The sequence below is a fragment of the Aptenodytes patagonicus genome, chromosome 1 (genome assembly GCF_965638725.1).
Source record: "Aptenodytes patagonicus chromosome 1, bAptPat1.pri.cur, whole genome shotgun sequence".
Taxonomy (NCBI): domain Eukaryota; kingdom Metazoa; phylum Chordata; class Aves; order Sphenisciformes; family Spheniscidae; genus Aptenodytes; species Aptenodytes patagonicus.
Window position 1 is genome coordinate 149660027 of NC_134949.1, and position 142312 is coordinate 149802338.

General features: G+C 43.1%; 5 protein-coding genes and 1 long non-coding RNA gene across 11 annotated transcripts; 2 read left to right on the top strand and 4 right to left on the bottom strand.

Annotated features, from left to right (window-relative positions):
• The first annotated feature begins 10595 nt into the window (after positions 1 to 10595).
• On the top strand, positions 10596 to 42452 carry ASMTL (acetylserotonin O-methyltransferase like). 2 transcript variants are annotated; one of them, XM_076358469.1, is made up of 13 exons: positions 10596 to 10740; positions 12381 to 12512; positions 14336 to 14383; positions 15026 to 15090; positions 17124 to 17185; positions 19434 to 19542; positions 24747 to 25173; positions 28123 to 28285; positions 30140 to 30324; positions 32315 to 32444; positions 33569 to 33712; positions 34264 to 34386; positions 40985 to 42452. In XM_076358469.1, exons 1-13 carry the CDS (start codon positions 10648 to 10650, stop codon positions 41197 to 41199), a joined length of 1896 nt encoding a protein of 631 aa, XP_076214584.1. In that variant the 5' UTR covers positions 10596 to 10647; the 3' UTR covers positions 41200 to 42452. The 2 variants fall into 2 exon arrangements, with proteins under 2 accessions (XP_076214584.1, XP_076214577.1); XM_076358462.1 differs by lacking the exon at positions 40985 to 42452 and adding an exon at positions 36045 to 37244.
• Positions 15453 to 43630, bottom strand: LOC143170312 (uncharacterized). The gene is made up of 4 exons (XR_012997034.1): positions 43395 to 43630; positions 42975 to 43147; positions 30172 to 30293; positions 15453 to 16941 (listed from the first exon to the last, which is right to left on the bottom strand). It is a non-coding gene; the product is annotated as an uncharacterized LOC143170312 (long non-coding RNA).
• A 367-nt stretch (positions 43631 to 43997) lies between these two features.
• Positions 43998 to 47929, top strand: SLC25A6 (solute carrier family 25 member 6). Its single transcript, XM_076358491.1, has 4 exons — positions 43998 to 44169; positions 45385 to 45871; positions 46650 to 46790; positions 47287 to 47929. Exons 1-4 carry the CDS (start codon positions 44059 to 44061, stop codon positions 47442 to 47444), a joined length of 897 nt encoding a protein of 298 aa, XP_076214606.1. The 5' UTR covers positions 43998 to 44058; the 3' UTR covers positions 47445 to 47929.
• A 2188-nt stretch (positions 47930 to 50117) lies between these two features.
• On the bottom strand, positions 50118 to 82122 carry LOC143170321 (granulocyte-macrophage colony-stimulating factor receptor subunit alpha-like). Its single transcript, XM_076358505.1, has 12 exons — positions 82032 to 82122; positions 68949 to 69066; positions 68642 to 68778; positions 67175 to 67295; positions 65403 to 65532; positions 65135 to 65310; positions 63838 to 63977; positions 60905 to 60943; positions 59790 to 59919; positions 59041 to 59134; positions 58112 to 58193; positions 50118 to 50703 (listed from the first exon to the last, which is right to left on the bottom strand). Exons 2-12 carry the CDS (start codon positions 69034 to 69036, stop codon positions 50641 to 50643), a joined length of 1200 nt encoding a protein of 399 aa, XP_076214620.1. The 5' UTR covers positions 69037 to 69066; positions 82032 to 82122; the 3' UTR covers positions 50118 to 50640.
• A 10128-nt stretch (positions 82123 to 92250) lies between these two features.
• Positions 92251 to 108835, bottom strand: LOC143170337 (granulocyte-macrophage colony-stimulating factor receptor subunit alpha-like). Of its 4 annotated transcripts, none has more exons than XM_076358541.1 (10): positions 108807 to 108835; positions 107419 to 107639; positions 101898 to 102027; positions 101630 to 101805; positions 100119 to 100258; positions 96531 to 96569; positions 95375 to 95504; positions 94837 to 94933; positions 93883 to 93965; positions 92251 to 92692 (listed from the first exon to the last, which is right to left on the bottom strand). In XM_076358541.1, the coding sequence occupies exons 2-9, from the start codon at positions 107501 to 107503 to the stop codon at positions 93896 to 93898; spliced, it is 867 nt and encodes a 288-aa protein (XP_076214656.1). In that variant the 5' UTR covers positions 107504 to 107639; positions 108807 to 108835; the 3' UTR covers positions 92251 to 92692; positions 93883 to 93895. The 4 variants fall into 4 exon arrangements, with proteins under 4 accessions (XP_076214656.1, XP_076214664.1, XP_076214681.1 ...); XM_076358549.1 differs by lacking the exon at positions 108807 to 108835 and adding an exon at positions 107985 to 107995 and having other exon boundaries at positions 107419 to 107512; XM_076358566.1 differs by lacking the exon at positions 108807 to 108835 and adding an exon at positions 107109 to 107242 and having other exon boundaries at positions 107419 to 107464.
• An 8683-nt stretch (positions 108836 to 117518) lies between these two features.
• On the bottom strand, positions 117519 to 132339 carry LOC143170328 (granulocyte-macrophage colony-stimulating factor receptor subunit alpha-like). 2 transcript variants are annotated; one of them, XM_076358518.1, is made up of 9 exons: positions 132256 to 132339; positions 126975 to 127104; positions 126707 to 126882; positions 125807 to 125946; positions 122457 to 122495; positions 121393 to 121531; positions 120733 to 120820; positions 120081 to 120162; positions 117519 to 119103 (listed from the first exon to the last, which is right to left on the bottom strand). In XM_076358518.1, the coding sequence occupies exons 1-9, from the start codon at positions 132272 to 132274 to the stop codon at positions 119032 to 119034; spliced, it is 885 nt and encodes a 294-aa protein (XP_076214633.1). In that variant the 5' UTR covers positions 132275 to 132339; the 3' UTR covers positions 117519 to 119031. The 2 variants fall into 2 exon arrangements, with proteins under 2 accessions (XP_076214633.1, XP_076214642.1); XM_076358527.1 differs by lacking the exon at positions 132256 to 132339 and adding an exon at positions 128907 to 128966.
• Positions 132340 to 142312: the final 9973 nt, after the last annotated feature.

Sequence of the window (142312 nt, forward strand, 5' to 3'; positions counted from 1 at the left end):
GACTGCCGCCTCCATTTCCAAAACCTACATGACAGCTGCTTTGGCTGTTGGTTGCATTCAGACATCCAGATGTTGGTAGACTTCCATGTTACCACACACCCACACCACAAACGCAATGTAGGTATCCCAGGACTCTTACCACCATCTTCTTGACAGCTGTCTTCGGATTTTGCCATCTTCATGCTTGTAACAGCAGCTTGTTCATCTGATGGAAAGCCATGTTGGCTTATGACCTGGGAAATAATATTCCTGGGGATCTCAGCAAACACTTAAATAGGCTGCAGGTCTTTCTCGCTTCCCCCAACCCATATGGCTTCAGAAAATAAAGGCAAATATATAAGTTAAATGACTGGAAGCCTCTTCCTATCATTTACCTCTACAAAGAGACTGTACCACCTTTTCAATTAGAAACCCTCTATGGTGGTGCAATGGCTTTTTCTCCTTCAAAAAGTTTCAGCTCTGCAACGCTGGTGGTTCTGTTTCCTCTGTTCCTCATTATTGCCCACAGACTGACGTTTTTCCTTTCCCTATTTCACCTTGCTTTCCATAGTATATGCAGAACGCATCAGTATCTCACCCCATTCTGATGAATAATGCAAACCACTCTGTACGCTTTTACCTAAAATGTCAATATATTTGAGCTTTTTTAACAAGCCAAGTGTTCCCACATATTGCTGCTAAAACTAAGCCTTCAAAGGAGTACAAAAATAAGATAAAATACAGCAAATAACTTTTCTTCATTTGATAAATCTGATCAGATTGAGAAGATAGAAGACAAAAATAAAGCCTTTAATCTGACAATATTTACTCTAAGTTTTTAGTTTCATATTCAATAAAGTTATTTTGGTCACAGGGTGGAATTATGCTTGTTCTTGCATCCATGCAAATTTGCTGGAGGTGCCTTAAGCTCTGTTACAAACATATCTTAGCACCTGTTAATGTGTTTATGATGTCCCTTTATAGCTCCAATCTCAATGTATCTTTCAAGATATTGCTAGACCTATTGACATTAACATGAGCTCTGATTGTCCCTACATGTACACACATGCATGCATACCCAGTTATATTAAGTAATCCTTATACTTAAAACTAGGACTTCAAGTGTTTGTGGCGCGTGGTCTTTAGTCCTTAAAAGTTACAGCTCTCTACAGCCACTTGAAAGTTAAAAGTATGAGAGCAATTATGAAGAAAAATTATGGGATGCACTGCCCTCTAGTGGAGATTTAAATAACGAACATATTCTTAAGCACTCCACAAATGTTCTTGACCTCGAAGCCTCAGAAGTCATTTTCTGGAAGAGCTGGGGTTCCAGCTGAGCTAATAAACCTTCTCTTCTTTGCATCTTACTTTCATTTTCCCTAACTTTATACCGTTGTCTTTGCAGTAATCATTATATTGTACAAGCAGAAGGAACACTTGTTTTTCATACTTAGGCAAATACGTATTTGTATCTCACATTATATATGTGTACATACGTTTTATATAAATACATACATATATAGCATGTGTATGTTGTGTATATAATATCTACATTACGTACACACACATTTTCTGAAAATATTTTATGAACTTGTTTATGTGTTTTTCAAATATAAACAATTCCCATCCCTGGAAACATTCAAGGTCAGGTTGGACGGGGCTCTGAGCAACATGATCCAACTGAAGATGTCCCTGCCCATGGCAGGGGGGTTGGACTAGGTGACCTTTAGAGGTCCCTTCCAGCCCAAACTATTCTATGATTCGATGAGTGGTCTTTATAGTCTGATATACTATTTATTTTTCTCTAGACATTATGTAAGTGTTAACAGGAGTGAGACTGGGGCAATGCTGAGATTAGAGGTGGAACTATCCCTGCAGCACAAGCTAGCCACGTGACTTTAAGGGAGGCTGAGGGATTCAATATAATCCGCTGCCCCTTAAACACACAGTTAACTAGGGATGTTGGCAGCAAACACTTACCCTCCTGTCCCAGTGGTTACAGGGTTATTAGGCACTGCCCTGTCTTCTCCTCCGAGGCCGATTGTTGGCCTCAAGCTAACAGCACAGAGAAAGCAAGCTGCAGATCAGAAGTTGCTTTCAGTGGCAGACACTGGACTGTGGCAACAGCTGGGAAAGACAGCGCTGGAAGCATATGTAACTGTGATGCTGCTTCTATGTCATGTAAATTGGGAGGTGCTTGCAGCACACTGTTTCATCCCAGAAGGGGCTATAGCACACATTTGATATCAGAGGCAAACTAGCAGGAAAGAAGTGTTCTTTCCTTTCTTCTGCCCTGTGTTGCTACTGTGGACCTGGCAGCTCGTCCTCTTGGACAATGCAAGGACAACACCTGCCATTCTGTGCTCCTCTCACTAGGATTTAGTTGTGTTCACAGTGAGATAGTTTTCAAGGTTCTAGGCTTCTCCACCTTGCACTACCCTCTCTGTGGCAGAGGCCAAAAGCAAAGCAGTTAGTCTGAATCACTGATATACCTTCTTTAATGATTCTTGGAAGGAAACTCTTTACAGTATTTAAATATGCTGGCCAAGGATGCTTCACTGGGGCTTAGATAATGATTTCTGTGTTGCTAAAAGATGCTTTGTGAATGGGCACGTTCTCCTGCTGGGCATTGCTACATCCATGTTTGATGTACCTGGTTCTCCTTGTCCCATGAGATGGACATGGAGCTGCCTGAGAGACAGGCTGAAATTCCTCTGGTACTAGGTATACTGCACTCCCTCAGCAGCTGTGAAGTTTCCTCACACGCAAGGTATAATGTCACTTGATAGCTATATATATCTTCAAATTAAGTATATGTAAAAACATTTACAGGGACATTACATACTATACACCCCACGTATTTAACTTAAAATCTTATTTAATCTGACTTCCTGTGGTTTCCCCAAAATACGTCTGTATGCTTGTAATACCACTCTACTTCAAATAGAAAGGAAGTTATGGGAAGTGATCACGTAGACACACTGAGATATTGCAGGCCTTCCAAGTTGGATAGAAGAGGAGGAAGGAGCTGAAGAAAACTGAATTGATAGGGGTTCTTAAAAATGGTCTATGAGAACACAGAGCTAAACAATAAGACTGGTGAAAGAAATCTAGGGTACCCGCTCTGAAAGCACTCCCCGAGTCCAGAAAAATGGCACTTGAAAGTCTTAGGATTTTCCAGTAAAACTTCGGCAGTACTCTGCAAGAAACAATGACAAAATAATTTGAGAGCCAACATGTACTTCTGTTTTATACACCTTGCAAGGATCTGAATTTAGTAAAAAAATCTAGAATACCCCTTCATAACCCACAAATCTAGTTGAAAATGTAAAGCAATCTTAACAGATCAAGGAGATAGAGCGTTATGAGGTGGGTAACTCCTTGCTCAGAAGACTGCTCGCTAAATACCAGTTGTACATAAAAAGATAAAAATAAAACATAGCACAGGTAATGTTGAATGATACGATGATGTTTTTAAACAGAGGAGAGTCCCCGATGATTAGCTGATGAAATAGAATCCATCTTTAAATCACTAATGGTTTTTTCCCTATAGTAATAGAAACAAGAGATATTAATTACTTCATGAACTGTGCAGACACATTGGACCATGGCAAGGATTTCAATGGCAGAAAGAAGCTCCTTGAAAAACATAAGTCTGAGCTCTCGGAATTAATGAGGTTATCCTAGAAAGGCCAAGGTGCTTTGTGAAAGGTGAAACGTTCATTCTCTTCATAGCAACGTTCCTAGGATTCACTGACTTCTTCACAATGGAAATGCATTGTTCCCCAAACAAGTTGACCTTGTGCTTGCACAGGTGACTCAGACAGATAATACTTCCAGGTTGAAATACATACACTCACCGAGATGTACACAAAAGTAGGCACAAGAATTTGATTATCACAGTGTTCTTTACATGTTTGAAGGTATCACCGTGATGGCCATAGTGTAAATACATAGGCCGAAAAGCAGAGAAGTCCAGAACAAAACTATCAAGGAAAGGTCTCTGCAGTTCAGAGCTCTAACTGCTATTTTGCTTTTGTTCAAAATACCCCGGGTATTTGAAAAAGTCAACAGTTTCACAACCAACCTTGGACAAGCTAATCTTTGACTAGCATAGTCAGCCAAGACAGAAACTTTTCTGATAACTGCTGGTGTCATTGATCTTCCCCTCGGTCAGCTTGCTGCAGTCTCACACTTTTTCTGCCTGACTCTTGCAAGGCTGCAATGGAGCAGTTAATAATGATTACTTGTCAAACCTCTCCCAACTGTGGTAGCTTATGTGATGTGGTTTAGCTTTTCTCATAGTGTTCTCTGGATTGACATTTAGACCAGCATAAATAAGATAAAGGTAAATGAAAACATGTATTTCAACAGCTTCATGGTTTTGTCTTTTAAATAAACTACATCACTCTTTGTCATGTAAGTTTATCAGAATAACAAATTTAGTAATTACCAGTCCTTAAAAATAATAATCGAAAAGCCACATCTCATTTTCTTCACATAAAAAATTCTTTTAGTGATCTCCATTTTTGGACATTGTCTGAACTTTCATGGAAAAGAATCTATAGAAGTTCCACATAGTTCTTTTACTTATTTATTTATTTTACCTGCAAAAAGTCTGTTGTGCAAATCAGAGGAGCAGTATACAAGCAGAATTCAGCCAAGGGAGGCAAGTCATGCTTGTCTTACTCAGTAGTTAAGGGGATGCCACACGTAAGAAAGATGAGTTACCTTGCCTGCATCTCTACAGGCTCTACAGATGACTAGAGACAGATCTGTGTTCTGTTATTGTCTATCAACACAAGCTGGCAGGAACAGAAGGCATTCTTTCTTGTCAAGTCTGCTCTTCATACATATACACGCGTTGGGTTGGAGTCACAACTTCATTGCTTCGTTTCTACGCCACTGAAACTACACTGGAAGACTGAATAAAATGAGAAAAAGAAGAAAATCAGGCCCGTTGGTTTGAGATGGAAAACTTTGCATTATCATCTTACTCCTCTGGAGTGTCTGAATTTAGTTTATCAAGCTTGCTTATATCCCACACAAAGCGAGGCATAGTATAGAAAGATGACTCTGGATAAGAAGCGTGTCCCAGATTCTAGGAACATCCATACAACTTCAGTTTCCTTTTCTTTGGTTAGTATGGCAGTCACGTTGAAGATGTACACATATTAGGATTTACAACTATGTTAAACTTGCAGGCATTAAGGGTAGGGACGTAATATTTTTCCAAGAGGAATAACTCCACATCTTTGTCCTATGTGTGCCAGGAAACATAGGTTTCTGTTACTTGATGAGATACTTGTCCTTTTATTCAGTCAAAAATTATATTCGTATCATATGAAAGATACTCTGGTTTCCATTTCTGTAGTATCTTTCAAGCCTCCTTGTTTGCAAGGAACAGTGTCACAGTTCACAGTCCTGAAAAAGAGCAGTAAATTTGTTCTGACAAGCTCTATGACAAGCACAGACCATTCCTCTCTCTGTTTCACACAGGCCCTTTCTTTCTAGTCGGCCCTCCAGCTATCCCAGAACTATTTTCAGTATTATGGATTTGCTGAGGACAGCTGTCTACATTCACAGTTATATTTAAGCATTTTACTTCCATTTTCAATTGAGTGTAATTTTCCTAGGTTCTTAGTATTTTTTAATTATTTGAGCAAAAATGTCTTTAAAGATAAATTTTCAATTCTGCTCTCAAGTCACTGCTACCCATAAAAAAAATTTCCAATTTTCATAGAATCATAGAATGATTTGGGTTGGAAGGGACCTTAAAGATAATCTCGTTCCAACCCCACTGCCAGGGGCAGGGACACCTTCCACTAGATCAGGTTGCTCAAAGCCCCATCCAACCTAGCCTTGAACACTTCCAGGGATGGGGCATCCACAACTTCACAACAGGGCAACTTGTTCCAGTATCTCACCACCCTCATAGTGAAGAATTTCTTCCTTCTTATATCTAATCTAAATCTACCATCTTTCAGTTTAAAGCCGTTACCCCTTGTCCTATCACTACATGCCCTTGTAAAACGTCCCTCTCCAGCTTTCTTGTAGGGCCCCTTCAGGTACTGGAAGGCTTATAGCAGCTCCGGTCTCCCCGGAGCCTTCTCTTCTCCAAGCTGAAGAAACCCAACTCTCTCAGCCTGTCTTCACAGGAGAGGTGCTCCAGCCCTCTGATCATCTTCGTGGCCCTCCTCTGGACTCCCTCCAACAGGTCTATGTTCTTCTTATGTTGGGGGCCCCAGAGCTGAACGCAGTACTCCATCCAGGTGTGGTCTCACAAGAGCAGAGTAGAGGGGGAGAATCACCTCCCTCGACCTGCTTGTCACGCTTCTCTTGATGCAGCCCAGGATACAGTTGGCTTTCTGGGCTGCAAGTGCACATTGCCAGGTCACGTTGAACTTCTCATCAACCAACACCCCAAGTCCTTCTCCTCAGGGCTGCTTCAATCCATTCTCTGCCCAGCCTGAATTTGTGCTCAGGATTGCCCTGACCCATGTGCAGGACCTTGCACTTGGCCTAGTTGAACTTCATGAGGTTCACACAGGCCCACCTCCCAAGCCTGTCAAGGTCCCTCCAGATGGCATTCCTTCGCTCCATCAAGTCAACCGCACCACACAGCTTGGTGTCCTCTGCAAACTTGCTGAGGGTGCACTCAATCCCACTGTCCATGTCACCGACAAAGATGTTGAACAGTGCCAGTCCCAATACCGACCCCTGAGGAACACCACTCGTCACTGGTATCCACTTGGACATCGAGCCATTGACTGCAACTCTTTGAGTGCGACCATCCAGCCAGTTCCTTATCCACTGAGTGGTGCATGTGTCAAATCCGTGTCTCTCCAATTTAGAGACAAGGATGTTGTGCAGGACAGTGTCAAATGCTTTGCACAAGTCCAGGTAGATGACATCAGTTGCTCTTCCCTTATCCACCAACGATGTAACCCCGTTGTAGAAAGCCACCAAATTTGTCAGGCACGATTTGCCCTTGGTGAAGCCATGCTGGCTGTCTCGAATCACCTTCCTGTCCTCCATGTGCCATAGCATAGCTTCCAGGAGGTTCCGTTCCATGATCTTCCCAGGCACAGAGGTGAGACTGACTGATCTGAAGTTCCCTGCGTCTTTTTTCCCTTTTTAAAAATGGGGGTTATGTTTCCCCTTTTCCAGTCAGTGGGAACTCCACCGGACTGCCACGACTTCTCAAATATGAAGGATAATGGTTTAGCAACTTCATCCACCAGTTCCCTCAGGACCTGCAGATGCATCTGATCAGGTCCCATGGACTTGTGTACCTTCAGGTGCCTTAGATGGTCTCAAACCTGATCTTCTCCCACAGTGGGAGGCTCTTCATTCTCCCAGTCCCAGCCTTTGTCCCTTCTGCGGCTTGGGGTGTGTGGCTTGACCACTTGCCGGTGAAGACTGAGGCAAAAAAGTCATTGAGTACCTCAGCCTTCTTCATATCCCCGGTAACCAGGTCTCCCGTTTGATTCCGGAGAGGGCCCACATTTTCCCTTGTCTTCCCTTTATCCCTGACGTACCTATAGAAGCTTTTCTTCTTGCCCTTGACGTCCCTGGGCAGATTTAATCCTATCAGGGCTTTAGCTTTCTTAACCTGATCCCTGGCTGCTCGCACAATTTCTCTGCATTCCTCCCAGGCTACCTGTCCTTGCTTCCACACTCTGTAGGCTTCCTTCTTGTGTCTGAGTTTGTCCAGGAGCTCCTTGTTCATCCATGCAGGCCTCCTGGCGTTTTTGCCAGACTTCCTCTTTGCTGGGATGCATCGCTCCTGAGCTTGGAGGAGGTGATCCTTGAATATTACCCAGCTTTCTTGGGCCCCTCTTCCCTCCAGGGCTTTGTCCGATGGCACTCTACCAAGCAGATCCCTGAAGAGGCCAAAGCCTGCTCTCCTGAAGTCCAGGGTAGTGAGCTTGCTGTGCACCCTCCTTGCTGCCCTAAGGATCTTGAACTCCACCATTTTGTGGTCCCTGCAGCCCAGGCTGCCCTTGAGCTTCACATTCCCCACCAGCCCCTCTTTGCTGGTGGGAACAAGGTCCAGCATAGCACCTCTCCTCGTTGGCTGCTCTACCACTTGGAGGAGGAAGTTGTCATCGACGCATTCCAGGAACCTCCCGGATTGCTTATGCCCTGCCATGTTGTCCCTCCAACAGATATCGGGGTGGTTGAATTCCCCCATGAGGACCAGGGCCTTGTCCTGGTTTCGGCAGGGATAGAGTTAATTTCCTTTCTAGTAGCTGGTACAGTGTTTTGGATTTAGGATGAGAACAAAGTTGATAACACACCGGTGTTTTAGTTGTTGCTAGGTAATGCTTACACTAGCCAAGGACTTTTCAGCTTCCCATGCTCTACTGACTGAGGAGGCTGGAGGTGCACAAGAAGCTGGGAGGGGGCACAGCCAAACTGGCCAAAGGGACATTCCATACCATGTGACGTCATGCTCAGTACATAAACTGGGAAAAGCTGGCCGGGGGGGCCGCTGCTCGGGGACTGGCTGGGCATCGGTCAGCGGGTGGTGAGCAATTGTGCTGTGCATCACTTGTTTTGTGTATTATTATTATTATTATCATATTATTATTATCATTTTATTTCAATTATTAAACTGTTTTTATCTCAACCGACGAGTCTTTCTAACTTGTGCTCTTCCAATTCTCTCCCCCATCCCACCGGGGGGGGGGGAGTGAGCGAGCGGCTGCGTGGTGCTTAATTGCTGACTGAGATTAAACCACGACAGGCCTGTGAGCGTGAGGCTGCTCCTATCTGTCTATAGAGGGCCTCATCCACTCGGTCTTCCTGGTCGGGTGGCCTGTAGCAGACCCCCACTGTAATGTCACCTGTCCCTGCCCTCCCTTTAATCCTGACCCACAAGCTCTCGGTCGGCTCCTCATCCATCCCCAGGCAGAGCTCCATGCACTCCAGCTGGTCATCGACATAGAGGGTGACACCCCCTCCTCGTCTCCCCTGCCTGTCCTTCCTAAAGAGCCTGTATCCCTCCATCCCAACACTCCAGTCATAGGAGACATCCCACCACATCTCCATGATGCCAATAAGGTCGTAGCCCTGCAGGCGTGCGCACGTCTCTAACTCCTCTTGTTTATTCCCCATGCTACGTGCGTTTGCATAGGGGCATTTAAGTTGGGCCCCCGATGAAGCTGATTTACTGGCTGGAGTTCCTTTGTGCTGCTCTTCAGGTGCTCTCCTGCTGACCTGTGTTCCTTCTCCAGGTTTGGGGCATCTATTGCTGGCCTTGGCATCAAACTGGTAGGGGTGGGATGGACTGAGGTTCCCCTCCCCTGGCAACTTTAGCTTAAAGTCCTCTTCAACAGCTTGGCAAGCCTATGACCGAAGATGCTCTTTTAAATTCTGACACTTCGGATAATGTACAACCTGTTAGGTTATGGTGACAAAAGGCTGATCCCCGTGCACCGTGACAGCAGCAGGAGGCCCAAGGGCGGGGGGAGCCCCAGCAGCCCCACAGGGGCTACAGAGCCCCCTGCCTCAGCACTTCCTGGTGCCACAGGAGCCCTGTCTAAGGTCTGCTACTGGAGGGGTCCACACTGTCCATAGGTAGGTAGGTAGGTATGTATGTGTGTGTGTGTATATATATGTATTTCCCGCTAACAGACTTTCATCCTGAGCAGTCAGCGAGGGCAACAGGAAGAGACCTTCGGAGCTGCTTGTGTCTGTGTGAGCGCTGAGCGTGCCTGCCCGTGTTGCTCTGTGTGCTTTGCCGTGCGTCCATGCATACGTGTTGCACGGGGTGCGCGCGCGTGCCTGCTGGCAATACACGCTCAGCCTCGCTCCTGGCGGCACCTGGGGGCATGGAGCTGCAGCAGCCTCGCCTCCACTGGGCTACCAGATTTGGCAACCCCTAACACAACCCATGAGACATTATGGTCCATGAGGTAGATGTCGAGAGACCCGATTATTCAATGCAAACTGCTATTTTAATGACTGGATATATTTTTTTAATGATAGAGTACGTATTTCACTTTCTTACTAGCCAACTGAGCAAACACAGCATCACACTATTTGCAAGTTATTGGGAATAAATCTGAGTTTTTATGTTGAACTTTCTCTACTCGCTTAAAAGGCAAAAGATTTGCATCAAATCAGTTCCTTCTGACCGAAAAAATGAATGATATCGCCTCTTTGCCAAATACTTCATTCAGGAATGACTGGAGCAGGGGAGGCGGGGTGTTAAACACGGCTCCTACGACGCAAAACCTGCCTGTGATGTCTCGTCCTCTTCATTTAAGCCTGCCGTTAGGTGGTGTACAGCTAATTACCGGCAAAGCCGCAACTTGCCGTGAAGTTGCCCTACCCCTCACGGCCGTGCGGCTGGCAGGGCGCGCTTCTCACACGCCCAGCCCCGCTCTCGGCGGACGCCCACTTCCGCCAGGCCGACAGGGCCCAGAGGCCGAGGCGGGGGCCAGGGGGCGGGCGCGCCGACCGGCCGAACCCCCTCCCCTCCCCACCCCGGCCCCCAGGGCTACCCGCCCGCCTTCGCCCCGCGGGGCCTCCGCGGCTCGCTGGGAGGGTCGCGGCCCGGCTCCGCCCCGCGGCTCCGGCAGCGTATAAGGCCGCCGCCAGCCTCTCCCCCCCCGCCCCTATCTGCGCGGAGCGGGAGGCTGAGGCGTGGCGGCCGCCATGGTGTTGAACCCGGTGCTGGGGAAGCTGGTCAGCAAGAGGGTGGTGCTGGCCAGCGCCTCGCCGCGCCGGCAGGAGATCCTCACCAACGTGGTGAGTGCGGGCGGGCCGCTCGCCTCGCCTGGGCAGGGGAGAAGGCCGGCGGTGCTGCCCCTCGGGCCCCTAGCCCGAGGCGCTGCGGGGTGCGCAGGCGCCGGGCGCGGGCAGCGGCCGCCTGGCGCCGGGCCGGGCCTGCGGGGCCCGCCGCTTCCCGGCCCTCCTGCCCGTCAGTCGCCGGGGACCGGTAGCACAGGGCGGGCACAGGCCCGAACCGTGCCTCCTGCCGCAGCTGGGTTTATTATGTTGGGGGGCGATGGCGGCGGCGGAGCTGCCGGGCTCCCCCGCGCTTGTGCCCGCCTGCCAGCCTGGGCAGCGGCGTGGAGACCCGGGGGCGCTCGGGGCTTCCAAACCGCGAGGCCGGCCGGCTGCCGTCGCGTTTCTCTCCCCTGAGCTGCACGCCGGCTTACATAGGAATTTTTTTCTTTTTCCAATCCCACTTCTTCTTGGTCAGGTTTTCTCTGTAAGCAAGTACGTGTTTGTCAGTTTTTCGCATGATCAGATTAATATGAGGGTGGATTAATGTGTTCTGCCCACAGGGAGATGGTGTAGTCGAACAAAAAAAAGACTTGCTCAGACTGAAGAACGCCGGCGTGGTTACTTCTGGCATAAAACAGAAAAGTTTGGAAGGTCTTACAATAGACTGAAGTAATTAAAAATGTACTTCCATTGCCCTTACTTCAGATACTTCACACCTAAACATGTGGAAATTTTACTTAGGCTTCTGAAACATATGAAAGCTTCATGGGATTAGTAGTATGAGCGGGGGGGCAGTGGGAATAAGGTAGCTGTCTCTTCTTTCTGTAAAGCGCTTGTGGAGCACAAAGGAAGCCGTGACCCTTCATTCAGACCGTTCAGCCCCTGTGGAGGAACATGTCGACCTCACTGGGCAGGCTGCGGGAGGCTATTGAATGGCACTTGAGTATTATAATGTATCTAATTTAGATTGCTTAGTGTTACTCTCCATGGGAGAAGTTGAACTTAAATGGGAGAAAGTATATTCTTTTCAGAGTACAGACATGTGGAGAAGCACCGAGGTTCAAGCATGCCCAAAGTTATTAGAAACATAATGTGCCTGCTGGGTGTAATAAATTTACAGGTATAACCTGGAGACAAGAAGTAGGAAGAACAGGTTTTTTTGACAAAACCATACAGAAACTGGCTCTGTTTTCTGTTTATCATGTGTATAATAACACATGAAGTGTGGGTGGTAAAGCTGTAAGAATGTGTACTACTGGTGCACAAGTAGTGCTATGGATGGATTCAATAAAAAAAAAGTGGTAGTAGAATAGTCTGTTTATGATGTGCATAAGTTTTATACTGTTAGATTTTTATAGGAGAAGAATGGTGCAATTACTAATGCGATTAGGTTCTAGTAAATAAGGGTAAAATCAAGTAAGCACACCAGTTTAAAAGTTCTTTCTAATTGGGTTTTTTGTTTTGGACTGCTTGGAAATTATACATGTACACTAAACACTGTAATAGAAGCACTGTTTTTTCCCTGTGTGGGTTGGGGGGAGGGGGGTTGTCTTTAAAGTGGAAAGAGCAAAAATCAAATGGGTTGCTTGCTCAATATGTCTTGGGAACAACCTGTAATAACAAGATTAGGTTGACTGCATTGCTTTCCTTTGTTACAGGGCCTGCGGTTTGAGGTGGTTCCATCCTGGTTTAAGGAGACACTTGAAAAGTCATCTTTTGCAGCCCCTTATGAGTATGCTGTGGAAACAGCAAAACAGAAAGCTCTTGAAGTAGCAAACAGAATGCATGCAGTAAGTTACCAGCTATTTCGGCAATGAGATTTTTGTCTTTAAGTAGTGCATGTTACTGTGACTTAATTTGCGTGTACTACTTAGGTGGTCTCTGAGTGCATTTTCCCCACTAGAGGGAAATGGAAGTTCTCTGTCATTTGTGAAAGATAGCTTCCTGAAATTAGCTCACCTAATCAAAAGCAGGTCTCATGCCTGCAGTTCGGGCTTTCCATAAACAGAAGTGGCCTGCATCTCTTGTCAGCAGCGTACCTACTTTCGCTTGGGTTGTATACTTGGTAGTTCCTTGCAACAGTCAGGTGTGTGGCTGGATCTTATCCTGACACAGGATTGTACCTGTTCATTCCAGGTATTTGTTGACTGTGGAGGCAGATTCTATAGAAAAACACACTGATGTAAATCCAGTGCTTTGCTGTAGCTTTCATTGAACAGTAGTTCAGTTGAACAGTTGTGACAAGAGAATAGCTCAGAATTTGTGAGTATAGAGGTGCTGGAAGAAAGCAGAAAAAGAAGACATGTTCTGTTTTAAAGCATTGTGGACAAAGAAACGAGCAATTTCATTTTAAGAAGGGAGAAGCTGATGTGATTTCAGGTTCTGTAGTCAAGGCATCCATTTTGTATCAAAACCAGTGGTACAACTTACACCATCAGTGGCATATTTGACTTTGCCCTTGGCTGTGATCACTGTGTTTGAGCACATAAGGCTGTTCTCTACCAGAACCTATTCAGAAGTCTAGCTGATTAGATCCCACAAAATGTACCATAATAATTTCCTAATAATATAGCTCTGAAAGAGAAGAGTATATTTGTCGAACCTGTACTGATGGCAGAAAAGGAATGTCGAACACTTTAAACCAACAACGTTGCCAGATATCACCATTCTTCAAAGCAAATATTGCATGATCTCCTATGTAAATCGTTATCCAGCTTTCCGTTGACTTCTTTTCAGAGAATCGTGTGACATTAGGAGAGTGGATTTTAAACCCAACCTCGCTAACTGACTTACATTGGGCTTTCATTGCAAAACACTATGCTGGCGATAATGCTAGTTCAGTGGATTTCAAAATGCTTCTTCATACAGGATTTTTTTTTTAATGATAGCTTTAATTAGTTCTATTTAAAGCACATCAACAGCCTTTCTATAGAAGAATCACCTCCCTACAAAGTTTTTCATATAATGATCACAGTTACAGACAAGTTTCCTGTCTTGCTTTGTTAAATAATAACTGTGTACCTCATAACGTGCAAGTAGATCAAAACTCAGCTATAAGAACATATTATAGTTTAAAGCCAAGAAAAGGCTACAAGGAATCTTTATATAACCCTACCTCTCAGTTCCCCAGAATGGTCTGTGTGTGTTCCCTTTTGAGAGAGATAAGCAAAGTGTAGCTAAAGAAAGTTTGGGTTTTTTTCAGCAAAACTTGGCTTGGAAAAATCATCCTAGAGGGCTTCAATGCTGTACTCCCTGACTTCCATACAGTGGGCACTTCTTTTAAAGGAATTCTGTATGCCACCTTGAAGATCAGGTTGACCTTTGAGAATGCAATTAGTTCTTTACTGAATGCATTTGTTCATCAGTAACATATTTGGGCAAAATCGTGACCTGAGAATGGTCTGCTCAAGCCTCCTGTTTTCCTCCTTTTATGGTGATATAAATGATTACTATTTTGTAAACAATGCAAAAGGAGAAACAGTGTCTTGTTTTCAGGTCAGTGTAGAGGCCTACCTGTAAACCGGCGAACTCATGTTTTCTTACCTTAAGTTTTAAAAGGTTTTGTTGTTTCTACCTCTTTTGAGAAATACCTTCTTTCTTTATGCCTTTGCAGAAACACCTGAGAACACCTGATGTTGTCATAGGAGCAGACACTATTGTGGTAAGAAGTCTTACGTGGTTTAGCATTGTTTTAATTTGTGACAAGTGTAGAAAATACTTGTATCTTTAGGTTTGAAGTTAAAGTTTGAAAACTATCTTCACTGAGAAGTTATACCCGCAGTATGATGTGTCTCTTGGGTTTTGTGGGTGTGGGTTTTCAGGTTTTTTTTCCCAACAAGGAAATTTTTGATATCTTGAGTGCTAGAAGCCTTGCTGCTGTTTTTGCAGAGACACTAGTATTGCGTAAGTATTGCCTTGGATCCTCTAGTATGTAATAGAAATTCTGTTCTCGGGCAACTGTTGACTGTCAGGAAGTCCAGATTATGTGAACTGTTCAATATTGTGCCTTGTAGCGGGCATCACTTTATACCTGTCATCTCCACAGAGACAGTGAGCGGTTAAGGACAGAAGAAGTTGAATTATGCTTTTGTTTGAGAGCTGCAGCCACTGGAGGGTAGAGTGTTGCACTCATTATGTGCTTGACACTAAATTACCTGTTCTACCAAAGTGTCTGTGCTTCTTGCTCTACTCAGTAGACTCATGTTTGAAGCCCTGGCTGAAATCATGGTTTAAACATCATTTCTGACCTCAGTTTCTGAAAAGTAAGAAAAAGCAGCACACTCACGCTGTCTTTCTGTTTTAGACTGTGGATGAGCAGATCCTGGAGAAACCAGTTGATAAGCAAGATGCGTATAGGATGCTGTCAAGGTCTGTAGTTTTAAGTAAGATTCCAAATGTGTATATTAAGCTGTTTTAAAAGAAGCTGTACAGATTCCTTGATGTATATGACGAACTCTGTGGACACAAATTTTTCAATCATTTTTAAATAGTGTAAGCCAGTTCTGCCACTGAAAAAGTTAGACCTGTTTTTACGTTACCCATAGCTGCTTGCTCTTGCCCCTTCACCTGAGGAAGCTGATCAGGGACATAATGAACCATTTTGTTTTTGCTTTGATTAGTTTTCAGAGTCACTTATTGCAAGACTGTATGTATGCTTCAGCTGGTACAGGAAGGGGAGATCTGGAGAGAAATCATGATGTGAAAGAGGACAGAACCATCATAGAAGCGGTTTGAGGGTTGACATTTAATGGAAGAATATTGCATGTACAAGAAAGTACATGGTGATACGTGTCCATGGACAATCGCTTTATATTCTATAGTGTAACTGAGGAAGAAAAATCTACTTCCATCAGTGTTTTCTATGGATGATGGGCTGGTGTTTTTTGAGGCTTCTGCTTTTTTCCTAAAGGATATTTTTCCCTACAAGCTTAATGTTATCTTGTAGCACTCTCTTTTTTTAAGAAACACCAACTAAATAAGTCTAGTCACCTCCTTTCTGAAGGATGACATGATAAATCTCCAAGCGTGCTTCTGTTTTATGGGGGGAATACAGAAAAGGTGCACTACTTGTTTCACCAGTTTACGCTCTAACTCGGGCATCTCCTAAAGAGAGAATACAAGTGGCTTGGTAGTTTTTGGAGTTTTGCTCTGTAAGTCTATTTTAAATAATTTTTTTTTCATTGATGACTTAGGCTGAATTTTTGATCCTTTGTGGCATGTTACTAACTTAAAAGTAGTAGTCTTTTTTTTTTTTTTAAAGTGACAGCAGCATATGTTATTAGTAGGAGATTCTCAAAGGAGTCTGTCTGGCAAGAGATTTCTCACAACTGCTTTTGCTTGAAATCATGCCAAGTTTGGTTAGTTCAAAAATAGTATTTTTTTTTTTAACAGCGCTTAGTCTACTTAACACATGCAAATGTTTTGGCTTTTTTTTTTTTAAGTTCAGTAGGTCAGTCTTTTAATCATGGATATGAAATGCACTTAAAATTTAGTTTAGAACTCCTTTTAATTTTGTTCTATATGAACAAGAAGAAATGCAGACAAGATATATATTTGCATATATCCAGGGTGTCAGATTAAAATTTTCACTCACTGTTTCATCTTACAATTAATTATGTGGAATCTTGTGGGGGATAGTAAGAGTGTGAGATGCTTCTGATCACATCAAATAATAGCCTGGCTAATCTCTAGGAGACTATTCCTTAATTAGTCTCTTCAAAGACCCAAGTTCTCATGCTATTTATTTTACTTCCATTGCTTACACATTAGATTAATAAACTTAAAGCCCTCAAAATTAATCGGCCACAGTGTGGCGCTCTGGAGCCACTACAAGAGAGCACATGGGTCTGGGGTAAGTGAATATAGGCTCTCTTCCTCAACACTCTGCATCTGTTACTCTGGCTTGCCATGGGATCCCTGGGGGCCAGTCTGGATTAAATGAGTACGTAAACTCTAGTTGCCTGTCACTTGTTTAGTCTAAGTTGCATCATCTAGCTATTTATTGCCAGCTTTCAGTGAAGGTGCCCGTAATGGTAATGTTTATGCTGATTGGCTTTTTCTTATGCACTTGAAATAGTCACTTCTCTCTGCGTACACTAAATAAGCTGATACCATGGACTACTGTTCCAAATTGTGGACATCGGTACAAGTGAGGTTTTGGAGACTTGAAATAACTGAATCTCTTGATAGTATTTTTTTGTTTTGCCAATGTCTTTTCACCTATAATTGAAATAAAAAAACAAAATAAAATGTATTTAGTCAGGATACATGTCAGAGCCATCAAATGATGTATTAATATAATGGTCTGTTTCTCAGGCTGTAGTGACACAATCATGTAGAACATTTTTGCGCATGACAGATTTCATAAAAGTGTTGCTTAATGCACATTTTTTCCCTGACAGGTTGAGTGGGAAAGAGCACAGTGTGTTCACAGGAGTGGCTATTATACATTGCAGCAGTAAAGGTACATGTGTCATTTTATTTAAACTCGGCATTTTCATTAAAAATTACTATCATAAGGACTTGTACAAGTGAAGAAACAGGATGGAAATTTTTCATATACAGTCTGAATTGGCTTCCTATTCAAGATGAGAATTACCTTACCAATATATAAATTAAAAACTCCCCACAAAAGCCAACCTTCTTACTGTATTCAGTTTTCACACAGGAAAGAGGATGACAAAATACGACAGACTTTAGAAATGCTGTCTCTGAAAGCTATGGGACTAATTAAAAGACCAGTGTAAATTGTGGGAATATTCTAAATGAAATTCAATTAAGGCACTACAAACTGCGCTGAATCTGATCCATATTAACTTTATTCCTGTGTTCTAGTTACTCTAGGTGATGGATACAAGCGGTTGCCGTATCTGTAGTTACTTCATTTTTCAGTAAATAAGGGAAACTTTAGACCCCATTTTTAGGGGATGAGTGAAGTAATGGCTTAATGCCTCAGACAGTTAATGAACTGTAGGGAGCAATACATCAATGTTCTTTATAAGATAATTTACACAGTAAGGAAGTGGTTTTTATGAGAACTGTGCCATTAATATAATTTGAGTAGTGTTTGGTTTGAGGGACTTCCTCTGATAATTATGCCAATATTCTTTTAGTGGAACTTTTGCAAGGATCATTTGTCTGAAATTTCACTGGACATAGTCTTTCTGTAGACAAATTATTTACAGCTTTTAGTCTTTATGGGGATGATTGCTCTTAACTCTTGTAACAGAAATAGTCAGTGAACCAGTACCCTTACTAATATGCTAGTACAGTAGAAAGAGAGCTGCTGCGAAAGAAATAAAACATGTTATCAATGGGTTCCTGTGAGCAATCCAGCAAGAATAATAATGCCTTTCATTGTTTACTCTAGGAAGACAGTAAAAGTGCACACAACTGCAGTACTGATGGTATGACAGCACGTCTCATTTGAAGTTTACAAATTTAAGCCACATCATATTTAAATGAATAAAAATACCATAAGTCTGTATATTCCCCAAATGATGCAATCAATGGAAGAGTTTTCTAGAATACATTTTTAGTTATAATTACAATGCTGTTGTTAAGTACCACATGTTACAGATGGAATTTTCATCTTGAGCTGATCGTTTTTTTTATCAATACTGAAAGACGTAGTAATATGTCTTCATATGCAACAACTTTTTTATTTCATCTGGGTCATTAAATGTTTTTTCAACACTAACGCCATTATCAGTTGGTTAGTGTATTCTTCCCTTGGTCTGTACTGTGGATCTTTCTTACTCTCCCTCAAGAATTTCCACTGCTGTCAGAACAGCAGTAACAGGAGATGCTGACCTTGATTTTTATAGGAAAAAGTAGAGAGAACTACTAACCTGTAACGTGCATGCTCATTTGTGCAAGGCTGTTTCCTTTTAAACATATTTTGGAAAAGCCTCCATCTGCAATGATATCAGATTCACAGTGTACCACATGCAGCAGGGTCCACACCCAGGTGTGCAGTACTGTATTGCACCTCTGGCCTTCTCTCAACCACTTCTAGATACAGAAGTCTGACATAATCTTGTTACTTCTTGAGAGATGATATGAAAATGACACTGATGGTTACTGATGGGACTGCTGGATGCCTGAGTCTGCAGTACAGATACAGCTGCACATTCACATTCAAGCATTTGTAACAGCTACGTGTTTAACTATGATGTGTTGTTAAGAGTTCTTTGACAACAGTCATAAAGTTAGAAGGGTGTTTGTAGTCTTCTTTGTACAAGGTGCTGGATGTGAATCTATGATTCTATGTGTGTGCTGGATGTGTATGCTAGCTCTGCATAAGCATTGTTAATTTAAGAGTGCATCCCACACAGGGAGAGCAACCTGTTAGCCCCAAGACAGGACTGCAGAGGTTGAAAATGCAAGTTTTTACTTTTTGGGGGAAGTTATGAGTCCACTGTCATAGAATCCTAGAATAGTTTGGGTTGGAAGGGACCTCTAAAGGTCATCTAGTCCAACCCCCCTGCCGTGGGCAGGGACATCTTCAACTAGATCAGGTTGATCAGAGCCCCGTCCAACCTGACCTTGAGTGTGTCCAGCGCATTATTAGTCATGCCATACATCTGTGTAGTATCTTTAATTTTTTCCCAAGCAAAAACGTCAAATGAATATGAACTGAAATAAAACTGAGATGTTATACTCTCTAAACTACAATTTCTGTTTCTAATAACACCTCTTCCTTTCTGTAGATAATCAGCTAGAAACAGAAGTCACTGATTTCTATGAAGAAACTAAAGTAAAGTTTTCTGACCTGTCTGAAGAGCTCTTATGGGAGTACATTCATAGCGGTGAGCCAATGTAAGTAAGACCCTGAAGCTATCACACAGTACTTGAGAATAGGCCTTAGGGTATGTTACTAGCCACCAGCATAAACCATTTTGCCCTGTGTTCTGTGAAATTTTGCTGTGTGTATATGATAAATGATAGTATGGGTGATGCAAGTTGAGTGTTCTGTTCTTGTCTAGAACTATCATTCCTCCAGGGAAAGTGAGCTACCTTTTTAGTACCCTAACAATTTTGAAAAGTGAAGACTGTCGAAATACTCTGGATTAGGGCAAGCACTCATGCAATATAGAATTACCTCTCTGTTAACAGAGGCATTCAGGGAGTTTGAATACCTGAGACAATGGGAAGTTCTCATTATAAAACAGGTGAATAGAGTGAGTATTGGATAATCATGGTATTGGAGAACTTTACTGAAAGAAGCCAGAACTTGGTTTATTTAGTGTATCAAAATCGCACTGTTCTGATGCAAGAAATGCCAACTTAATTTTCACTTATTCTTGTGGCCAGCTTATATGTGTTCTTATTCCGTAATTGTCTCTCAGCTTATGTGTTTCCTCTACCTTTGCAATATACTAGTTACTTACAGACAACATTGATTCCACAGAAGAAATAGGATGAGAACAGAATGCCTAACTACTCCTAAGATGAAGTTGACTAGATTGTTTAAAAAAAAAAAGTACTTACTTGGAGACAACAAGGGAATGTTGGTGACTATGGAATTTGCCTTTCCTTTGTGTTAGCTGAAGCTTAGTGAATGCAAATCAAGCCATAGTTAGCGCTATGGACTGCATATCTGGTGATCTGAGGTGAACTTTTGCCTCTGTAACTTCAATTTTGACTGTGTAAGAATATCAGTCGTGGTGTTTTTTACACTCAGTTGTGCTATAAAACAATACAGTCATGTTTTACTGGGGAAGGAGGAACCAGTGTAGACTTTGGATTTATTTAAGTGCTTATGTGTGAATGAGGCATACTTTCTGAACATGTAAGGTTCCCAGCTTATTAGAGACTGAAGCAAAATTGGATTATACAGAGAAGAATCTTTTGGCAAGAATAAAATTTGTAACAGAAATTCCTAGTTAGGTTTTTGGAAGGTGATCTTTAGTATGCAGCTGACCAGAAAGTTGCAGTTTGAAGGAGAAATGACCGTGGGTTTTCAGGAAGAATGTCAGGTTGAAAAATATTTTGGAAATTCTGATTATTTCCTCTGGAAGAAAATATGCTTTAGCAGTGCTGCGCTGCAGCAAAATGGCTCATGAGCAGCACTGGGTAATTCTGTTCATTCTGCTAAACAGGGTGTGTGACAGCAAGGGTTTCTCAGGGACCAAAGGTTCAGAGGATGTATTTCGTTACTCTCTGGAGCAGAAGCCAATCAATCTTCATTCATATAATCAAGAGGATAGGAAGCATTTGCTCTGGCCTTGGGAAGGAACTACTAAATATAGTGTCCTATAAATTTTGCAAAACAGTAAGAAGTCTCTCATGGGGTTTTTTGTTTGGTTGGGTTTTTTTTTTGTCCCCTCCTCCGTGGCCACCCATACCGGTTACACATTTATGTACATACAGGTTTTTCTAAACACTATTGCAGTTCAAGTGACCATTTGTTTCTTTTTTTTTAATGGCAACTTAATTTGTGAAATCATAGGAGACTTAATGGTCACATGAAAAATGAAAAGAAAATTGACTCTCTTGTGCTGTTGAGGATTGGATTGAGTTCTTTTTATAGCAAGGACAAAATTGGCGTATAGTATTTTAAGAGTCAGTCACTGGTGACACAGGAACTAATTCTAAAAACATATAGATGGCTCAAAGTATGAACAAGGGAGGAGTGAAAAGCACTATTTTGGCTGCAGAAAGATGGCCTTTCCTTTTCTGTTTTATTGCTGTTCCTCTTTCCCGCCAAGGATTTTCTTCCTGCTGGCAGGGTCTCTTTCTTCTTTTCTGGCTCTCTGTAGAAAGAGGGCTGGACCATAGTAATCCTAACTGTTTTGGGTTTGTGTAACGACTAGACTTAGTTCCTGCCAGCCTCTTTGACCCAGCTTTTTTTGTAATCTTTCCCTTGTGAACAACTTCATCTGTCTCTGCTCACAACTTCCACTCTGAAGATCCTATGTGGTTTTTGGTAGCTCTGCTCTGAACGGTGGCAATGAAACCAAAGGACCCTACTGCACTCTGGGAAAGAGGTGATTACAGAGGCTGGAGTTCTACAGTTTCATACTTAACTATGAAGTAATAAAATGTAGAATGTAAATGTCTAACTTTCTTCCCTTGTATGATTTCTCTTAAGAGTTATTTCCTTCAAAGCTATAGCAAATGTATCTTTTAGATTTTATGAGTAATTACAGTCTCACAGCACAAATTAGCTCATGGATAGCTTGAGGTTATCAGCTCTTAAGCATAAGAGCAAAAATCTTCCCGGTGCAGGATTACAGAAGTAAGGGGAGCTGTACTGTTCTTATACTAGAATTAACTTTGAATATTGTTTTTAATCTATTGTGTTGCTACAGTTGACTCCCTCAGCATGTAATAGCTGTTCTACATTCACCAGAACTTACGAGCAAATCTTTCTTGTACCTGCCTACCTCTGCTCCTTTGCAAGTTCCTTTGCAAATGGAAATGCATCTCTGACTGGTTCCATGACGCGTGTATGCTGACCGGGCATCTAGGTGTTACCTCTCCCAAGAGATAGGCGACCAAATTCTGCTTCTCCTTACCTCTGTCGTGCCAGTAGTTTTTGTCTCTGCTCTACAAAACCACTAACTTCATATTTAAAGGAACTAAAGGTGGCATTTGTCTGATTTGTAGATATGTGAAGATAACTAAGCTTGGGTATCCAGTCAACTAACTAATAGGTGATAGAGATGCAAGAAATTAGTGTACAGCTTCTAATGTATTTGAAATGTTTGCTTCAGTAAAGATGAACTTTGTCAGTGATGTATCTATATCTTTCTGACTGTTAGTGAAGCCCAGTCACTAGCTCAGATGGGCTCTAATGTGACTGAAATTTGTCTGTATTTCTACTAATGCAACTGTATAGGCCAAGACATGTATAACTGTCATACATGTGTTCTTGCCTTTGGAAACCCACCTAAAACCTAGCCAAGCATCTCCTTTCATCTGTAGGAGCAGTAGTGCTTGTTAGTGCAACAGTGATTTATTTGATCATTGGCTCTGTGTTGGATAATTCACTATTGTATGCATGGATATACTATTTTGTGGCATGACTAAAGTTAGAGTTCTACAGCTAATAAAGGAAATGTGCTTTTCAAGAATTACCTCTATTTTACTGCTTTCTTAATATTTTTTCTCCCATTGTATTGTGTGTGGGTTTGATTGCTGTTTGTGTTTTTTTTTAAAAAAGATCAGTGGATGTTGCACACATTCGTGCTGTATTGTGTGTGGGGTTGTTCGTGTGTGGGGTTTTTTGTTTTTTAATCAGTAGGTGTTGCGCACTTTCCTGCTGAAATCATGTATCCCCTACAACAGTCAGTTACTGAAAAATGTTTTGGTTGCAGCAGTGATCTTATTGTTTGTCAAAAGGTCTTTAAAGTGAGTTGTATTTTTTTATTATAATGCAAATTAACTGATGTTGTGCATAGTGTTATAAATGAAGCCTTAAAGTTAGTGCTATGCTAATAAAAGTATCCAGTTACAAAAGCCAGATTAGCCAGAACTAGTTATGAGAGCTGTGTAAATACTGTTATATTCTAGGTTTTAGCATGGAAGACACTTGTTGAAAAATCAATGGAACTGTTACTAACTACATAGCCTCATGCTTTTGCACTTGTAGCTGTAGTAGGATCCAATGCCAGAATGTAAAGTTCTGTATAAAAATAAACAAGATGAGGCCAATTGTGTTAATGTCCTTGCTGGCAGTATGACACCACTACTTTTGATGGTCACAATGTTTTTTTGCCTCCCTGTCAGCATATACCAGAATGACTTCATCCTACTGGACTGCTAGTTCATTTTAAAATGAAAAGACTTTTTAGTCATTAGAATATTCCTAATTTAGATGGTGTAAGTCTTAAGTATGTTATAAAAGAAGGAATAATTTAAACAATGACAAAGCTATACAGTGGTGCTTAAAATGGAAGATAAAGGAAAAGTCCCATTCCCTAGTTTATAGCAATTCAAAAATCCCATTTGCTGGGATGGCAATTCCTCTGTTTCTCTTAGACTATCTGAAAGGGAATCCAGAACTAAGTTCTAAAAACGTAAAGAACTGGTTCTGATCAAATCGTAAGATAAAAAATCTACAACCTTCTTTGTGTAGTAAACTTCTTTCACAAATAGTTTGTGTGATTCCATACTATCTGAAGTTAATAGATCTGAGACTGACTGACCTTTGGTTTCAAAGCTTGCTGACTTAGGCTTTCAGATTCTGGTGTTATCATGTAGTAAGCATACTTCTAACTGCCTTGTTCCTTATATGTGAACAGTAAAATTGTTGCGTCTATTGCAGCTTATCTGCCTGTACGCATTTCCATTCCACACAGTGGAATTTGCATAATTACACCTAAAGACAAATTAGTTTTCCAAGGTTACTTTCTGTGAAAATACATTCCTGTGCCAAGTTACTAGTATTACCTTGACATCTAAGAGCACAGTGTTGTGAACCACAACTCTACTTGTATCTCAGAGGGTTACACAAGAATTGGATAGGGCTGAATGGGATAGTAGTGGATTTTGTATTTAGATACAAAAGGATAAAGATAGATGCAGGTTGCTCCTCCCCAAGAAAGTCTTATCTTCCTGATCCTCATTTGAGATATTCCTATGACTGAGATCCGCAAGTCGCCTCTTGTGGAATAGAGCTAGGTCAGTATGCAGCTGCGTGACCCAGTGGCAATGTTGGTCTCAGTGACTCTTGCTGTTACCTTTTTGGTAGCCAGGACTTGGAGAATGCTGGGTAACCTATGGCAACACAATCTGACTGCAGTCAGCTGATGGACCTCCTGCTTAGGTGACTGTGGCACTTGGACCGTGTGAAGCATAAAGACTACTCACCCTTAGTAGAAATACTGATCCTTATATTTATCTTGTGATTTATAAATTGAAGTGTTGAGCCTACCTAGTAGATTGAATCCACCTCTAACTTGAGTACACTAGTGTTTATTCCAGACTCTGCAGTACTGGTGGATTATTTGTGTTCTGTGCTACCTTTACTCTTAACCTTAATTAGATCTATGTCGTTTTTGCTTTCTCTCCCCCAGGGACAAGGCTGGTGGATACGGAATCCAGGCCCTTGGTGGAATGTTAGTTGAGTATGTCCACGGAGACTTCTTGAATGTGGTGGGATTTCCTCTGAATCACTTCTGCAAAAAGCTGGCAGAATTATACTATCCGCCCCCTAAACATAATGTACAACATAAAAAGTATGACTCTATCCCTTCCGTGGACACTTTTGAGAACCTAAGTGATGGAGAAAGTGAATCTTCAAATTTCACAGAGCACAAAGGTGCTAGTAAGTTGGACAGCAGTGGGATGTGTTCCTCAGGAGCTATTTACAATTCCGAAAACAGTTCTAGTGTCAGAACTGGTTTTATGGTACCTTTGGAAAATCAGAATGGAGTGTTGGAAAGTGCAGCAAAACTTCCATCTAAAATTCTAGAGCTGATGGATGGTTTTAGAGCTTCAAAGGTAAGGGCAAAAAATAAAACTACTCATTACATTGCTGACTGATATGATTGTTTCATTGGACTTCAATATATAGCAGGTAATTTGAAATACTTGAGCTGGGGTAAGAATGTATTAATAATTAGTATAAAAAGACCACTGAAGTAGCAGAGAATCTAAGATAGCTGAAACTTCTGGTGCAGTGCAAACATTGGGGTTTTTGGTATTTGCTTTTATCTGTTCTGTGAAATTTCAATTACCCATTTGATAAAAATTTGTCTCTTGAGAGGAAAAAAGGTTTGATTTTTTTGTTTTTTTTTTAAACTGATCACGAGCACAGTCAAGCAGGAAGTTATGTTTATGTACACTGCAAAGAAAGCATTTAATATGGTTAACTTACCTGACTTAAAACGGTGACAAGAATTGCATATATTATTTCCTTTCTAACTTTTAATGCTTAGCATTAGAATTCTGTGGAATATCTTAATTTTTTTTCCCTATTAAGGAGATTTTTTTTTTATACACTGCTTCATGTTCCAGGTATGTTTAGCTGAATAATCTCCATGCAGTATCTCACGGAAACATAGATGTAACAGCTTACAAACAGATGGTCTCATGCTCTGTGTAGCAGCCAAGTGTGATGGGAAATGAGTAGCTGGACATTTTAAGTGCTGCCAAGTTTTCTACTCACAGCTCCAGTGTAGTGAAGACAATAGTGGAGAAGGTGAAGGAGAAATGAACACCAATGATTCTAATAGATCACTGATCTCCATCAAGTCATTCTTGTTTTAGGAAGAGGTAAAAAAACTGCTAAAGTGGCAGTGAAATGACAAACCTGGATTTAAAGATACAACAAATTTGAGGGGTGATGGAGGGAAACATGCAAGACAATGGACAATGGTTTTGCTGAAACAGCGGAAAGTTGTACTTGGATCTGAAGGAAAACCATAGTGTGGTCACTGTAGATCTGTGGGCGTGCTGCTTGCAGGCATGCAAAGCAGTGTTGAGAAATTTGGAATAAAGCAGCCTTGAGACTGCTGCGTTTGTGAACTTCCTTCTGTTTCCATAGTGAGCGAGTTTTGATGTATTTGAATGGGTGAGATGATGCTTAGCATTTCTTCAATTTCAGTAAAAAAATATGGAGAATCATCAGCATTTTGTTGTAGAGAATCATCAGCATTTTGTTGCACATTATGTACACTGTTTACAGTGATGTGATGCCGAATTCGGTTTTGTGCAGTGAAAGATGGTGGAGGCTGTAAATAGAAGCAGAAGCTTTCCTTTCCCACTAATCCAGTGTGAAGTCATTGTATGAAGTGCTGAGTTTCACGTTGAACTAGTGGGAAATTTTTTTCCTCAGGGCTTGGATCTTTGTAAAATTAATTACCAGTTGCAATGAACACTTCCTGTGATCTGACAAAATGCATCATCTCTCCACGTGTAGAATAGGGATAAGAGCACAAAAGCGTTTAGTTTCACAAAAGCTCTCAAGTTCTATTTCATTTTGATCCTGGAGTGTTATTTCAAGGACTTCTTCAAGCAGAGTGAAATCTCCTGCAGGCAAAGATGTTGCTGCCTGTTTTACTCTGAATAGCTGCTGTTGCAGAACAGGAGAGGATCAGGGTTAAATCATACTTTCTCAAACTTAATATGTGTGAAATTTGCATAGTCTGATCTGTACTCAGGCCTTTGGGGTGTTTTCTTCTTTGATTACCCCCCCCGCCCCCCCCCCCCCCGCCCTGCATTGAACTGAGAATTACAGAATGGTAGAAGGAGTGATTTGGGTCAGCCAAATTTTTGACCATATCTCCTCACTTTCTCTTTCCTGTTCTTATAGTTTCCAGGTGGTATCAGTCCAAAGATTGGGCAGGTCTTAGAAGCCAAATGGTTGTAGACTAGATGCAGTTGGCTCAGTATCGTGAAAGCCTGGATTATAATAAATCCCAGCTATACGTTCTTATTAGAGTAACAGAGGAAACTGTAAAAAGAGGGTGAAGATGATAAACTATATAGACACACAGTACCAGACCTTCCTCTCAAAGTTAATCTCTTTTTCTCCATTTGATTTTTATTAAACAGAATGTCAATCCTTTTTTTTTCCTTGACTGCCTTTGATTTTTAAGTACATTATAGTTGCATGCAGTTGCAAAGAAATGGATTCTGTGATTGCTGTGTGTGCTTCCACTCTTGTGCTCTACATAAGTTCCTTGGTTTTAGGTGTTTTAACTGTTCCAAAATACTGAAACTGCAGAATTGCAAATTAATTTCAAATGGAGAGGTATATATTATCACATATCATTAACTTTCCTCTCTGGTTTGGTTAGCATATCTCTATGAGTTCAGTTAAGTTTTTCAACTTAGACAGCTGCATTGCCTGTGGGTTTTTCTTTACCATCAGGCTCCAGCTGTTCTCTCTTCCTCATTCTGTAAGTGCATGTTCTATTAAGGTGTGCATGTAGTACAGTTGTGCTCTGAAGTTTTGTTCTTTTTTTTCTTCCTTAATTTTTATTAAACAGAGACCAATATTATAGCAACTGAAGCTGTTACACTGCCTGAGTGGAGCTTTCCATTTCCTTACGTTTTGGGTAAATCAAATTTAATTTGATCTTTTGGCCTTGGTTCAGATGCTTAAGAATGTTTGACGTTATGGAACAAGCTTATAGATGGGGATATGCTAAATATCTGAATAAAGAGGTGGTCTTCATATGAAATGTGTAGGCTGCATTCCAGAATATTTTGAGTTCCCTTCTCTCCCAAACACCTCTGTTAAAAATTGTTACTTGGCTAAGATAGTGAAACCCTCTGAGAGGGAAGGAAAGGTATCATAGCAATTTTTAGGAGTTTTGTTAAACTGTGTTGCACGTTTTAAAGAACAGTTGTGTAGAATAATTCTAGGCAAAAGGTATAGTTCTCATGCTTCTTGATTGCAGTCTTTTAAACACAGCATTCTAACAATTTTTTTCCTACATGTAGGCTCTGTTTGTAGCCTCTAAGCTGAAGATGTTTGATCATCTGAAAGATAAAGGTCCACTGAAGGCTGGGGATATTGCAAATGAGGTTGGAACCTCTGTGTGTGGAACAGAAAGACTCCTTGATGCATGTGCTGCTCTTGGATTACTGGAGAAAACACCACAAGGTGACTTAATTTCTCCTCCCCCCAACTGCATATAGTGCTGAAAGACATGTAGGACTGGAAGAGATGCTTTGAAGGTTACAGGCTCTGACTTGATATTGTGGGTAACTTGGATTTGGGGGAAAGGGGAATGGATTGTTGCTTCTTTGCTTTCATTATTAGTAGCTGGAATCGTTTCATCTGGGAGCAGGCTTTATCTAAAGAACACATTCAGGTCTCCTTCCTTAGATTGCTTTTGCTCTCTGGACATAGTACTGACCGAATTTCTAAGAAAAAGTTGTGTCGGCAGTCCCAGGGAGCAGCATAATAGCTCAGATGTATCATCTGCATTTGGGTCACAACAACCCCATGCAGCGCTACAGGCTTGGGGAAGAGTGGCTGGAAAGCTGCCTGTCGGAAAAGGACCTGGGGGTGCTGGTCAACAGCCGGCTGAACATGAGCCGGCAGTGTGCCCAGGTGGCCAAGAAGGCCAATGGCATCCTGGCCTGTATCAGAAAGAGTGTGGCCAGCAGGAGTAGGGAAGTGATCGTGCCCCTGTACTCGGCACTGGTGAGGCCGCACCTCGAATACTGTGTTCAGTTTTGGGCCCCTCACTACGAGAAAGACATTGAGGTGCTGGAGCGTGTCCAGAGAAGGGCAATGAGGCTGGTGAAGGATTTGGAGAACAAGTCTTATAAGGAGCGGCTGAGGGAACTGGGGTTGTTTAGCCTGGAGAAAAGGAGGCTGAGGGGAGACCTTATTGCGCTCTACAACTCCCTGAAAGGAGGTTGTAGCGAGGTGGGTGTTGGTCTCTTCTCCCAAGTAACAAGCGATAGGACGAGAGGAAATGGCCTCAAGTTGTTCCGGGGATGTTTAGATTGGATATTAGAAAAAATTTCTTCACTGGAAGGGTTGCCAAGCATTGGAACAGGCTGCCCAGGGAAGTGGTTGAGTCCCATCCCTGGGAATATTTAAAAGACGTGTAGATATGACACTTAGGGACATGGTTTAGTGGTGGACTTGGCAGTGTTAGGCTAATGGTTGGACTTGATCTTAAGGGTCTTTTCCAACCTAAATGATTCTATGATTCTATCTAAATTAAGGACCAAATTCTATTCCCTGCTGCAGCAATGCAGAGTCACAGTCTTCAGCAGAGAATCAGGGTTTTAAAGAAGAGAGCTCTGGAATGTGTCTTCATGGACAACAGCTTAAATTTTAGTGCCCTTAACTGGAACAGTGCTTGAAGGTGTATGCAGGTGAGGGAGTCAGTATTAGGATTAACTTTTTCAGTCTGCACTATGTAGTTATAAGTTTCCATATGCATCATTTACATAGTAAGACTTGAAATGGTCAAGTGCCAAGAAAAGGAAATAAAGGAGGCTTTCAACTCTGTTAGAGGAGAAGACCAAGGAGAAAGCCCTAAAGGCAAAACATACTGGAGAAAGCTTGAATTTAAGGGAAGGAGAAGCCATAATCTAAAGAAAAATGCAGTCAAGAATGAGGAACTTCTGATACTCTCCCTTGAATATCAGGTGTAGTAATTGAGGTACTCTGGTTTAAAAAAAAAAAAAAAAAAAAAACAAAAACCACCAAATAAAACCCACAAAAATAAAAAAGCGGTGCCTACCTATATCCTCCGGTGCCTACCTATATCCTCCAGCATCTAAATTCTTTTTATAAACAAAGTACCTGCTCCTTTAAGAATGAGAAGACCTTTAGAATTATTTCATAGAAATCTTTGCACAAAAAATAATGTGATCCTAAGATCAGGATTTGCTAGCTATTTAACAGCTGCTCAGGAAAACATGCCTTCAGATATTAAGTAACAGTTGTAAAGTACAGAAACAAAGCTGGTTACAATTGTTTTCTTCCCATAAGGTTACAGTAATACAGATTCAGCAAACACCTACCTGACCTCAGATGGTGAATACTCACTTCATGGCTATATTATCCACTCTAATGACCACCTTTGGCCCCTCTTCACAAACTTGGAGTCTGCTGTCAAAGAAGGCAGCAGGCAGAACCATCGAGCCTTTGGAAAAAAAGCAGAAGATTTATTTAAGGTAACATAACTCTTATTAGTATCAAAACTAGCTGTGAGGAGCCTAAAACTGATCTAGGGGCAAATGGAGACTGAGCTGTCTGAGAAAGCTGGTCAGTCTCAGAAATGGTAGAAACACAATGCCACTCACTAGTCCCAGACTTCTGTTCCCTTCAACTTCAGGCTCTAAAGTGCTGGAGCAATCACAGAGTATACTGGGAAATTCGAGTGCTGATGAAAATTCTCTGGCTAAAGTGTTGCCCATCCAGCTAACACACTCTCAGAACAACCTCTGGGCCTGTTTAATTTACATTTATGTGGCCTTTTTGTAACACCAGGTAGTATCTTATCACATATGCACTCCTTCCATACTGGATGCCAATCACGTGGTACTGATGTGTATCCAGTTCAATCTGTGCTGACAGTTTTCTAAGTCGCTTTGTGTTGATGCAGTGGAGAAGGGGTCCAGTCTCTTTTATGAAGGTTTGTAGTTTTGTATATGCTTCAAGCTGGTATATATTGCTGATAAGAATTGTAATCCTTTCTTCCATCTGTTTCCATCTCTGTAGCATTCCTTTTCCAACGCTAGGCCAGGTGGATGTGTTCAGACTGGAGAATCACTTAGAGTTATAACTAGCCTGACTGGTCAATTATCCTGGCGAAGCAGGTTGGGGGACATAAATATTTGTGCCTGTTTAAGGAGAGTGCTAGTAGAGTGAGCAGAATATGTCAGGACTTCATCTCTGACAGCAGTGCTGGCTTAAAGTGTACTTCAGACTACATCCTGAGGTTCTTAATTTATACTTAACTTCTAGATGCTGATGAAGTCAGTCTCCTAAAGGAGATGTCTACATTCCTCATATACAGTTGGTGGAAGGAAATAAGGGCTTTTGGAGAGTTAAGAAGGTCCTGTTAGCCTAATGTTAGTACCTAGATTACTGGTGGACAAGAACGTCCTTTAGGAATCCTTCAAAGGCTCTTTTAAAGGGAGTTTAGATACTTTGCTGTAGGATAGATACTGCAGTAGATGCTTAAATTTATGTGCAAGTTAAGCGTTTTAACGTAGGTGAACTGGATCTCATCCTTTGTTAAACATCTGGGTTACCAACTTGAGTTTGCTTGGGTGTTGCTTGCGACAGGAGTCACTACCAGTTCAGGCCTGGGCTCCATATGTATACAGGATAGTACGTCCAAGCAGAATATGTGGGCTGCCTGTGGCACTATGCATACCACAGCCTGGAGATACTTCCACTTCATGGTAGCTGTAAAGCCAGACATAACTGATGAAGTCTGTATGAAAGCGAGACATAAAGGGGATTCATGCTTATGTATCATTTCAAAGGTAAAGGCATGAGGTTCTGGTACTGAATGCTTGCATCTCACCTAATCAAAAAAAACAGTATGAGCTTTAATGTTTCTGGTTTAAGTTACGGTCCAATCATCTCGTTATTTTCCTGTCATGGGACAGTAAATGTCAGAATTAAATGAAAGCAATTTGTGAGTATATCAAGAAGAAGGAGGAACACTTCAGGAGACTGAAGGAAAAAAATCGATCTGTCCTTTCAAACAGTTTAAAGTCCGGAGACATCTTTCTGTGGAGCAAATGTGTTAGTAAATGTATATCAAAGGCACAGTATTTCTTTAAAAAGCACTTTTCAGATTACCCCTTCTTCCTGCTATGCTGCCCCAGCTTCAGTAGGCAGAAGTGTTGAATTTAACAGCCTTTGGGACATTACCAAGACCAGGTTCAAACCAGCCAAGGTACGTCCTTTGGGACGTACTGCAAAAGATGTCTCTGTGATCAGAATTTTGGAGAGGATGCAAAAATCTGCTTATCACTACGGTGAAACAGCAAAGGACTTGGATGAGCAACTAGTCAGTGGCACTTTTAACTTACCTTTTAATTTTAGAATTCTAATGTTAATGGTGTGCACCTACTGCCTTGGTTGTACATAGTTTTAGTTAAGTAATGAAAATAAACTTCAATTACTGTGCTTTTTTTCCCTTTTTAGGACTATTATCACAGCCAGGAGGTGAAGCAACGTTTTATGGCTGCCATGCACAGCATTGCCCACCTGACAGCAAGAGATGTGGCTACAGCATTTGATCTTTCACAGTTCAAATCTGCTTGTGATTTAGCAGGTATTGCGTGTAATTGAACCTGTATACAAATTAAAGGGAAAAGCTTGATTTCAGTTCTATATTCTATTACTTAAAACATACGTTTTTTTTTTTTACTAGAACTGCAGTAATATTATCTACTGTTATTTTTCTGGTATTGTAATGTCAGAATGAAAGGACTGAGTGCAGTTAACTGAAAGCAGTTACTTAAATGGTATTTGAATAGTTTGAAATAAGTGAATGTTTGTCACAATCAGTTACATACTGACACAGCTCAACACAGAAAACAAGATGGGTTGTGGCTCAGCTGATAGAATATTGGGCTGGGAGCTCCATTTTCAACTGTGCTGTTGCTGTCCTTCGGCATGTCCAGGATTTTCAAAAGTAATGAAGGATTTATTTCTGAGTCCTTCTGTATTGGGGTGTCAAACTTGAAACGCTGCACTGCTAGAACAAAAAGTTTTGATTCTTCTAGGATGGGTTTGTGTTGTTTTAATTCTTAATATCCAAGATGACCACCAAAATGTTGAAGACCAATGATGCACCTGAAGAAACTCTTCTTGTTATGTCCTTTTTTGCCCTGTGCTTGCAGTTGCACAGAAGGGAGTGTTACCACGTAGGGAAAGGTCCACTGAAGGAAGAACACTTTACGTAGTGCCTGGGGAGGTGGACAGCATGTCAGAGGAATTAACGCAATACTGGTGTAACCTTTGCCACTTGTGCAGAGGCTCCAAGACTTTGCCATCCCTATCATTTACCATGCTGGAGAGTATTTGTCAAACTTCCTATATCAGTGCTTTGTAAATGGTAAATAGTTCTAGTGCTCTTCATCCACAAATTACAAGTCCTTGCCCTTTCATTAATGCTCTTCTACCCCCAAAAAAACCCTGAGGTAGTGGTATCAAAGGTCATTTTAGCAATTCTATGACAGTAGGGAGTCATGCCTGCATTCCCCAAGCTTTAAAGCATTGCTCTATCCACCAAGAAGTGCTATTGCCCATGTCAATTGTGGAGCTGTCTACCTCTAATTCTGATTTGATGTCTCTATTTTATATATTTTAATGTTATATACAGCCTTGTCTTTAAAAATGTCTGCAAATGCTGGGAGAAAAGACTCGATTTTGACTTTTTTAAACTTTCAACAGGTTGCACTGGAGCTCTGGCTCATGAATTAGTACAAATATACCCAAATCTCAAGGTCACAGTATTTGACCTTCCAGAAGTCATTGCAAACACCTCTTACTTTCAGCCTTCAGGACAACACACAGCTCCAGTGACATTTGTATCAGGTAAATGTAACACATGATCTTTTGTCTTACTTCAGTTATCCTGGAGCACAGAGCAGGTTCTTTCACTGCAGAAAACGGTGTGCTACCCTGCTCCAACCCCAAACGTGTCTTAGTACAAGGCAATGTAGGCTCACCCATGCTAAATGGGGACATTGTATTCCTCAAGCCTGTGGGGATAAAAACAAACTGGCTGTGGTTGGAGAATGTGGATAAATGAGGAAGTATGAATTAGTCATTTTTGAGTACCACTGGGAGCAGAGGCTGCATGTCCTTGTCTCAGGCTTTTCTAGGCAAGATCAGCATGGTGGCTACAAAGGACTTCGATGTCTCCTTCCTTACTTTAGGCTTTCTCTCCATTTTTATATGTTACAAAATTCTTACCTGTGATCTGCTCTTCTCTTTAACTACACTTTCCTTATCTGCAAATCAGTGCATCCCTATACCTGGTCATTCTTGTTTCTTTACCACTGCTGAAGCTCCTAGTTCCTCTGCAATATTTTAATTTCATTTTGTGGTTTCTACAGGAATGTACTAACTCTGCTTTCCAACAGGTGACTTCTTCAAGGATAATCTTCCAGAAGCAGACCTTTACATCCTTTCACGTGTTCTTCATGACTGGCCTGATGAAAAGATACATGTGCTGTTAAGCAAGATATCAGCTGTTTGCAAACCAGGTAGTTTTTTTCATCTTGTGGGCTTAAAGGTGCATGTTAATGCATAAACATAATGAGTAATGATAAGAAGTTCATATTAAAAAAGCATATTTTTCTCTCCAATCATAGTAGCCTTTGCTTGAATCTCTATGCTTGCATTATGGTAATACCTACTAAGAAAAAAAGGAAACAAAGCTGCTAACAAAACTATATAAAACAAGCCGTTACTATAGTTGCAGGCTTCACATACAACTATGTCATCTCCCCTATCTCTGCCATGCCCAGTCTTTCTTACTAAGCCCTGTATCATCAAATAACTAGCATGTGCTTATTTCTATATGTACAAGTAGTCTAACTTAAGTTCCTTCAGGTTAATCAAGAAGCAGCAGTTTGTTTTGCTATTCAAGAAGCAGCAGTTTGTTTTGCTATCGTTTTGCTATCTCAGTCGTGCCCAGAATATGGTAAACTAGAGTTCAGCACTACTTTATGCACAGATTTCATGAGAAATATGTAGCCTCTTCTGCTTTCTGCTACATTTGAATCATAGAATATCTCAAGTGGGAAGGGACCCATAAGGATCATGGTGTCCAACTCCCTGCTCCTTGCAGGACTACCTAAAACTAAACCATATGACTAAGAGCATCATCCAGATGCTTCTTGAACTCTGAGAGGCTTGGTGCCGTGACAACTTCCGTGGGCAGCCTGTTCCAGCAACTGACCACTCTCTCAGTGAAGAACCTTTTCTTAATGTCCAATCTGAACTTCCCCTGACGCAGCTTCATTCCATTTCCTCGTGTCCTATTGCTGGTGACCAGAGAGAGGAGATCAGCACCTCCCCCTCTGCTGCCCCTCTTGAGGAAGCTGTAGACAGTGATGAGGTCTTCCCTCAGCCTTCTCTTCTCCAAGCTGAACAAACCAAGTGATCTCAGCTACTCCTCATAAGTCTTGCCCTTGAGGCCTTTCAGCCATCGTGGTCGCTGTCCTCTGGACACCCTCTGATAGTTTGATGTCCTTCTTTATATTGAGACGCCCAAAACTGCACACAGTGCTCGAGGTGAGGCCGCACCGGTGCAGTGTAGGGTGGGACAATCACCTCCCTCAACTGGCTAGCTATGCTGTGCTTGACGCACCCCAGGACACTGTTGGCCCTTCTGGCTGCCAGGGCACACTGACTCATATTTGGACAGTATTAAAGATCAAAGGAGAAGACAAAAAGCAGAAAAGCCTGACTGCTAAGATCAACTGATTCCTTCATCCAACAGGATTAACTGTAGCTGTGAAGTTTGTTTCACAGGAGAGCTATAAAGCATAATCCTGTTTATAAATTATGAAAGAAAATTGTGGGTGACTGTCTTAATCTTCTTATGCAAAGATTGGGGTATGACAGATGCTTACAGGAGTTGCTTGGTTCAAATGGAAACGAGACTGAGTTTAAGAGCATAGTCAGGAAGTGGCCTGAACTTCATTGAAGTGGAGACAGTGCTCTAAACTCCCTTTTAACAATGAAATGGTTGCTTCCAGGAAGGGATTACTGAAAGTAAAGTTCTGGCACTGATTTCCACTGAAGACCATTAAAACACTAGTCTGAGGGACCTCTCTAACTGTCTCTGAACAAAACACTAAAAACTTGAAGCTAGAAATACTTTACTGAACCACTTTTGGTTGTTTTGGAAATGCAGGAAGTGCCTTGCTAGTGGCAGAAATTGTGCTTGACGAACAGAAGACAGACCCTGCTAGAGCTGTACTGCAGTCCCTCGGTATGACTGAAGGCAAGCAGAGAAGTGGCTCAGAATATAAACAGCTACTGGAGAAATACGGATTCACAAACGTACAAGTTAAGATCACAGGAAACTTATTAGATGCTGTTTTGTGCTTCAAGAAGAATCTGTCACCGTAGTGTGCCCAGAAGCAAACTGGGATGCTGAGTTTTTTACAACACTTGTGCAATATACCCGTCATCAACCAGCACATATTGTCAGTTTAGGATAATTTTGACCCTTTATCTGAAGCATAGTGTTACAGGCCTTGAATAAAAGTTGGACTGCAGCTTCTGCAGGAGTGAGTTCTATGCATTTAAAAAGTGTCTGGGGCAGGCTGAAACTCCTATGTATTAAATACCTTCATGTCCAGTTCTTTTGGCTAGTTTGCAGACCGAATTAAACTTAGACTTGACATAGCTGTATAGCATGGCAAGTTAAAACTACAAGCTTTTATGAGCCACATTAATACCTTAGTTTTCTTGGGCCTTAAAGAGAATTCTCCCTTTGCAGTGTATTCAGTGGTTACTGCTCATTTTTATCAAATGAAAAAATAAAAATTAATACTGTACCATTTGCCTGAATTTGGGGATGCTAGTCCTCTTTTTCACTTTTCTGTGGGGCTTTACTCAAAAACATCTCAAGGCTACCCTTTTTTAAGCACTTTTTCCGCAGGCAAAAGTGAAAATAGGACAAAGTTCAAACATGTTCTTAGAGCAGCTATAATGTCACAGAGAAACTTCGGCAGCCTCTGACCTCCAGCCACAGTATGTACCCACACAGGCTGCAGTTGAGAGCTGTTCCTATCGGTTCCCATCAGTTTTGGGTTTGTCTGAATATGGTTAAATGGCCATATACGCTTTCTGTCTCATTACTTGAGATAAGTTTTAGGATTTATGTATAAATTCTCTTATGAAAATTAAAAATACAAGTTTCTTTATGATCCAGTCTTTAACTGGAGAAGTACATACTGTATCCCATCTCTTCAAGTAATTTGTCACTAATGCCACCTCTCCTAGTGTTTATTTTTTCCTGATACTTCATTGATATTTATTTTTTTCTATTTAAAGTGTACTTTCTAGTGGAAGCCTTCCTGGAGATTAAAGTTGCACTTTCAAACTAGCTTTCTTCTCTATCAGTTGCGAGTTTCTTGCCTGTCACGCTTCTACAGCAAAAATCCTAATAAGCCAGTGTGAAAGAGGCCGTGCCTATGCTGAATTACCAACCTCAGCAAATTAAAGAGTTGATGGGCAAGGTCAAGAGTTGCATCTGCCTGGTAGACTTTGTCTTACGTTACTTAATCAGAAGTTACTTTGCTCTTTGAGCACTGAGTAAAGCAAAAGTGCCACAGTGATTCAATTCATCATGAGAAATATGCTTACTACAAAGCACTTCAGCTGCACAAACTCAGGGAAATGTCAGATTTTTACCACATTGGGGTTTTTAATTCTTAGCAGAAGGTTTTTATGAATGGAAATTTGACTGATCTCTTCTGTACAGACATTTAAAGAGATAAGGCAAAATATTCAACAACAATTTAATATGTTTCTGTTCCATATTGACATGAAGCTTGCCATTATGCTTAACAGGTTTGTACTTTGAGAGATTCGTTCCAGCAATCAGATGTTTCTCATCTCATAGTTACTCATAAAGTTCATAATGCTGTTCTTTAAGCTGCTATAAGCTGTTTGAGTCAGAAAATTTCAATCCTAAAGTTGGCACACCTGTAACTGCCACAGACTTTAAAACTGTGCCTCTAAGTACTATGTATCTGACTGTAAAATTTGAGTAGAATGTGCTTGGCTACCACACAACCTCGGCGTACTCTGTGATTAAAGCACAACACTCTGTACACACTAAGCATTAGTCCCTTGGGCGTGGTGTCTGAATGCACCGCAGCTTTGCACTCTCAGGACAATTAAGCATTGGAGCAGGTTGCCCAGAGAGGTTGTGGAATCTCTGTCTTTGGAGGTTTCAAGATCCGAGAACAAAGCCCTGAACAAGCTGAGCTGACTGTAGAGCTGCCCCGCTCCAGGCAGGAGGTTGGACTAGAGATCTCCTGTGGTCCATTTCAGCCTAAGCTCTTCTATAATCATTTGATGTAGCCCAGTCACCTGAGAAATGATAAACTCGACTTCTCTCATTAATGTCCAAATTGAGTTTTTCAGTTGCTCTGGAGAAAGCTGGTATCTTCTGCTGACTGGTAGAAAGGAGTGGATTTAATGGTGTTACACTGAAAAGACTTCCTAAGCAATAGGCATAACTGAGGAAAATTTGGGCCTGTTCACTATTCAAGACATGAAGAATGAGCGGGCTAGGTTTTAAAATCCAAATGAACTTCTGCCAACAAAGCCTGTAGGTTTGGTGTTGCTCCTTGGGAAGTGACATACAGCTATGCCTTCTTGAGGATGCGTCTTTTACCCACATTCTGCCTTGGCAACAGTTTAGAGGAAATGTGATGCACAGAAAACAATTTTTTGAGGTGGGGAGTCGGGGGGGTTAACAGAACGATGGATGAATAATAGAAACAAGAACTTCAGCACTTGCTCACTGAACACTGAGGTAAGAATCCTTGAGGAAGATAAAGAGAAGTTTGTAAGGAAGAAGAGACAACCTGGTTGGCTGTCCTGGCTCAATCATTTTTATATCAGTTCTTGACCTTGTTACAGCTGTTAACAGTACTTGTGCCTGGAACAGTAATGGGACAGAAGCGAAGGGTAGGACGTCATCTGAGCCACCCAGCACAAGAGCTTAGGAAGAGCTATTTAATGGCTAAACCCCTTTGTGTGAGCTCTCAGTTCAGTTTTGGTTGTGTTAGCTGACTCCTGGATAGTGGAAGTATTTAATGTGGGTTTTTATTTTGTTTTTAAAAAAAGTTTTTGGAGGGCTGGCACTTTACTTCCCCCTCCCCCCCAATCTTTTGACTGGAAATTATGTGCTTGCTAAACAATGATAATCTGGATTAAATGACTTTCTAATTCAGAAAAGACTGTTATGACTATTAATTTTTATCTCCTATAAAACCATGGTCAACATTTCCTCATCAAAGTATGCTTCCTGAAAAGGTTGAAAGTTAACTCTATTTCAGTCCCTCTCATGAAGAAATTTCAATTACACTAGCAACTCTTCATTAACTGTAGAGAATTTTTTTTCTTTTTCCCTGCATTAACTTAATTTACTGTGTCTAAATTTTGAAGGTGTTCTTCCCACATTGGTTGTGCTTTCTGGGTATGTTTTTCCAGATTACCCTGATGTTATCTGGATGTCCCAAATAACTTTCCATGGCAAATTATAATGACCATTCTATTTGTGTCCTCCTTTCAAAGTGTACAAAATTTGGACACTGTCTTCCAAAGCTGTAATATAATGGTGACTTAGAAATGATAGTCTTGCATTACTCTACCTAGCAACGTTTGCTGTGTAACCAGGAACAGCGATTCCCAGGTCTCTCTGTTGCAGGCAAGGGAGAATCACACGGGGGGGGGGGGGGGGGGGCGGAATAGAAACCACTGAGTCATAACAAATGGGCTTCATCACCCTAACTTTAGATACCTAAATATTAGGCATTCAAATCATCTAGTCACCTTGAGCTCTCCAATCAGTAGAAAAACAGGCATTTTCAGAGGATGATTTGTCTCACCTATCTGTGAAAGGAAATTTCCTGTTTTTCCTAAGAGAAGTGATTATACATTTCATAGTGGATAGAGCATATTTAAGAGGGCTAGCTGAAATACAGCTATCTAACCTACGGATGACTGAATTAAGGCAGAAGAGTCCCACTGGACGGATAAAGTAGGTTCAGGCTCACCTCAGACATGCTTGGCTAATCCTTTTTCTTTGTGAAGCAAACCTGTGTCATTGGTTCATCACAGGGTAGGTGGCTTGAACTTGCATTTAGTAAGGTAGCTGATGATATGGGGAAGAAACACGGAATTTATTAATAAGCTGTCAGAAGGACTTTCATGACTCCTGATAGTTAACACCGAGGTCTCAGCCAGCAATTTCATCTGCAGATCTTAGTCTCTTCTCTAAGAAACTGCAGTATTATGTTTAATTTACTTTTTATCAGTTGTTAAATGTCTGAGGTGTACGGGTAGGAATGGCTCAGAGGAGATTGTCTTAAGGGTCAGAAAGATATGAATGTTATGCAGCACTTTTACAGTGATTTTAGTACTACTAAGTGCTGCTATTTTGATCTGAGTTGGTGGCCTCCTACCACCCCACTGTGCCAAGAGAAACCACCACGTAAGATGCAAGGCCAAAAGACAATGAGTAAAACAATGCTCGTTTTGCCAGTGGCTCTCTCTTGTCTTCCCTTTCCCCTCACGGGTCTGAAGATGGAGGAGGAGACTGTGTGTAAACAGGATCATTTAAGTTCTGCTTGTGTCCCTAGGTCAGTCCCGCCACAAAGACCTCAGTTCCTACAGAAATTATGTACAACATTGACTTCTTTTCTGCTTCTGTAATGCTCGCCATCCACCGTTTTGTCTGCTTGGCACCGTTTCAATATGAATGTGAAGCAGCAATATATCCCAAAGAGATGTAACTACTATTCCTGTCTTACTGTTTTCCATAACCTTTATGCCAAGTCTACAGAAGTCATCCCCTCTTCCCCTGAAAACGGAGACGTGACTTGACTTGCGAGTGTTTGATCCCTCCATAGCGTGGAAGGGAATTTCCTGGGTTTTGTGAGAGGAGTGGATTATGCATTTAATAGTGGATTAGTCATTTAATAGCAGAGCAAAGCCATAAATGATAAATGAAATCACCTGTGTCTTGTTTGCACCCTTATGTACGGTAGCAGAAATTCTCTTGCCTGATAATGGATTAGTACTGTTGGCATGCATTTGTTTTTAAATTAGGCTGTGGGATTTTGCTGGCTGAAACGGTATTGGATGATGAGAAGAAGAACAGGAGTACAGCTCTGCTGCAGTCTTTGAACATGCTTGTGCAGACAGAGGGAAAGGAGAGAAGTGGCTCTGAATATCGAGGCTTACTGGAACAACATGGATTCATAAATGTCAAAATCAGATTGACGGGAAATCTGTTAGATGTCGTTCTCTGCATTAAGACCTAGGGAAAAATGGATATAGTAGTAAAATCTGGATGTCTCTAGTCATGTTTGATGTTTTGTAATTATGCAAATAAGTTCTCAGTTTCCCATCAATATCATAAACAGGAAATGTTAATGTCAGCTTTCTGAAGTTACTTTTAAAAAGGGGGAGAGATGACTGCATTTATTTTGAACTTGAGTAAAATGATGCCAGAAGATTCTGGCATCATTTGATGGCAGTGATACTGTGGCTGCACAACACTTGTTGTACCCTCAGAAACAAGTCTCCCATCATAAATGGTATCAACAGCCCTACAGCAGTATTCACGTTGCTGAGAAATCACAATTTCATCATACTTGGTGCAATTAGAGTAGTTTTTAGACCAGCACACATTGCTTTGCCCCTGTTTCAGGAGGTTAATGCAGGTATCATTTCCATACTTCATCACCATCCATTTTAGTATCATTTTATGTTACACTCTCTACTGTAAATAAAGAAACATTGTCTAATGAAGCATGGAAACTGCTACGGCAATGGCGTAGTCAAGATTGGAAACAGAAGAACTGGAGCAGCAGCTTCTCAAGAGAGTCAAGACAGACTCCTCTGCCTTCTGTGAGTTCATTGGAAAAGGCAGTTGTATAAAAGCACAAGTTTCATCTGTGATTATAATTGGAGATGAAATGTGGGGGCACCACATTTGGTGCAAGAACATCCTCCTCCTCCTTTTTAGCCCTGCTTAATTTGTGAGCTCCTACGAAAGTGGATAGCAGAATATGAGATTAGGTAAAGAACAGAAAAGAAAAAAAAAGCGCAGAAACAGAAGGAAAAGCGTGGTGCTAAAGAGAAAAGGATTTCCCCCAGTCAGATGCATCTGAGCTCCCAAGGTGGACGGGACAGGACAACTATTGGCTGAACAGTTTTGTATCACAAAAGTTAAGTTCGTTTTACCTTCATTTTTCAAACTGACAACACTTCAGAGTCCCTGCGTATGAAGTTCTTTTTTAATCAACAGAAAACTTTGTGGGGGAAAAAAATCCCAGCCTTGCATGCATTGTGTTGTGCTATGAGAGTATGAACATGCAGTTACGAGCTTTTTTAAAAGAAAGATGCCACGCTAGGCTGTGTGTGCCTGCCTGAGAATATGCACCACAGCCTTTCATTGATTACATCCAAAATACGGTCCTGTAACGCTGTATGTGCCTAACCCTGTGTGGGCACAGGAGTCACTTCACTCTATCTGTATTACGATTCAGAATATAAAATAGCACACAATTTACTGCCTATCTTTTGATATGCAAAAAAAAAAGGTATAGTGATGTATAGTACATGGTCTGTCATACTACAGCAGAGAGAAAGGCTATGCCTGGCACATCCTGTGCTCACAACACGCCCCCGGAGAGAGGGAGGCTCTCATTTTGAAATCCTGCAAAGTAGATACATGTGTAAGCAGTGGTTTCAGACACCTCAGCTACTGCACTTTGTGGTTCACCAGTCATCTATTTTAAAAAAAAAAAAAGTTTGGCTGTGTTTACTTTTGTAGGAAACATCCATTAAAAGTGAAAGCAATTACAAAAGGTGCGCATAAAGTAATGCCCTCCAGCTAGAACAGTTTCAAGACTTTTAGAAAGGTCTAATTTCAGACAGAAGTTTGGCCATTAGGTGTAAAATTTCACTTTCGGCGTACAATAAAATTAGCAGAGATGACTGACGGAGACCAGGCCTGTGTTTGTAGGGGCAGAGGCCCTGCCATGAGTGCCTACTCGGGCAGCCTGCAGAAGGGCTTTTCACAGCGTCTAACCTTGAGTGCCCAAACAAGAAGCCGGGACCACGCTTCCCCGTCGTCCCTCTAGGAAACCACCGTGAAGTTCTTTGGCGTTTCATTGTCTCGGATCAATTCAGTGACCGACGGTAAAGCCCGGCAATGTGACGCTTGGCACCGCAATGGTGAGGAGGAGCAGGTGGGAACAGAACCTGGAAACAAGGAGATGCCTTCGATCAGCATTACCCTGAGGGTGGCGAGCACAGAGCAAAACCTGCTGGCCCCCAGACAGCGCCCAAATCCGCTCCCCTCCTCCTAACGGCTGCTGCTGCCACCCAGGGCCCGGGGCGGGAAGCGGTGCCTCCGTCCGACGCTGGCCTCCGACAGTTACCACCAGATGAGCCCCCCAGTTGGCTTGGTCGTCGCGCTCGTTGACCGTACGGGCTCACAAACCCGTACCCCAAATCCGGTGCGCCACCGCCTCGCGCTGTGCTTCGTGTCCGGCCCCGTGGGGCACAGCGTTTCCGCGAGATGTGGCCCGTTCGGTTGTACGCGTTCCTGCCTGCTCTACCGAGAGCGGCACAAAGCGACAGCGGTAAACGCTTCAGGAAGCGACGCTTGTGGAAAAAATTGTGTGAGCGACGGTGACCTTCACACTGTGCTGCGGCCCTGGCGAACCCGGGCCGGGCCGGGCCAGGCGGGCCCCGCCGCGGTGCCAGGTCTGCCGCCCCGCCCCGCCCCGCGGGGGCCGGGCTCGGGCGGAGGCGAGGCCTCTCGCCCTTCACAGGTGGCGGCCGCGGGCGGAGGGGGGCGGCAGGCCCGGGGCGCCCTGGGCGACGGGGCGCTGCGCCACTGGCGCCGCAGGGGCCGGGGGAGGGGGGGCGGGGAGGGACCGGCACTGCTCCGCCCGGCGCGCGGCGGGAGGACAGGCGCGCCCCGCCGCCGACCCGGCCCCTCCCGCCCCGGGCGGCGAGGCCCCGCCCCCGGGGCGGTGCGGCCAATGGGGCGCCGGCGGGCGGGGCCGGCGGGGCCCGGCATTTAGCTCATGCGCGGCGGCGGTCCCGCCCTTTCGGCCTGAGCGGCAGCGGCGTGTCTTCCCGGGCGGCTCCGGCGCGGCGCGAACATGGCGGACCAGGCCATCTCCTTCCTCAAGGACTTTCTGGCGGGCGGCGTCGCAGCCGCCATCAGCAAGACTGCGGTGGCGCCCATCGAGCGGGTCAAGCTCTTGCTCCAGGTCAGCGGCGCGGCCGAGCCCGGCGGGAGCGGGGGCGGCCCGTCACCTTTCCCCGCAGGCGCCCGCCGAGGCCGGCGCGGGCCGGGCCGGGCCGGGCCGGGGGGAGAGGGAAGGGGGGACGGGGAGGGCGGGCGGGCGCCGCCCCCGCGGAACAAAGGGCGCGCGCGAGGCGGCGGCCCGGCGGCGGCGGCGGCTGGCCGGGAGGTCACGTGGGCGGTGGGCGCCCGCGGCGGCGGGGAAGCCGGTTCCGCTATGCGGGGCGCGGCGTTGCGGCGGGGCGGGCCGCGAGGGGGCGGGCGGGAGGGGCGAGGGGGCGGCTCCCGGTGTCACTTCCTCCCGTCCCGCTCCCGGCGCCGAGCGCCAGAGGGCGAGGGGGGGGGAGGGCGGCCGCGCGCCGCCATCTTGGTGACCTTCACGTGACGGCGGGGCCGGGCGGCGCATTGGCCCGCCGGCGGGGCGGGGCCGGGCCGGGGCTGCGACCGGCGCGCGCGGCCTCGTGTCACCCCTGCGGGCGGGGCGGGGCGTGGGGCGGCCTGGCGCCCCAAGGTGACTCGCGTGACCTTCGCGGCGGTCGCCGGCGGGAGCGGGGCCGGCCTCGCCGTGGGCGGGGGGGCGGCCGTCGGGGGGGGGGGGGGGGCACAGGGCTGCGGCCTCCTCTCCGCCGTCCCGTCCCGTCTCCCCCCCCCCGCTGGCTGGAAGTCGTCCCGGCGTAATGCGGCTGGCTCAGGCGCCTCCTCCGCCCGCCGGCCCGCCTCGTGTCAGCGAGGGCTCTAGGTAGTCCCAGTCTTCGCGTACTTGTCCTGCGCTTGCCCTCGTTCTTCGCGGCTGGCCCTTGCTATTTCGGCAAATCCTGAGCTCTGAAGAAGCTGGGAAGCAATGTTAAGCCTTCTTACGGTTCTTAGGATCGTACAAGACCTCCTGTATCTACGGTTCTGGAGAATTAAGTCAGTCCTCAAGTTCTTTGGTCTTCACCAAAATACAAATAAATGCGGGTTCTTCTTAGTCTCAAGATTCAAACTGACCCAGCGGCTTTTGCTTCTTAGAAGTTTGCTGTCGCAGCTGGCTTTTCATGGTAAACGGGCGTAATCTCTGTGTACAGCTGCCATCAAGCGTTCAGGCTTAACAGCTCTTTGTTTTATAGTATACGCAGACTAAGCCCAGCTGTAGTGCGGGCCTGCCAAGGCATACAGTCAAAATACATATTTTTATTTGCAGGTACAACATGCAAGTAAACAAATTGCCGCTGATAAGCAGTACAAGGGTATCATCGATTGTGTAGTGCGTATTCCAAAGGAACAAGGAGTGCTGTCTTTCTGGCGAGGAAACTTGGCAAATGTCATCAGATACTTCCCAACTCAAGCTCTCAACTTTGCCTTCAAGGATAAGTATAAGCAGGTGTTCTTGGGAGGTGTAGACAAGCACACTCAATTCTGGAGGTATTTTGCTGGTAACCTGGCGTCTGGTGGTGCAGCTGGAGCCACTTCCCTCTGCTTTGTCTACCCCTTGGATTTTGCAAGAACCCGTTTGGCTGCTGATGTTGGAAAAGCTGGCGCAGACAGAGAATTCTCTGGTCTAGGGGACTGTCTAGTCAAAATTACCAAGTCTGATGGTCTGCGTGGCTTGTATCAAGGGTTCAATGTCTCTGTCCAAGGCATCATCATCTATAGAGCTGCCTACTTTGGGATCTATGATACAGCAAAAGGTAAAACTTTGGAGAGGATCTGATAAACCCGTTTTCAGAATTGTATTGTCTCTTCATGTCTGTTCTTGGATGTTACTACGTGTCTGTCTGTAGCAACTATAGTTTATGTGGGCGTGGAGGCGGAGGGGGGGTATCGATGCCAACATCAGTGATACTGCAGTGTTCAAGGCAAAACTCGGGCGTGTATTGATGGTGGCAGGCTACTTTCAAATACTCCTGGTTTTGTACTTGTCCTCAAAGGAGTTTTTCCTCGTGCCAGCAAAGCATGTTGGTAACCATACACAATTACAAGTTCTTTTTTGTTCAGTGCATTACTGTAGTTATATTAAACCAGTTCAAGTGCGTTTAGCAGAACGGGATTGAGCAGTGCTTCTACAAACCACTTGTTTGTTAAGGTTGACATTTGGGCATAGAGGTCGTTGATACTAGCTTATAGCTTAATGTAATTCACGGGGACAATTACTTATTTTAGTGACACTTATTTCTAAAAAAAGTAGGGAATAGTTAGATCTCTTCTTACGCCAGTCTGAAAAGAAGCCTGGTGCCTAAATGTTACCTGTTTTGATGACTGAGAAGAAAATCCTGTGAATTTCCTTGATTTTATTTTTTTTAAATGCTGCTTCAGCATGTTTAAATTTTATCAAGTGCCTTGGCGCAACTTCAAAGTATGGCTTTACAATGTTTCATAATACTTTCTCTAGTAAAGTAGCTGTCATGCAGTGAGTGAACTGGAGGACGAGGTACAAGATAAAAAGCTAATTACTTTTTTTTATTGCAGGCATGCTCCCAGATCCCAGAAATACTCACATTGTTATCAGTTGGATGATTGCCCAGACGGTGACTGCTGTGGCCGGTGTGGTCTCCTATCCTTTTGATACAGTGCGGCGTAGAATGATGATGCAGTCAGGACGCAAAGGAGGTAGGCTGTTAAATTTGTGCAGTTCTTCAAGCAGCATTAACAAGACGGAGTGCTTTTTTCCTAATAGTCATCCCTCAGCACTTACAGTTCCTTGTTCCATAAATCTGGTTTAAGTGATATTTCATATAAATGATAAGAGGAACTGCAGTAGGGTCATAACTTGTGTTTGTCAGGAATTATGCTGATGACTTTTCTTTATAGAATATGCAACGGGCAAATGGACTGCCTGTTTGCAATGACAAATTAATTGAAGGCAATTAGGGGACAGTGTAACTGCCAAAAAGAACGCTTAACATTTTTATTTTGTGCTTAGCTTTTAATAACTAGGCAAGCAGATAGGAAGCTTTTCTATTGCCTGAACTAGTATTGTGTTACAGTCTTAAAATGTGCTTTGGGACATCACAAAGTAGCTAGAGAAGTGAAACAGAGCAGTTGTTAAAAACATCTTGGATACAATTATAGGAGTTAAAAATGACTCTTTGCTCTTTTTCTACAGCTGATATCATGTACTCTGGAACAATTGACTGCTGGCGGAAGATTGCAAGGGATGAGGGAGGAAAGGCGTTCTTCAAGGGTGCATGGTCTAATGTTCTCAGAGGCATGGGGGGTGCTTTTGTGCTTGTGCTGTATGACGAATTCAAGAAAGTCATTTAAGCAGCCTAACTAGAATTGGAAATCAAGTTGAGCAGATCATGTAGAATAACTACCATTATGGACCATTGACCTTCAAGAAATTCCTGTGAGTCTTATTTATCGGAACCAGATGATGTTTGTAGATGGGACTAGAAACTGACATAGAGGACTGATCCATTTCTTGGTAACACGCATGAAGACACTGAATCTGGCAATTCAGTGTGGTGATGTTTTTTCCCCAGCAGCGAGGAATGAGTGGCGTTGGTTCTGGGTCCAAAGTGGCTGGGTCCAATCTAGGCAGAAAACTGTTTGCCTGTGGATCAGTCCTCGGTTTCAAGTCCTATCTTCTAGGACCATAAAATTGTATTTGAAAGTACTTGCTAACAAATCATGTTCTTTTCCACTTGTACTGAAGCACTATGTACCATTTTGCACAGCTGAACATCTAGCAATTTTGTTCTTAAATTGGGGCATTCTGCTGTAAAACAATAAACATACTTACTCTACCTGTGTTGAAATTATTACATAAAAGCTTTGGGAAAGCCTCTTTTGTTTGAAAACTTGTTTCGGATAATGGTTCATCTGATACACTGCACTCTGTAACAGAATAAGCTTGATTTTTTTTAAGAAATAATTGAATGTGAGAACTTGGGGGGCGGGGGGGAAGCATGGGTTATACTAATAGAAACCACTCCCATTCTTTGTGCCTGATAGTGTATGACGGGCTGCTGCAAGTGGCTTTTTGCATGATTCTTAGAAATTGGTGTGCAACTTTTCATACGATTTAAAATCGGGGGTTTTCTGTTGTAGTGCTAGGAGAACCCAAAGTGCCAAGGACAGTCAAACAGTAATACTCTTGCCCTTGGTAAAACGGATTAAAATGAAATAATTTTTTAAAAATCAATATAGAGAGCAACATGGCATTCATGCAAAAACCCAGGAACCTAGTAAATGCCTTCAACTTCCGAGTAACCTATGTATTGTATTGTTGCTGCTATTTGGAAATGCTGATTGTGCCATTCAGGATACTGTTTGGCCTGATCTGTGGCAGTGGTCAGTACATCTGTGGAAGGTGAATTTAATCTGAAATGAGGCTCATTCGAAGAGGTGAAGTTGATGCGGTGTGTGGGAGGGTATATGTATGCTTCTGTGTAGCTGTAAAATACAGATCAAGGTAGGTCAGCCTTCAATATTAACTGATTGATGTCTAGTTCTGGGGATTGTCAGAAGACCAAAATCAGGTTGAATAATTTCTCATACTGCTATTTGAGATAATGTAATACCTATGTGCTGTTCTTCATATGTATATAATCTTACTTTTGTACTTTGTAATCTGCAAAGGCATGGTAGGGGGACCAGTAAAGGAAAACAAGGCGTTCATCTTCCAATTGTGTTTTTAAGAACTCTCCCTATATCTTGAGAAGAAAACGGTGTGTAATTGCATAAGTCATTGAAGGCTGACTGAGCTGTCTTGAGTTCTTTTGTGTGCCTTCTGAGGTTGCTGTTCAAGATGAAGTACTTAAATTCACTACTTGGCTTTGGCTGATTATTACCTTCCTCTCAAACATAATTTACCTGTTTCACTGTTGCAGAAGCACTGCTTTCAACATCTGTATGTGAATGTAAGTACCTTACACAGCTACTTTGTACACAGACTAATAGCAGACTTTATGTACCTACTGCAAGTGGTTTTATCCCGTTGGGTAATGGTAGCTCTCTCGTGGTGCTGGCTAGGTCATTTGATGTTAACCTTGCCAATCAATGTGCTGTTTCAGTTGTAATTATATTGATTTTTGGGGGGTAGAGGAAGAGGTTTTGTGTATAAAAATACATTGCATAGGTTTATTTCCTGTATCGGTGGCTTGAAAGGTAGAGATAATGATAGAATACCTCCCATAACCTCACTGAGTGTATGGTGGCCCTGGCTTTGTGAGGAAGAACCAAACATGACAATTACTTGAGCAGCCCCTGAAAAGGGGAGATGTTCCCCCCCTCCTCTCCAGAACTAGGTTTTAACCAGAAGAAATAGGAAAAGAAATCAATGCAAGTGTGGGTGGTTTTTTTTTTAAGTGGAACTGCAATTTACCTATGCTGTGCGTTCAGCATGTACTACTTGGTGTTCATTTTTTTTAGTATATGGCTTCCCTTAGTCGTGCAGCAGCGATTTTCAATGTGTGATTTTGCAGTGTGGGAACATAAGAGGCAAACAATAAATGAGACTTTTAAAAAAAGCATTTGTTTTCTGCCTTATTGAAACACTTGGTGAAATGTATTTATTTTGAAAAATATTTTTAACTGGAAAATATCTGGAATTTGTAAAAAAATACTGGCATGTAAAGCCTATATTTTAAAAAGGCATCAGAAGTAGGGCTTGCACACTGAAGGGAATAAATAAAATGCATTGGTGTGAGGAAATACTTACATTTAAAATCCAGTTATTAAATCTCATTACAGATTTTATTCCCATTCTCACAACTGTTACACTGGACTCTTGAAGACGTAAATACTATCTATGTGGGTTAAGTCCATATCAATATTGCAGAGGCTCACATTTACATTGGAAGTACTGAGCTAATGAAATAGCGGCTGAGTGGCAGCCCAGCATTAATAGTTACTTTTGGCAAATGTCATTTTATTTCCCGTTTTCTGTTTTGCATATGGTTTATTGAATATACTGAGACTGTTTGGTATTGCTGGTTGCAAGGCTGAAGGGCAATTTTACACATATTTTGAATAGCTAGTTTCCCCTTCAGAAAATACTCGAGTATATAAAAACGGTAAGCTGGGAAAACTACTGTGGCATTCTTGAGCAGTCCTATCATCCTATAGGAAATCATTATATTCAGAGGAAAGAAGCATCATCACAATGGAGATGAGAAGTAGTAACGAAGTTTCTTCTGTGCTGTGGATGAGAGGCCTTGTCTTGCGTTGTGAAGAAAAATCTCAGCAAGGTTTGAGCAAGTCTTCACAGTAGGTGTTTGCAGAAAAGCTTAGCTGCCAGGCATTGTGGTTTCGAGCAAAGGGAAAAGAACAATTTTACTGATCTTTCTCCACTTTTTTCCCCTGCTCCATTTTAGGTGGATTTTTATGGGACAAAGAGTTTTATACATGATGATACTCATTTCTAGTCTGTGCTTTGAAGTACTCCTTAGTTTTAAGGAGGATCCATGACTTTCTTTCATGTTGGGGAATCCAGGTGTGTTTTCTTTTTGGAAAGTTAGGTCATCTCTTCAACCATAGTTGTTTCCTCGGTACAATTTGGTAGGTTTACATATTCTGTCTAAAGAGAGAGAAAATTCTGTAACACGCAATAAGCTACAGAGTCACTGATCAGGGAACATTTCTAAACGTTAGACGCACCAGTACCAAAGGCACCTTGTCTTGCTATTTTAATACGTAAGAAATGCTTGCAAAGCAGAAGAAAACAGTTTAAGGACAGTTACGGATTGTTTGACTTTTAACATGTATGATCAGTGCTAGCTATTTGTCAGCTAAAGGAAAAGAATAAAAGTTGATTTAAATGCTGGACAACTTTAACTGAGACTAGAAGAAATGTGTTCAGTGAGTATTGCCTGAGTTTTCCATATGTAGGCATTAACTAGACTTTTAGAGAAAACATTTTCGTTGCTATCATATGGTTTTACGTTGGTTAACATGGAGTTCTACGAGAGTGGAAGTTGCTGGGTAAGACCATAGTACTGGTACAGAGCTTGGGGCTTAAAATATTGAGGGGGGATAAATTTGATTTTAAAAAAATTAGGAGGGATAGTACTGGAAAAACAAGGGGGGGGGGGGGCAAGCTTGCTGTCATATTGAGGGTATGTTGCAGAACATCAAACCAGGATGTCTTGGTGGGGAATTTTGTCTAGGAAATCTGTGGGATTGGTAAGCACTGCAAGGGCTTCATGGTCATGGGGTTTTATGCTACTCGGCCATTCACTGAGGAAAGCAATGCATCCGCACACAGAGTGTCTCTCGCAAGTTCTTGGAATGTGTTTAATTCAGGAAAAGCGGAAAACAAAGTATTAAAAGTGTAATTCTGAGGGAAGGTGAGAAAAGCATTTGGGGTGACAATGACCAAAAAGTGAAAGAAGATGAGTTAAAATAAAATGGGTTAGAGGAATGCAAGGTATCTGATGAACTGAGTGAATTGGTTGGTAGGATCTTACCCACAGCAGACAGGAAAACTGGCAGTTCTTTAGCACGACTGTCAAAGATACAAGTGCAAACTCAGTGCAGAAAGGTTAGGGTTGTAAATCATGAGGTTTTTCAGTGATCTAAGGAAAAGTTGTATTGTAAAACAGGACAATGAGAAAATGTGAAAGGTCGTTGAGTAAGTAGGGACAAAATGAGGAAATGCAAGCTTTAAAAAGGTGTGATTAAAGGACATTACAGGTTCAAAATAGCTCTTAAATATATTAACACACACTAAATGCCAGGAAGAGATAGTCCTGGTGTTCAATGGAGAAGGAGAGCTCTACTGAGAACCTATTTGTGCTTTATTATCCGCTTTGAAAAATTACAGCATTCAATCAGTGTTAGATACCTCAGCGTGGAGAGAAGAGGTAAAATAAAACCAGGCTTTAAGACTAGATTAAAATAGGCAAAAGAGTCTAGAAACTTTAGACACATCAGAGCCTTACGAATTACCTTCATGGTGCCTGTTGGCAGGTATGAGGCAACCTGAGCTGAGGGCTTCACTTGAACTCTGACGATTACTGCTGATAAGTTGCTGCCTGCGTGGAAGTGCCTGTGCCACCATTTACAAAACCATATCCACAAAGGCTTCTGGGTTGTAGTGGAGTCATTTGATTAATTCTGGTAGTGTACGCACAGGATTTTGGAAGCCCCCTCAAGTTTATTAAAAGCAAGCAACCCGGAGGGTCTGTAATTTTTGAGGGACTGCTTGCTACTTTACTAGCAATTACAGTTTAATAATTTGATGGACTATGGACTGCTGCTCTGTAGCCTTAGCTCTGGCAGCCTGATATGAAGTGACATATTGGGTATTTATGACAAGATATATGAGGAAACTCATCCAAGTTACATTGCTACCTGCCTTCTATTAAAGCGAAAGATGATAGGACCAAAGACAAATAAGTTAAGACAATGTGCTAGTATAGAGTTACCAAAACTGGAAAGTTTTAGTAGTAATAGCTTTGAGGATTCTTTGTAAAGGATTTGTGTTGCTTTTGAAAAGCCTTTGAAAGCCTCATTGAAAAGGGTGGTGTTACCCACTGAAACATTGTAGGCAATAAACAACTAGCCTGATTTATTGACTTACAAGTACATCTTCGCTTTAGCCAGCTGATACAAAGCATTCCCTCACTATGCAGACACTGTGCAAACCACTCTTCAAATGGGTGAATGAGAAGAGAAGCATGAATGGTTTGAAGCCTGGTTGTTATGACATGTGAAGAAAGACTGGAAGAGTTAGTTGCTGTTGACAGTGTACAAGTGTGTAAGATGCTGTAAACAGGAAAGGAATAAGGATAAGATGTAATGGATTTTAAGTGCAACAAAACAGGCTGTTAAAAAAACTTTCTAAAAGTAAAGATAATTAAACATTAGAATAGATTGCATAGGGGTACTACAGAATATCAATTCAACACAATTTGCACAAAACATCAAAATTGTCGTAACTAATCTTATGCTGAAGCAAAGAGGAAGGCTAGTTAAGCTGGTGAGACTTTCCAACCCTCCTTTTCATGATTCAATGCAACAGGTTTTTTTACATGGGTATAGGTCAGACTTATAAAATATATATTCACATTGTATTATGATCATTGATATTTGAAAATGCTAATGGCAAATGCTTTCTCACTTGGGTTATTTTCAAAGTCTGAACAGCGACCTAGCAAAACTGGTACATGCAGAAATTCCCAGTCTCAGTAAAATCATAGAATTGTTTAGGTTGGAAAAGACCTTTAAGATCATCAAGTCCAACCATTAACCTAACACTGCCAAGTCCACCACTAAACCACGTCCCTAAGCGTCATATCTACACGTCTTTTAAGTACCCCCAGGGATGGGGACTCAACCACTTCCCTGGGCAGCCTGTTCCAATGCTTGACAACCCTTTCGGTGAAGAAAATTTTCCTAATATCCAATCTAAACCTCCCCTGGTGCAATTTGAGGCTGTTTCCTCTCATCCTATTGCTTGTTACTTGGGAGAAGAGACTGACACCCACCTCACTACAACCTCCATTCAGGTAGTTGTAGAGAGCGATGAGGTCTCCCCTCAGCCTCCTTTTCTCCAGGCTAAACAACCCCAGTTCCCTCAGCCGCTCCTCAGAAGACTTGTTCTCCAGACCCCTCACCAGCCTCGTTGCCCTTCTCTGGACACGCTCCAGCACCTCAATGTCTTTCTCGTAGTGAGGGGCCCAAAACGGAACACAGGATTCGAGGTGCGGCCTCACCAGTGCCGAGTACAGGGGCACGATCACTTCCCTACTCCTGCTGGCCACACTATTTCTGATACAGGCCAGGATGCCATTGGCCTTCTTGGCCACCTGGGCACACTGCCGGCTCATGTTCAGCCGGCTGTTGATGAAGACCCCCAGGTCCTTTTCCGCCAGGCAGCTTTCCAGCCACTCTTCCCCAAGCCTGTAGTGCTGCATGGGGTTGTTGTGACCCGAGTGCAGGACCTGGCACTTAGCCATGTTGAATCTCATACAGTTGGCCTGGGCCCATCGATCCAGCCTGTCCAGGTCCCTCTGCAGAGCCTTCCTACCCTCCAGCAGATCAACACTCCCGCCCAACTTGGTGTCGTCTGCAAACTTACTGAAGGTGCATTCGATCCCCTCATCCAGGTCATTGATAAAGATGTTAAACAGAACTGGCCCCAATACTGAGCCCTGGGGAACATGACTCCAGTTGCTGGCCGGTCACAAGTGAACTCCATTCACCACAACACTCTGGGCCCGGCCGTCCAGCCAGTTTTTTACCCAGCGAAGAGTACACCCATCTAAGCCACAAGCAGCCAGTTTCTCCAGGAGAATGCTGTGGGAAATGGTGTCAAAGGCTTTACTAAAGTCTAGGTAGACCACATCCACAGCCTTTCCCTCATCCCCTAAGCGGGTCATCTTGTCATAGAAGGAGATCAGGTTAGTCAAGCAGGACCTGCCTTTCATGAACCCATGCTGACTGGGCCTGATCGCCTGGTTGTCCTGTACGTGCCGCATGATGGCACTCAAGATGATCTGCTCCATAACTTTTCCCAGCACCGAGGACAGACCGACAGGCCTGTAGCTCCCCGGATCCTCCTTCCAGCCCTTCTTGTAGATGGGCATCACATTTGCTAACCTCCAGTCAACTGGGACCTCCTCGGTTAGGCAGGACTGCTGATAAATGATGGAAAGTGGCTTGGTGAGCACTTCCGCCAGCTCCCTCAGTACCCTTGGGTGGATCCCATCCAGCCCCATAGACTTGTGTGTGTCTCAGTGGTGTAGCAGCTCGCTAACCATTTCCCCTTGGATTATGGGGGCTTCATTCTGCTCCCCGTCCCTGTCTTCCAGCTCAGGGAGCTGGGTACCCGGAGAACAACTGGTCTTACTATTAAAGACTGAGGCAAAGGCAGCATTAAGTACCTCAGCCTTTTCCTTCTCCTTTGTCACTATGTTTCCCCCCGCATCCAATAAAGGACGGAGATTCTCCTTAGCCCTCCTATTCTTGCTAATGTATTTATAGAAACATTTTTTATTGTCTTTTATGGCAGTAGCCAGATTAAGTTCTAGTTGGGCTTTGGCCCTTCTAATTCTCTCCCTGCATAACCTCATGACATCCTTGTAGTCCTCCTGAGTTGCCTGCCCCTTCTTCCAAAGGTCATAAACTCTCCTTTTTTTCCTGAGTTCCAGCCAAAGCTCTCTGTTCAGCCAGGCCTGGTCTTCCTCCCCGCCAGCTCATCTTTCAGCACATGGGGACAGCCTGCTCCTGCACCTTTAAGATTTCCTTCTTGAAGAATGTCCAGCATTCCTGGGCTCCTTTGCCCTTCAGGACTGCCTCCCAAGGGACTCTGTCAACCAGGCCCCTAAACAGGCCAAAGTCTGCCCTCTGGAAGCCCAAGGTAGCAGTTCTGCTGACCCCCCTCCTTACTTCTCCAAGAATCAAAAACTCTGTCATTTCATGATCGCTATGCCCAAGACGGCCTCCAACCGTCACATCACCCACAAGTCCTTCTCTGTTTGCGAACAACAGGTCCAGCGGGGCGCCTTCCCTAGTTGGCTCCCTCACCAGCTGTGTCAGGAAGTTATCTGTCTTCCACACACTCCAGGAACCTCCTAGACTGTTTCCTCTCCGCTGCACTGTATTTCCAGCAGACCTCTGGTGAGTTGAAGTCCCCCACAAGAACAAGGGCTTGCGGTTGTGAGACTTCTCCCAGCTGCTTATAGAACATTTCGTCTGCCTCTTCATCCTGGTTGGGTGGTCTGTAACACACTCCCACCATGATATCTGCCTTGTTGGCCTTCCTCCCGATTCTTACCCATAAACACTCAACCCTATCGTCACCATCATTAAGCTCTAGACAATCAAAACACTCCCTAACGTACAGGGCTACCCCACTGTCTCTCCTTCCCTGCCTGTCCCTTCTGAAGAGTTTATAGCCATCCATTGCAGCACTCCAGTTGTGTGAGTCATCCCACCATGTTTCCGTGATGGCAACTATATCATAGTTTTCCTGCTGCACAATGGCTTCCAGCTCCTCCTGTTTGTTGCCTGTGCTGCGTGCATTGGTGTAGATGCACGTCAGTTGGGCTATTGATCCCACCACCTTTTTGGGGGGAGAAGCCCTAATTCCTACATGACCATTCTCAGGCACTTCCGTGGTTTCTAACACATCCATAACCCTTGCGTCTTTGCTGCCATGTGGATCTCCATCCCCTACCTCCACTGAGACGTCATACCAAAGGACCTCGCTAGCACACCATCCCTCAAACATTGGCGTGCCACCCCCAGGTTCATCTCTAGCGAGCCTGTTTTTCTCCCTTTCCCCCTTCAAATCTAGTTTAAAGCTCTTTCAATGAGCCCTGCTAACTCCTGTGCAAAGATCCTTTTCTTCCTTTGAGACAGGTGTACCCCATCTGTTGCCAGCAGGCCTGGTGTCGTGTAGACTGACCCATGATCAAAAAACCCAAAATTCTGCTGGTGACACCAGGATCGGAGCCAGGTATTGATCTGTTGGCTCTTCCTGTTTCTTCCCTCATCATTCCCTGCAACTGGAAGGATAGAAGAGAACACTACTTGTGCTCCTGATCCCTTAACCAGTTGTCCCAAGGCCCCGAAGTCTCTCTTGATTGCCCTTGGACTTCTTGTTGCAACTTCATTGCTGCCTACCTGAAAAATCAATAATGGATAGTAATCTGAGGGCCGTACCAGGGTAGGAAGCTTTCTCTTCACATCTTTTACCCGGGCCTCAGGGAGGCAGCAGACTTCCCTAAGAAGTGGGTCCGTTCTGCTTATTGGGCCTTCTGTTCCCTTCAGAAGGGAGTCTCCTATGACATTGACCCATCTTTTTGTCTTTATGGAAGCGGTTTTGACACAGGGCATAGGCCGACTTGGCCTTGGCAACCCCTCCAAGCTAGATGAACCATTGTCCTCATTGTTCAGTTTGGCTTGCAGAGCCTCATACCCATTATGCAAGGGCACCTGGGAAGGTGGGGTAGTCACAGAGGAGACACACCTGCTGCGCCGGGCAGGAACTTGTCACCGTTGCCCCCTATCCCTTAAGTCACTGTGTTCAGCCAGGCGGAGAGAGGACAGGGAGTCCTCCATCTCACGCGTCCTGTCTGCCTGCTGGGCCTGTCTCCGGGAAGGTAGGGTGCGATTCCAGTACTCTCTCTCTCTCTCGCTCTCCCTGACACTCCTCAGCCCACTCCCCTCCTCCCCGAGCTCTGTCACTAAGTGGAGGAGCTCCTCTCCTTGGGTGCACCTTCCACAGGTGTGCTCACTGCTGCCCTCCGGTGCTGGTGTAAGAGCAGGGCTCACCCTGCAGCGGGACACCTGGCTGGCAGCGTGTTCCCACCGCAGCTCTGCCTGGGCAGCTGCGTCAGTCGTGGCAGGCGCAGAGCTTAGAGAAGCCATGGCTTTCTGCTGGGTAGATGCCATCGCTCCCTGGTTGAGCTGGCAGGGCTTCAGTGCCCTTCCTGCACGCCCTTCTGTGCAAACTGCGCGAACTGCCGCGCCACGCCCTTGCTGCCGCACCACGGCCTGTTTGCCCGCCCTGCTGGCGGCGCTCCTGGTCGCCAGCGCTCTCCAAGGGCTTCTTTTATGCATGTGTGGGGCTTGGCTGCCATTGCTCCTGGCCCCGCCCAGGTCCCGTCAGCCGCTGTGGCGGGAGCTGCGGGCTCCTGGCGGCTCTCTCGGCTCCCCCTCAGGTTCCCCCAGTTCGGGAAACCCCCCTGTGCACCGTGCTAGGGCGCTCCGCTGCGGATCCTGCCGGCACCGGAGCTGCTCTCCTCGGCAACTGAGTGATAACTCTGGTCTTAAAATATGGCTGCAAATACGTACAGAATAACCACTAGTCTCAGCACCGGCATAGAGCATTTCTAGTTTCAAAACAGCATATTTTGCATGCGATTGCTCCAGTTTTTAATGGGCCAAATTTAACTGTCATCTTTATATGCCAATTATTCTAGTCTTTGGCCTATCATGGTTTATACAAATTTGACTGAATTGAAAAGAAAGCATACCTGGATATCTTCATCAGTTGATGCATTAAATTTGTCTCTTGGTTGTGGAATGTGAGTAAACATGCTTTTGAAACTGCAATACCTTTGGGTAGAAAATGGGATTGTGAAGAAATTAAAAATACTGGTAATATAATTTACACAAACATTTTGTGCTGTACCTTAAGGATATTTTTTACTTTCAAGATTGAATAGCTATTGCTCTACAAATGACTAAGTGAGAAGGAAGATGTTTTGAGTGTAGACTGGTGGGTAACTATCTTATCATTTGGGTAACTAAAATTTATTTTGTGACGAGAGTCACAGTAAATACTTTATTAAACAATGACTTTCAATAAATCATATGACATAAGTTTCTTCCACCACTAAGTGAGAAGTTTTATCAAAATAATGACACGTTCATTTGTCCTCATTCCCTCTTGTCTGGTTCTGTATGAAGCCAATGGCTTCAAAGCAATGTGGATGTTAAATGCTTAAAAATAAGGACAGAAATGTTTTTGCAGGATCTAGTGGAATTGATCACTTACTAACTTTAACAGCCTTTCCCCCTTTTTCACCTGTAGTGATTTTGCATGTCGAAGTGGCATCCACAACAATACTGGTAATAATACTTTATGACAATAATAATCAAATTATTTAAGTTTTTAGTTAGGAAGGTAGGCAATAGGAGGAATGTGTTTCATAGAAATCATAGAATCATAGAATCATTAAGGTTGGAAAAGACCTCTAAGATCATCGAGTCCAACCGTCAACCCAACACCACCATGCCCACGAAACCATGTCCCGAAGCGCCTCATCTACACGTCTTTTAAATACTTCCAGGGATGGGGACTCAACCACTTCCCTGGGCAGCCTCTTCCAATGTTTAGCCACTCTTTCAGTAAAGAAATAATACTATATCAATAGTTTCTACATCAATAAGGTTGATTTACCTTTTGAAAAGACAATATTGGAGCAGTGTCACTGAGATTGTTCCAAGTGCTATCAGAAATAAAATCACAAAAATAAAGTAATCTTTCCCTTGACCTGAAACATCCAAGAGAGAGAAATATCTTAGCGTGCCAAAAAGCTACCTTTGTGACTGTCAGTAATGAATGCAAATTTCACCCAATTTTTCAAATAATCTGAAGAACTTCAACTTGACTTCTTACAGAACCTTGTCAAAAAGTTCAGGTATGCTTGATGCATTTTAAACCATTTCGAACATTTAAAATGTAGAGAATTAAAAAAAAATCCAGAAAAGGAGAAGGAGAAACAGTGTCACAGAATGAATAATAGAGCAAAAGTTTTGGAACTGTAAAAAGAGTGTTGAGGAAAGGGTGAAAAGGAAGATGTGGAAGGAAGAGGATGATATTCATGGCAAAACCTTAAAGAACTGAAAGGTAGCCTCAGCAGTCTGGACTGAAGACAAGACCGGGTCTATCTCAGCCTGTTCCTGTAGCCCTGGCATCTGAGAAACTGCTGCCTTCACAATCCCAACTAGTCAAAGGCTGGTATCAGCCTCCATTGCCAGAGTACTTAAGCATCCTCTCCACATTAATAATTTCCACCCGGTTCCTTCCGTGCCACTGGGTAAGAATTAAGATTTTATTCGTATCTGTTAGTGTGAGGGAGAAAGGGAGAAAAACATGGTAATACTGAAAAAAAAGCCCTATATTAAAATACTATTTCACAGTCTTACCAAACTCGATGGGTTCACTCCATTCCCCCCACTCTGAGCTTACAAGGCAGTTTTTTCCTCTTGCTCTGATTTTCAGAATGTATTTTTTTTCCTCATTGTAATTTTGGAATTCGTATCTGTTGTTCCTTACCTAAAATCAAAGCAATCAGACTGTGCGTTTCATGCCATAGGCAAATATTAATAACATTTGGTGTTTAATTTCCTGAAACTGATACAGTTTCTATAAAAAACTAATTTGTATGATTTTGTAAGTATGTAGTAGTTAAATATTCTTCTCCCCAAATTTAAAACCGTGATAAATTAGTTCATCCTGCCACTGAATCTTTCTGCGTTTTGAAGTTTAAAGTTGGATTTTGAAGTTTATTGGGTCTTTAATTTAATTTAATTTATTATGCTTTAAGGACACTTTTTTCCCTGTCCTTGTTTATGGATTCTAAAAAAAAAAAAACCAGGGCAGAAAGCTGAAACTGGAGAAGCACCCTGTAAATTCACCTTTCAACCTTTACGGGCATTAATCATGCAAATATTCCCTGGATGGTGTCTGTCGTTGCTAAACAGACTTAATGTTTTTGAGACAATCCAGTAACAGATATGTATCATCTGGCCTCATGATACTTTATGTAAGTCTGGAATCTGCCAAACCTAAGATGCTTCCAGGGCTGAAAGGACCACTCATTTGTCAGGGGAAGACTGACAGTGTGTGTTGGAATCCCAATTAACTTCCACAGGTTTTGAAGATCTCGGCATTCCCTCTGTCTGGCTGTCCTGAACTACAGTGGTATTTTTCCACCAACAGATACAAGAAAGAGAATGATTCCAATTTGTATTGAGCAAAATGTCACATCTGTCTTAATCAAAATCTATTCCTGTGATAAATGGAAAGTATGAAGTTTTGTGAAATTCATGGAAAATTTTGCCTAGTGTAAGCTACCCCATCCAAAAGGGATATATTAAGAAGTCTCCACATAAAGATACCACAGGAACATACCTTCCTGAATTCTTATTGCTATATTGGTACAAAAACTATAGTTCTAGAAGTAACTATATTCTATGTAATGGCATTTATACACTTAAGTGGGCAAAAGCACAAATTTGTATAGGAAAAGAATACTTACTTTTACAGGAGAATCCTTTTTCTCTTCTTTGGGCTCATTCTGCAAACCAATGACAAATCTTCATTTTTATTATTTTCTTGTCAAATAATCAAATGTTTCTACCTCTTTTGTTCTCATTTTCTTTCTTATAGAGATCATAAGTAATTTTAAACTGAAAAATAAATTGGATATTCTGCTCCAGTAATGTCCCAGAATATAGCACTTTATTCAGAGTTTTGGCTTCTTTCATTTCATTTTAGAAAAGGAAGGAAACATGAATTATTTATCAGTGGTTGTGAGAAGCTGTATTTGCCTCTAAGGGCATATTTATACTGTGCATTCCCATCCAGCAGAAGTATATTCAAATTATGCAAGCAATCAAATCATCCTCCAAACACAGCGGACCTGGAAGCTGTGACTTCACAATAGTTTGATAACATGGGGTAGAAAATTGATGTAAACAGCAAATTTACACTCTTTCCAGTCGAAGTCTCTGTTAGGAATCTGAGTGATCCATACTCAGGGGCTTTCCCCACAGTACTGTGAAGAGCTACTTACATATCCCATACAATCAAAATTTAATTAACTAGAATCAAACATTGACCTGGATCAAAGGACCTGAAAAATTTGAAAAAACGATAGGTTCAAAAATGAGTGAACAAAATCAGCAGCAGTGATTTTAGCAAGGATCCCAGAAAACGTTGGAAAGCTGAGGTCCTGGAAACATCTATCACGTGTAATGTCTGAAGGATAGCTGGCATTATGGAAAAGCCAGAAAGATGTTATTGGAAGGAATGTCTCATTTCAGAAAATACACCTGCCATGTATGTTGCATTATAAAGTAGACTAGTATTTCCCCATTACTCATTGTCAGCTGAGCTCTTTCAATTCAGGACATGATGAAAGTCATCAGCCTTTGCTGTGAACAGGGAGGGTGCAACTGAGTTGCCTAAACTTAGATGTATAGTGCCATTTTAGCTGCTACGGGGTATCCTGCCTTGCCTCTGATGGCCCCTCCCAAAAGGTGTAAGTTATATCTGCCATCTCCATGTAGGTACCTCTGGTACCTCCAGTACCTATAGCACGTTAAGGGGCATGCGGCACCTACTGCTCAGCTGCATGGAGCCCTGGATGTGCATTGACTGTTATGGGATATCTGTGCTCCTTTGCAGACACCTACATTAAGGTGTCTCAGTCTGTGAGATGAATTTCACACCTACGTGTAGGAATCTACTGAACCCCACCCATTCTGGCTGCAGCACGGGAAAGAAGAGGTAACGTGTATTTCTTTAAAAGAAACATTTTGATAATATTGCTTTAGTCATATGTTGTAACCTATGTGTTTATGTAAAATATTCTAAGTATTTCACACAAGATCTTACCGTCAAATTATACCAGCCAGCTGGAAAGCTACGTGTACTGCAATTGCTCCTTGAAATAGCTCCCAAGGTAGATACTGTTAATGCATGCAAGATACAAAATCCAGACAATCCAAACAGCATGCAAGCTGCAGGCCTTGTTTTGAATGGATTAATGAGTTTTAATGCTATATTGCTTTATTGCAGTTGTATATTTATGTTTAACCCTTAGATGATCTTTCCTGTAATGGTCTTGTGTTGCAAATGCCTGAGGAATTGCCACTACGGTAAGCTTCTGAGCTGTGGCTGGGAAATGGGGTAGGTAGGGAGCCCTAATTTGTCATGGCACAGATGTTATCCACGTGTGGAAATCACGTAATGGTGAAACAGGTATCCCAGGGATGGGGAGGAAGAATGCTATTTCTTGCCTCCTTGTCAAACTCATGGGCTCAAAGAATTTTCCTGCCCTTTGTCCTTAGGGGTGTTAAAATCAGGTCCTTTAGGCACTGAGATTTGTGGAGCAGGATTTGGTACCTCAGCCTCTCTTCTCCATCATACTTGGTGGAAACCAGACATAACTCAGCTATGGTAAAGTGACACGCTCTGTGTTGTCCTGCACTTTTCCTGTGGTCACTATGGTAAATTGGTAGTGCTCTGCCTATAGTGTAGGAGGAATCCCAGCTCACTTTTGGTACATACATGTTTACATCTGAGATAGCCATCTTAGGTTTCTCTCTTATAGCCAGCGGAAAGAAAGACGGACTTTAAGGACATGATTTGTCTGTTACCTACCTTGGAAGGAGATGGGTAACACCACATCTGACTGCAGAGAGAGTAGAGGGTAACTCACTGAAAAGCAAACGCATCCATTGTGGACGTCTACCCTGGGCCTGTGTGAACTTTCCCCTGAGTTGCTGGTATCTAATTTTTCAGAAGAGTGGTTTCTATTTCAGCACTGGTTTCAAAACGGAGGTTTGGGCAGACACTGTGTAGACAGGTGGGGGTCAGGTTGGCTCAGTCAGGCTCCAGGGGAAGGATGGTGTCTGAGGGAAGGCTGCCAAGGGGCAACAGATGGTGGGAGAGGTGGTGGAGGAGAGGTGTGGAGGTTGAGGGGGGCAAAACAGTCCCACGTGTTGAAATTGAGGGTCAGCTGTGAGCTTTCCAGAATCTGCAAAATGCCGTCAGGGTGGCTGAAGCCAAGGTGCCCTGGGAAGCAGGGCGAGCATTGAGGGGTCCTGGCCTGGGCTGGAGGCTGTCGCCCAGGCAGCGCCCTCATTGCAGATCACAGGCTGCCATCACATGGTCATCTCCTGTGAGACGTGCTCATGCAGGAGAGCATCTCAGGTGCTCTCCCAGTCTGGCTCTCTCCAACCCTCATAGCATTTCTCTGCTCTCCTCTGCTTTTCTGCTTTGCACCTCTCGGTAGTTTGAAATAAGGTCATGAGCAGTGGGATGTGAGACCAGCAGGGCTGGAGCAGGAGGACACCACAGCTTATGAGAGAGAAGTTAATAAATGAAGGAAACAGAAGTTTGCACATTACAGATATGCATGTATGTAGGTATGGTGCCAAATACAAACCAAGAAATTTTTTTTACCTTTTTTTGTATGCTAATTTCATACTCAAAACAGTTTACGTTTTCCACATGACTTGTAAGGGGTGGTTGCCATGTAATTATGCAACCCGCCGGATCTCTAGTGCAATTGACAGTGACATTTAATGGAGGAGTGAGTATTTCTGGAAAGAAATGAAATAATTAATGTAGACATGGTCAGTAATCAGCTACAACTCATGTGTCATAGCAAAATACGTGTGAAGTTGAGGCAACTGATGTACAGCTGTGTGCTACTGTTGTTAACAAATGTTATCTGGTAAACAGGAGTAAAATACAGTAGCAAAACTCAGGAATATAGCACTTCAGTTGTTGGACATCTGAAGTAACTAAAGTTCGTGTAAGAAAAGTATCAAGAATTTTGTGTAATTCAGTAGTACAATCAGCACAGTGCCATTTTCTTCTACATCTAACTTTCACACTGACAATGCAAGTCTCCATAAGAAAAAAGATGGAGGTTTTTGTGCATGCGGTAGTATTCTGTTGGAATACCAAGTCAGCAGAATCTGAGTGCCTACAACACAGTTGACTAGGTGTTCCTTAAGTGTCTAACCGCTGTAGTCAGCGGAGACCTCATGAGTAGTGCCCATGATGTCTGCAAAGCTGTTTGGCGTACCGTGGAGCAGGCGTGCTCAGCTGAATAGCTCTGGGCTTTACAGCCTGTATCGGCTGCAGGCAGGAGTCAGTCTCACACTGTGCATTTCAGACCACATAGGACACCCAGGAGGACCCTGGTCTCTCACAAGTCCTGGGCCACATCTGCAAGCCTTGTGGATGCCTCAAGCGTCTGAGGGTGTCTCAAATGGCACTAGAGGCCTGTTTTTAGGCAACTGAATCCTGTCCCAGATCTCTATCGGAGCTTAAACACCTAGCTCACACATAGGTACCCACATATTTAACAAATGCAGTCTTAGTTTGCAAGTTGAACCCTCCCTCTGGTTTCAGGACATGTAGCTCTTGTGGCTCTCAGAGAGGTGTGGAATTAAGGGATGGCAAAATGAGCCCATCAGAAGGGTGGCCTTGAAAGTCTAACCATTGTGTTTCATTCCATGGATATGTTCACACCACTTCTCTGAGCCATTATTTCAGGCTGCCTCTGCCTTTGGTTGTTTTAGTTAATTTTTGGAACTATATTCTGTCAGCTCTCAGGAGCGAAGTCTGTCCTGCAGTGCAGGATCCCGTGATGGCTACAGACTTTGTTTTATTCTTTTTTCGTCTTCAGAGAAAAATTCCCCATTTCCTTATTTTATAAAACAGTAATAAAATAAAAATGTTCACTTACCAATTTTATACAGTTGAATGTACTCATCATAGAACTGGATCAGGGAGTCTTTGCTAGACCCGTTCACCAGGAAGTAAGCTTTTTCAATCTCTATCTTCACATTTTGGAATCTACATCCCGTGTTTCTGCCATTTTCATCTTTAATGTAAAGCTCACATTCCATTGCATCATCATATCTGTATATAGCAAGGTATTTTAGTTAAACGTGGGCAGTGTGATGTGTTGAATGAGACTTCAGACTTCCCTAGATTCAAGCAGACCTACTTACCTCGAGTTCTTCCAGTAGAGAAAATATTGGGTATCTCCTGGAGCATCCCTGCCTGCCCGCCAAGTGCAGTTCATGAAGGAAACGTTATAAATCATGCAGGAGAAGTTTTCAATGGCCGACCCATTCATGCCTGCAAACACAAGGATATCCGTGATGAGGAAAAATTGTGTGACTGCTCCGAGCTGGAGGATCTTGGCACACGCTTAGATATGTGAGACACCTGCAACTCCAGCTGGTTATTGCTTGGGTTAGGCATTACAACTGAGAGAAAGCTGTACTCTCACCCTATTTTGACTGCCTCTGAACTGTGAAACCTGGGAGTGAGTAGAGCATTCACACAGGTAAAGGCAGGCACATTGCCTTTTAACACCATCCTTGGTGCTACAGAAAGAAGTATTTCTCCTTTTAAAATTAATGCTCCGGAATTCATTCCTGAAGTGCTTACACACAGCATTTAAAAAGCTGGGACTTTTAAAAGTAAGGTGGGGCCCTCTGATCAAATAGCCTCCTAGCTAGAGCTTTCCACCTTGATGTGGGTGACAGAGACTTGATCTCTTCCTTTTCTGGAGCACACTGAAGTGGGAACCTTATTTTTTTGGAAGCTCCCTCGTGGCTGGGCTGTGCAGGCATGCTCAGCCTCCTTCTCTCTTCTCCTTCAGCCAATTTTCTGCTTCTTTCTGTGGTGTGCCCCAACTTCAGCGGAAGGGTGGAGGCTTCCTCTGCTGCTGCCTCCAGCCCCCTCCAGCGCCCGGTATTGAGGGCACCCTTGTGGAAGCAGGGGGGAATCCCCTGGGGAACCTGCATGCTTGGAGGCTAGGGCTAGCTGGGGAGGAACACCAAAAGCAAGAGGTTAAAACCAGACACACCCCCAGAGGCAGTGTGTCCTGGCTTGTATTTTGAGGGTCACCGTGAGAGTGTTTCCACTGTCAAGTCTCCAGGAAAAGATGAGTAGGGAGTACTTTCTCTGCACAGCTATGAGCAAACTGCTAATCTCATCACCTCTGTCAAGTCTGAAATACCCCAGTTGCAGGAGCACTGGTGACTGGGCAATTTTAGTGGAGAACTCTGAGTTCAGAAGGAAGGGGAAAACGGGCCGTAAAAACTTCAGGTTTGGAATTATGAACCTAGGATCTGCCTAAATCCCACTTTGATTAACTCCCACATGGGGCAGCCTCAGAATATCTTTGTAAACAGTTGCCTCGGCTCAGTGGGTGCACAGCAGCTGAGAGAACCCACATATATGTGTGTGTGTGTGCGTGCACATGCATGCCAGGGCCAGATTAGGAGATTGCTACATTCGGTTTGCCCCTAGCTGCTTATCACCGGCATTTCCTTTCCTCTCCTCCTCCCTTTTTATGGGTTTCACTGACCCCCAGACTGTGCCTTTAGCTAGCTCTGTGGTCTGGCTCCCGACAAACTCACCAACAGCCCAGCAGTAAAGCATTTAATAAAGAAATGGGAGCTAACATCTTTATTTGTAACAGCCAGAACAGTTATTTGAATCCACCCTTAAACCACTGTAATTTAGTGGCATTTTGGAGCCCGAGTATGAAAGAGAATAATGCAATTACTTATACATTTGTAGTAATGCAACTCTTGCAGAATTGTGGAAACATTCATTACAGAGCAAAAAACTTTAGCAGATCTGCAAAAAATCATTTTTCATAGAAAATAAAGCAGTTACCTACTGTGTAAGGAATTGTTTTCTAAGGCAATGTTTCCCTTTAAAAGACTGCAAATGAAGAAAACCTTACCCAGATCATAGACATTACCTGCAGGGATAAAGGTGCAGGTTTTTGAGATGTTTGTGTTTGGCACGTCAATGCTAAAGAATACCCCTTTGTGCAGAGGCGTGTACAGTTCCACTGGAAACCTGCATAGTGGACTATTCACCTGAAAAAGAACATGTTGATGTTTTATTTCTCTGTTTTTCCTCTGCTGGTGTTAGGTGATGCTGGCTATGGAAGTGCAACTCAGAAACTCAATTCTTAGGGCCAAAATCTTCTGTGTATATGTATGTGTTTTAGGTTCAAGAGCTAACTCTCTCCTTTACCATTTGAGGGTGATGTAGAATGGAGCTGAGTGATCAAAAGCATAACTACACAAAAAGCTTTGCAGCTCAGGAGTTGGATGCTACGCTAGTGTGCAACTATTAGAGAAGGCTAATTGTACCCCAGTGGCTTAACAGAAGATGGTTAATAAATGGAGGAACCACAACGGAATTTAATCAAAGGATTAAGCAAGATAGAAGTCCTTGTCTGACCTCCCCATGGGTCAGAAAGGTGTCTATGGCATTATAAAATCATAGAATCATAGAATAGTTTGGGTTGGAAGGGACCTCTAAAGGTCATCTAGTCCAACCCCCCTGCCGTGGGCAGGGACATCTTCAACTAGATCAGGTTGATCAGAGCCCCGTCCAACCTGACCTGGAATGTTTCCAGGGATGGGGCATCCACCACCTCTCTGGGCAGCCTGTTCCAGTGTTCCACCACCCTCACCGTAAAGAATTTCTTCCTTACATCTAGTCTCAATCTACCCCCCTTTAGTTTAAAGCCATTCTCCCTTGTCCTGTCGCAACAGGCCCTGCTAAAAAGTTTGCCCCCATCTTTTTTATAAGCCCCCTATAAGTACTGATACTTATAATCTTCAACAAAGATGTGATGTGTTTTTGTAATATGTATTTCTAATTAAGGCATCTGCTTTGCTAGGCTAAATAAGCCATCTCTATCTCTCTTTCTGTCAAGCTTCCTACTTCTCTTTGCATAATGTGGGCTTATAACATAACCTGTGCTACAGTCATGATCCAATTTACTGGGAAATAAATGAAGAACTTGAGACAATGAAAATCCACAGCAGTGTTTGGAGAATTCATTTTTTATTTGAAGGGTCTCTTGCTCTGTCTAGGTTCTCTAGGAGTCTCACTTAGTCTCACAGACCCTTTTTTCAGCAGCTGCATCCCTATTCATGATTCAGCATAGGTACACTTCAGGCTGTTGCCTCCTTTCCACTTTGGTGTCAGAACTTCAGTTCTGTGGTATGCACAAGGATGCTCCTCCTGCAGCAAATGCACCCTGGCATTGGTGATGGCTTTCCACAGCCCCTGACAGATCAAGCTGTAGACTGCAAACAATCACTGATCAGATTTTACCTGCAACTGATTCATTTTTTCAAAGTAAATGAAATTAATAAAAGGAAAAGAAAAAGGTGCAATTATTGATCTCAACAAATAACAAGTTTACCTCTTTCTCTATACTTTCCATGTCGCTGTCCATGATGGTACATTTGTACTTAGAGAAATTCTTGCTGCTGTCCCAGGACAGTTCCATTTTTCTCCAATTCATTTTCACGTTCGTAATAGGTGATTCTTGTGCTTCTGCTGAAAGTGTTACAGAATAAGTTCAGTAAGGATATGCTATTGTTTTTGTTGATCGCAGAGAATAGTATCTGTCAGGCTTAAGATGGCAATTGCCAGATTAATTGCAAATATCTCTGATAAATGAAGAATTAAACCCTGTTTCTCAGATTATATCTGCAAAACATACTTACACCCCATACACTGGATGTCAGCATGCAAGGGATGAAATAGCATCATACACCACCAAATCATGCAAATGAGTCCAAGAGTGTCAAACATCTTTTCTTCTCTGGAAAGAGACAATGAAGCCTTCAGGAAAAAAAAAGAAAAGGAAAAAAAAAGTGATGCCCAAGTGTACTTTGGTTTCTGCAAAGCTTCATTTTTTTTCATGGGAAGAGTCAAAGATGCTGTCTAATTCATCCCTAGAAAATATTCTTTAGAAAAGCAGAGCAGAGGCTGTGCTTCAGGACTTCTGTCAGGCACCTCTGCTTTGGAAAAACTGAGTAGGCTCGCTATTGTCTATTACAACACAGCAGTTTGAGACAGAGAGGCCACAAGCCCTCGTTATGATACATACACTCACTGTATTCGGTGCAGAGACCATGACTTAGGATTGCTGTTGCCCCACATATCTATCCTAACCATACCATCAGAAAGTCAGGTTTTCTTGCTTTCTGATCCTGTGAACATCACGGCATATTTTCCTATGCAGTGCTCCAGCTTCTGCTGCAAAGTGAGCATTTAGTCTGGCTTTCAACCATTTGTTGAAGGCACCTTTCGGGAAGTGGATGGTTTGGCTTTTGGTTGTGTCGGGGTGTGGATGACTCACTTCTCCGTGAGTGCTCTGTTAAAGGCAGCGTCACCACCAGGCATGTTCAGAGCCTGTATCTGCCCCTGCCAGCATGTCTTAGAAGTGCATGAAAAACGTCCTTGTGATTTGAACTAAGCAAAGCAGGAAGGTCTCAATCTCCGCCAGGTTTTAGCAGGAATTAAATGCTGACCTGTTTACCTTTTTTTGACTAAGGCAAATCTACAGTCTTGCTTGAAAGGCTTTTGGGGCTGATTTCAAGATTTCATGTAGTAAGGCCTTAATAGCCCTTAAAATAATGTTTAGATCAATGCCCTGAATCACGTCTCATTCTTTTCCTGGAGGCAAAGATCAAAGCTGACTGCAGACAGACCATTGGTTTTGTATATGTTATCTATCAATTTCAGCGCTATTTTCTATCATCTTTTCTTCTTTTCTTTTCTGACGACACATCAGCTAAGAACAGCTTTCTGTGCAGAAAAGTACCTTAGGAGCTGGAATTTTGATGGGCCTTTCCAAAGGCCATTTAGCACTGGGTACCCCTGGATTCAGCTGCTTTTCCATTGTCCTGAATATCCCCAATAGTAGCCTTTATCATAAACTTGACACTTCTGTCAGTTCCTGACTAACCTGAATGATTTTTTCAGTCTCTCACTTCTCACCTCTTTTCACAGAAAACTGAATATACTAAAGAATCCCAGTTGTTAGGTGTAATTTACTGTATATCACTATTAAATAAGATCCTTTTTTTTATGCTTTCTTTGTTATTATTTGTTTTGGGTCCAGAAATTGTTGACTCTTACTGTGGGCATTATTAAACTTTGAGGATGTTTGCTCTGTAATCAAAATATGATGCTAGCTCATACAATATGTCCACAATAATTTTAAACTAATATAACTACAGTGATGCACAATTGAACTTGGGCTATAAAATACACTTCAGAGGAGAGGAAAAAATGCTGAACCTGCTTAGATCTATTTTAGAGAATGCGACTCTCAAGTCTTCATGTACGGTTCATTTGAACAAAGATTTACATAATTACAAACAGTGTACACCTTCAGTCTTGGTATTCTGGTCCTCTGCACCTACAACTTTCTTTCTGTATGTTGTCAACATTTTCTAGAACCTACTTCTGTCTTTGTGTGTTTTTCAGTCCAATGTCCTGAAATGAGATAGTGTATGCTAATGATCCTTTTCAACAAGGAATGCTACAAAAGATGAGATATTTTTCAGTGTTTCTTTCCTTCCATTATGTCTTGATAATGAAACAGAACTATTAGCATAACTGTGGATATCCTGTGTGGGATGAATTTTGATATTAAGACATCTAAAAGTATCTACAAGTCAGTATTCACATAAGCACAAGTTGTTTAAGCTCCCATTATAGTCAATGGAGATCTGTTTGAATTCCATTCACTGCTTCTGGTACACATAAATAGTTTCTCACCACTTGTTTTAAAGCCTTTGACTATTGCTGTATAGCAGTCTTATTAACCTTTTTAGTATCTTCCTATTTTTTATATATTTGATTTTCTGTTTCCCTCTGCTGTGTTTATTTGATTTGGAAGTCTTTTTCCTAAAGGCATTTTTTTAAGCAGCAACCAAATCTTACACCTGGTTGGGTTTCTTTTGCCCACTTTTTTCTTTTCTTGTCTCTCACAGAGTGTGTGAGTATTGTCTCTGGTGAAGCAGTGCACAGACCATGTGTAGGAGGCTCTGCCTCCCCTTCCAGGCTGTGTGAGTGTAGGAGAGGGTTGGCACTGTTGCCTGGTTCAAGAAGGTAGATCATGGTTGTGCTTTCATGTGTTGTCCTTCTCTAGCTTAAGGAACACTTGGTTCTGGCTGGGCTGGAGTTAACTTTCCCCAGAGCAGCCCACGTAGTGCTGTGCTTTGTATCTGTAGCTAGAACGGTGTTGATAACACACCAACGTTTTGGCTATTGCTGAGCAGTGCTCGCACAGCATCAAGGCTGTCACCAATCTCTCACCCAAAGGCCAGTAGGCTGGGGGTGGGCATAGCCAGGGCAGCTGACCCAAACTGACAAAAGGGATGTTCCAGACCATATGAGGTCATGCTCAGCAATGAAAGCTGAATGCAATAAAAGCTAGGACGTCAAGAGAACTTTGAGACATGCAGAATGATTACAGACGCCAGCCACGGGAGCGGCTTGCTGCCTGGCTGTTCCAATGCTGGCATAGCGGGCCAACAGTCAGGAGTCAGAAGATAAGGAAGCCCAACAGCTGGGCTCCCTCTGTAGGGACTGGGGAATTGACAGAGGAATTGGAAAAGAGGCAACAATCCACAATCTCTGGAGGTGGCTCCTGTCAAGCGTGATGGTAAGATATCTGTTCAAGGGAGATCTTGTGAATTACCAAGGGAAGTGGACTACCACTGAGGAAGGCATCCAGTACCTGAGAGAATTAGCAGTGCTGGAAGTCATCTACAGTGACCTGGACGACAACCAGGTCTCCAAAGATCTTAATGACGTCCTGTGTATGTGGACCACGTGGAGAAGGTGGTCCAAAATGCACCAGCATGATATTCCAACAGCTCGGAGACGATATATTGCCCAGATTTGGATACATCAGCTGTGGAGATAGCATCTTCCTGGTTTCAAAATATTGAAGAAAAATCTCTCTCCCTCTTCATTCCCATGGGCCAGCGCCAGGGCTGTCAGGGACGCCCCATGGAGTCAATTCCCTCTGGCCCTGGTCAGAGGGAAAGGGAGCCCCAGGTGCATGCCACGTGGCACTTTCTGGTTCTTCCTGCTTGATCAGGGGGAGTACATGAGGAAGTGGGATGGTGAGCCCACTTTTAAACTGGAAGCCAGTGTACAGGAACTGAGGGGGAAGGCGGCTGCTAAGAAGGGGCCACCCAAGAAGTCTGTCAGCTTAGTTGCTGTTGAGATGGAAGAAGGCGGTCAGCAATCCTCCAGACACAGAAGGACTGAAATTGCTTCCCTTGATTCTGGTGAAGGGACTTCTGGTCTGGCACTGTAAGGGTCAGACAGTGAATACTCCAACCAGTAATAGAGTGTCCCTACCTTTGGCCAGGAGGAGGAAAGGGATGAACTGGGTTTACTGGACTGTGTGGATTCGATGGCCTGGCATATCAGATCCACAGAAGTATGAGGCTTTGGTAGACACCAGCGTACAGTATACCCTGGTGCCATCAGGATATAAGGGCACAGAAGCCATCTGGATTTCTGGAGTGACAGGGGTATCCCAGCAGTTGTCTGTACTGGAGGCTGAGGTGAGCTTAGCAGGGTCAAGTGGCAAAAGCACCCTACTGTTACTAGCCCGGAGGCCCTGTGTATCCTTGCCCTCAGGAGAGGGTACTTCAAGGACCCAAAAGGGTACAGAAGGGCTTTTGGTGTCACCACTGTGAATACAGAGAAGATTAAAGTGCTGTCTACCTTACATGGCTTCTTGGGCGATCCCTCCGTTGTGGGCTTGCTGCAGGTTGAAGAACAGCATGTGCCAATTGCTACCATGATGGTGCACTGGTGGCAATATAGCATCAACTGAGACTCTCTGGTTCGCATCTATGAGCTGATTCATCAATTGGAGAGCCAAGGAGTGATCAGCAAGACTCACTCACCTTTTAATAGACCCATATGGCCAGTGCAAAGTGATGGAGGGTAGAGGTTAACAATGGCCTATTATGGCCTGAACGAAGTCATGCCACCACTGAGTGCTGCCATACCAGACATGTTGGAACTCCAATATGAACTGGAGTTAAAGGCAGCCAAGTGGTATGCTACAACTGATATTGCCAATGCGTTTTTCACAATTCCTTTGGCAGCAAAGTGCAGGCCACAGTTTGCTTTCACATGGAGGGTTGTCCAATACACCTGGAATCAACTGCCCCAGGAGCGGAAGCACAGTCCTACCGTTTGTCGTGGACTAATCCAAACTGCACTGGAACAGGGTGATGCCCCTGAACATCTACAATACACCAACAACATCACTATGTGGGGCAACAAAGCGGAAGAAGTGTTTGAGAAGGGATAAAGAATAATTCAGATCCTTCTGAAAGCTGGTTTTGCCATAAAAAGAAGCAAGGTCAAAGGACCTGCACAAGAGATCCAGTTCTTGAGAGTAAAATGGCAGGATGAACACTGTCACATCCCTGTGGATGTGATGAACAAGATAACAGCTATGTCCCCACCAGCTAACAAGAAAGAAACACAAGCTTTCCTAGGCCTTGTGGGATTCTGGAGAATGCATATTCCAGGTTATAATCAGTTTGTGAGCCCTCTCTATCGAGTGACCCGAAAGAAGAACTATTTTGAGTAGGGCTCTTAGCATCAGCAAGCCTTTGAGCAGATCAAACAGGAGATAGCTTGCGTGGTAGCTGTTGGGCCAGTCTGGACAGGACCAGCTGTGCAAAATGTGCTCTACACTGCAGCTGGGGAGCATGGCATCGCTTGGAGCCTCTGGCAGAAAACACCAGGTGAAACTCGATGTTGACTTCTAAGGTTTTGGAGCTGGGGGAATCGAGGATTGGAAGCCCACTACACCCTGACTGAAAAAGAGATACTAGCAGCATATGAGGGGGGTTGAGCAGCTTCAGAAGTTGTTGGTATAGAAGCACAGCTCCTCTTGGCACCACGATTGCATGTACTACAGTGGATGTTTAACAGAAACATCCCTCGGATGAATGGAGTTAAATCCAGTTGGCGGCCAGTCACGAGCGGTGTTCCCCAGGGCTCAGTTTTGGGGCCGGTCTTGTTCAATATCTTTATCGATGATCTGGATGAGGGGATTGAGTGCTCCCTCAGTAAGTTTGCAGACAACACCAAGTTGGGCGGGAGCGTTGGTCTGCTGGAGGGTAGGAAGGCTCTGCAGAGGGACCTGGACAGGCTGGATCGATGGGCCAAGGCCAACGGTATGAGTTTCAACAAGGCCAAGTACCGGGTCATGCACTTCGGCTACAACAACCCCATGCAGCGCTACAGGCTTGGGGAAGAGTGGCTGGAAAGCTGCCTGTCGGAAAAGGACCTGGGGGTGCTGGCTGACAGCCGGCTGAACATGAGCCGGCAGTGTGCCCAGGTGGCCAAGAAGACCAATGGCATCCTGGCCTGTATCAGAAATAGTGTGGCCAGCAGGACTAGGGAAGTGATCGTGGCCTTGTACTCGGCCCTGGTGAGGCCGCACCTTGAATACTGTGTTCAGTTTTGGGCCCCTCACTACAAGAAGGACGTTGAGGTGCTGGAGCGTGTCCAGAGAAGGGCAACGAGGCTGGTGAGGGGTCTGGAGAACAAGTCTTCTGAGGAGCGGCTGAGGGAACTGGGGTTGTTTAGCCTGGAGAAAAGGAGGCTGAGGGGAGACCTCATCACGCACTACAACTACCTGACAGGAGGTTGTAGCGAGGTGGGTGTTGGTCTCTTCTCCCAAGTAACTAGGGATAGGACGAGAGGAAATGGCCTCAAGTTGCACCAGGGGAGGTTTAGATTGGACGTGAGGAAAAATTTCTTTACTGAAAGAGTGGTTAAACATTGGAAGAGGCTGCCCAGGGAAGTGGTTGAGTCCCCATCCCTGGAGGTATTTAAAAGACGTGTAGATGAGGCACTTAGGGACATGGTTTAGTGGGCATGGTGGTGTTGGGTTGATGGTTGGACTCGATGATCTTAGAGGTCTTTTCCAACCTCAATGATTCTATGATTCTATGATTCTCTACACATCACGCAACTGATGCAACATGGAGTAAGTGGCTAGCATTGATCACGCAGTGGACTCAAATGGAGAACTCCAACCACCCAGGAATCCTGGAAGAGATCACAGACTGGCCAGAAGGCAGAGATTTTGGAGCATTGCCTGAGGAGGCGACTCATGCCCAAGTTATCAGAAGCTGAAAGGCATTATGCTCTGTTTACTGATGGATCCTATCGTGTTGTAGGAAACCATCGGAAGTGGAAAGGTGCTGTTTGGAGTCCCGCACAACAAGTCATTGAAGGAGAAGGTGAGTCAAGTCAGTCTGCAGAATTGAAAGCCATCCAACTGGCCCTAGAGATTGCTGAACAAGAAAAGTGGCCAGTATGCTATCTATACTGACTCATGGATGGTGGCAAATGCCCTATGGGGGTGGCTACAGTAGTGGAAACAGACCAATTGGCAGCGCAGAGGTAAACCCATCTGGGCTGTTGCATTGTGGCAAGACATCGCTGCCCCGGTAGAAAATGTCACTCTAAAGGTACATCATGTAGACACTCATATGCCCAAGAACCACACCACTAAGAACATCGAAACAATGAACAGGTAGGCAAGGCTGCCAAAATTGAAGTAGCTTAGGTGGATGTGGACTGGGAGCATAGTGGTGAGCCCATGTAGCTCAATGGGCCCATGAAACGTAGGGGCTTCTAGGGAGAGATGCAACATACAGATGGGCTTGTGATCAAGGGGTAGACCTGACCATGGTGGCCATCATACAGGTCACCCATGAATGTGAAAAATTTGCCACAATCAAGTGAGCCATGTGAGTAAAGTCTCCCTGGAATAGAGGGTAGTGGCTGGGTTTTTGATATGTCGAGGCCTGGCAAATTGACTATGTTGGACCACTGCCACGAACCCGCCAAGGGTGAGGTCCACCACCTCACCATGGTGGAAGCAACTACCAGGTGGCTAAAAACATACCTGTAAACCATGCCACTGCCCAAAACACCATCTTGGGCCTTGAAAGGCAAGTTTTATGGCAACATGGTACCCCAGAAAGAATTGAGTCAGACAATGGGACTCATTTCCAAAATAACCTCATAGACTCCTTGGCCGAGAAACACAGCATTGATTGGGTATATTGCATCTCCTATCACCCACAAGCGTCCGGAAAAATTGGGCAATATAATGGGCTGTTAAAGACTATGCTGAAAACATTGGGCACTGGGGCATGGAAGCACTGGGATTTAAATTTAGCAGAAGCCACCAGAGGATCTGCTAACTGTCCTGGTCCTGCCCAAACAAAGCCCCTGCATACTGTGGGAGAAGATAAGGTCCCCGTAGTGCACATAGGGAAGTTGCTGGGGAAGGCAGTGTGTGTACTTCCTCCTTAGGAAAAGGTAAGCCCATTCATGAGATTGTCTTTTCTCAAGGACCTGTGTGTACTTGGTGGGTAACGCGGAAGGATGGGAAGATCCAGTGTGTGCCTCAAGCAGATTTAATCTTGGGGAAACATAATCCATGATGTGAATTGTATGCTGTAGGAAGTAATGTAGCAGGAACTACCTGAAATGACAAAGAGTGAGCTTCTCAAGCTACCAGTGAGTGCATTGATCACCCAAACCAAGCTGGTGTTGGCACCCAACAATCAAACGTGTTGCTTCCCCTGTCCTGAGTGACGACCTTGACAGATGGGCCAAAGTCATAGCCTGTTCTTACGGACATTTTGGGGAGCGACAGAGGCCCATGGAATGGGGAAATAATATCTAGCTATTTGTTAAGTGACAGGGGATATTAATTAATGAGAATGTATAAACCTGTATGTTGGATATAAAGGTGCTTTGAGTATGTAGTATAAGTTGTAAGTGTTGGTACGAGGGGATTTCAGGAATGAGAAGCAGATACAATGGGATGGTCAGAAGACATGTAAATGTATCAAAGTGTGTGAGACCTGAGCTTGACACAAATGGTATGGAATAAGGGGTAGAGATTGCATTGGGTCCGGCTGGGATGGAGTTAACTTTCCCCAGAGCAGCTCATATAGTGCTGTGCTTTGTATCTGTAGGTAGGACAGTGTTGATACACCAATGTTTTGGCTGTTGCCGTGCAGTGCTCGTGCAGCGCTCGTGCAGCATCAAGGCTGTCTCTCCCACCCCACCCCACCCACCCCACAAAGTCTGGGGGCGGGCAAGAGGCCGGGAGGGGACACAACTGGGACAGCTGACCCAAACTGACCAAAGGGATATTCCATACCATATGACGTCATGCTCAGCAATAAAAGCTGAGAGAAAGGAGGAGGGGGTGGGAGGAGGCATTTGTTCTTAAGGCATTTGTCTTCCATAGCAACTGCTGTGCGTACTGAGGCCCTCCTTCCCAGGGAGTGGCTGGATATCGCCTGCTGATGGGAAGTACAGAATAAAGAAGAGGGGGAGTGAGAGAGCGGCTTGGTGGGCACCTGGCAGCCAGCCAAGGTCAAATCACCACAGTATTTTTTTCCTTTTTGCTATCACAAATGGTTCTCCATTTTTCAAACTAGATTAACTCCCTCTGTTCTTAGAGGTTTACATCCCTCACCCCAGAACAGTCTACTTCAAATTTTTGCTTCTTGCAGTGTCAGAAACTGAGGAGTCAGATGTTACAGATCACTGTAGGAAATTTAAATTACTAAGGAAGTGTGAGTACCTGCAAAGGGTGACTCCACATTCATTCATGTGGAGTGGAGGTCTGAGCAGAGCTAGTCAAACACTGGCATCAGCTCTTGTCAAGCATATCTGTATCTTAGGTACCATTTTCCTTTTCTTAGAGGAAGTTAAAACTCTTTGGAAGAAACTTGTGTATTCCCACCATTTGTTTTTCTGTTTTGTTTTTTTTTTTTTTTACATGAAAAAGCAATACTAGTTATTGGGTTTGTTTGTTTGTTTGTTTTAGTATTTCCTAGTAGTGTAACTTCCTAGTAGAAATTTTCTTGATTGCAGGTATTTCTAAGGTTAATTCTAAGACTGTGAGGTAAATTCTTACAAACTCGGGAAAAAGAGAAACATGGTAATATTTTGTTGCTTGTCTGTCCTTCTATATTAATTTTTATGGTCATTTCAGAGTGCTGATTCCAGACTGACTCCATCTGTGGTGAAAGCAAAAACCCAGCCAGACCCTCCAAGCAAGCTGGAGTGTTGAATATTTCCAGGAGGGACCTTACATTTCATGGAAATTGGCTTGATGTGATCTGTGTATCATGGTCTCCAGGAAACAAGCCAGGACAGGACACCATGTTGGGGTTGCAACAGAGGCAGACTCTTCACTGTAGCCTGATTCTTCTCTGCTTATCTCTTGCAGCATCAATCTTTTCTTTGTAAATCATCATGCTACAGTAAGGATGTGGCCACAGCTGCTGGGAACTGATACTGAAGAATCTTAAGTACAAACAGTATGGAGGACTGGCTGTGAAATGCTGTGTGAGATATTGGTCTCAAGAGTTATTTCCACTTTCCCATGCTCTCAGTGATCTCTCCAGTAATGCACATAGGAACCTCGAGACCTCTTGTCCTTCTAGTCTGCCCCTTTTCATATAACCATATTTTTCTCCATTTTGTGCCATCTGTTCAGTCACTCTTAACGTTTTCTCCTCCCTTTCCTCATCCTACGTTCCTTTTTAGGCATTTATCTTCTTATTCTCTAGCAACCGTCTGCTCACCTTTTCTTTATAGTCTTTGCTTCATTCTTCTTGTCATCTCCCTCTGTCTGCTCTCATGACTGCTCTGCTTTCAAAATCTCCATCAGGTTTTCCTACACATGACAGCAGCCCCATGCTGCAAGAACTCTCCATGTTTTCTCATGGAAATGCTTGTCTGGAGCACTGCCAGAGGAGTCATCTGCAGCCCTGCCTGCTTAGAGGAGAGCTTGCTTGGCACCATTGCCTCCAGGCTCTGGACGTGTCATTGGGCTTGCAGTGGGAATAGCAGGGCCTGTAAGTCTTTCCTCATAAGAAATGACCATTTCCATTGACCAAAGCACTAAGAGGGTTTGCTTCTCAAAGGATTTGTGTTTCACAGTTGACTGACTTTTAAAACAAATTACACAAGAAAGGATTGGTGTTGAGTTGTGCCTATGTTCTCTCTATTGCCCCAGCTGAAGGTGCCAACGCATAGCCAGGTCCCCTGGCTTTTCTCTGGCCTGCAGGCAGGACAAAAGATATAGGAGCTGTGGGGGGCCCTAAGCCATTTGCCTGACCCATCCACACCTTCTGCCCAGTGGCCAAACAAATGGCTCCAGCACCACATCTGTAGGAGCTTTGTGTCTCCAGGACATCCACCCTCTCCCAGACTGGTCTTTTGCAGACAGGTGTGGTAAAACTCCCTCTGCTCTGAACAGACCTCAGTATTGAAGGTGTCGGAAGGAACACATACTTATGTCAAACTGGTTGGGCATGTTATTTGGAGGATCAGACCAGAAGAAACATATATATTCTCATGTAAGTGGTATTTCATTAATATAAGAGATAATATAGAATCTATTAGTATGAAAATCCCCATCCTTAACTCTATGATTGTTTCTGCTTTGCTTCTTTCCTTTTTCTCTCCTGGCCAGCCTCGTAAGTGTCTTGACCTCTCAGTGTGTGTCTACTCTGATACGTAGGGGAGGGCCTCAGAGAGGACTCAAGCACCTGGTTTCCACACTCCTCAATTCTTAGCTCACTCCACAGTGCTCTCCAATACAGATTTGCTATAAACCTAATCTATCCACCTAAGCTATGTGAATGTGAGCCAGCCAGTGACACTTGGCCTTGGAGCTTTCTTTTATTTAGAGGTATGTGTATAGCCTGTATGTTTAAGTTTTTCACTAGCAAAATCTTATTAAGGAAAACATTGCTAAACTTATTATCTAATGTTATCAGATGTATGATGTGTCTTACTCAGCAGTAGTGATCATATCCCTGCTAAGCTGGATGCTAGCAAACATGAGTCCATTTGGTCTTTTGTAGCAAGGCATGGTCAAACTCAATCTGCTCTAGGACGACCTCAGTATCAATGTGTCAGAAGGAAAACACGGTCACATTTAAAAGCTGTGGTATGCCTATAGCAGTTTTACAGAAAGCATCCATTAACTACTGTCTTAAACACTTTCAATTCTTACCCTCGTAGTCTGTACTATCTATTGTCTTTGCTCTTAGGATGTGAGTGCAGGATGCTACCAGAAAATGTCACCTGAGACCAAGGTTTCTTGGTTCTAATTCCCAGCTTTGCCAGTGACTTTATTTTCTTGAGTGGCTCTGGGAAAGTTACTCCTGCCCATGATACACTTTCAGAAATGAAAATTTGAATTTTACTCATAGGGTGATGTGAGGATAAACTGATGCTTGTATATTGCAGACAAACTGATGGTTGTGCATTGTGGACATATGGAGAGTGCCATACACTTGCTAAGCATACCAGGAGGCATAGAAATAAGAATAAAAACCTTACAATGCATACCAGGCAATGAAATATTCCTCTCAAATTGCTGCCTAAATGCAATTTTCCCAGAATCAGTTCAGTCTTTAGATCAGTATTTTGATTTCTGTAGATGATACAAAACTGGGAGAAGTGGTTGATATACCACTATTTCGCTTCAGAGGGACCTGGACAGACTGGAGAAATGGGCTGACAAGAATCTCATGAAATTCAGCAAAGGGAAGTGCCGAGTCCTGCACCTGGGGAGGAACTACCCCCAGCACCAGCATAGGCTGAGGATAACCTGCTGGAAAGCATCTTTGCAGAGAAAGCCCTGGCGGTCCTGGTGGACAAGAAGCTGACCACGAGCCAGCAGTATGCCCTTGCAGAAAAGAAGGAGAAAGGCATCCTGGGCTGCATTAGGCATAGTGTTGCCAGCAGTTTGAGGGAGGTGAGCGTTCCCCTCTTCTCAGCACTGGTGAAGCCAGACCTGGAGTACTGGGTCCAGTTCTGGGATCCCCAGTACAAGAAAGACATAGAGCTACTGGAGAGAGTCCAGCAAAGAGCCACAAAGATGATTAAGGGCTCTGACATATGAGAAGAGGCTGAAAAAGCTGGGACTGTTCAGCCTGGAGAGATGAAGGCTCAGGGAGATCTTATCCATGTGCATAAATACCCAGCTGTGGGGAGTAAGTAAGATGGAGCCAGACTCAGCTCAGTGGTGCCCGGTGACTGGACAAGAGGCAATGGGCAAAAACTGAAATAATGCAAATTCAGTTTAAACACAAGAAAACACTTTTTACTGTGAGGGTAGTCAACCACTGGAACAGGTTTTCCAGGGAGGTTGTGGAGTCTCCAATGTTGGAGATACTCAAACCTGACTGGACAAAGCGCTGAGAAACCTGCTGCAGCTGACCCTGCTCTGAACAAGGGGTGGGACAGGACAATCTCCAGAAGTGCCTTCCAGCCTCAACCATCCCAAGATTCTGTAATTTACTTTTTTTCAAGAAATAGAAATCTGCATATTTCTAGTTAGATTAATTTATAGAAAGGGTATAGAAAGTAGCATTACTTTCAGTTATTTCAAAATAGATGTCAGATAACAAATGTCAAATAACACAACAGACATCATAGACATTTCATAGTCTTCCTTGAATCTTGCAGAAATCTTTAGGAATTTTATATCTATACAGATTTACATTTTTAATCAAGTAGGCTAAAGCATTACCAAAATTTTGCCTAGACTTTCTTAAGCAGGAAGCTAATCCAGATTTTGTACGTTTGCTAGTATAACTGTACCTAACTTAATCCTTGGCAAACATTTGCATTCTGCACAAAATCTTCCGTGACACAAGAAAATCAATAGACGACATAGAGAGACATACCTCCTCTTGAAAAAACCCTCCTCCTTTATCTTGTTTGATGTCGGATCACAACAGCAAGGACACTTGAACCTGTAGCTGTGGTCATGGAGGCATCAGTAAGTGTTTTGCTCTGCCAGTTAGCTTTTTTTACTGCATGCTGGTATTAGCAGCAAATGTTGCAAGTCAGAAAGTGACTCAGTTTATCATTTCCCTTACTGATTTCAAACTTCCTCAAATTTCCTAATTTGCAGATGCTAATGATTTCACATGAACTGATCACGCAACTAAGTCTTCCTGTTATGTTGGATGAACTAAGTATTAATAGTCACAATATACAAAATACATAAATACTCAGTAGTCATAGTACATTAATATGCTTATAGAAATACCTCTCCTACAAATAAACACATTTTCATAAATAGTATATTCTGGAAATAACAGCAGTGTTGTGTGGCTAATCCATGTTTAAAGTGCTTACAGCACGGCCACTTAATACTGTCAGAACCTGACTGGCTGTATACATCGTTTATGACCTCTGCACCAGCCCAGGTTCTCCTTTAAGGAAGATCAGTCCTTAGCATGCATTTGCAAACAGCCAAGAAAATTGTCTTGCATATTTGTAGGCAAAGAAGTGGCAAGGAAAATATCAGATGCAAATTTCTGAACTTTCTCACTGCCCAATTTTGGGTTGGTTTTGTTTGGTTCGTCTTAAGGTACAGTGTCATGGGTTAGGTGCAAAAGTGTCTGAATATTCAAATTAAAAGAAAATATCCAAAGCGTTTGCTGAATTCAATAAAATCAAGTTTGCAAAAGACTTTGCAGTCATATAAATATGGGAGTCTAAGCCACAATGTTTGCCTTAACTTCCAGCAACTTCAGATGTGACTCTGGGTCATGCTGAGTGTTAGCCACTTCCCAGTTTGTTTTACATGATATCTGGCATGCAGATAAGTAATCTTCATGTGATAGATTCTTTTTGTTTCTTGCTGTTCTCAAAAGCTTGTAGCAAGAGTGATTTGAATTAGCCCCTACCTTCCACTCCCAACACAGGCACAACAGCAGGAAGATGAAGAATTCCCCAGGCTTCTTAGGAGTGAAGCAAGAACCTTGGTAGCTAGTCTGTTAGAGGAAGAACTATTCTTAACCCTGCTTTCCTTGAACCAAAACCTTTTTTATTTTATTTTTTTTTGCTTGTGTATGTTGACAGATCCACCAACAGCAAATTACTTCACAGACATTTCAAATTTTAAATGTCTTTGCTTTTCCATCCACACCGTTTAGTCTTGCCCACCTTTACCCAGTGATTCCCATCAGAAGGGCATGTCAATAATATTTTCCATTTTAAAACCTTGAGGTTATGGATGAAAAAAACTATAGATAAGTTAAGCAAGTAATACTGAAGGCAGAGCGCATGTAAGGCAGTGGCTCAGCTGCAGAATTTGGTCTCTAGAACCACATACCTAGCGTTGACGCAGCCCTTGCCAGCTTTCTCAGTACCTTGGGAACAGGACTGGCATGTTTCAAATCTTCTACTCACTAAAAGGATTTAATTTGCTTATTTTATGTAGCCTAAAAAGAACACAGCTTGTATATGTGTCAGTGTGGTCTGGAATTGCCTATTTATCAAATATGCTCTACTCTCACCAGCCACCTCGGTGACCACTACCGCCTTGCTTAACTTTTCTATAGCACCATCCTCCCATGCCACACGTATTTGCAATGCAAAGTGTGTGTCAGTATGCCTGATTAATTTTGATGAAGGGATTTGCATCCTGTTGTGATGGCATGTTTGGACAGGTTCTGGGTAACCTGAGGGTGGTCTTACAGCATCGTCTGAACAGTACCTTCAGGCTGCCCAAACAGTGGTTGAATTAGTTTTAACTGATCCATTTTGAACTCCAGTCTGGATTAATTCATCAGAGCTCTGTGTGCACCAACTGGCGTAGCCACCCTTGCCCTCTTCCCGGGGTCTGGCTGCCTGTGCTCCCTCGCTGGGTGATGTGGAATGGGCCCTGGTAGGGGAGGGCACGGCCCTGCTGGCACCATGGCTGCCCTCAGGTCCTGGACAAGACCAGGACTCTGACTCTCCTGGGGACCAGCTTCCTTTAGGACATATGAAATCTTTTGCGTCCCCCTTCAACAGGCTCCACCTTCGCCTGGGAACAGTCATCTCGACAGCTTGTGAACTGCCACAGTCTACAGCCTGGTGTTTATGATAAGCCAGCAACGATTTTGGTTTTGTTTAATGTGCTTTTCTGTCATTTATTCTAGTTCAGTATTGGCAATGTGAGTGGCTGAGACTCCCCCAAGAGTAGTCAGGGGTGGGCAGAGACGTCTTCAGTTCTCCCAAGACAGCCCCTTCCAGCACCAGAGCTCTCAGTCCATAGTTGTAGTGTGGTCTGCTGGGATCTCTTGCAGGTTGTGTTCCACACTGTTGATGTACATGTTGCTAGCCAATTCATGAATAGCTTGTCATAAATGAAAGACAGAAAATTCACTCCACATGATCTGAAAAATCTGTTAATGTCTCAGTTTAGCATTAACATTTGCAGTGTTAGGAGGAGCTCTAAGAAAAACACCAGGCTAATAAAAGCTTCAGAAATGTTACCAACCTTTCATAAGAAAGGAGTAAATGGACCAATTATGTTTATATCCTTCAAGAAGTTGCCAAATGTTGTATGAAGCTCTTTTGTAACAGACTAACAAGGGCTGCTGTAATGCACAGAGTTCTAGGAAATGCACAGCACAATTTTTCAAAACACTGTTTTTGAAAAAGCTATTTTAAAATAATGTTCTATTTTTTACCTTTTCCTCTTCTGGACAATGTAAATTCAAGTGAGTAGTGGATGATTTCAAGGTACCTTTTGGACTATTCCTTCAGCCTGTCTGGGTTGCTTTGGATGGCAGCCCTCGTCTTGAGCAAATCAGCTTGTCACCCCAATTTGATGTCATCTGCAAACACGATGACAATGCACTCCATCACCTCCTCCAGGTCATTGATAAAGACATCAAACCGGATAGGTCCCAGGATAGATCCCTGTGGTACCCCACTTGTCACAGGCATTTACCCTTGGCAAAATCATACTGACTGTTCCCAGTGACCCTCTTCACCTTAAAGTGCCTGGAAATGTGCTCCAAGAGGACTCACGCCATGAGTTTCCCAGACTGATAGGCCTGCAGTTCTCTGGGTTGAACTTTTGGCCTTTTTTTGAACATGGGTGTAACACCTTTCCTGAATAAGTTGAAGTATGTTATCCCTTTCCAGGAGAAAACAGGAAACAAATGAGGAGTTTGTATAGCATCTATTTAACAAGACCATAATGCCATCTCCTGAGTGTCTCCATATTGTCTTTATTATACTTCCCTATTCCCTTCCCTACAGAGAGCCAATGAATAGTTCATAGCTCATGGCTAGGTTTTGGTGGATTAGAGCCAAACTATGCTTCACTCTGGCAATTTTGCCCAAAAGGAAAGATATTGTGAAAGATCGTATAAACTAGTGTAGTCTAGTACAACCCCACTACTCTTTTAGCAAGTGATTGTAAGAATTTCAACTCTGGCCACTGCTGCGTACTGAGAGAAATATAAAGACGGTTTGCATGTATGTCCAGCATGAACTCAGCCTCATTAAGAAATTGTCCTTGTTCCAATCTGCTGCAAAAAGCTTCCCAGGCGAGTCTTTGACCAAAAGGCAATCATTAACTTTGTCAAAGGCAGTAGGTGTGCCAAGAGCTGTTTGCATCAAGCTACGGTAGAAGCTGGACAGTGTGGGGGATCGCCCCTGGCTGCACTGGTAACTGGAAGGCTCCCCAGCACTGGAATGTGTCCAGGAACAACTGTTCCCAGCACTGGTTTGGCCAGGATTTGCAAGCAATGTCCTGAACAACTCCTGGACATAGTCCAGAGGTTAGCTCAGGTCAGGGCTAATTTCTAAAGGCAGTTTGCATGCGTCCTCCTTACAAAGGTTTAATAAAATGCATCTGGGCTCTTACATGGCAATTGGCTTCAGTGCAAGAAAGTAGTCCTGGGAGTATTTAGTCTAATAAATAAATGTCTAGTATCATTATAAAACTAGTCTAATAATCAAATAGCTATGTTCAAATGTCTAGTATAGAAATCTGAGACATTGAGTCTCAAAGTGAAAAGCAATTTTACACCAAAGCATAAACCTGATGTGTCAGCGATTCCTCACCCAGTTATGAAAAACATTGTGAGACCCCCAAAATCTGAATCTCAGAGACCAAAAGGAGCAGCAAGATATATGAGTTATCAAAATTAGTGGGGCTACTCAGAGGAAAAAGTTCTTTTTCTTGTGAATGAAAGTGCTCAAAGGCTAATTCTGTTAAGGGGGGAAATTGCTGAGCATTTTCTCTTTGAGTCTTAAGACCACCTTAGAAGTCACAGTGAACTTCCAGCATTACATTGTCAGGTAGGAACAAGTAGAATCATAGAATCATTAAGGTTGGAAAAGACCTCTAAGATCATCGAGTCCAACCATCAACCCAACACCACCATGCCCACTAAACCATGTCCCTAAGCGCCTCATCTACACGTCTTTTAAATACCTCCAGGGATGGGGACTCAACCACTTCCCTGGGCAGCCTCTTCCAATGTTTAACCACTCTTTCAGTAAAGAAATTTTTCCTCACGTCCAATCTAAACCTCCCCTGGCGCAACTTGAGGCCATTTCCTCTCGTCCTATCCCTAGTTACTTGGGAGAAGAGACCGACACCCACCTCGCTACAACCTCCTTTCAGGGAGTTGTAGAGAGCGATGAGGTCTCCCCTCAGCCTCCTTTTCTCCAGGCTAAACAGTCCCAGTTCCCTCAGCCGCTCCTCAGAAGACTTGTTCTCCAGACCCCTCACCAGCCTCGTTGCCCTTCTCTGGACACGCTCCAGCACCCCAATGTCCTTCTTGTAGTGAGGGGCCCAAAACTGAACACAGGATTCGAGGTGCGGCCTCACCAGTGCCGAGTACAGGGGCACGGTCACTTCCCTACTCCTGCTGGCCACACTGTTTCTGATACAGGCCAGGATGCCACTGGTCTTCTTGGCCACCTGGGCACACTGCCGGCTCATGTTCAGCCGGCTGTCAACCAACACCCCCAGGTCCTTTTCCGACAGGCAGCTTTCCAGCCACTCTTCCCCAAGCCTGTAGCGCTGCATGGGGTTGTTGTGGCCGAAGGGCAGGACCCGGCACTTGGCCTTGTTGAACCTCATACAGTTGGCCTGGGCCCATCGATCCAGCCTGTCCAGGTCCCTCTGCAGAGCCTTCCTACCCTCCAGCAGATCAACACTCCCGCCCAACTTGGTGTCATCTGCAAACTTACTGAGGGTGCACTCAATCCCCTCATCCAGATCATCGATAAAGATATTGAACAAGACCGGCCCCAGTACTGAGCCCTGGGGAACACCGCTCGTGACCGGCCGCCAACTGGATGTAACTCCATTCACTACAACTCTCTGTGCCCGGCGACCCAGCCAGTTTTTTACCAGCGCAGAGTACACCTGTCTAAGCCGTGAGCCGCCAGCTTCTCGAGGAGAATGCTGTGGGAGATGGTGTCAAAGGCCTTACTGAAGTCCAGGTAGACCACATCCACAGCCTTTCCCTCAGTAGATGGTTCACTGACCAACCATCCAAACTGGGGAGTCAGATCGTAAGACTCTTCTGGTATAACTCCAAATCAAGGCTGAGCCTTGTATGGAATTAGACTTTAACCGAAGATGGAAGCTTTGTGCTCTGCTATTACCTGCTCAAATTCTGACTTCCTTGCTGGAATACGCTTCTTTCCCAAAGAAAGGAGCCCAGAAATCAAATTCTACCAGTAAAATAGTTTGATGCTATGCTCCTGATCTCTGTCAAGGGTATCAGGAGACAACCCAGGAGTTGAGGGTATTTGCCTCTTGTCTTCTGTGCTGACCTCACGGTCTCTACTGACTACTTAGCTCTTACAAGGGCTTACAAGGGCTTACATTGTCTGCCCATTGCTATACTTCATAAGAGATGCAGAAATTAGGTTTTTGCCAAGTACCAATAATACTGTTATTCTGTAGAAATGTTACCTAATATTCTTCGCTTCTACAAAGCCTTCACATGTGGAGCCACTATGGCAGTGTCATGGCTATGCCCACTCTGGTATCTTCCTGTACAAACAGATCAAATAGTAGGGTTTTTTGCCTCTTTAAAAAGAAAAATCTCCTTGATCCTGGCTTAGCAAAGTAAAAGGGTGAGGGAGGCTGTACAAAGTAAGAAGGCATTTGTCAAAAAGTTGGAGCCCTCGCCACAGAAGGAAAACAGGAAAGCATGTGAATTCTGACGGGATAAATACAAGAGCGAAATAAGCCAGGCCAAAAATGTTTTTTATGGAACAACCTGTAAAAGGAATAAAATAATTCTAATAATAAATCATTTCCAAAAAAAGGAATCTAGTCAGAAACCACTGAGCAAACAGACGATTAAGGTAAATTAAAAGATTTGTTAAAGGAGGTAAGGTGACAGCAGAAAGTGTCAGTGAGTATTTGGTACTACAGATGCCCTCAAGGATGTTGTCATGCTAGGACTTTTCTTCAAGAGGAATGCGAGGGAAGATCATGCTCAAAATGAAGTGCCAGTCAAAGGGGTTAGCGAAAAAAATCAACATTGCATCGTTAGACAAGGAGAAAAGTCTAAGCTGCCCTGAGATAAGAGCAGGATCCTCACATGGATAGTTACAAGTAGTTGGAGATAATAGAAACCAAAAATGACTGTGAAGGCGTTCAATAACCTGATAATAGTGAGTGACTGAACGATAAATTTGCAGATGAAATGCCAATTTCATGTGCAATGTTCAAAAATATAAATTTGCACGCATGATGAAGAAAAATCCTAACATGCTGACATGCTAATCTGATACGGTATGGCCTTTATGCTCCTGTATATTGCTGTTGCTATATGATAAATTTCCAAAGATTTTTCTGTCTGGTCTAAAAATGCTTGACTTGGGAGGTTGCATCATCTGAGCATGACAGAACTCCACCTGTCCTCTGGAACAGGGAAGACACCACCAGCAGGATAGCTCTTCTGAAACCACTTATGCTGATAAATCGCATGAGCAGTTCAGTGTAGGGATCCAGCAAAGTAAGAGTGTAAAGAAACCGAGCAATCTAGCATTGGAAAGAGTAACCACTTGTGAATTAGTAAAAGCATTAGCAGAACCTGTGGACCAGTATTATTAGGAAGAGAGGAGAACATTAAGGGCTGAAATGGTAACAGTTTTTTAAAGCTTACTTAGAGAGATTGGCTGCAATGGTCAGCTAAATCCAACATTTAACATCGAAACCTCTCAAGCCCGCCACATTTAGATACTATTGCTCTAAGCAGAGAAAACAGGTGATAGAGCTTTTACAGTACTCTACCCAGCAACGCTAAAGCAGGACCTCTCCTGCAGAACATAATCTCAAATTTGAAACATGGCAAAGTAAACCTTAGCTCTCCCAGGCTTCTGGGAAAATGGCCTAACAGAGCCTACATCAAGGACAATATCCCAGAAGATATCCCTATTCACGTCTCTTTAGAAATGGTTGCCTTATGTTTATCACGTTTCCGAAAAGACTGTTGCTAGGCCTTTCAAGAGTGCTCCATCCATACAAAAGAATTTATGGCAAGGTAAGGCCACGTCAGACACCCGTGACCAACAAAAGAAACAGAAATATTTTTCTGAAAACCCTTGATGGAGCTTATAGGTTTTCCAGGAGTGAACCTGTAAGAACAGAGATTGGGTATATACTTCCCATAGAAAATGAAAGAGGAAAAACAGTGGGTCCAAACCTAATGTACCCATCCTCCAAGATGAACCATTGCTCTGTGCACAAGGGTCTGATCTTTCTCAAACAGAAATGTAAGTCTGTGCTTGTCTCAAAGTCTCAGCGTTTGGTATAGCACTTTCCAGAGAATACATGTTGTCTTGTGCAGATATGATACTTCTTCACAAGCCTGAGAACCCTCCAGTGTTCAGAAGAACCTAGGCCTCCTCAGGCCGCTTTCTCCAGCTGTATCTCACCTCATACTGGGAACTGTAAATGCTATTGGAAATGTCTGAACCCTAAAAAGGACAGAAGTTCTCACCAGACTAGTCCCTCTCCCTTCTGATAATGACCTGCACAATTCTCAAATTCCTTGGTCTGCAGTATCGTTGGATCAGAAGGTGGGAAACATGTTCCTACATCTATATAAAATGAACATATTATCAAAATGGGTTACGTTCCTCCACAATAAGAAGACCTAAGCACTCCCCTTTTGCTACTACGCCTCAGTGCTTTCTCCTTTGAATAAGAATCACAATTTATGATGCTTTCTGACTGCAAGGACTAGTACTCCTTTTGGGATTCATGAGAGACAAAGGGCCCTTCCAGTCAGTGAAACAGAAAACGAAGAACTGGCTCTAAAGGACATTATTCCTTTTCCTACCTCAGCGGGACCACCAAAACACATGAGTTACCTGAGCTCCTCATCTTTTCCAATACTTAGCTTTCCAATGCTTCCCCAAGCCCTACCCCTAAGGCTATGTATTAGGTGGAGAATGCATCAGGAAATGAAAAAGAAAAAGAAGTGCTGGCTCAAACTGACAGCTCAGCACTGAAAAGAAACAAAATCCTACTGAGTCAAGCCCTATTCCCAAGTGGAAGAGGCATGTGTTATGCAATAGTTATCTGGGCAACTGTACCAGTACCTAGTACGACTCCAGCTCTCCCAGTTGCTTTAAGTGTACAAATGGCTACCATTGTTTCACAACAGGGACTTAGAAAGGCTGACCAGCTTTGACAAGAGCCATTTAGAGAAATATTTAGAGAAATATTTAGGTTGGAATGTACCTCTGAAGGTCATTGAGTCCAGCCTCCCACTTAAAGCAGAGCCAACTTCAATGTCAGATCCAGTTGCTTGTCCAGTTGTGTTTTGAATATATCCAAGGATGGAGATTTCACAGCCTCTCTGGACACCTGTTCCAGAGACCATCCAACCACTCTCACCTGTAAATCATTCTTTTTCCGTATATCAAACTGGACTTTCTTTTGCTGCAACTGGTGACTGTTCCCTCTCATCCTCACACTGTGCAACTCCCAGACAAGTCTGTTCTGTCTTCATTACACGCAGTGGAAGACAGCAGTAAATCCCCTTAGCTTCTATTCTCCAGGCTGAAAAATCCCAGTTCCTTCAGATCCCCATAATCATCTTGGTGCCCCACTGCTGAACTTACCCAGTTTGCCAATGTCTTTCTTGTACTAGAAGGCTGAAATCTGGACACGGAACTGCACGTGCAGACTCATGAGTGCTGAGTAGAGGGAATAATCACTGCCCTTGACCTGCTGGCTCCACTCCACCCAGTATAGCCTAACATGTGGATAGTTTTCATTACCATAAGGAAGCACTTCCGATTTGTGTTCAGTTTGTTGCCCACCAGGACGTCAGAGCCTTTTCTGCAGACCTGTCAGTCAGTCATTCTCTAGGATACATGCAGTTAGTTTTTCCCAGGTATTTGGCTTTGCATTTGCTTCAGGAGGTTCCTATCAACCCATTTCTTCAGCCTGTCAAGAGCCCTCTGAATAGCAGGCCTGCCCTCCAGTATATCAGGCAGTGTCCTCAGTTTGCTGTCATCCGCAGTCTTGCTAAGGCTGCATTTCACCCCATTGTCCACGTTACTGTTAGTACTAAACACTATGAGTCTCAGCATTGATCCTTGAGAAGCGTCGTTCATAACCGGTCACTGCATTCAACAACAGCCTGGGCTGTTTTCCCAGTACCTTGTCCTAACCCTATGGCTCTGAAAAATTGTTGTCCAGCTGAGTAGTAAAGGCCTCTGAACAAAAGGACACAGAGATTAACTGAGTCACACACTCAATATTTTAAAATACTGGGAAGTTAAAGAGGAATGAAAGTAGTAAAAAGGCAAGTGAGCAGTAAGAACATAAAGAGCTAGATACCTACAGAAGTAAATTCTGGGCTGATACCAAGGTAATGGCGGCTGATCTCTTAACTTGTAACACACTTAAGCTTTAGGATTAGTTAGGGTTTTAGACATACTCCTGTCCTTTGAGATTCCTGTGGATTACAGGCCACCACTCAATGTGTCAGCCTGTTTTCAATCCTATTCTCAATTTTCTAGTTGCCCATGTGTACTTTAAGAGATCTGAGGAAACTTCAAGTATGAATAGGCCCGTTCTTGACAGTAGATCAATGGCATTCAGGCACCAGATTTTTTTTTAATTTATTTTTATTTGTCTCAATAAATGAATTCTTATTCTTTTTAATATAAGACAAACCCATTATTTTTCCGTAAACAAATTAAAATGCAACTAAAACTTCTTGATTGAAATATTTCATATTCACAAAATGGAAGATATCCAATAAGGACAAGTTACCCAAACAGTTAGTTAGCCAAAATCAAAAGCAAATACCATAGCATTTAAAAAAAATTACAGGTGAGGTATCATTCTCTCTTGGCTGCACTACTGGTTTTGCCAAGAAAAGGAAGAAAGTGAAGAAAGCCTATATGTTATTCCACAGACTTTCCACAGGAATATGCAGTTGCCTGAGCTACAAAATGCACTTTCAAATTCCTCAGTTTTCCTTGGTTATTTCACTATGTCAGCACCTAATATTATCTCTTCATTTTCAGATGTTATTGACTGAATTCTGCTCTCCATCAGCTGAAAGGAAAATAAAAACTTCCATTAGTTTTATACATAAGGTTAGGTTAGCCTCTACTTACTTATGCACAATTCTGAGAGTATTTCAAATTTTATTGCATATTTTATAGAAATATTTCACTTCTTTGTTTCTTAGCTGATAAGCTTTCCTTAGCTGGACATAACAGTGAAATTTTAGCAACTTTGTGATGCTGACACATGATTTTTGACTGGCCTGGAAATGGACAGGGAGAACGTGTGCTTTTCTCCAATGCACCACGCAGATTACCACAAATCATCTCAAACAAATTAATACAAAAAGATAAACTTTGCTAAGGTATGAAAGTAGATGCGTACACATTGGCCTGAGGTTTAGCTAATTGAACAGACCATGAGAAATTACTGGACATAACATGATAAACTGCTGGACAAGAAAATGGCGCAAGTGAGCTGCTGGTCGGTAGGCTGGTCTGGTCATACGCTGTGTGTGACCACCGCAGTCTGTCCTGTTACCTCACAAAATCCTATTTTGAACTGCTTTCTGTGTCACCTTGCTTTCTATCCTGTGTGTCTAACTTGCTAGCGAACTTCATTGAAGCTGGACTGGTGGGTGAGTAGGAGAGACCTGCAACTGGACAGACCAAAGGTGAGAGCTGGTGACCTGGGGGGGACACCCAGGGTCCGGACACAGAGATCGGATGTGAGGAACTTGCGAATTTATGGTTGTTGTGAATGGAGAGAGTGAGGGTGTATGCACGTCTCGCTGGCAAACTTCAGCCCTGCTCAGCCAGAGAGGAGCAGCAGGCTGTCTGCGACCCTATTTATGTGACTGCTCGTGGTGTTGACGTGGTGCCAGCAAAGGCACCCGTGCTGGTCTTTTTGTGGATGGCTGCATTAGTGTCCTCTGTGTGTGTGTTTGTGCATGTGTGTGCCTCGTGTTGGGAAAACGCACGGCCCTTGCTGCTGTCTGAACCTACCAATGGGAGCATCAGTCCCTGTACCTGTTAAACGGAAGAAACCCCCGGAGTCTGGAAGAGGACTGCATTTGACTTCCCTTAACAAACTTGCCTGCTGATTTTCTCTTGCAATTCCTCAAAATATGGCAAAGAGAAGAGTTATTCTCTGTGTTAAGTTCCTCATCATTTAGAAAATACCTGCAATAGTCTTGTATGTGTTTCATATATTTAATATAACATAGAAAGAGAACATACCTCTGGATTTGTATTAGGCAGTCCACGAAATGTATTTTTTTGGCTCTGGAATTTGTGGAAATGCTGCTTTCCAGCAGCCAGTCCTGGAGATCAAAAGGGATGGAATAGAAAAGAAAAATTAAGTAACTGTCATGTGTCAAAACCATTGCACCCTTGAACCAGCTCTTATTTTCCTCTTCCAGGACAGAAGAGAAATGAAAAATATACATCATGTCAGCACAGAATGAACACATATCATGAAAACACTAAGAATTTGGATGGTAATAGTTTCATTTTTGGTTAAGGATTCACTAGTTGTTATTTTCTTCTTTGAAAGAAAAGGAACTCCCAATTGTCCTGCTCTTTAAATCACTACAACCAGTGAAAAGTAGGTGTAAAAATTTTAACAAGTTGGAAGAACAGTATCTTCTCTGAATTACTGTATATTTCTATACAAAGTGCATGATATGGCGGAATATCCTTTTTCTTTTTGTTTCACTTACATGGTTTATTTCAAGAAGCAAGCTGCTTAGCTTATGTGCTTTCTGATACATTCAGTTTGCTAGGACAATTCTAGTGAACATTGCAAAATCTTTACAGGTAAGTACAATCAACCCGTGTGTTTGCAATAAATTCAGCAGTTCAAGAAATCAGAAGAGCTATTGCGTAGACAGTCTACATTGCAAGTATTCAGAGCAGCTGTGCTGTTAATATAAGTAATCGCATATAATTGCTGTCCTTGCCATGTTGACAGAAGAGGCCCTGGAAAAAGTTGTGTGGATCAGCCAGGGAGGGACTTTGGTCATCACCATTACAGTACTTGCTTCAGGCTCACTCATTTGGATTGATTTCTACCACAGTGTGAGTGAAAAAGTTTTATTTATGCTACAGAGACACCTCTACCTTATTTGTTTAAGAACTGCAGGTGTTTCACACATCCACACAAAATAAAATAAATGCATAAATTAAGTTTACCTTTTGCAGAACAAAATTGCAACGACTGCCACTAAGAGGGTCACAACTGCTACCACAAGTAAAATCCATACTGAAGAAGAAATAATTTCTTCATTTCCTGAAAGAGAAAGAGTCATAAAGTACTACTGTTAATAAAGAGGAATAGATGTACAGCTGTGTCAAATATCTACTCTCGTGACTGACTGGTGAATGTCAGTCTGAAAGGTTTCACTTGGTATAAAAATCAGCTCTTTAGTTTAGCACCTTAGCAGTAAAGTCTGCTGGGAAGGATTGACATTGAGCCTGTTTGCCCATCCCCTGCGGTACGCAAGTACGCACTTCAGTTGCAAATGTGTAACTTTTTGTATTGATTTCCAATGTCAGACTATTAAGAGATGTATTAATTCTCTTCCTCCTTTTCTTCTCAGTAATGTGGAGGGAAACAAAATGTTTGCCAAGCCTTTATATATCTGTGTGTCCGTAGATGCCCAGCAATGTGTGAGGTGGCCAGGACATCGCTGGGGGGAGAGTAGCCCAAGGCATGGATTTTCATTCTTACCAAACTCCACAGGTGCACTCCACTCCCCCCAGGCTGGGTTCACAAGGCAGGCACTGCCAGCTGTTCTCATTTTCAGGAGGTACCTCTTTCTTGTATTGGATCTTTGAAATGTGTGACTATTCACCCCTTCCTAAAACCAAAGCAAAACTGAGTTGTTTTTCTTTGTTGCGCGTCTGGGTGTTCATAATATGCAAGTGCCATTTACCAGTGAAACTTTTACAAGTCGAGGAGATCATTGCTTGTTAAAGTAGACTGCTGTTACAAAGCAAAAAATAAACATATGCAAGTTTATTATGTATATCATACGTACGTATGTGTGTATCTATCTCCTTTAAAAAGTAACCTGTCACTCAGTAAACTTTTTATGTTTAGAAGCTTTTCGTCTTTTAAACTATATCCTGTAATTTCTTACGATATAGTCTGATCTATTGAAAATTTCCCTTGGCACATTGACAGAGGCAGAAAAATATCTTGAATTGTCTCATTTCAATACTGCTAGAATTGAGTGATTTGAGGAATAAACTGTCTGCATGCACCTCACCTTCCTCAGTCTTTGCATTATGACTTTTCAGGAAAAGCATAACTTTCCAGCCAAACCTGTAAAACAAGTAGAAGACTGCGATACTTAGCGTTACTACAATTTACTGAAACGTGGTTGCTCGTGGCTGCTTTCAGGACAGAGGTGGGATGTGCAAGCTGCACTGATTAGAAGGAGGTGCAGCATACCTGGAGGACAGCCTCCATCCCAAAAGATCCCAAAGGATCCCAAAGGACTTTTGTGGTCTTTGTTTTTCATAAACAAAATTAAGTTCCTAGGAGGTGTTTTCTCTGTGTCTCTTTTCTCTGCTGTCACTGATGTGTAACTTCAAACTCTGATCCAAATATTTGAGGTGGAGAGTGGGCAATATAATGTAAAATGAAAGTTTTTTCAAAATACTTACAGAATAGTAATAAAGTTCTGCACTTGAATATATAATAAATGACATATGTCATGATGATTTAGCAGTTTGACACATTCATTAAATTTATAAAGATCCCATAAAGCATAGGACATTGAACACATACTGATTTAAAGGCATTTGCGTACTTTTGTGACTTTTCACAAGTCACTATGAAACTAACATGTATTGCTGATTAATAGAACAAGCAGACTTACTTGTATAGAAGTATATTTGGTTTTTCCCTCAGGATTATCCTGTAAATTGAGAAAAAAACCTTTATTTTTATGATTGCTTGTTTTGTGTTTAAATAATAAGTCATTTTTATCTACTGTCCCCATTTTCTGCACTCTTTCTTATCTACTTGACAGTTTTTCAGAAGAACTAGTACTTTATGTAACATTTAGTATCTAATATATTATTCATCTACAATGCCAAGTTTATATAGTAACTAATTCTTCTATGGAAGAGTATTTGTTTTCCTTACCACCAGAGCTGAGAAATAAATTTTATTTCAGATTGGTGATTAAACTGAAACACAAGCAAAACAGACCTGAATGAAAACTGTAACTTTATTCTTATACACACCAGGGGAAAAAAAAAAAAGATAAAAATCTGTGAAATGAACTTTTTACTTTATATCTAGTGTTTCTATTTTACAATAAATGTTACTATATTTAATTGCAAATACTATGTAAATATTGTTTCCTTTTCCCTCAGATGAAAATATTCAGGACTGACATGGATTCACAGATATTTTAGGCTGCCCTCCGACTACGTTTTTGATGGATAGAATAAAATTCACTCATCTCTTCTTAATAGCCATAATGACTACCATGTAATGTAGTGACCACATACAACTAATGACTGCAGATTATATCATCTCCATTAGCCTGCCGGAGTTATGTATTTTTTAATTCTTCTGCATTCTGTATTACTCCATTTTAAAATGAAATTAATCCAAACTTGTTTTAGCAAATAACTGCATGAATGCTCATGTGGCACCTGAACATGAGTTTGCAAGGTGTGCTGCTGTACAGGACAGCTTCTAGAATCTGTAAACAAGCTAGCTTAAGCACAGGGATCAATCTAGGAGAAAGTGCAACAATATAGTCTCCCTTTTTTGTGTTTATACTAAAATAATATATACGAAATGAAAACAATGAGTTCATGGAAGACTTCAGAAGAGACTCCCTCCTGCAGGGGATAGCACCACCAATTTACTGACCTGACCTGATGAGGGTCTATTGCTTGCCAGGGGCCAGGATCCAGGATGCTGCAGAAGGACTGCCAGACTTGTCTGGCCATTGAACTATTACCCCTTCCTGCTCTTCTGCGTGGGCACCAATGATATGGCCAGGGGTAACCTGGGGATGGTTTCAAGGGTGCTTGCAGGACACTGGGGGGATGGTGAAGGGCAGGAAGCCCAGACGGTGTCTCCTCAGTCCTTCCAGTGAGAGGGAAAGGCTTGAGTAGAATTGAACTCATCCAGCAGGTCAACACCTGTCTGAGTGGCTGGTGTCACAGGCAGGGCTTTGGCTTCTATGACCTTGGGATCCTTTTTGAGAAACAGGGGCTACTGAGCAGGCATGGGATGCATCTCACCAAGTGGGGTGAGAGTGTCTTTGCAAACGGGCTTGCTAACCTGGTCCTTGTGCTCTATGTAAAAGAGTGCCTTGAATACACAGAGCTCTGTCTTGGGACAAATGATCAACCAGGAAGAGCTTGTGAGTAGGCATTAGAGGACAGACCAACACAGCTGTCAATGTAGTAGGTGCTTGTTCCAGATCTCCTGATCAAGAAAAGGAAGCAGATGAGACCCTCTTCAGGCAGCTTGAGAAAGCCTCGCAGCCGCAGCCACAGGTATGTGCATTCAAGGGAAATTGCCCTGGAGGCAAAGTTGCTGGTTGATCTACAAGGACAGCCTCCTCAGAGCACAAGAATGGTCCATTGCGGTGTGCAGAAAGTCGAGCATGTGTGCCAGGTGAGCATGGCAGGACATGAAGCTTGTGTCTGAGCTCAGAGACAAAAAGGAAGTATGCAGAAGGTAGAAGAAGAGACTTGGGAGGAATACAAAGACATCATCTGCACAGGCAGGAATGGAGTCAGGAAAGCCAAAGCTCAGCTGGAGTTGAGACTAGTGAGGGAGGTGAACACAAGAAAGGTTTTTGTGAGTGCACTGGCAGCAAAAGGGGGGTTAAGGAGAATGCAGGCCTGCTGCTCACTGAGTTGGGGGAACCTAGAGACAAGGGACATGGGAAAGGCTGAGGTATCTGGTACCTTTTTAGCTCAGTTTTCACTGGTAAGGTTTGCCTTCAGGTTTCCCAGATATCCTGATCTATAAAGCCTTAACTTAAAACACCGCTGAAGAAGAATCCAAGGTTCTCAGCAAATTCAGTTTATTGGTGTCAGACATGAAAAAATGTGATTGAAATTATGTTACTCTTTTTTTTTTGTTTGTTCCCAATGCAAGTAATTTCTAATTGTGAAAATAAAGTTTAAAGGCTAACTGTAATACAATATATGTTGGTCATAGTGTATTAGTAAAACAGTACAAGTTTATACCAGGCAGTGGTAAAACAATGAATTTTGCAATACAGCAATTGCTGGACCTTGACATAATTGGTAACATGAAAACTGCTAATGATTATTTAAAAAATGCTAGGCAATTCAGACTACGTGTGAATTGAATATTCTTTACAAACCGAATATTAGGCATATTAAAATACTTTAAGAAGTCTTTAATATTTGATGGAGGCTTGAGATTTTCTGCAATACACTTTTATTCCAATGTCACACAGAGTTTTCTATAAGCTTTCTTTGCTGCAACGGCCAAGGGATTCGGAGAAGTAATGCAGTTTTGTAGCAGTTAGCTGGGCTTGCAAGAAAACTCATGTATGAAATAGCAAGCCCGATCCAGACTAAGAAGTTCGAAATAAAGGAAACCTAGGGAATGCCTTCCATCAGCCACTAAGCGGCCAAATCTGGTTGTTGTACAGGCAGGTTTTTCCTTTGTAGTCACTATCTGCCACCCTGTGGTCATTTGATGCAATTCTGCCACAGTTACAGTAGCTTAGGTCTACTCTTGCATCGGAACACAGCAATCTCAATCCTTCCCTATTGCTGCAAAATGACTTGTAAAACCAAGGTCTGAATTTGACTTTCAGTAGTTTAAAGGATTCCCTCAGTAACCTGTGCTTATTCACACTGCCTTTCTGCTTTCTCTCACATTTATTTTACTTTTATTTAACATTGTACAGCTCCAACTCTTGGACCAACAGGTGTGTTGCTTATATATGATATCTGGATAAACTATTTACGTTTCATATATACAGAAATTTCATTCACCTCTATCAGCTCATACTTGTTAAGTGGATGCACATTTCTCTGTCCAGTATTTACAGCTAATCTCTGCCCTTTCACAGAGATGCAGTCACCACTGGCAGGACTCCAATTCAGGACAGCTCCAACAGGTCTTAGTGAAAAAAGTGCCTTTTCTGAATTTTGTCACAGCCAAAGCTGTGATATGTTCCAGTCTTGATTAATCGTGCTTCTCCTCTTAGTCCCACACAGTCACAGTCAACCAGTGTATCTCCAGCAATATCTCACACAGGGGAACAGGGATAAAAAAATGGGGCAGCATGGCATAACAGGGTGCCTGAAAAGCACAGCTACAAAGGAATATGGTACTATGTATGAGGAAGGCTGCACCATACAAGAGAGAGTGATTTTCTTTCTATCCATGTGTATTGGTAAATGCAAACATATGTATTAATGTTAAATGTAGGTGAAGAAATTCCTCTTACCTTATACTTTATGTTGATTTCATATTTAAAACACTTGTCTTTGTTAGAATGACTTATTTGGGGTTGTTGCCATTGAATTATGCAATCTTTTTTAATTTCATCACAGTTGACAGTGATATTTGATGGAGGCATGAGCTTCTCTGAAATGATATAACCAAGAATTCAAATAATTAAAATCACTCGATCTCTTTTTGCTTTGATGAAAGAGAGTGCAATTACAAGTAACACCTCTATGAAGAAAGATACTAATTTGTATCTATTTTTTTTAGGAACTCTGTTAGAAATAATTTAAAGACTGAAGTTCTTTAAATCTTGTCCCCAGGATCAGAAAAAACAGGGACTACGCCAGGGAACGTGACTTAGGAGCATACAAAGATACAAACCCCCTCCATTTATTTTCTAGATGAATAAGGTAGAGTCCCATCTTCTTTTTATAAGTATGTTTTTTACCGCAGAAGAACAAGCTGATGCTGACCCTAATGTAAGAAATCCAAAAGTCATTTCTTCCTTCAAGCCTCCTCACACGATGCTTCTGTAACATGAAGGTGTTGCTTGCTTGGTGTTGTGAACTATGCAGTTTATTCCCCTCTTCCAAAAAATTAGCCATACAAATTTAAGAATAACACTTCAGTTTTAAGAATCTAGCCAACTTCTTCAGATATCTCCCCTGAATTCACAGATGTGAGCAAAAATATGAGGACCTTTATATTTTTATTGTTGCCAAGGACTTGATTAGTGTAACAGCAAAAGACAGCCACTCATGACAGAAAGGGTGAATGAAAGACTGACAGAGGAAACCTTTGTTTCAGCTAGACTGCTACTTTACACCAGTGTTTAGAGACAGGCCTGGCTTATTTGTGATGGGCTGTTTGGTCAAAGAACAGTCTTGTTTCATCTGCCATGAGTGATATTACAGCTCAATTCCTCCTCCTTATAGAATGAAGCCTTGTTTGTCCATTTTTTGGAGGCAATACCAAAAACAGTGGGACTTTGCCAAGAAGGCTTTGCCACAGTAACAGTAATTGCACAGGATGCTTCCAAGTAGAGCACCACATGTGAAAGAACATACTAAAACCTGGGGTATTTTGTACACATATTAATTTCTTTAATCAAGGGTATGGTGTCGGTGTATGCCATCCCCACTGGCAATGGGAAGGAGAAATCAGTGCTCAGCTAAACTTCTCCTGAAAAGTCTCCTCTGTTGAAAGGCCATCATTGAAAGGACAGCAGGGAAAGTACAATCTCTGAAGTCCTGTGGACCTTGCTGGAGAAAGACCTAAAAACAATAAGGGCAGATTGCTAAAGAATCTGAGTCAGGCTGCAGCTGTGGAGATTTCTTGCTTAATTTCCCTCATTGCTCTTTTGCTTGGATAATAGGTTTTCCTGAAGAGGCCACAGTCTCTTACTTTTGACTCTAGGTGAGACAGGGTACTTGGTTCCTTCTCAGGCATAAATGCTCTACTACCCTCATGCAATAATAAAAATAAAGCAGAAAGAAATTATTTACTTACCAATTTTATACAGTTGAATGTACTCATCATAGAACTGGATCAGGGAGTCTTTGCTAGACCCGTTCACCAGGAAGTAAGCTTTTTCAATCTCTATCTTCACATTTTGGAATCTACATCCCGTGTTTCTGCCATTTTCATCTTTAATGTAAAGCTCACATTCCATTGCATCATCATATCTGTATATAGCAAGGTATTTTAGTTAAACGTGGGCAGTGTGATGTGTTGAATGAGACTTCAGACTTCCCTAGATTCAAGCAGACCTACTTACCTCGAGTTCTTCCAGTAGAGAAAATATTGGGTATCTCCTGGAGCATCCCTGCCTGCCCGCCAAGTGCAGTTCATGAAGGAAACGTTATAAATCATGCAGGAGAAGTTTTCAATGGCCGACCCATTCATGCCTGCAAACACAAGGATATCCGTGATGAGGAAAAATTGTGTGACTGCTCTGAGCTGGAGGATCTTGGCACACACTTAGATATGTGAGACACCTGCAACTCCAGCAGGTTATTGCTTGGGTTAGGAATGACCTCCTTCATTTTAGATAGTAACACTGGAAAATATTTGCACTGACAGATTCAATGAAGAATTTGTCATGGAAAAATCCTCCAAAGATATGATTATAGCTGCAGCTGATAGAATAAGTCTCAGGAGAGCCTACATTGCTCTAGTACAAGCTGACACCTAAAGTGGCTACCCTTGTGCTTTGAATTGTTCCTATTCAAAAGGAGACACTGCTACCACAATGCCACAAGCTGAAACATTTGCCTGTCATCCTTCAGTACCCTGCTGTAGCATTTCTATTTGAAAGATGTTCTTCAGTGCCCTGTCAAAGGAGTGGAGAGCATGAGGAACTTCCCTGTGGACTCCAGAGAGGGAGAGAAACCCAAGTGCAGAGCCGTGAAGTTTTTCAAGACTTCAGGGAGATGTAGATGCAAACCTGTGAGGTGTTTGTGCTCTGCAGCGATACCTTCTTCCACCTGGGATTAACATGAAGAATCTTCTCCTGATCACAAACATATCCATTTACTCCTTAACCCCCACCCCCAACAAAACCCAATAATGAGACTAAACATACCTTTTAAAAGGAAGGATTACTTATACATCCTTTTATAAGGAATCAGCAAATACTTTGAGCTTGATGAGGCAGGAAGTAGTGCCGTTTTGTATATGCCAATTCCATGTTGCTTAAATGAACAGATCTTGTACCTCATTCTCTTAACAGTCTCATATATATTACCCCTCTCATACAACGAGGAGTAAATTCTGTCAGACCTTTCATTATTGTGGATGGGACACTGCAAAGTGTTGGGCATCACACCATGAGTTGCGCTGTGACAAAATTCAAGATGTCACAGATTTCTCAAGGAAGAATTTCAAAACTACAGCCACAATCCTGTTTCACTTGGATTTTTCATAACATTTTAAAGACATTCAAATGCAGTCAATAAAATATTAGCACAAACAATTAAAAGAGAATTGGCAATTAAAAAGATGGCACCAAGCAAGGTGGCAACTGAGGACTAAAAAATTACTAAGCTAGTTGTAGGAAACTCCTTTTCTTTTCACACAAACATTGTCATAAGGTTGTGAACAAGAACCTGTTCAGAAAACAAATGAATTAAGGAATGAAGGGTTTCAGGTTTTTTTACCCCAAGGCCATTGGAAGTAGGCAAATCCTTTCCCAAAGTCTAGCATATTACCTTGAGGAATGTATCTGCATATGCTTGAGTATGCACCATTCATGTTTGCTGCTGTAACAGAAAAACTTGCCCCATGTGCAGAGGAGGTGCTATATTTCCAAACATGCACTTTATATTCTCTGCCTGAAAAATGTCATGCAGAAGGTTTACTACTTTTTAGTTTTTCATCTATTCGTTTACACAGTGCTACTCCCTGTAGAAAGGTCTTAAGCTTGTCCTTGATTTGTAACAGTGGGACAACTACAATAGCGAAGTAGGTACTGATGTCTTCCCAGGCTCAAGAACTCTCTTCCCAGAAGTTTTGGGTAATGAACCTTTACCAGCACAAGGTGAAGCATTCAGTGCTTCCCTCCCGAAAAGCTCATGGCAGTGTTAAGAATAAGCAGTTCCTCCTCTCCTTCTACCCATAGTCCACAATAGTCCACCAAATCAGTTGAACCGCCTCAAAATAGAGCATATGTGTTTTCATAAGAAACAACAGATAGCTGTAATGCGATTTACACTCCTTTGAAAGACAAAGAGAGATACGCCACAGATGACTGCCTGGGCAAGGAGCTGGCTTGAGGTTCATCTCCACTAACATTAGCTTTCTAAAAACTAGCACCTAATTTGGGCAAGTCATATAGGTGCCTTGTCTATGCAGTGGTGAAGGAAAACACAGACAGTGGCATATAAGATGCTTGGGATACACTGCCTTCAGGCAGGGGCTGTACCTCTCTAGTAGCTCCTGTCAGAGCTTAGAGGACTATAATTTCCATGCTTAGATAGTTGAAATAAGGGTGACATGAATCTACTCAAATCTGTGATTACTGATACAGGTGATATAACCGCATGGAGTATCAGAGGAGTCCCCAAATGTCAGAATTTTCTAGAAACTGCCTATAGAAACTTTAATGTTTACCATAGATGTGGTATACATCTTGCTTGACACAGGAATGTAGTGTAAAATACTCCCTCTCTGTTTATGCAAACTAAACTGTCAAAAAAAACCCCTTCCTGTTACAGTTCCTGTTCCTGAAACAACTTTAATTTGGAGGTTACCTACCCAATCAGATGCACAAGAAATATTGGCCAAATGGATGGAGACAGCTTTGGGCTCTAAAGGAAGAGAACTTAGCTAAGGCAGGAGTAATACATGTACAGAGAAAAGAATAATCCCAAGAGCACAAATTCATGACTTGTTTTGAAGTATCTGTGCAGCTTGTAGAGGCCAGTAAAAGAGAAAACTATTTTGCTTAACAAACATAGTAGTTGCAAAATAGGAAATGCTTAGCTTGCTGTCTTCTCTGCATAAGCAGTGAAAACAGACTTAATCAGAAGCAGAAGTTGCCTTTTCATAAAGTCATGACACTTCTCAAATAATCCATTTACACAAGAACTGAGTTCTAGATCTCCTGTCTGCTATCAAAAGTTTGGATCTGAATTGGAGCTGAAGTTTGGATCTGACCTGGAGCTGAATTTGGCAAGGAATGTGAAAAATAATAGTAAGGGCTTCTACAGGTACGTTGGTCAGCAAAGAAAGATTAAAGAAAGTGTACTGCCCCTGATAAATAAGACAGGAGAACTAGTAACAACTGACATGAAGAAGGCTGAGATACTCAACAAATCTTTGCCTCAGTGTTCACTGGCAACCACTCTTCCCACATATCTCAAGTCCCTGAATCTCAAGGCAGGGACTGGGGGAACGAAGTCCCTCCCATCATAAAAGAGGATCAGGTTTGAGACCGCCTGAAGAACCTGAGCATACATAAGTCCATGGGACCCAACGAGATGCATCCTAGGGTCCTGAGGGACTTGGCTGATGTAGTTGGCAAGCCACTCTCCATCACATTTAAAAAGTCACGGCGGTCAGGCGAAGTCCCCAGTGACTACAGAAAAGTGAATATCTCATCCATTTTTAAAAAGGGACATAAGGAGGATCCTGGGAACTACCAACCAGTCAGCCTCACCTCCCTGCCTGGTGAAGTCATGCAACAGATCCCCCTGGAAGTTATGTTGGAGCATACAGAAGACAGGGAGGTGATTAGAGACAGCCAACATGGTATCACCAGGGACAAATCGTGCCTGAGTAATCTAGTGTTCCTCTACAATGTAGTGACTGCATCAGTTGATAAGGGAAGAACAACAGATGTCATCTACCTGAAGTTCTGTAAGACCTTTGGCATGGTCCCCCACAACATTCTTGCCTTTAAAATGGAGAGATATGGGTTTGACAGATGGACTGTTAGGTGATAAGGAATTGGCTGGATGGGTGCATCCAAAGACTTACAGTAGTCAATGGCTCAATGTCTAAGTGGAACCAGTGATGACTGGTGTCCCTCAAGGGTCTTTACTGGGACAAATACAATTTAATATCTTCATTAATGACACAGAGAGTGGGATTGAGTACACACTCAACAAATTTGTGGATGACACCAAGCTGAGTGAGGCAGTTGACTAGCTAGAGGGAAGGGACGCCATCCAGAGGGACCCGGCCAGGCTTGAGGAGTGGGCCCATGCAAACTTCATGAAGTTCAACAAGGCCAAGTACAAGGTCCTGCACCTGGGTTGGTGCAATCCCCAGTATCAATACTGACTGGGCAATGAATGGATTGAAAGCAGCCCTGCGGAGAAGGATTTAAGGATACTGGTGGGTGAAAAATTGGACCTGAGCTGGCAATGTGCGCTTGTAGCCCAGAAGGCCAATCACATCCGGGCTGCATAAAAAGAAGCATGGCCAGCAAGTCGAGGGAGGTGATTCTTTCCCTCTACTCCGCTCTCATGAGACCCACCTGCAGTATTGTGCCCAGCTTTTGGGTCCTCAGCACAAGAAAGACATGGACCTGTTAGAGTGGGTCCAGACGAGGGCCACAAGAATGATCAGAGGGCTGGAACACCTCTCCTCTGAAGATAGGCTGAGAGAGTTGGGATTGTTCAGCCTAGAGAAGAGCAGAGGAGACTTTATCGTGGCCTTTCAATACATGAAGGGTGCTTATAAGAAAGATGGAGAGAGACTTTTTACCAAGGCCTGTACTGACAGAACAAGGGGCAATGTTTTAAACCTGAAAGATTTATATTGGACATAAGGAAGAAATTTTTTATGATGAGGATGGTGGGACACTGGAACAGGTTGCCCAGAAAAGTTGTGGATGCCCTGTCATTGGAAGTGTTCAAGGTCAGGTTGGATGGGTCTTTGAGCAACGTGATCCAGTGAACAATGTCCCTGCCCATAGCAGGGAGGTTGGACTAGGTGATCTTTAAAGGTCCCTTCCAACCCAAAATATTCTATGATTGTATGAACCTGCTTGGCCCTCAGGAGCCACTCCAGAAATATTTTGCCTTCACAGGTTTCTGTGTCACACCAATCAGCCCTGAGCAAGCACATCACTGCATCTCCAATGTCCCTGAAAGCTTATGTCTTGTTTTTAGGTAAGTCAGTAAGGACCCATGTGTCTACTTCAGTCTGTCCTTTGTACTTAAAAATTCTCATCTGCACAGCATGAGATGCATCTCACCAAAGTTCCTCTGAAACCAGGAAAAGAGACAATCTTACACTTCAGTCCCATCAAGGCCCTGATTCCACAAGAGTCCTCTGAAGGCACAAATTTTGTAAGAATGGCCAGAGAGGACAGATACGCCTCAGTATCAAGATAGGTTTCAACAAAAACTAGAAAGGACTGCTAAAACAGAGACTATCTTGTTCCTACCAAGGATACTTCTTGCAGTTACTTAAGGATATGAAAGAAAAAGAAGAAAGTGTAGTGATTTATCACCGCTAAAACTTTACATAGCAAATTTACCATTATAGTCTCAGTAAAACCTCCTGCAGTCACTGAACACCAGTCCTCAGTGAAATTCATGCTGCTCATCCAACTCAGTTCCGTTTTCCACTGATTCAGCATCAAATTTCTAGTAGGTGAGTCTGGCATCTCTGCTGCAAGTGTCACATAATAGGATCATTAAGGTGCAGGACTGATTCCCAGATTTTTGGGTGCAGAGGCTACTATGTAGCACATCTAAGACAGAAGGCAACTTAAGCACAACTACCCATAATGAGAAGCATGTTACACTCCACCTCAGAGGACTTCCCCATGGAAGTGTTCTACTCACGGTCTGTGCAGTGCCAGCCAACACACAACTGGGTGATCAGCAGCATCCACTGGGTCATGAGGATGAGTGCAAGAGGAGCAACCATTTCTTCCTCCTTGGAGACAGAGAACAGTGCAACTTGCTCAAGGTGAAAGATGCCAGCATGAACCACTCTCCTTTGAATTTGTCTAGTCTGACCTGCTCACATGCCTGCTTCTGCACCATCTGACCATCTCTCAGTTCTAGTTGGAGGAAAGATTAGATAGACTCTGAGTTCTCAAGCAGTCAGAGAAATGTTCAAATAAACAGTAACAAAGTTAAAGAAGTTGTTCTTTTCTGTAACTGTTGTGGTTTGATCCGGCAGGCAGCTAAACACCACACAGCCGTCTGCTCACTCCCCCCTGCTAGTGGGATGGGGGAGAGAATTGGGGGGAAAAAAAAAAAAAAGTAGAATTTGTGGGTTGAGATAAAGACAGTTTAATAGGACAGAAAAGGAAGGAATAATAATAATAATAATAACAACAACAATAATAATAATAATGATAAAAGAATATACAAAGTAAGCGATACACAATGCAATTGCTCACCACCCAACGACCGATGCCCAGCCAGTTCCCAAGCAGCGATGCCTGCTCCCTGGCCAACTCCCCCCAGTTTATATGCTGAGCATGACGTCACATGGTATGGAATGTCCCTTTGGCCAGTTTGGGTCAGCTGTCCTGGCTGTGCCCCCTCCCAGCTTCTCGCTGGCAGGGCATGGGAAGCTGAAAAGTCCTTGGCTAGTGTAGGCACTACTTAGCAACAACTAAAACATCAGTGTGTTATCAACATTGTTCTCATCCTAAATCCAAAACACAGCACTGTACCAGCTACTAGGAAGGAAATTAACTCTATCCCAGCCGAAACCAGGACAGTAACAAAACAATTTGTGTGATGATTCATAAAGCTGGTGATCTCGGGAGCACTGTATAAACATTACATACATACATTTGATGACTGCTATCTTAAGGTCTAAAGATTATTTATCTATTTGCTATATGCAAAGTTTAGGATGAATAGATGTCAAGCAGGTGGATAAACAGCTGCAAACAGAAAATATCAAAATGGGTCTCAGCAATGTCAATCAGCTCGAGTTACCCAATGGTGAATATAGTAAGTTTGGTGAGGGCATTAGTTCATGTATTTTCAAGGATGTTTTTGAGTATATGCTTAAAAGTGGATCTAGGAGTGGCGTCTAACTTCTACAAATTCAGTATCAAACATAGTAAGCAAATCAAAACTGTGGCTAGGACCTTTCTTAGCAGGCAGTAGGTACTTTATTTGTGAAAAACTTCATTCAGCTTAGCTCTGTGTGTTCCTCTGACAGTTTTTTAGATTTTGCCTAGTCAGAAAGACAAAGATGGACCTACCTTCTATTTCAAAGTGTCTTTATCTCGTTCATCTTTCTATCATAGTCTTCAGGCTCAGAGAAGATGGAAAGATTCATATTTTAAATGGTAGTATAGCTATAAATAGGGCTGTCTCCCTTGCCGCTTGTGTTTTGGGGAACTGTCATACCATCGGAAGTGTTGCAAGATATGATGTTCATCACTTCCCTCCTGTTTCTTACCAAATTAATGTAATTGCACAACTCATGATTTCATATAACATGAACAAGCAGTTAGCTGGTTAAATTTTCCTTTCTGTTGTACAGAGTCCACTGGTGCTTGGGAATCCAGTGAATGCACAAAAAACTTTTCTTTTACAGGTATTTCTCTCTAGCTCTAAATAAAACTGAGTAGTACAAAGCATTGCTCAATACAAACCATCTCTGGGGGCTGGGAGCAGTGGGGGCTCCCCATGGTGGGGCAGGGCAGGGCCTGGCAGCCAGGGCCCATCCCACCCCCAGCCAGGAGCCGGGCAGCTGGGGGGGCACCGGGGCAGCCCCAGTCCCCGGGCATCGGGCACTTCCTTGGGGACAGGGATGGGCCGAGGCCAGGCTGGGACATGGGCCCATGGGTGGACCCAGCTCGGCGGGGCCCATGGCCGGGCAGGGCAGGGCTGTGGGGAGCTGGAGACCGGCCCTGCTGCGGCATCGCGGGGACTGCGGCTGACTAACCCTGACATGGGGTCCTGGGCCCTGGGCAGGGTGGAGGGAGCCGCGGGGGGCTGTGCAGGGATGGTCTATGGAGGCACTCAGGGAGACGACAATGCAAACTGTAAAAGTTCCTTAAGCCTGTGGAAAAAGAGGATTTAAAATCTTGGATATGAAATCTTCAAATAAGATATATCACTACCAAAAATTGTGATTTGGGTTTGTTCTCAGTCCATTTCTCCCAGTGTCAAAAAACCCAAACCACAAACCACTACAAAAACAGACAAAAAATTGCAAGTGGTAAGCATCCAACTACAAAAAGCCACTCCAGGGCCTGCTGCTGAGCATTTGTTCCCTTCTTAGGTCACAGCTGTGCATTTTTTAAAGGAGAGGGATATTATAAACAATATAAAACATCAAAAGCTCCCTTATATCCTGAAAGGCTTTGCTTCACAGAAGACAATGTAATTTACTTAATATGGAGATTTATAATCCATATAAAGTAATTTAATTTCTTCACAGGTTGAAATTAAAACATCACTAGAAAATACGACATTTTTCAAAAAGGAAGATATGTCAACATTTTCCTCTTAAAAACAGGCAGATCCGTTCTGCTGGAGTTAAAAACTTGTAGGAGAGACAACTGTCCAGGTACTTCTCTACCACTCCCGTTTCTTGCCTACTATATTTGGAAAAAGTTACCTGCTGCCCAGCACCCTTCCAGGATGCTCCAGGATTCACCTTTATCAAAACGCCAAGGTCATTCCTATCCTACTGCTTCTTTATTGACATATGGCGTGATATAACCATATCAGCAGTAGTTCCTATATCAGCTATTCATACATAATTAAGATATAGTTATTTCCAAAAGAGAAAGCCAAAGATAGTGCAGTGCTGACTGCCTTTGGGGTCAAAGAGGGCTTACTTTTTAGACACCCAGAAATGCCTAGGCTCATGAGTATTTCTGCTTCCTAGATTCCTGCTAGAGCGTAAGATTGATGACTGATGAGCTATAGGTGTGCTGTCATTTTCCAGGTTCATTCTCTTACGTTGCTTGTAAACATGAATGATACTGAGTTGTCACTGAGACCAGACAACACCCCAAACTGGATATCTGACCTGCTTTCTTCTCCACAACTCATACAGTATAAAGGGAACAGGTGTAGCACAGCAAGTCTACTCATCGTATTAGCAACTTTATGACTGCAAAAGTATTTTCTACAAAAATAAAAATTGAACCAGCTCCACTTCTCCTCACATGCAGTACCAGAAGAATAGAGAAAGGCCTGAACTGAAAAGCAATGCATTAAGTGACACCCTATGGTTGGGTTCATGCATTTGATCATGACTGTCAGTAACTCTGTATTGACTGAGGAGATGAACAACTCACCTTGAGCATCCAGAACTTAAAATGCTCCAGTCATCCCTAGAAACAGTAATCATGAGAGAATCAACAGAGCCTGGCCTGGTCTTTTGTGGTTTCAGAGGGGAAGGTCTAAGGCGATGGTGGCTTTATAAGGACCAATTCATGGGAGTTCACTTTCTTCATATGCCAGGAGTGAATAAAAATGTAACAAGGTTTTTCTGAAGCATAGTTATGAAGCAAACAGTGGGAATGAGGAACAAATAAGAATAGGTGGATATTCTACCAAAAAGTAGATTTAGTCATAGAAGAAGTTCTTTTTGATAAGAATATCCCTATCACATCAAAGGTGTCAACAGACAAAGCAATTGAAATTTTAGACTTCAGGTCTGGGCCCATGGCAGTAATTCAGAGGAAAAAGTAGTCCATTGTCAGAAGTTTCACTGCGCTTTCAGATTAAAGAAATTCCATACTTATCCATGTAGGTATTTTTTTAACACTTACTGTGCTGTAAAGGTGGAAGAAAGGACTTCTGATCACAAAGAATGAAAAAACCACACACTTTTTTGTGTCTTCATCTTTGGAAGAGAAGCACTCAATTTTGTGGTGGTAACAGACTGCATTTCATGGAGAAGAGAGTGGGGGGAAGTGCCCAGGGTAATAAAATCAGAATTGTAGGAAATGTCACAGAGAATCAAATGGGGTTCTGGAAAATGAAGGAAGACAGAGTTTCCGTGCATCTGCTTTTCTCTCTCCTTTCCCCTGTCCTTTCACCTCCCTTGGTCTGCCTCCTCCAATGGGTCAGTTCCCAGAGCATTAGGCAGTCTCCTACCCATTCCTGCAGCAGACACATCCAAACCAGGAGCCCTACTCATCCTCTGGCACCTCACACTGCAGGAGCGGAGAAGGTAGGGAGTTGAGGTGAGCCATGCAGCCCAGAGATTGGGTTGGGGAGGAGGAAGGCTAGGATAAATTGCACAAAAGTTGCATTTGCTGATCCTGCACCACTTTAGGGATGGTGTTTAAGGGCAGCTATTGCTGTGAGGGGGGTGTAGCTCCACAATCCTATGGAGATTTCTTGGCAGAAGCAGTTGGACCACAAGGCTGTGCCCACTGACGGCTGTGACTGGATTGCTGGACAGTGTCTGTATCTGAGACACCCTTTCATCACACTGTTTAGCATTGATGCAGTGGGACGTTGACTGTCCTGGGTGACTGTGTGTTTTTTTCTGTGCCTAAATCTGGTCCTGGGAAGTGCTGCCAACTTCCAACCTTTGAGTCATCCCAATTACACATCTTGCAATGGGTGGACAAGGACAAACACATCTGTCTGGTGGTGGGTTCTCTTTCTCCAGTTGAGCTCTCAACTGTGTGACTACTTGTGCACCCCAGGCAAAGCCCCATGCTCCCACTCTGAAGATCTCCCGAGCCGGCAGAGCAGGCAGCAGAGGAGCAGCGTGCTCTCTGCTGCTCCCTCAGATTATGCACCCTGTAACAAAATGAGGAAGTCTGGGTTTTGAGGTTTTGGGGTTTGGGTACTTTTTGTTTTTAAATTGGAATATACTGCAGCAGAACAATCCAAACAGCCCACGAGCACAGTGATGTTACTACAGACAAAGGAACTCTCCTACCCAGGGGATTTCTTTGTTTGTCTATATTTAGGGCAAGTCCTGCCCTGAGGCTTTAAAAAATGCAAACAAATTAAAAAAAATTAAAAAATCACAAGAAAAGCTGGTGCAATTGATGGTGCTACCATAGTCTGTTATCTTTTAGAGGCCAGAAAAGTAGTGTTGAATGAAAGTAGTGTTGAATGGCCTAGCCAGGAGCTGGAAGAGAAATGAGAAGAAGAAGAGGAATAGAAATGAGAAGAGAAAGAGAAGAGAAAGCTGGGCAAGATACTAGTGCTGTTTTCCAACTTTTTGCTCTACAAGAAGTAGAGTCACTGCAGGAACATGATTAAAAACAACCTTGCTTTAAAGTCCCAAAAGCTTGAAGAATAATTTAGTGCTCCAACAACAATAGGAGTGCTCACAAAAACTGCCTGGGCATTTTGCAATGCCGATGTCTTACAGCTTTTGTGTAGACCACAAAAATACAAATGGCAGACAAGTCTTCCTCTTTGGTCCTTGCAGGAAGAACTTCCTAGTTTTTAGCAAATGTCTTTCTCCACAGAAGAGAGGAACAGCCTTAGGAGACCAGAATACAGGACTTCTATCTGTGTGAATATCCGAACCACTTGGTTAGAAGGTTATATAGCCTGACCATCCTTCCCCAGTGAGTGTTATATTGGGCCTTTGCCCAGGGATGGGAAAAGAATGTTTGCTCCACTCCTACTCCCACCTCCACTGCCTCATGGACAGGATTTCTGGTGTTCTCATCAGGGTGCTAGTAGTGAATTCCAGTTTTCTGAATGGCTTTGCAGCCTCAGCAGCTTTTGTAGTGAAAGCAGTGGGGATGTAAGGGGTGCACCAATGGCCATGATCAATTGTGAGTGAAGCAGGATGGAGAGGATCCAGTAGAACCTATCTGTTTCATTCCCCTTAGATTAAAGTTAAATTAGATTAAATGCATGAGGGGCTAGGACCTTATTGGCATCACGGAGACGTGGTGGGATGGCTCCTATTACTGGAGTGTTGGGATGGAGGGATACAGGCTCTTTAGGAAGGACGGTCAGGGGAGACGAGGAGGGGGTGTCGCCCTCTATGTCAAAGACCAGCTGGAGTGCATGGAGCTCTGCCTGGGGATGGATGAGGAGCCGACCGAGAGCTTATGGGTCAGGATTAAAAGGAAGGAAGGGACAGGTGACATTACGGTGGGGGTCTGCTACAGGCCACCTGACCAGGAAGACCGAGCGGATGAGGTCCTCTATAGACAGATAGGAGCAGCCTCACGCTCACAAGCCCTGGTCCTCATGGGGGACTTCAACCACCCCAACATCTGTTGGAGGGACAACACGGCAGGGCATAAGCAATCCGGGAGGTTCCTGGAATGCGTCGATGATAACTTCCTTCTCCAAGTGGTAGAGGACCCAACGCGGAGACGTGTTATGCTGGACCTTGTTCTCACCAACAAGGAGGGGCTGGTGGGGAATGTGAAGCTCAAGGGCAGCCTGGGCCGGGAAAATGTCAGCCCTCTCTGGAAAGAAATGTGAGACCTGGTTACCCGGGATACGGAGAAGGCGGAGGTACTCAATGACCTTTTTGCCTTGGTCTTCACCAGCAAGTGCTCGAGCCACACACCCCAGGCCGCAGAAGGCAAAGGCAGGGACTGGGAGAATGAAGAGCCACCCACTGTGGGAGAAGATCAGGTTTGAGACCATCTAAGGCACCTGAAGGTGCACAAGTCCATGGGACCTGATGAGATGCATCCACAGATCCTGAAGGAACTGGCGGATGAAGTTGCTAAGCCACTATCCATCATATTTGAGAAGTCATGGCAGTCCAGTGAAGTTCCCACTGACTGGAAAAGGGGAAACATAACCTCCATTTTTAAAAAGGGAAAAATGGAAGGCCTAGGGAACTACGGGCCAGTCAGTCTCACGTCTGTGCCTGGGAAGATCATGGAACAGATCCTCCTGGAAGCTATGCTAAGGCACATGGAGGACAAGGAGGTGATTCGAGACAGCCAGCATGGCTTCACCAAGGGCAAGTCCTGCCTGACTAACCTAGTGGCCTTCTGTGATGGAGTGACTACATCAGTGGACACGGGAAGGGCTACAGATGTTGCCTATCTGGACCTCTGTAAGGCCTTTGACACGGTCCCCCACAACATCCTTCTCTCTAAACTGGAGAGGTAGGGATTTGATGGGTGGACTGTCCGGTGGGTGAGGAATTGGTTAGATGGTCGCATCCAGAGGGTAGTGGTCAATGGCTCAATGTCCAGATGGAGACTGGTGACAAGTGGCATCCCGCAGGGGTCCGTATTGGGATTAGTACTGTTTAATATCTTCATCAGTGACATCGACAGTGGGATCGAGTGCACCCTCAGCAAGTTTGCAGACGACACCAAGCTGAGTGTTGCAGTCGACACGCCAGAGGGACGGGATGCCATCCAGAGGGACCTGGACAAGCTGGAGAAGTGGGCCTGTGTGAACCTCATGAGGTTCAACAAGGCCAAGTGCAAGGTGCTGCCCCTGGGTCGGGGCAATCCCCGGTATCAATACAGGCTGGGGGATGAAGGGATTGAGAGCAGCCCTGTTGAGAAGGACTTGGGGGTACTGGTGGATGAAAAGCTGGACAGGAGCCAGCAATGTGCACTTGCAGCCCAGAAGGCCAATCGTACCCTGGGCTGCATCAAAGGAACATGGCCAGCAGGCGCAGGGAAGTGATTCTGCCCCTCTACTCCACGCTGGTGAGACCCCACCTGGAGTACTGCATCCAGCTCTGGAGCCCTCAGCATAAGAAAGACACGGACCTGTTGGAGCGGGTCCAGAAGAGGGCCACGAAAATGATCAGTGGGATGGAACACCTCTCCTGTGAAGAAAGGCTGAGAGGGTTGGGGTTGTTCAGTCTAGAGAAGAGAAGGCTTCGGGGAGACCTTCTTGCAGCCTATCAGTACTTAAAGGGGGCTTATAAAAAAGATGGGGGCAAACTTTTTAGCAGGGCCTGTTGCGACAGGACAAGGGGGAATGGCTTTAAACTGAAGGGGGGGTAGATTGAGACTAGATGTAAGGAAGAAATTTTTTACGGTGAGGGTGGTGAAACACTGGAAGAGGTTGCCCAGAGAGGTGGTGGATGCCCCATCCCTGGAAACATTCCAGGTCAGGTTGGACGGGGCTCTGAGCCACCTGATCTAGTTGAAGATGTCCCTGCTCATTGCAGGGGGGTTGGACTAGATGACCTTTAGAGGTCCCTTCCAACCCAAACTATTCTATGATTCCATAAAGTAAGCTTGGCCTTTAGTTGGCCACTTCTGATGAAGGTGCTCTTATTTTTGGCAGTTATAACTTAAACAGAAGGCTCCTTCTCTGGTTGTGTTTTAAAAAGCTATTCAAAACAAATTGTTAATGAAAGCTTATTTAGAAACACAGAATCATAGAAAAAAAGATGGCCTCTTGGAGGTCATCTGTTCTAGTGGAATTTTATCACCTTGAGAGAACTTTATCTACCATGAGGGAATTTCAGCCACCTGAGATGACTTTAACCATGCTGAGACCTGCTGAAAGGACAAAATGGCAGGGTACAAGCAATTATAGAGATCACCAGGAACAATTTTTTGATACAGATGCTGGACAAGACAACTACAGGAGGTACTCAGCTGGATCTGCAACTCATCAAAGAAGAACTGATCATGGATGTGACAGTCATTAACAGTCTTGACTGCAAGGATCATGATGTGGTGGACTTTAAGCTCCTGAGAGAAAGGAGGAAGGCAAATAGCATACTATGTATGTTGGATATCATGAGAGCAAACTTCAGCTTGCTGAAGGATAGGATCTGAGATCCAGTGCTCTGCCCATCTCTCAGCCCTTAACTGAGAGACTGGCAGTAAATCAGAGACTCCCACTATGGATGTGCTGGACTGAAGTCTCCTGCCAGCAGCTTGGGTTTAGCCTCCAGCACATCCTTCCTGTTCTTTCCTGTGTCTTGGATACCATAACATGGACCACAGCTCGTCCCTTGCAGTTCCAGGTAACCTCTCTAAACAGCTCATGATGTCTTCTACCTTTGCCCTGGCACAAATTTACTATGCCAGAGGTGTCCTCGCATACCTCACAGATCCAGGTCTCTGTGCCCTCTGCCACCACTTGCTTCCGCTTGACCTTGTGGATCTCCTCTGCTGTAGGACCTCCCTTGGTGTCTGTCTCCTGGAGCTCAGTTTGCAGTATGGGATGGCTGAAGGCATGCCTCCCTCCAGCCAGGGCTCTGCTCTGGACAGAATTGAAACTCCCATAGGAAGCTCTGGTTTGATGAGGACAACTAACTCCAGCTTCTCAGTTTAAGGGCCACCATACTGAGTTTCTTCACCTGGCACAGTCTTTTCTTAACCTTGGCAGGATCTCTTCTGCTTTGCAGGGATTCATTTTACCAGAATGTGCAAATCACTTGAGACATTCCCCTGTGCTAGAGTCTGTCCTATGTTTTTTTTTTCTGGCAGAAATGCAGAAACAAAGATCAAACCAATTTCAGAAGAAGTCATTTTAGCAGCCTAAGGTAAAGCTTTGGAAAAGCCAGTCAGGAACAGAATTGCCTAGTAGGCATGGGTGATCTTTAGTGTTTATTCTTGTCTTGTTTTAACCCCAGCCAGCAACTGAGCACCACACAGCTGCTCTCTCAGTCCCCCCCGGTGGGATGGGGGAGAGAATCAGAAGAGTAAAAGTGAGAAAACTCGTGGGTTGAGATAAAGACAGTTTCATAGGGAAAGCAAAAGCCGCGCACGCAAGCAAAGCAAAACAAGGAATTCATTCACTGCTTCCCATCGGCAGGCAGGTGTTCAGCCATCTCCAGGACAGCAGGGCTCCTTCACACGTAACGGTGACTTGGGAAGACAAACACCATCACTCCGAATGTCCCCCCTTCCTTCTTCGTCCCCAGCTTTATAAGCTGAGCATGACGTCACGTGGTGTGGGATATCCCTGTGGTCAGTTGGGGTCAGCTGTCCCGGCTGTGTCCCCTCCCAACTTCTTGTGCACCCCCAGCCTCCTCGCTGGTGGGGTGGGGTGAGAAGCAGAAAAGGCCTTGACTCTGTGCAAGCACTGCTCAGCAGTAGCTAAAACATCCCTGTGTTATCAACAGTGTTTTCAGCACAAATCCGAACCATAGCCCCATACGAGCTACTATGAAGAACATTAACTCTATCCCAGCCAAAACCAGCACAATTCTGTAGAGACACTCTCCAAGTAATGCTGACATTTGTAATGGCAGTATTAGTGAACTTAGTTGTTGTAACCATGTAGCCCTGTAATATGGTATTGCCATTGCTAGTAACAGGCCATAAGCTTTGTAATGAGTTTGCAAGGCCTCAGGGCTGAAGTTTGTCAAGCTTGCTCTGCTCGAACTTTTCTTCACCTGTTTGTAGTTTTGTTTGACCAGGTGCCCATGGCTAATTTGTTTTACTTTTGATTATCTTTGTACAGTACCACCAAGGTTTTACAACTCTAATGCACCGATGCAGTGTAGGTCTAGATGATGGCAGAGGCCTTTAGAAGTGGAGACACAAGGATATGGCATAGAGGTGTAGAGGCATGGGGCTGGATAAGAGGTGGGACATGGGCATGGCACTGGGGACTTCATGGCTATAAATGGCCTCTAATCCCTGGTTTTCCCAATCTAAACAATCCACCCACAGAAGCACAATGTGTGATTAGCCTCCAAATTGGCGGTTTTGTCTCATATCTCCTTACTAATTGGAGGATTCAGGATGTGCTGCTTCTGTTTTGTCCACGTGTTATAAAGCCATACAACCAGCCTGTACCACTTGCAGCTATCATGTGGCAGGCTTCTGTTGGAGAGTTCAAAAGTTCAATTTCCAACATTTCCCACCCCACACACATACATACAATTATCTGCTACCTGTTAACAGTTGCATTTTAAGCTATTTTTTCATCTACCACAGATATGAAGTGATGAAAAGTGGGAGGAAAATTTTGGTTTTGTAAGTGGCTGTGAGCAGCATCTAGGGCAGGCTGTGCTGAAGGATGTAGTAACATAGTTTGAAGGCAACAGATAGACTTATGAGAAAATGTCTCCTGAACTCTTTAACAATATTCATTTTGTATGAGTAAATTATCATTTTTAAGAGGTTTAATCTTGGCCAGTTTTCAGTAGGTTTTCATACAGATGACAAATTTTTATTCCTGATCACAATCTCAATATAGCTGTACCTTTTCCAAGGCACTGGACCACTGGAGTGCCTGTATAAACCCCTTAAGTTTGGTTGCTCTTGTTTTATTCTTTTGCATGGTGTTGAAAAGCAGTATAATAACTTCCAAAGCACTACTGAAATATTTTTGCTGAAACATTGCAAGAATATTCATCATAAGAAGAAACAAAAATAGTCAAAACAACTGAAATTATTTTTGGAAAATGCAATCAAATACAAAGAGGCTTTTAAAGATAGGCTCTTGAGGAATTGTCTCTACAGGCAACACTATTTTCTCTGTTTGCAAGAGGGAGAGAATACGAAAAACCTGTAAATTACTGCCAACAAGATATGTATGTTTGAAAAAATTCAAGTTGCTTGTTTCACTTGCATGCCATTATGCCACTTCTTCAATAATTGTTATAATTTCTTCAGTTTCATGTTTTATTAATTGATTCTTATTTTCTGTCTATTAAAGGAAGAACAAAACATTTCATTAGTGTTTCATGCATGAGGTTAGCCACGAGTTTACAATTTATGAATCTCCTGTTATTCAGAGAGTTGTTATTTATTATATAGAAGCTGTAGTGGGACTCTGTCAATAACAGGACTGAAGCAGACATGTCTAGGTCTTCCCTTCATGATGAGCTCCCCAAAGAGGAACAAAAGACTTTTCAACTCAAAAGCCAGAAAACTCATCTTTTTAAACACAAGAAAGTTAACATGATGAAGGAACAGAAAGTAAAAGGATTTATAAAGGCTCACTAGTGATCCAGTGTGTCCTTGCAGACACATTCTTGCTTCCAGACCTGGCTGTAGCCAACTGAAAGACTTCCAGGAAATTGCAGCAAACTTTGCAATGTGCTCTCTAGATAGGCAGTTCCCCTCTGTTACTTGCAATGTCTGTCTGTCTGTTCCTTCTTCTCATGAGTGTCTCCAGCTCTTCGCATAAGCTAGAACCTCTCAGCTTTCTGCTATACTTTCTTGCTTACCATACACTAGAAACTTTTCCTCCTTCAGCATCATTACCAAATACTAACAGGCGTCTCAACGTCTGCTATGGCACAACTATTTTTGGCCAGCAGTAGATTTCTTTGCCCCTTCTCCCCCCATAGCTGACCAACAGCCTGATTCTGCATTATTATAGGGCTGAGAAGCTTAGGCTCAGCACTATTCTAGTGATAGCATATGGCTTATAGGGAAAGCAGGGTGAAATTTTGTATTTTCTCCAATGCTCCAGGTAGACAGATGACAAGTGTTTCAGAATGGAAAAGGAAAAACAGAATTATTGCATATGAACCTTCTCTTTCAATACCCCAAGAACAAGAAAAAGAAAGAAAATTTATCCTTGCTTCTGTGCATCTTTCTGACACTTAGGTCATACCTTTGAGACTGCAATGGATCCTTATTTACAACAAATTTCAGGCAAATAGAAAGAAAACGTACCTGGAAATCCATTGGAGAGATCTCATGGAATTGGCCTCTTGGCTGTGGTATTGTAGCAGATGTTTTTTTCAAATAAATGCTTCTACAATGACAAAAAGGGTTGGTGAAGAAAAGACTTAGTATGCAAACATATGAACATGTACTATATAAGAATGTTCCTGAGGTATTATTTTATTCCTCTAAGACAGGAGGAGTGAAAAAGTAACTAAAAATTACATAGGCTGAATACAATGGTATCATTTAATTGTTCAGAATTTGGATGATAATAATTTATTTTATGACTTAGTAAAGAATCATAGGAAGTTGCTTTTTTAAGTATCTAAAAGGGAAATGTCCTCAAAACAAGGAAACAATTTCATGTACCACCCATCTACATTGCAAGGTCTGATGGCAGGAAAGCAGAACTGATATAAGGCCTTGTCCCACTATTGGAAAGTGTTGTGTTATATTGATCAAGTGGGTAAGAAGGTTGGGAATCAGAAATATAGAACCCACTTGAGAAACATCCAGCAGGTCATGATTCCTGCTATAATTCAGTGTTGATTTTCCCCCTCCCTCCTCTCCTTTAAAAGGAGGCCAGAAATTTTCTGTTGGGGAAAGAAGTGTTATTTCAACTTCAGAATAAAAATTTTGCACAAGAAATAAGGCTTACACTATGCAGAGAAAAAGTACGAGACTTGCTGCCAGGACTGGTATAAGAAATAACGTATATGATGGAGTAGATGTAAGTTGTTCTTTTCCTGAAAGACAATCAATCATCAAAGTGTTGATTAGTATCACAGAACAGGAATGATTGCACAGCCATGTGCAAGCTGCTTTGCATGACAGTGTCAAGCACCGGTATGAGGTGGCTTCTTCTTTAGCTTAACACCTCATTGCCCTGTAACATGTGAAGGAACGGGATGGATGACAGTGTGTGGACTGTCTACGGTAACTTGAGACATTACCAAGCATTTTGTGAGGAACTGAAGCCTAGAGAGTACGTCAAAATCCAAGGTGACAGAGCATAACAGGGGAAAAGAGACGTTTATAAAGCCAGAAGTAGAAATGGAAGAAGAAAAAGAGCTGGCAACAGACGTCAAAAGGGTCTGCTTTATTCACTGTCTCCTTGCAAGAAGCACCCACTATCACACCAGAATGCTTGGAGACCTCCCTCATACTAAGAGATACGCCAATTCTTCGCTCCTTTTCATCCTAGCAAACTAATGTGCAAAAATCAATGTGTTTCCATCTGTAAGTGTGAAGTAATAAACGAGGCAGACAAGTAATAACTGAGGGAAAACTAAGTCAAGGAGGTGATTTTCATTCTTACCAAACTCTATGGGTGTAGTCCACTCTCCCCAGCTTGTGCTCACTAAACAACCATTGTCAGTTGCTCTGATTTTGACGCTGTACCTTTTTTCTGCTCTGAAGCTCTCAAATATGTAGGAGTTTCCTCTGATGCTTCTTTCCTAAATACAAAACAACTAGACTGAGAACTTTTTATTTACTAGATGTACAGATGTTAAGAATGCATCAGGTTCATTTAATGATGCAAACAGTTACAAAAGAAAATTTTACACATACTTCTGTGAACAGACTAGAGTGAAATAATAAATAGAAAATTGTCCTTTAATAAATTAGCTAGTTCCCCTAATTCCTTTTGTTTGAACATTTTTGTTATTGGTGATGTGAAGATGAAATTTGCAGTATTCTTCCCCGGCTCCTTAGCCTTTGCTAAACAATGGGACTTTGGGGAAAAAAAAAATCAATAGTTTATTTTCAGTCTGTAAATGTTTTATTTTACTATAAGGTAATTCTTTAAAGATCTGACGTTCCCTTACCATGGATGTTTTCAAAACTAAAGTAGAGTTTAACAACCAGATTATACAGAAGGGAAAAATTTGACATACATTGAAATCCTTCTCAGAAGAATATTGAGCTTTCTTGAAAACCTGATTTTTTTTTCTTCCTTCTTTATACTGGCTTAATCTTTCAGGTGATATTTTCTTGCCTCCTGCATCTCAACCGCTTCCAGAGACCATTAATAAAGAAAAAAATCTTCCACATTTTGTGTGTCTAAGTGTAATGTGGAATTATGATCCATATTTATACATATATATGAATTTGGTAGGGAGTACAAAAGACTGTAAAATGGAAGATTTTGTGACTTGCATAGAAATAATATAAAGTTCCACATGTGCAGGTTTTTTTTGTATCATGTTCTATAAATAACAGTTTAAAACTTTGAGGTTAGGAAAATTGTCAATAAAGAGCATACATAGTATACTGAAACTAATAGTGTGAAACCAAAACAATTTGCTTTGAGGATGCTCTGATATAGGTGACATTTCAACCCAGCATAAATGTTAGATTAATACGGTAATAAAGACTTACTGGTTTAGATGTGGTTTTGATGTTTTTCTCAGGATCAGCCTAGCAACAAGAGAACATTTCAATTGTTATGATTGTTCTTTTTGTTACTATATAGTAAGGGGTCCTGCCTTATGCATGTTTGATTTTCAGGGAAAAAAAAGTACATTTAATATTTTAAATGCGTTCTTTCAAAGACTATGAAGTTAAGCTGTTTGTATTAGGTTTGCGTGGCAAGGTTTTGGTAGCGGGGGGGTTACAGGGGTGGCTTCTGTGAGAAGCTGCTAGAAGCTTCCCCCCATGTCCCACAGAGCCAATGCCAGCTGGCTCCAAGACGGACCCGCCGCTGGCCAAGGCCGAGCTCATCAGCGATGGTGGTAGCGCCTCTGGGATAACATATTTAAGAAGGAGGGAAAGTTGCTGTGCAGCAGCAATTGCAGTAGAGAGAGAAGAGTGAGAATACATGAGAGAATGTTGTGGTTTAACCTGGCAGGCAGCTGAGCACCACACAGCCGTTCGCTCACTCCCTGTCCCCCCCGTGGGATGGGGGAGAGAATCGGAAAAAAAAAAAAGTAAAATTCGTGGGTTGAGATAAAGACAGTTTAATAGGACAGAAAAGGAAGGGGAAAAAAAAATAATAATGATAAAAGAATATACAAAATAAGTGATGCACAATGCAGTTGCTCACCACCCACCGACCAATGCCCAGCCAGTTCCCAAGCAGCGGTCCCTGCTCCCTGGCCAACTCCCCCCAGTTTATATACTGAGCATGACGTCATATGGTATGGAATATCCCTCTGTCCAGTTTGGGTCAGCTGTCCTGGCTGTGCCCCCTCCCAGCTTCTCACTGGCAGGGCATAAGAGGCTGAAAAGTCCTTGACTAGTGTAAGCACTACATAGCCACAACTAATACACCAGTGTGCTATCAACATTATTCTCCTCCTAAATCCAAAACACAGCACTGTACCAGCTACTAGGAAGGAAATTAACTCTATCCCTGCCGAAACCAGGACAGAGAAACAACTCTGCAGAGGCCGAGGTCAGTGGAGAAGGAGGGGGAGGAGGTGCTCCAGGCACCAGAGCAGAGATTCCTCTGCAGCCCATGGTGAAGACCATGGTGAGGCAGGCTGTCCCTCTGCAGCCCATGGAGGTTAACGGTGAAGCAGATGTCCACCTGCAGCCCGTGGAGGACCCCACGCCGGAGCAGGTGGATGCCCAACAGAGGCTGTGACCCCATGGGAAGTCCACGCTGGAGCAGGCTCCTGGCAGGACCTGTGACCCCGTGGAAAGGGAGGAGCCCAGGCTGGAGCAGGTTTGCTGGCAGGACTTGTGACCCTGCGGGGGACCCACGCTGGAGCAGTCTGTTCCTGAAGGACAGCACCCCGTGAAAGGGACCCACGCTGGAGCAGTTCGTGAAGAACTGCAGCCCATGGGAAGGACTCACATTGGAGAAGTTCGTGGAGAACTGTCTCCCATGGGAGGGACCCCACGCTGGAGCCGGGGAAGAGTGTGAGGATTCCTTTCCCTGAGGAGGAAGGAGCGGCAGAGACAACGTGTGATGAACTGACCGCAACCCCCATTCCCCGCCCCCCTGCACCGCTCGGGTGGAGGAGGTAGAGAAAATTGGGAGTGAAGTTGAGCCTGGGAAAAAGGGAGGCATGGGGGGAAGGTGTTTTTAAGATTTGGTTTTATTTCTCATTATTCTACTCTGATTTGATTGGTAATAAATTAAACTAATTTCCCCAAGTCGAGTCTGTTTTGCCCGTGACAGTAATTGGTGAGTGATCTCTCCCTGTCCTTATCTTGACCCAAGAGCCTTTCATTATATTTTCTCTCCCCTGTCCAGCTGAGGAGGGGGAGTGATAGAGCGGCTTTGGTGGGCACCTGGCATCCAGCCAGGGTTAACCCACCACACTGTTCTTCCACTAAAAGGTTTCTCCTCATCACTGGTGCTCTAAAATGCTGTACCCTTTAAATTTGATTGCAGAACTGAGTATCAAAGAACTAAACAAAAAAAGGCTCAGGTTGCCCACCAGTTAAAATTGTACATTTTACCTGTACAAAACAAAGTATCTAAAAAAATACTAGTAAACTGGGACAATGTTTTTTCCATTAAAGCTTTTGTCTGTGTAGCTTTTACATTCTTAAACATTTAATTTAGCTGTTATGTCTCCTTTTTCTTTTTTTTTTTAATTTTTTGCTATTGGAACAACGAACTCACAAATATTTCTGCAAATATTTCAAACTTTGTTTTTGATAGATATAGTACTACTTTCCATATTCATCGAAGTCTTCAAAATACTTGCAATTACTGAAATGTATAATAACAACCATATACAGTTAAGACCTGGAAAACCTGGATATCCTGTTCCAACAATCTGACAGAATATTTCTTTTTATTCAAAGACGTGGATGGCTCTTTCCACTTTAATTTAAAAAGAAAGGACACAGAACTTAACAAAAACCCACAATGAACAGATGCTGTATTACTGCCCCTTACATCTGATTGTGACAGCTGTGGTCAACCATCCTGATTGTGTATGCTGCAGACCTACTTTAGATAAACCTAAACTCCTAAACTCCTTCAGCAACACCACACTGGTGTCAGTAAATGGGGGCAATAGGAGAGGAAGGCAAGTTTGGATACACAAAGGGCAGGATGGAAAGTACGGAGTCCAGGTGGATATACCTAAGAGCTCTTGCAGCACATCCTAACTTACAGGTGCGCCTTTGTAATAAAGCATGTGTTACTTCTTTGGACCTAATTTAGTAATACCGTAAACCTGACTGAGCAGTAATGATGACTACAAGTAGGAACAAATGCAAAGTGAGTTTGTGAAAGACATGATAAAAAGTGACTGATGAGATAGGAGACTGCAGAGAGAAAAACCACAGAGCCAAGGTCCTGCCCTAACTTCATCAAAAAACAGCAGTAGGACTGAAAGACTACACTGGGACCCAAACTGCCTTGCAGGGACTCATCAAATTGGTTGTATCCAATTTAGCAGTAGCTTTGCTTTTTTGTAGTATATTTAGAGTTCATTTGATGTATCCTATAACTGTTCATAATAAAGTTGTCAGGTAATATGGGCCATCCCCTTATATGTCCTAGAATAGCTATTCACCCTCAGTGTGAGGAATCCCTTGGCCAGTTTCTTTAAGGACCAGCTGTACAGTGGACAGAAAACATTCCCTCAATTTGCTGCCCCTATTTGTGAGTGACAGCAGTCCTCAGCTCATGTGCAACAGGGGTGCTACATATCAAAAAGGAGAGACTAGTTAAGTAGGGAAAGAGAACAGGGTATTGGTTGTATGGTAGTATGTGTGGAAATACAAGCATACAAAATACTATTAAGAGTCATAATTATTCTTACCTTGTTTTCTATGACAATTTCATATTTGAAACAAGCATGTCTTTTCACGTGACTTGTGCGAGGTGGTTGCCACGAAATTTCACAAACATGAGAAGCTTCTCTACAGTTCACAGTGACATTTAATGGAGGGGTAAGTTTTTCTACAATAATATAATCAGAAATACTATTGATTAATAATCAGCTCTCTTCACTCTGCCTTTTTATAATATAAGTAGATGTTCAAGCAACTGGTCTAAAAAGATGTAATGCAGCTTTACCAGAATTATTATATTCACCTCATATTCTGGAGCAGGACTCCCTGATTTAACACTCCAGTTGAGAATCCTGGAGTATCAGCAGCAACAGTAGGTAAAATTAAAAAACACAAACCATTTGTTAGATTTTACTGAATTCAGCATATAATCTGTGCAGGTTTGGGTTTTTTTTTTTATATACTGTGTGCATATTAAACAGACGTAATTTCTTTCTTTTTTTTTAAATTAGCAACATTCTTCCATTAAAACAAATGAAATTTTTTGCTCATACTGTTAAGGTGATTGGTTCTTTTGTATTATGTGGATGAACAGAATTACTAGATAATGATGTAAGACTAACATCTAGATAGTCCCGCTCAGGCATCCTGAGCTAGTTAATCCCAAAAGATGCCACCTTTCTTTCAAAGAATAAATATTTGACCGAAATGTTCACAGTTCTCTGACCTATGATTTCAGAATGTCTCTGCATTAATTTGTTTTTGTTCATTCTCATACTTTTGACTTTTCAGCCATCAAGGCTGGGGAAAAGGAAAAAAAAGTGTTCTGAGGAGCAGGATTATACAAATGTATGCTTTTTTCCAGGGATGAATTCTTCATTCCCTTAGCATAAAACTGCAAATAAAATTGAAAAAAAAAAAATCCTTACCAATTTTGTACAGCGTAATCATCTTCTCATGTGACTGAATGTTTTGTCCACTTCTAGACCCATTTACCAGGAAATAAGCTCTCTTATTTTCTATTGTCACATTTTGGAATCTACATCCTGTGTGCCTTCCACAATTATCTTTGATGTAATTCTGGCATTCTGTGAGATCTTCCTTCCTTTACATGACATATTGCATCAGTTAAATATTGACAATGTCACACGTCAGACCAGAAATCAAAATTCCCTAGATTCAAGCAGACCTACTTACCTTGAGGTCTTCCAGTACAGGAAATATTGGGTATCTCCTGAAGCAGTCCTGCCCACATGCCAAGTGCAGTTCATGAAGGAAACATTATAAATGACACATACAAAATTTTCAATGGCTGTCCCATTCATGCCTGCAAACACAGGAAGAATATCCCATGTCCACTCTGCGGAAAGACTGTATAACTGCTCAAATCATGCAGATCTCTGCAAGCTCATTTACTAATTTTTAGCCACCTGATTAGTAAATCCAACTGCATATTGTTTAGGTCTCGCTGTTAGGTGCTTACTTTAAGATAGCAATGGTTTTATTTGTGTTGAGCCATGAGGATTATCTACCATTGTTACAGATGCTGAAGACATCACTAGGGTTTAATCAACTCTTTAATCAACTCAGGCACAGTGATGTAGTGGAAGCTAATAACCAAGACAGTCACTGTGGTGTCCTTTGTTTAGATCCCCTGTTTATCTAAGGTCCAGTCTACAGTGGAATATAAATTCTACAACCATGAGCAAGGCAAGTTCTCTCTCTTGTGTTTGTCTTAAGTGCTCTGACCCTTGGTTGACTTATAAAGGATTAAGCATTTAAAATAAGCTGTCCACCACTTTCTTCTGTGTAACAGCTGGGTGGTTACAACCTAACTCTGAGACTGCTTTCTGAAGCTAGCCCCTGTAGAAGTGTCACGATTTTGAAGAGACAATGGCATATTTTTCGATCTTGAATTGAAAAAGGTTGCTATTCCATTCTAGCACTTCAGATTCAAGGATAGGGGGAATTTTGTTTGCACTGAACTTGATAGAAGCAGGCCTGAATATCCATGTCATTAGTGCAAAACCAAGATTTATTTTTTGGCCTCTACCATATCCCTTGCCAATTGGATGAGCAATGGGAGAATTCAAAAGGTCTATTTTCCTTCTGGCTCCTTTCCTCTCTTCAGTTGTAATGTGAGAAAAGGCAGTTCTTCTCCAGAAAAGAAGGAGCTCACACTCTTGTACCTAATACTTTTTCATGGCTTGTTACAGGCAGCTACTGTGCTGTATGGAGGCTTTTGGGACTACTCCACAGAATGAAGTTTCTTTCATTTGGGTGTACTACAAGTGTAGGCACATAATAAAGGTGGCTGGGTTCACAGTTTCCAGAGGGAAAGGCTGTTATCTAGGAGACCTGACCTAATATGATGTTGTGTAGCTTGGCTACAAACAGAGCTGGATGAATTAAACCCCATCCCTTAGAACACCTCGGTGGAAGCGTTCACTTCACGCTCATCACACTGGGAGTCAGCATGCGCTAGGAGAAATGTTGTCAGGAACAGGACCTTGCAAAGGAGTCCCAAGAGTAGCAACGATCTGATTCCTTTGGAAATAAAGAGGAATTGTTCAAAAGACAACAAAGCTGTCAGAGTACTCCTGGATTTCTGGAAAACTTCCTCTCTTCCAAGAGGAAGGTTGAAACTCTTTCAAGAGCTTGGTTCAGCAGCATTTCTTTTGACAGCAGTGTTGGCCTAAGCATCCCCTGTCCTTCCCCATCCTCCATGGCTCCTTCCTGATTCCATCCTTCCTCCCTGGCTGTGCTAGTGCCATTCCTTATGGGGCCTCATAGTGAGTAGTTCTGAAGAGGTGATCATCACTAAAACTAATAATGCTCCTCCCACCCCAGCAGTTTTTGTTTCTTCTTGTTTTTTCATCTGGCTTAGCATCCTTTATCACAAACAGTGGAACAAGGTCATCTGAGATGACAGTGTGGGTTAGCAACAAAGACCCAAAGGAAAGCTGTCTAAGCTATTTCTGCTGCTGCAAGAAATGTTGACCCCTATCTAGTCACTAGAGACATCTAAGCTCTCAGCACAGAGTTGCTTATATCCAACTTATGTGTAAGTTTATATATATATATGTATAACAAACCACTCCTGAGTCTCCAGTGATTATGGTACTGTACCGAGGTGATGGAGAGCTTTGCTCAGTTCTCTGGTCTGCCACAGATTCACTTTATGACCTAAGGTCAATCAAATCTGTGTACTTCACTTCCTCGTTTACAAAAGAAATAGAGGTTTTCTTCTGTCAAGAAACTGTGAAGTAAATGCAGCAGTCTGAAGTATGATCACAGGTGCTGTGCAAGGGTCTTAGGGGGATGGGCCTCGTGAAGCCTTTGGCAATGCTGCAAATCGAAAGAAAAAAGGGTTATTCTGATTTCAAATCAGATCACAACCTGGTTCACGTGTGGCCCAACAAGCAGTTGAGTTGGCTGGTGACATAAGAAATAGGGTGAAAAGAACTCCTAAAATGACATTGTGGTCAAGGAACAAGCAAATGAAACCACATCCTTAGGCTCTTCAGCGATGGCCTCAGTTTTTTATATCCAAGAGAAGCATATAGAGATATACTCAGATGTTCTTTAATTAGCCTAAGTTCTACAGCCAGAACATTACTCTGCCTACAAAACAGCCATGATCAGCTGCACAGAGTCACGTTCATACCAACATCAAGCACGTGCTGCGAAGATCACTTAGATATGTGTGAGTCACTCTATTCCCTTTGTTGACAGGACTTTTTTCCCAGGTTTTGAGGGGTTTTATATTTCATTTTTTCTTTATTCACCTCTCTGTGGATATGCCAAAGAAAATCTATCAGAGTAGACAAGTATGACTACCCTTCCTTTAAAGTTTGTATTCACCCACAGTGTAAGTGTTACAGTTCTACTTTTATTTTTAGCAACACCTAGAACAGAGCTAAGTCTTCATGAGACATTTCTCCCATTATCTCCCATTATTTCAATGAGACACTGAAATTTTTCTTTCCAGTTTATACTTAAGGACTAGCTAAATTGTTCTAGTGGCTTCTTGCTTAACCACTCCTCTTTTAATAACCCCATATTAGTCACTTCTTTATCATCATTCCTTAAAAAAGAGGTAGGACCATACTCTCACGATCCTTTTCTGTGAGCTGTGATGCAAAGAACAGTTTAGCTCCTCTGTAGTGCACTCTTCCTTCTGAACTGCCTCCTATATTCTTTGATAATAATAAAATACATATGCAAGCATACTAATGTCCTCACAAGCATCCTTTGTTTCATACATGAATAACTTATTTTCCCATATTTTAGTATCTTTAGCTATATTTAAAATCTTTCTTGACATTCTTTATATCTTTTCATGAAGGAGGTAAGGTTCTTAACTGAGCGAGGCAGATGTGATGATTGTGATTGCACCCAACTGCATAACAACCCACTGTTTTAAGCACACGCAGTGCTTTCTTTTATTTATTTATTTATTTACTTTTCTTGAGTTAGCTTAGATTACCTCCATCTCTTGGGCAGATGTTAGAAACTGTGTAGGAGTAGTAGCTGCAGAAAAATATCAGAGAAAAGAAAATTTGGCTTTGCAATCCTTTGTGGTAATCAGGATTATTAACAAGGAAGGACAGGATCTCTCCTCTGGGCCTTGAGCACAAGACAATTTTCACTTTTATTCAGTAGTTCTTGAATAGAAAATGTATAAACTGCTCTTGACTCTTGGACACGATGGATCAGATAGTTTGTAAAGGATTGTAAATAACATACTTGCTATTGGAAATGAATGAAAGGAAATTAAATCACTTTAACCTTTTAGCCTAACTCTGAAGATGCTGTCAATTGTGGGGTAGAGTTTGTCTTACCTAAACTTACCCAAGTGCTGTATAGATATACCCACAGGGGAACCAGTAATTCTACACCGCCTTAACAGTGGCTGGAAAGAAACAGCTACTTCAAACACAGTTTATTCAACCTAGTCTAGGACAAGATGAATGAAGACTTCACTATGTTTATTTCCTGCCAGTCACTGAAAAGATAGCCCAGAGGGATGCCTCTAAGACTAAGCTACCCACCTTGGTCAGGTGAATCCAGGAGGATTTATTCCTTTCCCCTCTTACATCATCTGGAATCCACATGTAAGTACTAAACAGAAATGCTGCCACTATTTGTTTCTCACTGAAAACTGCAAATTTATTTTTTAAAATGCCTTTTCCTCCTCTTTCTTATACCTGTGCTAGTATCATGTGCTTCTTCTCTTTAGAAAAACAGTTGCAGTAGAAGAACAGTACTATTTTCCCCAGAAGTGGTCCAAAATTTCTTTCACATCTCAAATAATTCCTGTGCAGATGATTATTGATCAAAATCATAAGGAAACATAAAGTATTTCTGTGTGAAGTTGTTTTCTTTCTGCACTGTAGTTTATAAACTTCTTGTGAAAATTAGCTACTACTAGATGCCGTGCTACAGCACAAGCTGCTCTCAGTTACCTCTCAGAGCATGCTGAATCCTGACACATGTCCACAGGATACGGTAATGTCAGGAATTTGGAAATATCACCAAGGCTGAAATCCTGCTGCAGTGGCTATTCTCAGCCAGGTTGATTAGAGAGTTGATTAGATGGGAATAAAAACTGTCCAATAACCTGCTGATTATAAGTAACATATAACTATATAGCTTATCATGTCTCTATACTGCTATGATTTTTATAACCAATGAAAAGGAAGGTTTGTAATTGAAAAAAAGTTACAATTTGTTTTTGTATCAATATTTTTTGTTAAGGGAAATATCTTATCTGTGCTGGGTATAGTACTTAAGACTAGACATCTGAGTTTTATTTCCCAGCTTTGCCTCTGAAACACTTGGAAAGTTATTTTTGTCTGGGAGAATATATGAAACGGAATTACTGCTTACATGTTGGATGTACTATGAGGATAAAATTATGCCTACATTCCTGCGACATTTTCAGAGAACTGTGTATATGTGAAATCTTCTACTTCAGTATTAAAATTGCAATAAGAGGAAAGACACTGGCATACTTCCATTGTACTGGTGCCTAAATGCAGTACTCCTAAAAGGGATTCACTCTGCGTAGTGATTTTGCTCTATGGATGTAAAGAGCTAAAACCTGAACATTTCCAGTTTGACTGTTTTCAAGACAATACAGAAAGTGACATAGGCACTCTTCAATGCTGTAATGCAGGTTTTAACTTAACAAACAAAATACTGCTATGTGAATGAGGCCAGTAATACTGAAAACTCTGCTAATTTTAAAATATTTTTATATAATTAATTTCAGACTGTAGAAAAAATACACCATCAAAATTTTGGCTAAGCCATTCATCAGACAAAAACACGTATTTGCAGGTAGTGTCTATCCACAGTTGTCACAGTTGTTTTAACAACGTTAAAACTAGCACAAATAACAAAATGCAGTATTTCTTTGCCTAGCTTCTTTGGAGTAAAAGTAAACAACAGACAATGACAAAAGTAAACCTACCTCCTCCTTGAAAACCCATTTCCCTTTAGCAGTTACGGTAATGGGGCACAAAAAGGATGGAAGCTGTGAATTTGCCGTGGTGGCATATTTTTGTGTGCTTTGACAATGTGATTTCATGATCAAGTTCTTCTGAACCACTCATGCAACAGGGTGTAAAAATCCCGCCTACGTCTTACTCATTTCCCTTACCCTGTACTTCTGTAACATAACGGGGAAAAGTGTGGTTACAGCCCTTGTTTTTCTACAGGGAGACAAATAGGTCAGAATAGAAAGGCACCCTCTTTATCACTTCATTCACATAATTTTCACTCATTTCTGTCACATATTTTTCATATAGGCATTTGTAGAGGGCACAACCTCAAAGGTAGGTGAATATATGAGTCTATCCTCTGGCTCAGGTATAGGTCAGGTACCATTGTTTCAAACCACACCAGTATTTTCTGCTTACTGCTTAGGGTTACCGCCCTGCACAGGAGAGTAAGTCTGGTGCTCTGGACTTCGTAACAGCCGTTCCCAGCTTTGCACTAGCCAGCTTCATTTCCTGTAGATGGGTAACAAACCAGTGTCGCCAGCTGCCACGACTTTTCCACTTGACGTGTACGCATTTTTCTGGGCTGGGTGAATTCAACGCACACAGCAGGAAAAGTTTCTTCATGCGTGCAAATGCCCTGAGTGTACCAAATCAACACTACGTCACTTGTCTGTGCTCGTGCCCTGGTCCCAGCACGGTGTGCAGTTCCCCTTGCCCTCTGGCTGCAGAGTCTGAACGTCCTCTTTCCAACTGCATTCAACAATGTGAGCATACACAGTGTGTGTGCACTGCCGTCGGTTACGCACTGCCCAGGCATGGAGATCCACAACTGCCCGTGTTAGCAGGCTCCTCAATGAGTAAGCCCAAGCCTTTTTTGCCATCTTGACTGCTTTTGACACTGAAGAGTGTACTTGCATCCTGAAAGATATTTGTCCAGCAAAGCAACTTTCTGTGAACTGAGAAACATAGCACCTGCCTTTTCATGTACTCATAGTACAGTCTGATTACAGATCCCTCTTCCTTTCTCACCTTTAAATCATTTGAACAGGAAAATGAAGATATTAAAGTAAACAACAGCATTGAAATCTGATTAATTATAATATTCACTGAGTATACCAGTCTTACTATACGTATCTGTTGTATCTCACTGGAGGAGTGGTAAATCAGATCAGATCTGTCCTGCTTCTGTTTGCCTGTATCTTGTACAGCTTCATTCCCATCAGCCTCTGTTTTTATTGCTCTTCTGGGCAGAGGAGGAATCGGGGGGGGTCTTGAGTAGATGTTTCCTCTTCTTCAGGTCTCAATTCCTCAATTTTATTCATAGAGTAGACAAGAGGGCACTAGCATGTTCCCTGCTAAGACACTTCATTTCAGGAGCTGCAGAAGTAAGACATTTTGTTCTCTTTCTCAGTTTCTATTGTAGGCACTTCTATAAAATTGGAGTGAATTATGGTTTTGGGCGAGATTTGTACCAGGGAACCTGAAACCTCATTTTCTATAAGGTATATACAACCTGCCCAGCTAGATGATAATAATGTTGTGTAGGTTGGAAACTAAACAACTGATTTTCATATGCACCCATAGGGTGCACAGAATGAAACAGGTCTCCTGTGGAAAGGATGTAAGTATGTAATCACACTGTCATCAAAGCTTTTAAGTATGGCTGGGAATACTAGTTGTTGTGTAATGGACACAATCTGCAATCCTGTTACTATTATTTTCTACTTTAATAAATGAGAATTTCTCAGAACATTTAACATTGTTAGGGGGATGAATTATCCAGGAAAACAACTGTAGTAGTCCAGTGATTTCTTGGATTTTTTTGCTTATGTTCTTTAGTCCATTGGCAGGATTGCTGCTTTCCAAAGTGTCAGTTAATTCTACACTCACTTTTAATGAACTATTGACAAAGTACATTGCCACCATGTCCTTGAACCTGTTAAGGGCAGATTGCCTAGGACAAAAAAGGAAGTTAAAGAAATGGAAGTATTTAGAAAGGCCAGAGCAGAAAAGAGTCCAAATCCCATCAGTGGTGCATACAAACTCCTAGACAATCGGACACTTAATGTGCACTCTCTACATGCCAACCAGGAGAAAAAATATGGGACCTGATCCAGAACCATAGGCATCACTAGGTAATCTATCATTGAACACATGAGCCTTCAGGTGAAACCACTCATGAAAACAGCAGAGTGGGATCATACAGAATAAAACTAGGGATGTTTTCTTTGTCAGCAGTGAGAGAGGAAGAACTTGTCCTTGCGTTTGGTTCAGACCTCAGTATTTAATTTAGCTCCAAGATGTGGCACCTGGTGAGCTTGCATGAGTTGCACTCACTACGTCTTCTCTGAAACAATATATGAATTGTTTGCAACTAAAACACCAAAATCACGACCTAACCTCAGCAAATAAGTGAAACTGCCAAAATAGAAACAAAACGGCTTTCATGATGAGAGTTCTAGGTAAGGTACAAACTGGCACATCTTTCAGACCAACTGGCAGGTCTTATGGAAAATAAGATTTTCATCCCTGTTTCTCTTTCACTGTTCCATAGTGTACAGAAAGGTAACCATTGAGGTGTGAAGTGTGCTTTTATATTATTAAGTTCAGGTAGAACAAAAGCTAATTGGTGATCTTGGGACGAGTGTGCATTCTCTGTTTGGTCACTGAGGAAATCTCATTACTTATGACAACTTGAAATGACTAGAGAAAATTCAGTCAAACCAACTCTGCCTCTGTAGCACCTGTGGCAAGATGCCAAGTTGGCACCAGATGAGCTGTAACACTTTGTAAGATGAGTACAAAGTGTTGTTTGTCCTGGTTTCAGCAGGGATAGAGTTAATTTTCTTCCTAGTAGCTGGTACAGTGCTGTGTTTTGGATTTAGGATAAGAACAAAGTTGATAACACACCCATGTTTTAGTTGTTGCGAGGTAATGCTTACACTGGTCAAGGACTTTTCAGTTTCCCATGCTCTACTGACTGAGAAGGCTGGAGGTGCACAAGAAGCTGGGAGGGGGCACAGCCAGGACAGCTAGCCCAAACTGGCCAAAGGGACATTCCATACCATGTGACGTCATGCTCAGTACATAAACTGGGGAAAGCTGGCTGGGGGGGCCGCTGCTCGGGGACTGGCTGGGCATCGGTCGGCAGGTGGTGAGCAATTGCACTGTGCATCACTTGCTTTGTGTATTATTATTATAATATTATTATTGTTACTATTATTTTAGTTCAATTATTAAACTGTTTTTATCTCAACCCACAAGTTTTTCTCACTTCTACTCTTCCAATTCTCTCCCCCATCCCACCGTGGGGGGGAGGAGTGAGTGAGTGGCTGTGTGGTACTCAGTTGCCGACTGAGGTTAAACAACAGTCCTTTTTGGTGCCCAACGTAGGGCTCAAAGGGTTTGAGATACTAACAGATTAACCAGAGCATATTAAGGAATTTATATCTGTTAAGAGTTGTGGGTCACAATGTTGGTTTCTCTGTTCTTGATATTGATTTGTCTAATCTGCATCGTGCTCATTTTTTTGCTGTACATGTTAAAAATTGGTGATATTCTGTTTGGGAGGTTTATTTTTAAAACATTGACCTTGGTCTTAATTTGGTATCTGAATTTCACAATGAAGCCATTACTGTACTATGGATAAGACTTCGTGGAGACAACTAGCAATTACAGTAACTTTCCTGAGAGTTTTTTTACGGAGGAAATACAGAATGGCAGTGTCACTACCTTCTTCTATGATGTTTCCTCCTCCATTACAGTAACTTTTCAGTATTTTCAACATCCTTGGGTAGTTAAGATACCTCTATTGGTACTTCTTTGGAATATGGTTTTGGTTTTGTCTAAAGTTGGTAAGCAATTTAAGAATATCATCCAGAGATCTGCCCCAAGGCTGGATAGTTATCAGTCACAGGGTGTGTGGGACAAGATGGGCAAGTACCTAGGCCAACGGGCACCCCCAGTGTTTTGGAACTTCATGCCTGAGCAAGTGCAGAATCCTGAAAAGTTAGTAGAACATTTGGACAAAGTATGCTGTCACCCTGGCAACTCCAGAGAGATGCAGCTCATTGCAACGTGCTGGGGCCTGGCCCATGCCTACCGAGCCCTGCTCAACACCATTCAGTACCCTCAAAGGGAAGAGAAGGTCTCTAGATCTGACGGTAAAACGACACGCACTGCGGCCACTCCGACCCCGGTGACACGCCCTGTGGCTGAACCAAAAAGCCAACCTGTGCCGGTATCAGTCGCCCATGTACACAAGAAGAAATTTTGGAAGCGGAAGTCGGCTCGTTTAGTAAGGGAGGAAGAAACTTCTAAAAGGGAGCCAGAGGAAGAAGTGGATGAGGCAGACTACCCTGGAGAAGGGCCATTACGAGAACAGGAGGAGGAGGGCCGGCAACTGCTCTGGGAGGAAGAAGAGGAAGAATTCATGAAAGAGGCAGTAACCGCCCAATCTCTATCCCTGAGTGAGCTGCGAGTTATACGAAAAGATTTCAGCCGTCGTCCAGGTGAGCATATTGTCACCTGGCTGCTCCGATGCTGGGATAATGGAGCCAAGGAATTAGAGGGTAGGGAAGCCAAGCAGCTGGGATCCCTTTCTAGGGAAGGGGGCATTGATAAAGCAATTGGAAAAGGGACACGAGTCCTCAACCTTTGGAGGCGACTCTTGTCAAGCGTGAAGGAAAGGTATCCCTTTAAGGAAGATGTCATATGTTGCCCAGGCAAGTGGATCACCATGGAGAAGGGTATCCAGTTCTTGAGGGAATTAGCTGTGCTGGAGGTGATTTATGGTGACCTGAGCAATGAACAGCTATCCAAAGATCCAGATGAAGTCAAGTGCACACGACCCATGTGGCAGAAGTTTGTACGGAGCGCACCATCGTCATATGCCAACTCATTGGCAGTGATGACCTGGAAAGATGGAGAGGAACAAACGGTGGATGAATTGGCTGGTCAGCTCCAGCAATATGAAGAAAGTCTCTCATCTTCCCTCATCTCGGCTGTGGAGAAACTGTCCTGGGAGTTCCATCAAGTCAAAGAGGATAGGTCCTACTCCCCACCTGTATGGACCAATATCTTGGCTATTAGGAGTCAGTGTTCTTTTGCTAGAGAGAGAGAGTATAAGGAGTATACACCATAGGGCACCCTATGGTTTTACCTGCGTGGCCACAGAGAGGACATGAGGAAGTGGGATGGAAAACCTACCTCAGCCCTAGGGGCACGGGTACATGAGTTGGAAGGAAAAACAATCACAGAAAGGGATTCTTCCAGGAAAATTGCTGCTCCAGTTTCCAGCGGGCAGTTCCCCAGACAGAGTAGAAGGGCTGATCTTACTTCTGATCTTCATGAAGAAACTTCTGACTCATGTTTACAAGAAATGAGAAATGAATACTGTGATGAGTACTAGAGGCCTCCAGCCAGGTGGAGGAAAGGGACAGCTGGGTTTACTGGACTGTGTGGATTCAGTGGCCTGGCACATCAGACTCACAGGAGTATAAGGCTCTAGTAGACACCAGTGCACAGTGTACCTTAATGCCATCAAGCTATAAAGGGGCAGAATCCATCTGTATTTCTGGGGTGACTGGGGGATCACAACAGGTAACTGTATTGGAAGCCGAAGTGAGTCTAACTGGGAATGGGTGGCAGAAGCACCCCATTGTGACTGGCCCAGAGGCTCCGTGCATCCTTGGCATAGACTACCTCAGGAGAGGGTATTTCAAGGACCCAAAAGGGTACCGGTGGGCTTTTGGTATAGCTGCCTTGGAGACGGGAGAAATTAAACAGCTGTCCACCTTGCCTGGTCTCTCGGAGGACCCCTCTGTTGTGGGGTTGCTGAAGGTGGAAGACCAACAGGTGCCAATCGCTACCACCACAGTGCACCGGCGGCAATATCGCACCAACCCAGACTCCCTGATTCCCATCCATAAGCTGATTCGTCAACTGGAGAGCCAAGGAGTGATCAGCAAGACCCGCTCACCCTTTAACAGTCCCATATGGCTGGTGCGAAAGTCTAATGGAGAGTAAGGACTAACAGTAGACTATTGTGGCCTGAACAAAGTCACGCCACCACTGAGTGCTGCCGTGCTGGACATGCCAGAACTTCAATACGAACTGGAGTCAAAGGCAGCCAAGTGGCATGCCACAATTGATATCGCTAATGCATTTTTCTCAATCCCTTTGGCGGCAGAGTGCAGGCCACAGTTTGCTTTCACTTGGAGGGGTGTCCAGTACACCTGGAACTGACTGCCCCAGGGGTGGAAACACAGCCCCACCATTTGCCATGGACTGATCCAGACTGCACTGGAGCAGGGTGAGGCTCTGGAACACCTATAATACATGCATGACATCATCGTGTGGGGCAACACAGCAGGAGAAGTTTTTGAGAAAGGGAAGAAAATAGTCCAAATTCTCCTGAAGGCTGGTTTTGCCATAAAATAAAGTAAAGTCAAGGGACCTGCACAGGAGATCCAGTTTTTAGGAATAAAATGGCAAGATGGACGTCGTCAAATCCCAAAGGATGTGATCAACAAAATAACAGCCATGTCTCCACCAACTAGCAAAAAGGAAACACAAGCTTTCTTAGGCGTTGTGGGTTTTTGCAGAATGCATATTCCACACTACAGTCTAATCGTAAACCCTCTCTATCAAGTGACCCGGAAGAAGAACGATTTCAAATGGGGCCCTGAGCAACGACAAGCCTTTGAACATATTAAAGAGGAGACAGTTCATGCAGTAGCCCTTGGGTCAGTCCAGGCAGGACAAGATGTAAAAACTGTGCTCTACACCACAGCCAGGGAGAACGGCCCTACCTGGAGCCTCTGGCAGAAAACACCTGGGGAGACTCGAGGTCGACCCCTGGGGTTTTGGAGTCGGGGATACAGAGGATCCGAGGCCCACTATGCTCCAACTGAAAAAGAGATACTGGCAGCATATGAAGGGCTTTGAGCTGCTTCAGAAGTGACCGGTATTGAAGCACAGCTCCTCCTGGCACCCCGACTGCCGGTGCTGGGCTGGATGTTCAAAGGGAGAATCCCCTGTACACATCATGCAACTGATGCTACATGGAGTAAGTGGGTCGCACTGATCACACAATGGGCACGAACGGGAAACCCCAGTCGCCCAGGAATCCTGGAAGTGATCATGGATTGGCCAGAGGGCAAAGATTTTGGAATATTGCCAGAGGAGCAGGTGACGCGTGCTGAGGAGGCTCCAATGTATAATAAACTACCAGAAAATGAGAAGCAATATGCCCTGTTCACTGATGGGTCCTGTCGCATTGTGGGAAAGCATCGCAGGTGGAGGGCTGCTGTATGGAGTCCTATGCAACAAGTTGTAGAAACTGCTGAAGGAGAAGGTGAATCGAGCCAATTTGCAGAAGTAAAGGCCATCCAGCTGGCTTTAGACATTGCTGACCGAGAAAAGTGGCCAGTGCTCTATCTCTACACTGACTCATGGATGGTGGCAAATGCCCTGTGGGGGTGGTTGCAGCAATGGAAGCAGAGCAACTGGCAGCACAGAGGCAAACCCATCTGGGCTGCTGCATCATGGCAAGATATTGCTGCCTGGGTAGAAAACCTGGTTGTAACGGTCCGTCACGTAGGTGTTCACATACCCAAGAGTCGGGCCACTGAAGAACATCAAAACCACCAGCAGGTGGATCAGGCTGCTAAGATGGAAGTGGCTCAGGTGGATCTGGACTGGTAACATAAGGGTGAATTATTTCTAGCTCGGTGGGCCCATGACACCTCAGGTCACCAAGGAAGAGATGCAACATACCGATGGGCTCGTGATCGAGGGGTGGACTTGACCATGGACACTATTGCACAGGTTATCCATGAATGCAAAAAATGTGCTGCAATCAAGCAAGCCAAGCGGTTAAAGCCTCTCTGGTATGGAGGACGATGGCTGAAATATAAATCTGGGGAGGCCTGGCAGATCGACTATATCACACTCCCACAAACCCGCCAAGGCAAGCGCCACGTGCTTACAATGGTGGAGGCAACCACCGGATGGCTGGAAACATATCCCATGCCCCATGCCACTGCCCACAACACTATCCTGGGCCTTGAAAAGCAAGTCCTATGGCGACATGGCACCCCAGAAAGAATTCAGTCAGACAACAGGACTCATTTCTGAAACAACCTCATAGACACCTGGGCCAAAGAGCACGGCATTGAGTGGGTGTATCACATCCCCTATCAAGCACCAGCCTCCAGGAAAATTGAACGATACAATGGACTGTTACAGACTACACTGAGAGCAATGGGTGTGGGACGTTCAAACTTTGGGACACACATTTAGCAAAAGCCACCTGGTTAGTCAACACTCGGGGATCTGCCAATCAAGCGGGCCCTGCCCAGTCAAAACTTTTACATACTGTAGAAGGGGATAAAGTTCCTGTAGTGCACATAAAAAATATGCTGGGGAAGACAGTCTGGGTTATTCCTGCCTCGGGCAGAGGCAAACCCATCCGTGGGATTGCTTTTGCTCAAGGACCTGGGTGCACTTGGTGGGTGATGCGGGAGGATGGGGAAGTCCGATGTGTGCCTCAAGGGGATTTGATTTTGGGTGAGAATAGCCAATGATCTGAATTGTGTGATGTTAAGTGCTACATAATATTATATGCCATACTAATGATATTACAATAAGAATCACCCAGACTAATGAAGAATAAACTTCAATGAAACCAAGCAAAGCACAGTGATGATGGTACCAGAACTGACTTCAACATGAAACAATCCAACACCACATACCATCTCCATCTTTTCTGCCCTGGAAGATAATTACAACAGATGGAGCCTGAAGTCATGGACTAAATGAATTCACCGAACATTTTAGAGGGATGGCCCATAGACTAAGGGAATGATATCTGTGTGTATATATATTAAAAAAAAAAAACAAACAACAAAAACCAGCAGGAAAAGGGGTTGTGATTAATGGAAATGTATTGGAAAATATGAGACTTGAGCATGATGTAGATGGTATAGAATAAGGGGTGGTTACTGTCCTGGTTTTGGCAGAGACAGAGTTAATTTCTTTCCTAGTAGCTGGTACAGTGCTGTGTTTTGGATTTAGGATAAGAACAAAGTTGATAACACACCCATGTTTTAGTTGTTGCTAAGCAGTGCTTACACTGGTCAAGGACTTTTCAGTTTCCCATGCTCTACTGACTGAGAAGGCTGGAGGTGCACAAGAAGCTGGGAGGGGGCACAGCCAAACTGGCCAAAGGGACATTCCATACCATGTGACGTCATGCTCAGTACATAAACTGGGGAAAGCTGGCCGGGGGGGCCGCTGCTCGGGGACTGGCTGGGCATCACTTGCTTTGTGTATTATTATTATTATTATTATTATTATTATTATTATTATTATTATTATTACATTATTATTATTGTTACTATTATTTTATTTCAATTATTAAACTGTTTTTATCTCAACGCATGAGTTTTTCTCACTTCTACTCTTCCAATTCTCTCCCCCATCCCACTGGGGAGGGGAGGGAGTGAGCGAGCGGCTGCGTGGTACTCAGTTGCCGACTGAGGTTAAACCACAGCACTCTCATGACAATCCAGCATGCAAGTTACTCATGCTCTGTTTACTGATGAGATAAAGAAAAAAACCCAAGCATCAAGCGGTAGTCTACTGCTGCAAGGCAAAGCACCAATTTTCTTACCCTTCTCTTTTGTATTAGCATTTCTGCATCCTGAGCATGTGTGAGGGAAGGACATGCTTTGGCAAGTAAGTACCCAGAATAGCTTCCCTCGAAAATTCCGCAAGGGTCCATAGAACAACACTCTTTCTCACAGATGCAGCTGCTACAGGTATGTTTCATGTTACTAATGTTTCTCCCACAAGCTGAGGAAAGGCTTAGGATACACTCATCTCTGATTTGCACCTTGATTCTGCTGATTCTGCTCAGCACGCAGAATTGGTTGTGCCTGTCTGTCTTTCAGAGAACTTCTCTGAATGCTGGGCTATTTTCTTACTTCAGGGAAGAACTAGTTTTCAAGCTTTATTTAGGCT

Bases quoted from the DNA above. Each gene is read 5' to 3' on its own strand.
- ASMTL (XM_076358462.1), top strand. From the start codon at position 10,648: ATGGTGTTGAACCCGGTGCTGGGGAAGCTGGTCAGCAAGAGGGTGGTG. The intron at 15,091-17,123 runs GTCTGTAGTTTT...TTTCCCTGACAG, and splicing joins GCGTATAGGATGCTGTCAAG to GTTGAGTGGGAAAGAGCACA. The intron at 30,325-32,314 runs GTAACATAACTC...TTCCCTTTTTAG, and splicing joins AAGCAGAAGATTTATTTAAG to GACTATTATCACAGCCAGGA.
- SLC25A6 (XM_076358491.1), top strand. From the start codon at position 44,059: ATGGCGGACCAGGCCATCTCCTTCCTCAAGGACTTTCTGGCGGGCGGC. The intron at 44,170-45,384 runs GTCAGCGGCGCG...TTTTATTTGCAG, and splicing joins GGGTCAAGCTCTTGCTCCAG to GTACAACATGCAAGTAAACA. The intron at 46,791-47,286 runs GTAGGCTGTTAA...CTTTTTCTACAG, and splicing joins GCAGTCAGGACGCAAAGGAG to CTGATATCATGTACTCTGGA.
- LOC143170321 (XM_076358505.1), bottom strand. From the start codon at position 69,036: ATGTTTGACACTCTTGGACTCATTTGCATGATTTGGTGGTGTATGATG. The intron at 68,779-68,948 runs GTAAGTATGTTT...TAACACTTTCAG, and splicing joins TGACATCCAGTGTATGGGGT to CAGAAGCACAAGAATCACCT. The intron at 50,704-58,111 runs GTATGCTTTCTT...CTCTCTCTTTAG, and splicing joins CAACTGATGAAGATATCCAG to ACAGAATATGTAAACCTACC.
- LOC143170337 (XM_076358541.1), bottom strand. From the start codon at position 107,503: ATGGTTGCTCCTCTTGCACTCATCCTCATGACCCAGTGGATGCTGCTG. The intron at 100,259-101,629 runs GTAAGTAAATAA...ATATCATTTCAG, and splicing joins CATTCAACTGTATAAAATTG to AGAAGCTCATGCCTCCATCA. The intron at 95,505-96,530 runs GTAAGTCTGCTT...CTTTGGTTTTAG, and splicing joins CCAAATATACTTCTATACAA to GAAGGGGTGAATAGTCACAC.
- LOC143170328 (XM_076358518.1), bottom strand. The intron at 125,947-126,706 runs GTAAGGATTTTT...ATATTATTGTAG, and splicing joins GATTACGCTGTACAAAATTG to AAAAACTTACCCCTCCATTA. The intron at 120,163-120,732 runs GTAAGCCTTATT...TTGTCATTGTAG, and splicing joins GTACTTTTTCTCTGCATAGT to AAGCATTTATTTGAAAAAAA.